Here is a 144,179-nt window from a genome sequence, read left to right as displayed (position 1 = left end):
TATGGGGGGGGGGGTTTACAGATGGGGAGGGAGGGGGTCAGTGACTTTTGTCGGCCCAATGGAAGAATCAACTGACCCCTGCAGGCTGGAGATACTGACCGATCCCTAATGTGCATAGCAACCATTGCAACACCCATAGCAACTACCAAATACAATGATTTACCATCATGCTGAAAATGATTATTACATTCTTTAAATTTACACCTGGGCATGTTTGCAATGCACAGCTACTACACAAACTAGATCTAAATGCTAGACTGGTGGAATTCAGGATAACATGATGTCACAAGTTGGGAGTGTTCCCAGTATCCTTTGTGGCAAAATTCCCAAAATGGCTGCACACAATGTCGCTCATTGACATTTCAAAGTCGCACAACTTTAATACATTTCATTTTTACCTTCCGTAAGGAAGTTTTATATTGGGGATGAAAAGTATATGTGTGTGTCTGTCTGTGTGTCTGTGTGTGTGTGTGTGTGTGTGTGTGTGTGTGTGTCACCATTTTCTAAAAAAATGACTGGCTCAATTCATACGATCTCTTCACTATTTCATTCTCAATGAAAATTTAAAATCCTTTTTTGTACTTCGTTGATACCTGTTTGCACTCCCACATGTTTCTGTTTGCCGTGAAAGCATGCATGGGAAGATCATTGGTCAAACCTGGTCAGCTTCAACTTCCGGGCCAAATTACCCCTCTTTCTACCAAAAATTCTGCAACGGAGGATTACACAAACACTTTGCCAATATCTTTTACTATAGTCATTTAAAGCACATAAGAATTCACCGTTTGTGGTGTCAGTTTAGGTTTACGTTTTTACAGTGCCTAAAATGGTGGACTCTGAAAATTGTGGCGAGTTGAAAATACGCCAAACTCAATTTTTGCAGAAGTGGATATTTACAATGTGTCAGCCGGAGTTCTGAAGCTATGTTTTATTTATTGATATAGTAACTAATGGATATACGATATCATGACGTCTGCCGGCGCCGGTAGCGCAGAATTTTTCTTTTCGATAATGCATGAAGGAACAACATTCTAAAGGTTTCTCTCACGGAAGGCATTCAGTTTACATCTGGTATAAAATTCAGATACACGTCGATTAAATACACCAGGAAAAGCTTTCTGAAAGTGTAAACCTTTCCTTTAATCCTAAATAGAAATATTTCATCAATTGCAAGTGATCATGTATATTTATAATCACTGTCGCTTGTTTCTCCTTAAAGCAGATGATGATGATGATGATGATGATGACGACGAAAATGACAAAGTCGACAACAGTGACGAGGAAAATGGTGATGATACTGCTAAGGAGTTTGATGGTAATGACATTGAAGACAATGCTGATTCTAACGAAGAGGAAGAAGTGGGAGACAAAGATACAGTAGATGATGATACCAGCAAAAAGGAAGACAGTGATATACCTGATGACGCAAAGAAAGATGATGATGATGATGAGGAGGAAGACGGTGGAAATTCAGAAGGACAGAGTGAGGAGTAAGTTTTCAAGGTCTCACCTGTACATTTTAGTACTAGATTCACATGAAATAAATGGAGGCACTATTCGTACAAGACTAATTACTTAGGCTTTCAACTTAATTATAGACTGTATATGCTAAAACTTAACCAGTGTAATCAAATGTATCAGTATGAAAATGGTGGATACTGATAGCATTCACAATTTAATATAAATTGCAATGACGTTAGTTAACAACAAAAACAACCAGTCAACCAACCAACCAATCAACCAACTAAACAAACAAACAAACAAACAAACAAAAATAGGGTAATATAGATGTTCGGGATAGTGAAATAAATAAATAAAAGTAAAATTGTGTTAAAAAGTACAACTAATAAAAAAATATGAGAAGTGTAGGAAAAAACTTTTAGGGAATTAGCTGAATTTATGGCAGGGGAGGCTTCAGAAAATTTTGGGGTGCAAAAGGGGGGGGGGCGTGAAAATTGTGATGGTATGATAGGCAGGGGCATAAAATATTTTACTCATGATTTGACATAAATTAAATATCAGGAGTGGTTGTTCACCTTGTGCATTTGAAAAAAAAATCATGTTCAGGCTCTGCTGCAGTAATAAAACTCGTGATGATAGCCATAGGAATGTGTGTCTGTGTCTGCCTTAATGTCTCTCTTTCTGTCATTGTATTTTAATTGTTCTTTTTTGTTCTTGACCCTCATGAAAAAAGGCTGTTACCTATGAGGCTATCGAGTTTAAATAAAGTTTATTATTATTATTATATTTATTATTATTATTATTATTAACTTTATAGCAAGTTTGGAAAACGAGCTACACATTATATTACCATTATTATATTATATTATATTATATTATTTAATTACACATGCTTACCTGACTGAGATTTGACATGACTTTCTACTGAGCTGAACCAGAGTGCAGGTTTCAAAAACCCTCAACAAAAATGGTTACATCATTTCTCGAAAAATGGAGGGAAATGGTGATGTTATAAATTGTTACTGATTGTTTGAAAGATGCCGCAGCGCACGTCATCAAAGTTTGATCATTCCTGTGTGATTAAATAGTTACTTGTATTATGGAAGTTATGATAGTAAAGGACAAGTTACACGGGAAACTCAACAAGCAGTACACTAGGCAATTCGCCAGGGGAATTCGTTGCATGCTACAAATTGCTTTGTGTATGGCCGCAACCATACGTGCAACCATTACGATCGGATTATCTGCAACAATGTTGCTTCTCGCATTGCTTGGTGTCTACGTTGCAGGCAGTAACCTAATCTGATTAAAATCTGATCTGAAAATTGGCTAAATGTCTTTATTTACCCACCATTTCCATTGTTTTGTGTCGTTTGTTTTGTTGAGTGATTTCAATAATTTTATTCCAAACTTGAATACAAATAGTGTCTTCGGAAAGATAAACATTGCTGTAAACGAACTTTGAATTGAATAAAGTTTTACTATTGATACGTCTACAGGGATTCAGTCACTAGGGAGCCTTCAGTATTTACAGGGGGGGGGGGAGGGGAGGAATTGGGTGTGTGGGTCACATTTTACAAACCTGTTCTTGGGAAGGGTCATATTTTGCATTACAATGTTTTGGGGAGGGGCACATTTTACAATCCGTAGTTTTGTGACCAAATTGAAGATTCAGTTATTGTCAGTTTGTTTTGTGTGTTTTGAGATGTAAAAGTATATGAAAGCCCATTAGGGATATTTACAGAATCAAAAAAATAACAAATTCTTGAGATAATGAGATACTTTCTTGTTATCTCGAGAAATTATCTTGTTATCTCGAGAAATCGTCTCATTATCTCGAGAAACCATTTCGTTATCTTGACATAATTTCTTGTTATCTCGAAAAACTATTTCGTTATCTCGATATAATTTCTTGTTATCTCGAAAAACTATTTCGTTTTCTTGATATATTTTCTTGTTATCTCGATATATATATATATATATATATATATATATATATATATATATATATATATATATATATATATATATATATATATATATATATATATATATATATATATAAGATAGTTTTTCGAGATGAGTTTTCCGAGATAACGAGAAATTATGTCGGGATAACGAATAGTTTTTCGAGATAATGGGATAGTTTCTCAAGATAATGAGATAATTTATCTTTATCTCGAGAATTTTTTTCATTTTTTTTATTCTTTAAATGTTCCTAATGGGCTTTCATAAAAGTGAGATGAGCACTCAACATTTATTTTTACGAGTACTTTACATGCTAAAAATAACCAGATTTAAACTGAATGCCTCCTGTAAGGGAATCACTAATTATGCAAATAACTCATTAAAATAAAAACAACTATGGTAACAGTCTTTGTTTTTGGACAAGCGTGCTTTCTTAAGTTAATGTATGTGCCAAATTATACGGAATTTGAAGAGTGCATGATACTGCTTAATTACTGAATATCGTTCATTATTCAAAATACTCATTAAAAGGTAAAAGTTGTAGCAACAAACTTCATAGGACAGGTGCGTATTATTATGGTTGATATATGTATCATATTATACGAAATTTGAAGCTTGAATTTTTAAGATATGACGTAGTTACCTAAAACATTAATTATGCACATTTTTCATTAAAAGTGTATGCTATAGCACCAAATTTTAGAGGACGTACCTGCTTTGTTGTGGTTAACATTATGTACTAATTTGTATTGAAATTGAAGTATGCAGTCTTAAGATATAGCCTAATTACTGAAAATCATTAATTATGCAAATTATTCATTAACACTGTAAGGTATATAAACTAACTTTATAGGAAATACACAATTTGTTATTTTTAATGTATGTACTGAATTGTATTGAAATTGAAGTATGCAGTCGTAAGATATAGCCTAATCACCTAAAATCATTAATTATGCAACTTTTTCATTAAAACTGTAAACTATATCAAAATTTTTTATAGGACATATCCGCTTTGTTATGGTTAACATATGTACAAATTTGTATTGAAATTGAAGCATGCATTCTTAAGATATAGCTTAATTACCAAAATCATTAATTATGCAAATTATTCATTAACAATGTAAGGTACATCAACTAACTTCATAGGACATACACAATTTGTTATTGTTAATGTATGTACTGAAATGTATTGAAATTGAAGTATGCAGTCGTAAGATATAGCCTAATTACCAAGAATAATTAATTATGCAAATTATTCATTAACACTTAAAGGTACATCAACAAGCTTTACAGGACATGTGTGATTGTTATTGCTAACGTGTACTGAATTATATTGAAATTGAAGTATGTATTCTTATCATTAATTATGCAAATTATTCATTAACAATGTAAGGTACATCAACTAACTTTATAGGACATATAAGTTTTCTTATGGTTAACGAATGTACTAAATTATGTTGAATATGAAGTATGCATTCTTAAGATATAGCCTAATTACCAAAAAATAATTAATTATGCAAATTATTCGTTAATGCTGTAAGGTACATCATCAAATTTTATAGGACAAATGTATGTTGTTATAACGAATATACTAAATTATATTGAAATTGGAGTATGCAGTCTTAAGATATTGCTTAATTATTTGATTTCATTAATATGCAAATTTCTCTAATTAAACATTAACAGATCTGGCTCAAAACCTAATCAGGTCTAGCTATTACCCTAAAGATTATATATTCTGAATTTCATTACAATACGCCGTATTCCGGTTATCGAAGAAGCCCCGAAAAGATAAAAGATATGATTGTTTGGCCACTAGGGGCGCTGTTTTAGAACCGGAAGTGAGGGCCAGACTTGTAGAGCATTGTTGCAAAGCATAGAGTCTATAGGCATCGTAACCACTGACTAAAGATTTTCTGTCATTCCCCGTAACTTTACGCTATAATATTGCATTATCGCCCATCAAATAACGAAATAGCAAATTAACCTCTTGTTCTCCTAATATTTCGCGTAAGTTTGGCTCTGCAATTCGACCGTGAGGAAAACCCAAAAGTAGCAACATTTTGAAACGGGTAGTACACTGACATCTCACTCACGTTTTCAGTGTGACCTCGTCCATTTGCGTTACCGTTGGAGAAATTGTAGCGATTGCTTCCAGTCAAACATCGGAACGGAAAAAGGTACAAAAACAGAGGAAAGAACCCTCAAAATCACAATATACGCTACAGTTATTGCAGCTTGTATAAAACCAATCTGATTAAAATCCTATGTAGATGTCGGCTAATCGTTCATTGCTATTTTACTTTCGTTATTGTGCCTGAATTGACCTTCGTGGTACATGTTTGATCGCCTCCTCTACCGATCGGGACAAAAACGTAAACATGTACCACGAAGGTCAATTCAGGCAAAATAACGAAGGTAAAATAGCAATGAACGATCAGCCGACATCTACATCGGATTTTAATCAGATCGGTATAAGACATGGTATGATGAGTGAACCACGTAAACGTTACATGGAAGGCCGATTCATTGAAGGGGTGGGCGGTGTGGTACAACAATATTTATGATTCGTTGCCGACTTCAATGGGTTTTTTTATACACTGATGGTCCTGAATGAAGAATAGCAAGCTAACCAAAGTGTGATAGTAAAGATGAGTATATCAATACAAATATGTTTATGCCAACTTATAACCAGTACATGAAATGTTTTTTTCCGGACAAAGTTTTATGATTTCACCCGTGGTGCTACACCACTGTTCTAATAAACAAGAAAGGCCTAAGTATGCGGCGACATCAGTTACAATATAAACATGTGGCTTGGTAATTGTCGACCGAACTCTCAATATTGCAATGACTGTAGCTGGAAGCTGTTCAATCTGATTAAAATCCGATGTAGATGTCGGCTAATCGTTCATTGCTATTTTACCTTCGTTATTTTGCCTGATATTATTTTTCTTGGTACATGTTTACATTTTTTAGCCTGATCGTAGAGGAGGCGATCAGGCAAGCTAAAAAATGTAAACATGTACCAAGAAGGTCAATTCAGGCAAAATAACGAAGGTAAAATAGCAATGAACGATCAGCCAACATCTACATCGGATTTTAATCAGATTGGAAGCTGTTGTCAGATTTGTAATTTTCTAATCGTTCTTTTGTCAAGCAACAGACACCAGTAAGGTAAAGAAATATGTTTATCATGTATACATCGGGTATATTTCGAAGGTCCTCCGTCCAACTTTCAATGTTTCCGCTGTCGATTAGTTCTATATTTTGATGCTTGACATCCACTATTCGTCTCCTCTTCCGTTCTCTCAGAAAATTATCATTTTCTAGTGTTTCAAGACCAAGGTTTACAGCATTTCTGGCGATATCTAGTAGATTTAGAAGTAGTAATTTTCCACTCTTTTATGAATGCACGGAGTTCTTTTACGCCCATTTTGTTGACAGCTTCATACATCGCCATACTATTAGATGCCATGACGAAAATTCTGGCCCTCACTTTGTCAGATATGGTGCGCCCTCTCGCGATACTTTCCTGCGAAACAACCGGAAGTTCGATAACCGGAATACGCCGTATTGAGCCAGCCGAATTTTAGAAAATGATGACACAGACAGACAGACAGACAGACAGACACAGACAGACACACACACACAGACAGACATTTGTATTTTAATACCTCCCGTACCCTTACGGGAGGTAAAAATACACATGTTGTAAGAAAATTGTTTAATAAAAGGATGCATTTTGTTGAGTGTACCATCTCACTTTATCACTCACACTGTACGTGAATGTCGTTGTTAAAATATGATGGTGATGGTAGCAGTAATGATGATGATGATGATGATGATGATAATGATGATGATGATTTAGTTTTGAATGTCATAGAGAACACGGACAATGATACATGTACTGACTCAAGTAGTACCAGTGAGTCAGATTAGAGTGACACTGATAATGGCAATACTGAAGGTGAACGTGATGATGATGACAATGATATCAGGGAACTTTTACAAGTGACCAGATCAGGCAGAGTATGCACAAAATGGAAAGCATGTTTTAGATACTAACTAGATTGTGTATGATTATAAGAGAAAGGCAACTAACCAATCTTTTACTGTTTTTCATTTTATATAAACAAATATTGCTTTCTAATACAGTCAAAATCATTTAATTTGTATGCATACATATAATGGGAAGATTAATTAACATTCAGTATATGCAATTGTCATTGGGAGGGTCATGTTTTACAAAATGGGACAAAGGGGAGGGCCACTTTTTACAAATGGAGAATGGGGGGTCCCGGGGTCATGTTTTACTTAGCAGACCATGTGTGATTTCCTCCGGCCCTCCCCCTTGTAAATACTGAAGGCTCCCTTATATTGGTACAATATCAATTCAATTTTATAACATTTCTTCTAATTTCCTGTCGATAGAAACCGTGAAGACTTGGCCTTTATACTTGATGTGTAACCACATATGTCTATGCATGCATAGCAATTTGGTCTTGTCACTCTCCAAGTGATTCTATTTATTATGCAGCATGGTAATGGTCTGATTACGAAGTACGAAAACCTCTTGCCCAATTACGGCATATAGTGGCTGTGCTTTTTACAGACTACAGTGAAAATAGAGTACCCAGATAATTTGAATTACGATTTTACCGGCTTTACAATACCCCTTGCCCACCATCACTTTACCTCAAATATTGCTTCTGTAAACGATAACATAGTGACAAAATGAGTCGGGGAATAACATAAGTTTTAAAGGTTCTGATTGGACGTTGGCCCTAACAGTCTGGGATTGAGTACTTGCATGCAGTTTGACGCTCACCTTGCCATTTTCGACAAAGTGAGCGCTGAGCACTTGTTTGCTAACTTTGTTGGAACCCTTACATATCTTGAATAGTCTAGTTTTGTATTCCTGATGGTTCATATTCATTAAGTGATCCATGTAGTCTAGTTTTGAATTCATCCATGATGATACATTGTCCCTGCTCTACATATCCATATGCTCTTAAATTTTTAGCACAACTGAACTGAGATTCAGTAGTGCTATAGCCATGGTGAATTGTCTGTCTGTATGTCGATCAGTGTGTGTCTGTCTGTCTGTCTGTGTGTGTGTGTGTGTGTGTGTGTGTGTGTGAGTAAACGGCTTAAACTTAAAAACCGGCAGACCGATTGCCTTGGTATTTGGTGGGGACATTAAGTAGAAGAGCATGTAGATGGGAAATTGTTCAATTGAAACATGGGAACCCGAAAGTACACACAGTTACTAAACGTGACACACTAAAGATGGACTGAGCTACTTTAGTTGCAAGAAATGCATTAGAAATAGAGTTATGTACTTATAAAGGCTGCAATGGATTGTATGCTCCCCAGGGAGTTGAGAAAGTTTAAAGGGCCATTGTGTCGATATAGATCCGAGCCTGGGGTAATAATTGTAAAGCACTTTGAGGACGGAGTGGGAAAGTGCAACATATTATAGTATAATGACATACGTTCGATTTGAATTATTAAAAGTTATATTATTTAAATGCACACAAATAGTAATAAATAAAATAATATTGTTATTTATATTCATATACAGAGCAGAGCAAGTACTAAGCTCCAAAGTGTTACAGCTTGAAATATATAGGCTTGGTAGCTTGGTAGCTTGGTATAGGACACAACACATCGTTATTCGATGGGGTGCACATACTTCTGGTGGCTTTACAGTCACTAATGGTGTAAAACAGGGTGGGATTTTATCCCCAAAGCTTTTTAATGTTTACGTTGATTGTGTAACTCGAAAACAGGTTGTAATATTGGAGGTATTTTCATAAATCATTTAATGTACGCAGATGATATTTGTCCTTCTGCCAAGGGAACACAGAAACTCATGTAGCTTTTCTGTAACATATATTTATATGGACGTCGCTTCCGAATTAAAGTCTATAATAATATACTCTGAATTGTATCTCTGCATATAACTTCATTGTAGTGTATAGCTTGTATATCTCCAGAATGTGGGATGGGATACCATATAATTGCATCTATAAAATCTCTGTGTAGTCTTCAGCGGGTGGGGAGGATATGAAAATTATTGGGTTCGAAGGGGGTGTGTGAATTTTTTTTTGATTGTGATTGATTGTGATCATATGTTAGTAGGTTTCACAGCAAACTGGCATTTTCATTTGTGTTTGTGATATTCATAACGTCCCATATCCCACAATATATTCATTTATATTATTTACTAACATTTCAACTCTCACATTTCTCGCCATCTCTTTCACCAATGTATAATTTTAAGAACTATATTTTCATATTTTTGACCATACCTTTAGAATTCTAGCTATTTATTTTGTCCATATGTATTATCAAAATTGATCCCTTGTATAAATGCAGTTTAAACTGACAGAAATGCATAACCCTAATTCAAGACTATGAATCGAATGTCTCATTTTCGATATAAAAGCCCATGCTTTTAATCATTCCATTAAAACTTTATCCTTGAAAGCAATAATTCACATTTTAGGAATGAATTATTCCACCCTGAGACAAGGTGAGAATTACTCCACCCTGAGACAGGGTGAGAATTACTCCACCTTGAGACAAGGTGAGAATTATTCCACCCTGAGACAGGGTGAGAATTACTCCAACCTGAGACAAGGTGAGAATTATTCCACCCTGAGACAATGTGAGAATTACTCCACCCTGAGACAAGGTGAGAATTACTCCACCCTGAAACAAGGTGAGAATTACTCCACCCTGAGACAGGGTGAGAATTACTCCAACCTGAGACAGGGTGAGAATTACTCCACCCTGAGACAAGGTGAGAATTACTCCACCTTGAGACAAGGTGAGAATTACTCCACCTTGAGACAAGGTGAGAATTACTCCACCCTGAGACAAGGTGAGAATTATTCCACCCTGAGACAAGGTGAGAATTACTCCACCCTGAAACAAGGTGAGAATTACTCCACCCTGAGACAAGGTGAGAATTACTCCACCCTGAGACAGGGTGAGAATTACTCCACCCTGAGACAGGGTGAGAATTACTCCACCCTGAGACAGGGTGAGAATTACTCCACCCTGAGACAGGGCAAGAATTACTCCACCTTGAGAAAAGTGAGAATTACTCCACCCTGAGACAAGGTGAGAATTACTCCACCCTGAGACAGGGTGAGAATTATTCCACCGTGAGACAAGGTGAGAATTATTCCGCCCTGAGACAAGGTGAGAATTACTCCACCTTGAGACAAGGTGAGAATTACTCCACCTTGAGACAAGGTGAGAATTACTCCACCCTGAGACAGGGTGAGAATTATTCCACCCTGAGACAGGGTGAGAATTATTCCACCCTGAGACAAGGTGAGAATTATTCCACCCTGAGACAAGGTGAGAATAACTCCACCCTGAGACAAGGTGAGAATTACTCCACCCTGAAACAAGGTGAGAATTACTCCACCCTGAGACAAGGTGAGAATTACTCCACCCTGAAACAAGGTGAGAATAACTCCACCCTGAGACAAGGTGAGAATTACTCCACCCTGAAACAAGGTGAGAATTACTCCACCCTGAGACAAGGTGAGAATTACTCCACCCTGAAACAAGGTGAGAATAACTCCACCCTGAGACAAGGTCAGAATTACTCCACCCTGAAACAAGGTGAGAATTACTCCACCCTGAGACAAGGTGAGAATTACTCCACCCTGAGACAGGGTGAGAATTACTCCACCCTGAGACAGGGTGAGAATTACTCAACCCTGAGACAGGGCGAGAATTACTCCACCCTGAGAAAAGTGAGAATTACTCCACCCTGAGACAAGGTGAGAATTACTCCACCCTGAGACAGGGCGAGAATTACTCCACCCTGAGACAGGGTGAGAATTACTCCACCTTGAGACAAGGTGAGAATTATTCCACCCTGAGACAGGGTGAGAATTACTCCAACCTGAGACAAGGTGAGAATTATTCCACCCTGAGACAAGGTGAGAATTACTCCACCCTGAGACAAGGTGAGAATTACTCCACCCTGAAACAAGGTGAGAATTACTCCACCCTGAGACAGGGTGAGAATTACTCCAACCTGAGACAGGGTGAGAATTACTCCACCCTGAGACAAGGTGAGAATTACTCCACCTTGAGACAAGGTGAGAATTATTCCACCCTGAGACAGGGTGAGAATTACTCCAACCTGAGACAAGGTGAGAATTATTCCACCCTGAGACAAGGTGAGAATTACTCCACCCTGAGACAAGGTGAGAATTACTCCACCCTGAAACAAGGTGAGAATTACTCCACCCTGAGACAGGGTGAGAATTACTCCAACCTGAGACAGGGTGAGAATTACTCCACCCTGAGACAAGGTGAGAATTACTCCACCTTGAGACAAGGTGAGAATTACTCCACCTTGAGACAAGGTGAGAATTACTCCACCCTGAGACAAGGTGAGAATTATTCCACCCTGAGACAAGGTGAGAATTACTCCACCCTGAAACAAGGTGAGAATTACTCCACCCTGAGACAAGGTGAGAATTACTCCACCCTGAGACAGGGTGAGAATTACTCCACCCTGAGACAGGGTGAGAATTACTCCACCCTGAGACAGGGTGAGAATTACTCCACCCTGAGACAGGGCAAGAATTACTCCACCTTGAGAAAAGTGAGAATTACTCCACCCTGAGACAAGGTGAGAATTACTCCACCCTGAGACAGGGTGAGAATTATTCCACCGTGAGACAAGGTGAGAATTATTCCGCCCTGAGACAAGGTGAGAATTACTCCACCTTGAGACAAGGTGAGAATTACTCCACCTTGAGACAAGGTGAGAATTACTCCACCCTGAGACAGGGTGAGAATTATTCCACCCTGAGACAAGGTGAGAATTATTCCACCCTGAGACAAGGTGAGAATTATTCCACCCTGAGACAAGGTGAGAATAACTCCACCCTGAGACAAGGTGAGAATTACTCCACCCTGAAACAAGGTGAGAATTACTCCACCCTGAGACAAGGTGAGAATTACTCCACCCTGAAACAAGGTGAGAATAACTCCACCCTGAGACAAGGTGAGAATTACTCCACCCTGAAACAAGGTGAGAATTACTCCACCCTGAGACAAGGTGAGAATTACTCCACCCTGAAACAAGGTGAGAATAACTCCACCCTGAGACAAGGTCAGAATTACTCCACCCTGAAACAAGGTGAGAATTACTCCACCCTGAGACAAGGTGAGAATTACTCCACCCTGAGACAGGGTGAGAATTACTCCACCCTGAGACAGGGTGAGAATTACTCAACCCTGAGACAGGGCGAGAATTACTCCACCCTGAGAAAAGTGAGAATTACTCCACCCTGAGACAAGGTGAGAATTACTCCACCCTGAGACAGGGCGAGAATTACTCCACCCTGAGACAGGGCGAGAATTACTCCACCCTGAGAAAAGTGAGAATTACTCCACCCTGAGACAAGGTGAGAATTACTCCACCCTGAGACAGGGTGAGAATTATTCCACCTTGAGACAAGGTGAGAATTATTCCACCCTGAGACAAGGTGAGAATTATTCCACCCTGAGACAAGGTGAGAATTATTCCACCCTGGGACAAGGTGAGAATTACTCCACCCTGAGACAAGGTGAGAATGACTCCACCCTGAGACAAGGTGAGAATTACTCCAACCTGAGACAGGGTGAGAATTACTCCACCCTGAGACAAGGTGAGAATTACTCCACCCTGAGACAAGGTGAGAATTACTCCACCCTGGGACAAGGTGAGAATTATTCCACCCTGAGACAAGGTGAGAATTATTCCACCCTGAGACAAGGTGAGAATTACTCTACCCTGGCAGTGAGACAAGGTGAGAAAAATGATGAGGGGACCTTTGTACAGTCTTACACTTTGACATGTCAAACGAAAATAGTTGAAAGTGCAGAAGCCAAAGTAACAGTACTATTATAACTATGTCAACACCCCCACCCTACCATACCCTGCCTTAACCACTACAATTCTAACTAAACTCTACAAGCAATCATGAACTTTGTAAGCCTCAATACCCATTATATCTAGTAGCCATTTATTATCTGAGTTGGAACAAAAATGATATGGCACAAGATGCTTTAATGTATCATTTGAATTATTTAAATATGATATCGTCTTCAATAATGTTATTAATCTTGACTGGAAATATGTGATATATATAATGAACTTTACATGGCTTATGTTTGAGGGCATGCTCATGTCATGGTCTATATGAGTCATGTACTTCCTACATCATCATACAATCACCCCATGGACATTAAACGTGTCTAACTAAGGGATTTCTGTTTGAAAGAGAAAATGTTTCTGCATGCGAGTTGATGTTTGTTAAGCACCACTGTAAATATAATATACTATAAATTTAATATAATATAATATAATATAACAGAAATCTAATATAATATAATATAACATAATATAACGTAATTATAACGTAACATAATATAAGATAACATATTCTATTATTTTTATACATTTTCATGTCATTGGGGAAAGTGACGTCAAAAGTGGATATCAGTTTGCATTATTGAATTTATGACGTGTTCGACAGAGGCAACATGAATAACAAATATGTGCGGTTACGTATTTCATTAGATCTGGTGAGCAAGCTGTCAAAGAAGATGTGTTGAATGAGGATGCAGCATCTAATGAGGAAAACACAGCAAATGATAAGGCAAACGAAGTTAATGGTGACGATTTGTGGAATGAGGTTGACACTGAGGATGACGATGATGATCCGGATTTAAATTTAAATGAGGACGATGATGAAGAAGATGATGAAGAGAATGAAGGCAATGATGCTCTAGTCAATGAGCTTGCTATGGTGGACCTCATTGATGCTGGCCAAACAAAATCTGGTAAGTATAAAATTTAAATGTAAATCAGTGAAATATCGTAATGATAATGAAAATCATGAAAACGTTAGAAGCGAAAGATTCAAAGGCTGAAAATACTGCCTTTACAGGCAGAAGACAGGCAGGTGCATAAACCTAGAAAGGTATATATATATATATATATATATATATATATATATATATATATATATATATATATATATATATATATATATATATATATATATATATATATATATATATATATATATATATATATATACACGCTCTGTCACTGCGGTATAGAGCACTGTCTTAGCAGATTGATACTCACCGAGTTATATATATATATATATATATATATATATATATATATATATATATATATATATATATATATATATATATATATATATATATATATATATATATATATATTGCATTGAGCACTGTTCTCTCCAGATGTTGCCCATATCCCAACACTGTCACATTAGTAGTGCAGAATATAAGGTGAGATGTTGTCCATATATCCCAACACTGTCACCATTAGTAGTGCAGAATATAGGGTGAGATGTTGTCCATATATCCCAACACTGTCACCATTAGTAGTGTAGAATATAGGGTAAGATGTTGTCCATATATCCCAACACTGTCACATTAGTAGTGCAGAATATAGGGTGAGATGTTGTCCATATATCCCAACACTGTCACCATTAGTAGTGCAGAATATATCCCAACACTATCACCATTAGTAGTGCAGAATATAGGCTGGGATGTTGTCCATATATCCCAACACTGTCACCATTAGAAGTGCAGAATATATGGTGAGATGTTGTCCATAGTGTAGAATATAGGGTAAGATGTTGTCCATATATCCCAACACTGTCACCATTAGTAGTGCAGAATATAGGGTGAGATGTTGTCCATATATCCCAACACTGTCACCATTAGAAGTGCAGAATATAGGGTGAGATGTTGTCCATATATCCCAACACTGTCACCATTAGTAGTGCAGAATATAGGGTGAGATGTTGTCCATATATCCCAACACTGTCACCATTAGTAGTGCAGAATATATGGTGGGATGTTGTCCATATATCCCAACACTGTCACCATTAGAAGTGCAGAATATAGGGTGAGATGTTGTCCATATATCCCAACACTGTCACCATTAGTAGTGTAGAATATAGGGTAAGATGTTGTCCATATATCCCAACACTGTCACCATTAGTAGTGCAGAATATAGGGTGAGATGTTGTCCATATATCCCAACACTGTCACCATTAGAAGTGCAGAATATAGGGTGAGATGTTGTCCATATATCCCAACACTGTCACCATTAGTAGTGCAGAATATAGGGTGAGATGTTGTCCATATATCCCAACACTGTCACCATTAGTAGTGCAGAATATAAGGTGAGATGTTGTCCATATATCCCAACACTGTCACCATTAGTAGTGCAGAATATAAGGTGAGATGTTGTCCATATATCCCAACACTGTCACCATTAGTAGTGCAGAATATAGGGTGGGATGTTGTCCATATATCCCAACACTGTCACCATTAGAAGTGCAGAATATAGGGTGAGATGTTGTCCATATATCCCAACACTGTCACCATTAGAAGTGCAGAATATAGGGTGAGATGTTGTCCATATATCCCAACACTGTCACCATTAGTAGTGCAGAATATAGGGTGAGATGTTGTCCATATATCCCAACACTGTCACCATTAGAAGTGCAGAATATAGGGTGAGATGTTGTCCATATATCCCAACACTGTCACCATTAGTAGTGCAGAATATAGGGTGAGATGTTGTCCATATATCCCAACACTGTCACCATTAGTAGTGCAGAATATAAGGTGAGATGTTGTCCATATATCCCAACACTGTCACCATTAGTAGTGCAGAATATAAGGTGAGATGTTGTCCATATATCCCAACACTGTCACCATTAGTAGTGCAGAATATAGGGTGGGATGTTGTCCATATATCCCAACACTGTCACCATTAGAAGTGCAGAATATAGGGTGAGATGTTGTCCATATATCCCAACACTGTCACCATTAGAAGTGCAGAATATAGGGTGAGATGTTGTCCATATATCCCAACACTGTCACCATTAGTAGTGCAGAATATAGGGTGAGATGTTGTCCATATATCCCAACACTGTCACCATTAGTAGTGCAGAATATAGGGTGAGATGTTGTCCATATATCCCAACACTGTCACCATTAGTAGTGCAGAATATAGGGTGAGATGTTGTCCATATATCCCAACACTGTCACCATTAGTAGTGCAGAATATATGGTGGGATGTTGTCCATATATCCCAACACTGTCACCATTAGTAGTGCAGAATATAGGGTGAAATGTTGTCCATATATCCCAACACTGTCACCATTAGTAGTGCAGAATATAAGGTGAGATGTTGTCCATATATCCCAACACTGTCACCATTAGTAGTGCAGAATATAGGGTAAGATATCAAGTAGCTTGTTCACATGCGCATGTAAAGTTTTCCTAGTGAAGAGCTGTGTGCATGTGCACAAGTTACGTTGCATCATATCTTCAAATTCTATATTACTACCACTATATCGTAATATCAGAATATATCAGTCAAATTGCTGCTGGCAACCATACACTGAATCACTTGTTATTTGAATGACATTGTTGATTCTCACTTTCATAACCTATTGTGGCACACAATTGGATTAATAGAATATTACAAAGTAATGATTTGAATGACGTACATTTGTAATTTAGATTACATAAACCATTATCTATTGTTAGTTATGTGATATGCATATAAGACATTAGGAAGGATTGACCAACTCATTACATTATTGATGATAGCATCTTGATCGTGAATGGCAAGTCTAGTAATTGGACTAGTACACCGGCTCCCTCATAATAATTAACATACACATAGTAAGGTATTGGCTGCAGTCATAGACAAGTAATTTCTTACATGTGCTGCAGTATTATATATTACATGGACAGTGACATTGCAATAACATACACTGTTGTGAATATCAATTGACTAAACTGTGTAATGAAAATTGGATTTATCAGGAAATACAGAGATATTCAAATTGAACACAATCCATGCCATTCAATCAGCATGGCTCCTAATTATAAAAGCCGAGATATTAACCTTGGTCAATGCCGAACATGTGATGACATGAGGTGGATACAAAACGATTATGTAAATAGTAATTTGTTTACCAGATCAGATTATTCCATGAATAACAGAACATGTGCAAGACTGTCTTTGATATTTCATCATGATGTTGCTTGTTTACTTTCTCATATGTGATATTAACATTTCAGTGTGTGGAAAGTACAATGACTATTTACTGTCATCCCTATAGTAGATGTGAAGAGGATTTTGGCAATCATGTTCTTAAAGTTCAAGATTTAGAAATTGACACAAATAAGAAATAATGAATTAAGGGAATAATATTTCAATGACGAATAACAGATATTTGGTCTGCTGATAATTGTATAAATGAATTGTATAACTTTTCATTATTTTAGGCACAAAGTCGGAGAATTATGGAGAGGAAAATGAAGTCTTAAAAGGAACAACTTCTGAGGAAGATCCTGTTCTTGAACTTGAAAAGTTACCTAGGAAGTATAAAGATGTCTTGAAAGAAGAACTCCTTGCGAATGCAGCAGCTGCAGCAGCTTAGAATAATCCAATTTTTTGAGTATTTGAAAGTCTAAAATCTGGTCCAAATTTGCAATCATTAATTGGATAATTACATGCACCTGGGCCTAACATGTATTTTGATGGCATTTGGATCTTATGATTGGCCATCATCTTGGCAATTGCAATAGAAATATGCAAATATATACTGAGACATAAGTAATCCACATTGGACCGGAAATATGACCTTCAACGACTCAAAAAAAAAATCTGCAACCTTCTTCAAGTATTTTTTGTGTATATGCGAAAAAAATGTCTCATTCCAGAAACTGGGACCAAGTATACTGTGTAAAAACAGTTAAATATCAAATCAGTAGCACTTTAAATATAACTTGAAGCAGCTGGTTCCAATTTACATATTGTATTCCTTTGAAGTATTATAGCACACATATATTGATGAATACTGTAACGATAATAGAGGTGCAAATCGGAAGACTAAGTCTATGCAGTGATGGGACGGACCAAAACTATAGAAATACCACTTGTAATTAATTGGCAGATCTTCTTTGATCTTTGATTAAAAATAGTCTTTCAGAAGGTAAGAGTTAACTTATATTATGTTTTTGCACAGAGGGGTTATCAAAGATATGTCAGCACAAGATTTCATTTCTAAACCTCAGAATCCTACATGATGGATAGCGAAGGAGGAATTATACTTTTATCTTCCCTAAGGGAAGGTTATAACTTATGGATCCAATGAAAGGTCTGTGTGTCTGATTTTCAGTAATTAGGCTTTATGTTAAGAATTCAAGCTTCAAATTGAATATGATTTGGTACATACTTCAAACAAAACAAAGGGTAGTTGTTGATGTAGCTTTTAGTTTTAATGAACCATTTGTATAATTAATGATTTTCAATAATTAGGCTATATATGAAGCTTCATGTTCTATATAATTTGGTCCATACATTCATGATACGACCAGTGTGCATGTCTCATAAAGCTTATTGATATAACGCTTAATGTAATTTGCATAATTAATGATTTTCAGTAATTGGTACAGACATTGACGACAAACAAAGTCCATGTGCCATATAAAGTTTGACAATCTAGCTTTTAGTTTTAATAACTCATTTGCAAAATAAATGATTTTCACTAATTATACTAAATCTTAAGAATACATGTTTCAAATTCAATATAATTACTACATCAACCATAATAAATTGCACAATTTCTAAACAGCTTTGTGATGTAATAGTTTTAACGACTCATTTGCATGATTTTCAGTAATTAGGTTATATATTGAAAATTCACTTCGAATTCGATAACATTTGGTACATACTTCAGACATAACTAATCACATATGTTCTGTTGCATTCCAACAATTATTGTGTGTAGGAATGAAAATCTCAAGACTTTGCCCTTATGGAAGGCATTCAGTTTAAATCTGGTAGTTTATTTGGCTATGGTGTACAAAACATTCAGTTCTTATTCCAACAATGTAATCTTCTAAATGAAATGGTTACCACATACCATCTTTCACATTTGTCATAACATTTGAACGGATGATACTGGAGCAGATCCTGACATGACAGATTCTCATTCTGAACCTTCTACTTTGCTGTGGTTTACATATAGATGTGGAAAATGGGAAAAAAACGTTTGTAATACACGCATTTGAACAATAGTATTGCGAAGGGCATGTATTTGTATGTCGTATTAAGGGTGACGTGATATTGGTGGTCTTCTTGTCCAATGTTTGGTAATACCTATAGTGTACGTGTCCAATGTTTGGTGACATCTACGTGTCCAGTGCAAGAAGTACAAGAGTCAAGCAATGAGGATAAAAAAATCTTGCCTTCAGCTTACATGTAATGTCTGCTTAATCAATGAGTGTAAAATTAAAATATTAATTCACCCTACCTATCCCTTGATATGTCCATGTGATCATTCACCCCATCCCTTGATATGTTCATGTGTTCATTACCCCATCCCTTGATATGTCCATGTGATCATTACTCCATCCCTTGATATGTTCATGTGTTCTTTCATGCCATCCCTTGATATGTTCATGTGTTCATTACCCCATCCCTTGATATGTTCATGTGTTCATTCACCCCATCCCTTGATATGTTCACGTGTTCATTCACCCCACCCCTTGATATGTTCATGTGTTCATTATCCCATCCCTTGATATGTTCATGTGTTCATTGCCCCATGCCTTGATATATTCATGTGTTCATTTTATACCCCATCCCTTGATATGTTCATGTGATCATTACCCCATCCATTGATATGTTCATATGCTCATCCACACCATCCCTTGATATTTTCATGTGTTCATTACCCCATCCCTTGATATGTTCATTACCCCATCCCTTGATATGTTCATGTGTTCATTACCCCATCCCTTGATATGTTCATGTGTTCATTACCCCAGCTCTTGATATGTACATGTGCTCATTACCCCACCCCTTGATATGTTCATTACACCATCCCTTGATATGTTCATGTGTTCATTACCCCATCCCTTGATATGTTCATGTGATCATTACCCCATCCCTTGATATGTTCATGTGTTCATTACCCCATCCCTTGATATGTTCATGTGTTCATTACCCCATCCCTTGATATGTTCATATGCTCATCCACACCATCCCTTGATATGTTCATGTGATCATTACCCCATCCCTTGATATGTTCATGTGATCATTACCCCACCCCTTGATATGTTCATGTGTTCATTACCCCATCCCTTGATATGTTCATATGCTCATCCACACCATCCCTTGATATGTTCATGTGATCATTACCCCATCCCTTGATATGTTCATGTGATCAATACCCCATCCCTTGATATGTTCATGCCATCCCTTGATATGTTCGTGTGTTCATTACCACATCCCTTGATATGTTCATATGTTCATCCACACCATCCCTTGATATGTTCATGTGATCATTACCCCATCCCTTGATATGTTCATGTGTTCATTACCCCATCCCTTGATATGTTCATGTGTTCATTCACACCATCCCTTGATATGTTCATGTGTTCATTCACCCCATCCCTTGATATGTTCATGTGTTCATTCACCCCATCCCTTGATATGTTCATGTGTTCATTACCCCATCCCTTGATATGTTCATGTGATCATTACACCATCCCTTGATATGTTTATGTGTTCATTCACCCCATCCCTTGATATGTTCATGTGTTCATTACCAAATCCCTTGATATGTTCATGTGTTCATTACCCCATCCCTTGATATGTTCATGTGTTCATTACCCCATCCCTTGATATGTGGTTATCGACCTCACCGCTTAATATGTCCATGTGCATGATTAAAACATACAAAATCTATAATTGAGTCTCTTTTTCTATTGAAATGACGTAATATCCACATACTAATTACAAAATACGATCTAAATATTTTGCTCCATTTGGTTCTATGTTGTGTATTGCACATAATGAGGATAGATGTTTGACATCAAAACGTCCATATCCATATCTAAAGGATAGAGAGTAGCAGACATACATTCAATATGTTGTGATTTTCATCTTTTTGCAAACAAATTATCTTGAGGCAATAATGACAAAAAAGTACCAACACATAGATATAAATATATGTAGGTAGATATATCTTTAATTGTGTTTTCGCAAGACTGTTGCCATGGCAACATCTCCATGGAAACCAGCCTGCAAATCCATTTCTTCCTAAACATCACTACTGTAATCATTAGTGGTTTTAATGATCATATTAACAACACACATTGCATGCATATTGATTGGTAAATAAAGACGTCCCAGTACAAACTATAGTAATAATATATGTAATGTACTTGTGTTTTTAGTACGAAATCTTGTTTTATAATAAATGGACAAATCCACTTAAGTTTGGTTTCCCTTCTGAGAACATTTCTTGAGTACGAGTCGTCTCTTAATTATGTCATATACGTCATCAATTCCCGAGAGTATGAGTCCTCCCTTGGATTGTGACATGTTGAAAAATCATGTAACCCTCAATTCATACTAAATGTTACTAATACCTATTAGTCTATCTTTTATTTGAGTAACCCCAATTACTCCTTCCCCAGTAAGGGACTGGTCAGTTTCTTTGGCCTGGGGGGGGGGGGGAATTTGTCCATTGGGCCAACAAAAACTCACTGACCAACCTATCTGTAAAACTGAAAACAGGCTGACCCCCCCCCCCCCCCCATCACTTAATTCTAAAACATGATGAACCCCCCCCCCCCCCCATATATATCATATGACAGGTATTTTTTTTGATCGTGACTCAGTGTGGACTGCTTGACCATTTTCAAATGCATTATTAGATCCCGGGATAGCACTATCATATAATTATTGATTACACAGGGTAAATATATTCCAAAAGGAGTTTAATAGCATCTTGACAGTAAGAGGTAGGGGGAAGAGCTTGAGGCTGGGGTATTTGTCCATCTCTTGCAGAGGGTCGTAGGGGGTCTTCCCTTAGAAGCTCTGGAGGTTTTTTACTCTGAAAAGTCAGTTTTGAGACTATTCAGACACTTTCAGACAATAATTTAAGCTGTATAACTGAGGACCTGGTAGGATGTAGGTTGCAATGTGAAGGCTTTAATCCTATGCGCTTAAATGGCTGCAATGGATTGTATGCTCCCCGGGGGAGTTGAGGAAGACTAATGGGCCGTTGTGCCGTTCTGATCCGAGCCAGGGGTAATAATTGTAAAGCGCTTTGAGCACGGAGTGGGAAAGCGCTATATAAAAACCAACATTATTATTATAATTATAATTTCCAAGCTTTACAAGACAGCACCAACATGCAAAAGGTAACTACATAGGGTTAAAATATTTTTGAAATAAAGTTTAATAGCACATTTACAGTAAGAGGTAGGGGGAAGAGCAAGAGACTGGGATATGTCCATCTCTTGCGGGGGTCCTAGGGGGTCTCCCCCTAGAAGCTCTGGAGGTTTTTTAGCACAACTGAACTGAGGTTCAGTAGTGCTATAGGGATCGCCCGGCGTCTGTCTGTCTGTCTGTCTGTGTGTGTGTGTGTGGATGTGTGTGTGTGTAAACAACTTAAAGTCAAAAACCGCTGAACCGATTGCCATGATATTTGGTGGGTCCATTACCTTGGGTGTCTAGTTGGGATATTGTTCAAATCAAAATGATCGCATCACAGGTGTGTGATTTGGGTAAAAAAATGTGATTTTTGGTCAAAAAACTTAAACTCAGAAACTACTGGGTAGATTGGTGCGAAATTTGGTGGGAACATTCTTAAGGGGGTGTAAAGTAAGATTTGTTCATGACATGATGATTCCATCAGGGATATGCAAATTAGGGCTAAAAATGTGTCTTTTTGGTTAAAAATCTATAATTCCAAAACTACTGAGCAGATTGGGCTGAAATTTAATGGGAATACATCTAGGGGTGTATGGACGAAGAAATATTAAGCATACAATGATTCCATGCGTGATATGCAAATTAATGCAATTAGTGTAAAAATGTTCATTTTTGGTCAAAAACTTGGTGAGATGTTTCTGAAAGTGTTATTCTGCAGATTTTTTTCAAAACATTTTGACAAAATTGGGCCTAGCGACCATGACCACGCCCTTAGCAACAACCAAATGGCAGTATATTTTGGTCAAATAACAACATCATCTGGTAGGCAAATGAGTAAACATTCAAAAAATGTATGCAAATACCCCAGCAACCATGACCACGCCCATAGCAACGGCCAAACGGTCGTGTATTTCACAAAGATAACAACAGGGATTAATAGACAATTGAATAAACATTCAAAAAATGTATATAAATTTGCCTAGCAACAAGACCACACCCATAGCAACAGCTAAACGGCCATGTATTTCACAAAGATAACAGGGATTAATAGACAATTGAATAAACATTCAAAAAACGTATATAAATTTGCCTAGCAACAAGACCACGCCCATAGCAACAGCCAAATAATTACATATATTGCAAAGATAAGAGGGATTAATAGACAATATTGAATAAACTTTCAAAAAATAACCTCCAAGCAATAACCTCCAAGCTTTACAAGACAGCACCATCAAGTATCAGAAACTATTCTTTGTAACTTACACAGGGTTGAAATATGTTCTTAAAAGGTTAAATGGCATCATTATATACATGTAGTAAAGGTCAGCACATCTAATGGTAGTATCATTGGTAGGGGATACTGTATTTGGAGTTTTAAGGCAATTTTAGACTATCTTGGCAAACATTTCACATCTTTAAAAGACTATCATCTCAAATTGGCATGGGGTGAAAATATTTAAGAAAGGTTTAGTACCATTATGACAGTAAAAGGTTGGTGCATCTGATTGTTGGTTGAATGCATGAATAACCTTTTGGGGTAATTCATAGCCTTTGAGGTAATATTTTCAAGCTTCCAAAAGCTTACGTAAATGTAAGACTCCATGTCATATAAAAATGGGCCCATAACATTGGTACTGGGGCATTAATATTGTATGTATAGTCATGTAGGGTCTATTGTATAATAAAGTCACTAGTATGTTAGAGAACATTAGATGGTCATATCTAGTGTGTAATAGAAATTGGAATCTGATGAGATGTGGTGATTTGTAGTGTCGATAACATATAGTGTCTGAAATAGAAAGTGTATTAATCCTTTCTGACAAGTTCATACTGAAGAGTAGAACAATTTAGATTAACTTCTTTTATGAAATATCTATGAAGATTACCATTCAAATTCATGTTTGCCTCAAAGTGCAATATAAGTGAAGCACTGATTGTGAAACAGCCAAGCATTTACATGACGTGTTCCGTAAGTAGTGTGGTAGCTTAGGTAATACATGTATGTATATGTATATGTATTATGTATATGTATATGTATAGTTATGTTTGAACTCTTACGTGAAGTAATATTAAAGAATTGATGTAAGGAACATGTATGGACAAGAACAAATATTTACATGTACCACATTTCAGACAAGGCCATATGCTAATGTAGAAAAATATTTTTTTCTCCCATCACAATCCAAAACACAATGGAACCCCCCCCCCCCCCCCATCCACAGTTTTCAAAACAGCATGACCCCCTACACTGCCAATTTCAAAAACAGAGTGACCCCCCACCCCCACCACCACCAATCCACCGGCTCCGAGGCCAAAGAACTGACCGATCCCTAACCCTAGCCTCCATATATACCCATATATCATAGAAACGAAAGTCACATGAGGATGTGATAATATCACTGGTTTGTGATCAATGGGCTGCATTTAGAACAGCTTTTGGTAATCATTTCAAATACTGTACCAACCCACATATTTCTGTGCTTGCTGAGATTTGGTGTTGATGAGTATGATGATGAACAGCAATTCTAGTAGTTACTAACATACTGGCACTTTTGTATTGTTGAATTATAGAAGCTATGTCTGACTTCAATGTGAATGTCACTAATTTCAGAACATCCTCCCTAGAGTTTTTAGTGCTAGTTTGTGAATGAAATACAAACTACCAAAGTCACATATAAACTACTTCTCAATCTATCAACTTGTTTTGGCAATAAGTATATATTCACTCCACTGTATAATGGGTCAGGGAGGCTATCCCCTCCCACTATAAAATGTAAATTCAGTCAAAACATTTTGACTGCCGCCTGTCTCTTCTCTTGTCTCCCAGTGGCTCCCCCTTGTGTATGTCAAATTTCTAGTCACCGCTAACTTCTCCTGACCCAACCCTGTCGAATACATGACAGACGCTTTGGGCCAAATAAAAACAAATAGTGTGTTTCCGATAATGCGACCGACCCCTAAATTCAATCCCCCAACCCCAAAACATATTTTGATTCGCATGCAAAAAAGAAATGGCAACATTTTACTTCTATTTCCGTGTACACCTTCATGCCTTTGTCTCATCTCGGGTGACTTAAAAAGTAGTATTCCAAAGAGAAATCGTGTCATTTTAGATTATACTGCATAACGTGTCCGTTTATTTAACTTATAGCTGTACATGTCTTCATTTGTTTCTTTTCATTTACATTGTACAGATAGGCCACAGTAATGTACATTATACAGATAGGCCACAGTAATGTACATTGTACAGATAGGCCACAGTAATGTACATTGTACAGATAGGCCACAGTAATGTACATTGTACAGATAGGCCACAGTAATGTACATTGTACAGATTGGCTACAGTAATGTACATTGTACAGATAGACTACAGTAATGTACATTGTACAGATTGGCTACAGTAATGTACATTGTACAGATAGGCCACAGTAATGTACATTATACAGATAGGCTACAGTAATGTACATTGTACAGATAGGCCACAGTAATGTACATTGTACAGATAGACCACAGTAATGTACATTGTACAGATAGGCCACAGTAATGTACATTGTACAGATAGGCCACAGTAATGTACATTGTACAGATAGGCCACAGTAATGTACATTGTACAGATAGGCCACAGTAATGTACATTGTACAGATAGGCTACAGTAATGTACATTGTACAGATAGGCTACAGTAATGTACATTGTACAGATAGGCTACAGTAATGTACATTGTACAGATAGGCTACAGTAATGTACATTGTACAGATAGGCTACAGTAATGTACATTGTACAGATAGACCACAGTAATGTACATTGTACAGATAGGCCACTGTAATGTACATTGTACAAAGGCCACAGTAATGTACATTGTATAGATAGACCACAGTAATGTACATTGTACAGATAGGCCACAGTAATGTACATTGTACAGATAGGCTACAGTAATGTACATTGTACAGATAGACCACAGTAATGTACATTGTACAGATATGCTACAGTAATGTACATTGTACAGATAGGATACAGTAATGCACATTGTACAGATAGGCTACAGTACTGTACATTGTACAGATAGACCACAGTAATGTACATTGTACAGATAGGCCACAGTAATGTACATTGTACAGATAGGCTACAGTAATGTACATTGTACAGATAGGCCACAGTAATGTACATTGTACAGATTGACTACAGTAATGTACATTGTACAGATAGACCACAGTAATGTACATTGTACAGATAGGCTACAGTAATGTAAATTGTACAGATAGGCCACAGTAATGTAAAATGTACAGATAGGCCACAGTAATGTACATTGTACAGATAGGCCACTGTAATGTACATTGTACAGATAGGCCACAGTAATGTACATTGTACAAAGGCCACAGTAATGTACATTGTACATATAGGCCACAGTAATGTACATTGTACAGATAGGCTACAGTAATGTAAATTGTACAGATAGGCTACAGTAATGTAAAATGTACAGATAGGCCACAGTAATGTACATTGTACAGATAGGCCACTGTAATGTACATTGTACAAAGGCCACAGTAATGTACATTGTATAGATAGACCACAGTAATGTACATTGTACAGATAGGCCACAGTAATGTACATTGTACAGATAGGCTACAGTAATGTACATTGTACAGATAGACCACAGTAATGTACATTGTACAGATATGCTACAGTAATGTACATTGTACAAAGGCCACAGTAATGTACATTGTACAGATAGGCTACAGTAATGTACATTGTACAGATAGACCACAGTAATGTACATTGTACAGATAGGCTACAGTAATGTACATTGTACAAAGGCTACAGTAATGTACATTGTACAAAGGCCACAGTAATGTACATTGTACAGATTGGCGACAGTAATGTACATTGTACAGATAGGCTACAGTAATGTACATTGTACAGATAGACCACAGTAATGTACATTGTACAGATAGGCCACAGTAATGTACATTGTACAGATAGACCACAGTAATGTACATTGTACAGATAGGCCACAGTAATGTACATTGTACAAAGGCCACAGTAATGTACATTGTACAGATAGGCCACAGTAATGTACATTGTACAGATAGGCCACAGTAATGTACATTGTACAGATAGGCCACAGTAATGTACATTGTACAAAGGCCACAGTAATGTACATTGTATAGCTAGGCTACAGTAATGTACATTGCATAGATAGGCTGCAGTAATGTGCATTGTACAGATAGGCTACAGTAATGTAAATTGTACAGATAGGCCACAGTAATGTAAAATGTACAGATAGGCCACAGTAATGTACATTGTACAAAGGCGACAGTAATGTACATTGTACAGATAGGCTACAGTAATGTGCATTGTACAGATAGGCCACAGTAATGTACATTGCATAGATAGGCTGCAGTAATGTGCATTGTACAGATAGGCCACAGTAATGTAAAATGTACAGATAGGCCACAGTAATGTACATTGTACAGATAGGCCACTGTAATGTACATTATACAGATAGGCCACAGTAATGTACATTGTACAGATAGACCACAGTAATGTACATTGTACAGATTGGCTACAGTAATGTACATTGTACAGATAGACTACAGTAATGTACATTGTACAGATTGGCTACAGTAATGTACATTGTACAGATAGGCCACAGTAATGTACATTATACAGATAGGCTACAGTAATGTACATTGTACAGATAGGCCACAGTAATGTACATTGTACAGATAGGCCACAGTAATGTACATTGTACAAAGGCCACAGTAATGTACATTGTATAGCTAGGCTACAGTAATGTACATTGCATAGATAGGCTGCAGTAATGTGCATTGTACAGATAGGCTACAGTAATGTAAATTGTACAGATAGGCCACAGTAATGTAAAATGTACAGATAGGCCACAGTAATGTACATTGTACAAAGGCGACAGTAATGTACATTGTACAGATAGGCTACAGTAATGTACATTGTACAGATAGACCACAGTAATGTACATTGTACAGATAGGCCACAGTAATGTACATTGTACAGATAGGCCACAGTAATGTAAATTGTACAGATAGGCTACAGTAATGTACATTGTACAGATAGGCCACTGTAATGTACATTATACAGATAGGCCACAGTAATGTACATTGTACAGATAGACCACAGTAATGTACATTGTACAGATTGGCTACAGTAATGTACATTGTACAGATAGACTACAGTAATGTACATTGTACAGATTGGCTACAGTAATGTACATTGTACAGATAGGCCACAGTAATGTACATTATACAGATAGGCTACAGTAATGTACATTGTACAGATAGGCCACAGTACATAATATACATTGTACAGATAGACCACAGTAATGTACATTGTACAGATAGGCCACAGTAATGTACATTGTACAGATAGGCCACAGTAATGTACATTGTACAGATAGGCTACAGTAATGTAAATTGTACAGATAGGCTACAGTAATGTGCATTGCTATATCACTGTACATTGTATAGGTAGGCTGCAGTAATGTGCATTGTATAGCTAGGCTACAGTAGTGTGCGTTGTTACTAGGCAACAGTAGTGTGCATTGCTATATCACTGTACATTGTATAGCTAGGCTACAGTAATTTGGTCATCATAATAATAATCCATGGTTTAGCCATCGTTGTGTTCCAGATAATTGTTTCAACAGTGTGCAACACATTGATTGTAATAATGGGAACACACTCTGGAATGCTTCAACAGCTACTACAATCCCAAAGCAGAGCGCCACCAACGCCCATGCCCTGACTTCTATGGAAAGAAATCGACCAAAGATCCAACTTATTTTCGGTGCGATGGAGGCGTCAATACAGCCATGGTGGGTGGGGGTGGGGAGGTATCAATCAAATATGTTTCCATTGTAGTTCTTTGCATATTCTATATTAGTATGTGAATTTCAAATACTATGGACGTACATATAGATTAATTTTCTTTAAAAATCCATTTTTACATTCTTAATTTTTATGATTGAATTCCATCTCACAATCAGGCAGTGAAACTATTCATGCACTGGCAAATTTAAGTTTTCCTTGAAGTACACTTTAAGTTAATAAAATTAGTTTTTTAGTGTGTGTGTGTGTGTCTGACTGTGTCATCGTTTTCTCCAAAACGGCAGGCTCAATTCAAACAAAATTCTGTACACATGTTCCGTAGGGTAATGCCAAAAACTGATTAGGTTTTGGTAAACATACCATGAATATTAATGAACAATTTATATAATTAATGGTTTTCGGTAATTAGGCTATATCTCAAGAATGCATGCTTCAAATTCAATATAATTTGATACATACATTTGCGATACCAAAGCGCACCTGTCCTGTAGCTAATGTAGCTTTTAGTTTTAATAAGTTATTGGCATATTTTCGGTAGGCCACAAAAAGAAAAAAATAGTTTCTGGTCAGGAAATGTTGTCTAAAGTGGTGCGACTTTATCACCATTTTCTATAAAATGACTGGCTCAATTCAAACGAAATTTATTGCATGTGTTCTGTAGTGACAAGAACTGATGAGGTTTCGGTAATTCCCATGAATATCAACGAGCAATTTATATAATTAATGGTTTTCGGTAATTAGGCTATATCTCAAGAATGCACACTTCAAATTCAATATAATTTGATACATACATTTTGCGACACCAAAGCGCACTTGTCCTGAAAATATTGATGTAGCTTTTAGTTTTAATAAGTTATTGGCATATTTTTGTAGGCCACTAAAAAGGAAAAAATAGTCTCATCAGGAAATGTTGTCTAAAGTGGTGCGATGATGCGATTATTTTTTTTTGACATTCTCAACAAAGCAATCTATTTATCATTGCAGTTACTGTTCTTTTTATTTAGTACTTTACAGCAAGTGTGTATGTGGGGAAGATGTCATAGGCTAGTTCATTAATAGTTTTGCAGTTGTCTTCACTGGTGGCAATTAATGTAGAGAGAATTACTTTTGTGTTTTCCCTTTCATCTGCAGACTGAATTGGCTAACGGAAGAAAAAATTAACGCGGGAAGGGGGTACTTAAGTGATGGGCGCTGACCAGAAACAATTTTTTTTTTTGGGGGGGGCCTTTAAAACTCTTTCTATACTACAACGTTCTATAAAGCTTCACATTACATGTTGTGGTTGGCCAGGAGATCACTAACAGCAATGGGTAAATAGCAATCAATGAGAAAAAATAACTTATTGCATATGTTCTGTTGTATTCCAACAATTGTCTGTAGGAACGACAATCTCAAAACTTTGCCCTTACGGAAGGCATTCAGTTTAAATCTGGTTATTAACTGGCATAATCCTATGTATATGTTATATAGATTACTTTAGTATATTTGCAAAATATTTGCATAGCCCTCCCCCCCCCCCCCCCCCTTCTACTCCTCAGTTTTTGAGTACCCCCCACTTGTAGCTTTGCATTTTTTGAGTGACCCCCTCCTCCCAGATTCTTCCGAATTCCCCCAGGCTAGCTGTAAATAATGACAGCTCTCTAACAAAATTGTGTAAAGTTCATCAATTATGCTAAGATCTCTAGACTATGAACTACTATTGTGGCAATATGGATGAGAAATATTTATTTAGTTTGGATTTTTAATCAAGAAAAGAAAGTTTGCTATTGTACGCATAGGAAGTGACTGTAAACTGGGTAACTATCAGTAATGAAACTGTTGACGCAGTGTCAGCGACATTTCAATACAAAATGTATATAGACATGTCACAGATACAGCATAGATTGGATGAGACATAAAAGGCTTTGGGTAAGGATGTTATACTTTATACAGTACAACAATTATCATTTATGACAAATGATTTCAAAAATTGGAATACAAAGGTGTAGATAGTTTTCTGAAAAGTTTTTATTTACAAAAATTTTCAAAACATTTCTATTTGAAAGTTCATTCCAATAATGTATAACTGTTAGTGTTATGCATGCAATAACTTGATTTTTCAAAATGATAAAATCTATAACAAATCATTTTCATACAGACTGTAGTGATTGGCTTCGACCGTGTCATGTTGTATGGACTAGTAACCCATAGTGACCTCAATTTGCATACAGCAGATACAGATCACAATACAGATCAGCAATGACAAAACTTAGAATTAGTGCATATATTTTACATATAGAAACTGGATGATACGCAAACACCACCTTATCAAGCAGGACATGCCCTGTATGTAAACAAGGTGAAATAGAAGACGAGGAGCATTTTTTATTATGCTGTACAGGATATCAAAATGAAAGGAAAGAACTCTTTATCAAATTAAATATATATTCTGGTACAAGCACGGATAATCTCACAAAGATTCTTAAAATAAAAGACAAAAATACATTAGTTGAAATAAGCAAATTTATTCAAACAAGGATTCAAAATTCGAGAATATCATTTGAACAAAAATAAACCAGCTGCCTCGTGATATACATTCGACAAATACATTTACTACTTTTCAGGCCCTCTGATTACATCTGGCCTCAGAGGCTCATCACTATCTGTATAACCAATGTGCTGTGTTGATTTTCACATTGTGAAATTACTCTGTTTTTTGTGTATGGTCAATACAAACATTTTCTTTTTACTTTATTGTACTGTACTGATATCTGAAATTGTACTGATATCTGAAATTGTACTGATATCTGGAATTGTACTGATATCTGGAATTGTACTGATATCTGGAATTGTACTGATATCTGGAATTGTACTGATATCTGATATCAGCATAATAAAAAATGCTCCTCGTCTTCTATAGATAAGGTTACAATAAAGTTTATTATTATTGTCATTATTATTACAAAGAGCAAGATGTGTTTTCTATTTTCACAGGGCACTATAACAGTAGCATGAGACAATTCCTATTGGTGATTTTCATTTCTATGGAAAGAATAGGTACCAGATAAAAGAAGTTTTTATACCTAATTTGGATACCACTCATGATATTATCATGTCATTAACATTTCTTAATCTACACACCCCTTAGAACATTCCAACTAAATTTCAGACCAATCTGCCCAGTAGTTTTGGAATTTAAATTTTGTTACCATAAATCACATTTTTCAGCCCAAAACGTACATCTCTGATGCAATCATTTTCATTTGAACAATTTCCCAACTAGACACCAAAAGTAATGTCTCTACCAAATATTAAGGGAATCAGGCTTGTATTTTTTTGTTTAATTCGCATGCACATACACACACACACAATCCGCACCATGCCTATAGCACTACTGAACCTTGTAAGTTCAGTCGTGCTAAAACTTCACTAACTACAAAGCACTAATGGCTTTGTAGCACAACTGTACATTTAATGAAATATTTTGTTTAAATCCATCCCAGTTGTAATCTTTACAATATACATCATCATTTGTTTTGTTGCTAGGCATATATGTGTTCATTACAAAATTCTTTTACATGTATGTCCATCCAGTTTGTTATCTTTGCCATATACACCACCATTTGGCTGTTGCTAGGGGCATGGGCTTGTTGCTAGGCATACATGTGATCATTTTGGGATGTTTATCAACATTCTATCCACCCCTGTTATCTTTGCAATATATGCCATCATTTGACTGTTGCTATGGGTGTGGTCTTGAAGCTATGCATATTTGCATAGTGTTCATTCACTTGCCTACCCAATAATGTTGTCTTAGCAAAATGTAAGTCTTGCATTTGGCTGTTGCTGAGGGTATGGTTGCTTTTGCTAGGGCCAGTTGCATCAATACGTTTTCAAACAAACAAACACACACACACACACACTAACTGAGAGATACTTCACTATGACTATGGCACTATTAAAACTTGGTGCAGTTGTGCTAACAAATGGCTTACACATACGTAGCAACAGTTTATCAAAATAAACTTAATAAGTTAAAACAACATTAAATATATCATGGAGAAAGAACAGGATGGGAAACTTTGCTTTCTAGATACTTGCATGGAAATTAAAGATGATGGCAGCATCAAACTACAGTCTACAAAAAACCCACCCATACAGACCAATATCTCAACTTTGACTCTACTTCTACTTCTATACTGTGTAAACATCCAAAAAGGATTATCATCACACAGGTGTAACACTGGTTGCATCCTTTAGATCTTGCAACCACCTACAACATAAATGATCAGTCATTCACTCCCTTCTCCAGTGTGGACTCAGTCATGATGGAAGAGGAAGACATGTCAATTGAGAAAGTAACATGTAACCGCAGTCCTTAAGGATAATGGATATGATAAAACAAAAAATTGGAAGTTTAAAGCACCAAAACCACAACCACTGACAAACCAACCAATCGTCCGTCACTACACCTCACTCAATCACTCACACGATCATTCCCACTTCCATTTATTTATGGCAAATCAGAAAACCTCAATAAGATCTTCAAGGATTGTAACTTTAACACATATCACAAACCATACAACACCATCAGGAATGAAACAGTTCATCTCAAAAGACCGAACCCAAACCACCAAGAAAAGAGGAATCATTTACAATCGTGAACTGTGATGCAGGGTACATTGGAGAGACGACAAGATCCTTTGGAACCCGCCTAAAGGAACATCAAAGGCCATAAAGCTCCCTCACAGCTGTAGCGGACATCTAAATGCCACTGTGACAGGATACACCATAACAACAGAACACTCAAAGGTCATGGGCAGAGAAGAATAGCGTAGGAAAATACATAAATCCATCGAAATTAGAGAACATTAACAACCGCCATCCCTCAAGCATGACTGTGGATACGATTTACCATCGATCTACAATTGTCTACTGTAGATGATTCCATTAGAGGTCACCTGACCACACAGCATAACATCATTCTGTTGATGACATACGAGTGACGCGGATGAAAGCTATCAATTTTTAATTTAATACTTAAAAAATAGACTCCAATATGGTAACTTTACTATTTTAAAGGGAAGGTCCAATAAAATACATTAAGTGCTTTTAGATGCTCAACTTTGTGTTTTTAACTGATATGTATGTGAAATTTAGAAATAAAATGAAACGCATTAAAGTTATGTGACTTTGAAATGTCAAAATTCTGCTATGTTGAGCCTCACTGTGTGCCGCCATTTTGGGAACTTTTAAGGCTAAGGATGCTGGGAAAATTCCCTGCTTGTCACGTCACGTCATCAATGTCCACATTTTCAGCATGATGGCAAATCATTTTCACCATAACTGATCCACAGAGACACCCAGTATTGTGTGAATTTCAACTGCAAACTGATTTATCTTAAGAAAAACGTTTCAAGTTCCATCTGAGTTTATTTGGGACCACTTTTAACCATATATTAACATAATATATAGTCAGATCTATAGCCATGGTGACCATGGTCAACCATGGTCACTTCCAATTTTTATTTGAGCACGACCATGGCTAGAACATGATTGATCACAAGGTCTAATTCTTAATTTTACTAAGCGTCACCATGGTCAAACATGATCATACATGGTCATGCAATAAATGCAGTTTTAACATGAAGTATTTTCATTATGACCATAATAGAACATGATCAACGTTAACCATGGTCATGCAATAATTTTTAGAAATTGAGGGATATTCATTATGACCACATATAAAACATGATGAAGAATGCCACTTATATATTCAATACATTTTATCAAGCCAGTTTTAAACTACTGATATTAGTCATACAGTGATGGGACACGGGCACTTGTTTCCCGAGATATGCCAATAAAATGTCGATAATATCGATAATATTGACGTATTTAGCCAACTGTATATGAAAGGGGTAAAATTACACTCTTGTTTCTATGATCACTTTTGCTGGGCATCCATTTTTGGTTGAAATTTAAAACCGCCATGGCATGCATTGTTCACGGAATCTTCAAATGTTGACCTCCATGCCCCCCACTGTCAGTCATATTTTCAACACAATGTTTACAATGCTCGAACCTTGGCTAAAAGCTGTTATACCAATTACTGATCACTGATAACAGGGTTACAATACAATCAACCCTTGGCTTGATTATCACATTTTCATGATGGTGGAGATACAGTTGCAAATGCAAGCATGGATATAATCACACAGTGTGCATGCATTATAATGGTAGGCCCTGATTTCTATATAGTTCCTCTTATGTCATTATCTATTGTTATTTTTTTTAACTGTTGACTTCCATTACTAATACTTTCAATTAAAACAAGATTGGAAATGAATGAGTAAATCTGTGATTATCATTTTTACATGAGTACAGGTTGTTTGGTTTTTAAGCTGCCTTGTGACCTTGAGTATGATTATGTAAAGACAAGTGTTAGGTGACCCATGCCCTAGTAGAAGTCTGTCTTTCAGCAGTCGGTCACAAAGCTGTCAGAAGTCTGTCAGGTCTATTTGTGGTCTCTCAGTGCATGCTTATTCTACATGCTTCTCACATGCATGTCAGTTCTGTATGGGAAGTAGCCATGTTTAGTCATGTCTGATTGTGATTAGATATGACATCAGATTACGCATTGAAACCATGTCTGACCATGGTTCCACTGTGGATAGGCATGCCTGAAAACCTGGACCAACCATGGTCAGACATATCTAACCATGGTTTCACCAGATAATCCAACATCATATTTAGTCATGGTCAGACATGTTCAACATGATCCCCCAAAAATTCAGCTGTGCCTTGTACATCATGATGGACCATGATTGACCATGAATTTGTATCATGGATATTTTTACAGTGATGACCATGTGCCACCTGTGGTGCCAATTACCAAGCATGGTCAACCATGGTCGTAGTGACCACAGTCAGAACATGGTCAACCATGGTAATTGACCATGGTGATTGAACCATGTTCTAACCATGGTTAACCATGGTTGAACCATGTTGCAGAAAGTGGGGAGTTCTTTTTGACTTGGAAACATGAGTGCTGTGTTGACTGTACTGTGCTGCTGTGTCCATCCACTATGAACCTATGTTTGTCATGATGCAGTAATTTTCCAGGTAGACACAACAATGGCAACAAAAATTGCAACATTTATAGTCTTGTGTTGTTTTACATTGATTTAGACAGGACGTATGTGTATCAAAATGAAAACAATTGACTCAGCACCATGGAAAGAAGAGGATACAAACAGACTATGCATTATTTTAATAGAAAAAATTACTATAACACTGAATCAGAAGATATTTCACAAATGCTAACTTGCCTTCTTCACAAGTTAAAACACCAATTTCAAAGCATTTTATATGTTTTCTGTCATTTCACTTTGATCCATGGGGAACTGGTAAATTGATCAGGAACCGATAACATTTACTCAAATTACTGGCTTTGTACATGGAATACTTTCCCTTAGTGATAGGATGACGTGACGTCACAATTTCTCAAAGTGAACACTGGCAGGCGCTGTATTTAAGGGCAAAATGGCGACATAATTAATGTTGTTATATCGGAAGCTATAAGCTATACCAAAGATAATTGAGTTCAAAAAATGGTATAAATCACTTCTCACACATTTTTTTTATCAATAGAAATTGCAAAGTCATTTGATTGGACCTTTTTTTAAACTGAAACATTGTGTGCACATTGTATGCAGGTCAATTTCAAGGTCAAGATACACACAATTTCAAATTCTATTTTAATTCCTGTCACAGAATAACCCTGTATTTTCAGTCAGTTTAAGTTACAAATAATTTCTATGACTACATTGTAAGAACATGTTACCAACGTTTGTAGATGGATTGCCTCATGACTTGTCAATTGTCAATACTCCTTGCAATCCTAAAGATTGCACACTTTTTGTTTACTCCCAACAGAATAACAACTAAACAAGTCTTCATAGAAGACACAGTCCCAAGGACAGGTTGCAGCTGATTATATGGGGTAGACACTTGAATGGAATGTCTGTGTATTACAACTTTTGAGTTATGCAGCAAATATTGAGTTTTAACTACAAATATGACTGCCATTTGGTCAAATTTGCATATATGACAAAACAAAGTGATATGCGTCTTTACCACATGATATGTCATCTATGTGCATGGTATGAATGAAATAGTATATTGGATGTCTGAGAAATGACATATTACAGATGGATGGATAGATGCACGGAGCCCATTCTAATAGCACCCACTTTGGGGGCTAAAAATATAATTTACTCTATGACGTGAAGTAAGAATAATAGACTATGCCAAAGACACTGGTAAGGAACCAGGCTAAACATAACCACCAACAAAAGAATGACATTACACCACGGTAGAACACACATGAGAAGATATTACGAAAAGAACTTAGTGCTAGTGTGAATTCTTTTGTGGCAGGGACATCATCTTCAGTTGAATTATTACTGGAATCTTGTGAGTTCATCTCTCTCATGGCAAGGTTAATATCCTCCGAATAAAACTCATGGAATATTCCAGAGTTATAACAACCTATGATGGAAAAACATGACTTGGAATTATTCAAATACAAATGAAGGTATATGATTAGTTCTGAAAATCTACAAAAATAATATTTTGACATTATGAAAATTGACGTATCATTAGCTCAGTTACAGAAATGTACAATATTATGAATCCTGACATATCATTAGCTCAATTACAGATATGTACAATATTATGAATCCTGACATATCATTAGCTCAATTACAGAAATGTACAATATTATGAATGCTGACATATCATTAGCTCAGTTACAGATATGTACAATATTATGAATCCTGACATATCATTAGCTCAGTTACAGATATGTACAATATTATGAATCCTGACATATCATTAGCTCAATTACAGATATGTACAATATTATGAATCCTGACATATCATTAGCTCAATTACAGATATATACAATATTATGAATCCTGACATATCATTAGCTCAATTACAGAAATGTACAATATTATGAATCCTGACGTATCATTAGCTCAGTTACAGATATGTACAATATTATGAATCCTGACATATCATTAGCTCAATTACAGAAATGTACAATATTATGAATCCTGACGTATCATTAGCTCAATTACAGAAATGTACAATATTATGAATCCTGACGTATCATTAGCTCAAATACAGAAATGTACAATATTATGAATCCTGACGTATCATTAGCTCAATTACAGAAATGTACAATATTATGAATCCTGACGTATCATTAGCTCAGTTACAGATATGTACAATATTATGAATCCTGACATATCATTAGCTCAGTTACAGAAATGTACAATATTATGAATCCTGACATATCATTAGCTCAATTACAGAAATGTACAATATTATGAATCCTGACATATCATTAGCTCAATTACAGAAATGTACAATATTATGAATCCTGACATATCATTAGCTCAATTACAGAAATGTACAATATTATGAATCCTGACGTATCATTAGCTCAATTACAGATATGTACTATATTATGAATCCTGACATATCATTAGCTCAATTACAGAAATGTACAATATTATGAATCCTGACATATCATTAGCTCAGTTACAGAAATGTACAATATTATGAATCCTGACATATCATTAGCTCAGTTACAGATATGTACAATATTATGAATCCTGACGTATCATTAGCTCAATTACAGAAATGTACTATATTATGAATCCTGACATATCATTAGCTCAGTTACAGAAATGTACTATATTATGAATCCTGACATATCATTAGCTCAATTACAGAAATGTACAATATTATGAATCCTGACATATCATTAGCTCAGTTACAGAAATGTACAATATTATGAATCCTGACGTATCATTAGCTCAGTTACAGAAATGTACAATATTATGAATCCTGACATATCATTAGCTCAATTACAGAAATGTACAATATTATGAATCCTGACATATCATTAGCTCAATTACAGAAATGTACAATATTATGAATCCTGACATATCATTAGCTCAGTTACAGATATATACAATATTATGAATCCTGACATATCATTAGCTCAGTTACAGAAATGTACAATATTATGAATCCTGACGTATCATTAGCTCAGTTACAGATATATACAATATTATGAATCCTGACATATCATTAGCTCAGTTACAGAAATGTACTATATTATGAATCCTGACATATCATTAGCTAAGTTACAGAAATGTACAATATTATGAATCCTGACGTATCATTAGCTCAATTACAGAAATGTACAATATTATGAATCCTGACGTATCATTAGCTCAGTTACAGAAATGTACAATATTATGAATCCTGACATATCATTAGCTAAGTTACAGAAATGTACAATATTATGAATCCTGACGTATCATTAGCTCAATTACAGAAATGTACAATATTATGAATCCTGACATATCATTAGCTCAGTTACAGATATGTACAATATTATGAATTCTGACGTATCATTAGCTCAGTTACAGATATATACAATATTATGAATCCTGACGTATCATTAGCTCAATTACAGAAATGTACAATATTATGAATCCTGACATATCATTAGCTCAATTACAGAAATGTACAATATTATGAATCCTGACATATCATTAGCTCAATTACAGAAATGTACAATATTATGAATCCTGACATATCATTAGCTCAGTTACAGAAATGTACTATATTATGAATCCTGACGTATCATTAGCTCAATTACAGATATGTACAATATTATGAATCCTGACATATCATTAGCTCAGTTACAGATATGTACAATATTATGAATCCTGACATATCATTAGCTCAGTTACAGATATGTACAATATTATGAATCCTGACATATCATTAGCTCAATTACAGATATGTACAATATTATGAATCCTGACATATCATTAGCTCAATTACAGAAATGTACAATATTATGAATCCTGACGTATCATTAGCTCAATTACAGATATGTACAATATTATGAATCCTGACATATCATTAGCTCAATTACAGAAATGTACAATATTATGAATCCTGACGTATCATTAGCTCAGTTACAGATATGTACAATATTTTGAATCCTGACATATCATTAGCTCAATTACAGATATATATAATATTATGAATCCTGACATATCATTAGCACAATTACAGAAATGTACAATATTATGAATCCTGACGTATCATTAGCTCAGTTACAGAAATGTACAATATTATGAATCCTGACATATCATTAGCTCAGTTACAGAAAAGTACAATATTATGAATCCTGACATATCATTAGCTCAATTACAGAAATGTACAATATTATGAATCCTGACGTATCATTAGCTCAATTACAGAAATGTACAATATTATGAATCCTGACGTATCATTAGCTCAATTACAGAAATGTACAATATTATGAATCCTGACATATCATTAGCTCAATTACAGAAATGTACTATATTATGAATCCTGACGTATCATTAGCTCAGTTACAGATATGTATAATATTATGAATCCTGACATATCATTAGCTCAGTTACAGAAATGTACTATATTATGAATCCTGACATATCATTAGCTCAGTTACAGAAATGTACAATATTATGAATCCTGACATATCATTAGCTCAATTACAGATATGTACAATATTATGAATCCTGACATATCATTAGCTCAATTACAGATATATACAATATTATGAATCCTGACATATCATTAGCTCAATTACAGATATATACAATATTATGAATCCTGACATATCATTAGCTCAATTACAGATATATACAATATTATGAATCCTGACGTATCATTAGCTCAGTTACAGAAATGTACAATATTATGAATCCTGACATATCATTAGCTCAATTACAGATATGTACAATATTATGAATCCTGACATATCATTAGCTCAGTTACAGAAATGTACTATATTATGAATCCTGACGTATCATTAGCTCAATTACAGAAATGTACAATATTATGAATGCTGACATATCATTAGCTCAGTTACAGAAATGTACAATATTATGAATCCTGACGTATCATTAGCTCAGTTACAGAAATGTACTATATTATGAATCCTGACATATCATTAGCTCAGTTACAGATATGTACAATATTATGAATCCTGACATATCATTAGCTCAGTTACAGAAATGTACTATATTATGAATCCTGACATATCATTAGCTCAATTACAGAAATGTACAATATTATGAATGCTGACATATCATTAGCTCAATTACAGAAATGTACAATATTATGAATCCTGACATATCATTAGCTCAATTACAGATATGTACAATATTATGAATCCTGACATATCATTAACTCAATTACAGAAAAGTACTATATTATGAATCCTGACATATCATTAGCTCAGTTACAGAAATGTACTATATTATGAATCCTGACATATCATTAGCTCAATTACAGATATGTACAATATTATGAATCCTGACATATCATTAGCTCAGTTACAGAAATGTACTATATTATGAATCCTGACGTATCATTAGCTCAATTACAGAAATGTACAATATTATGAATCCTGACATATCATTAGCTCAGTTACAGAAATGTACTATATTATGAATCCTGACATATCATTAGCTCAATTACAGAAATGTACAATATTATGAATCCTGACATATCATTAGCTCAATTACAGATATATACAATATTATGAATCCTGACATATCATTAGCTCAATTACAGATATATACAATATTATGAATCCTGACATATCATTAGCTCAATTACAGAAATGTACTATATTATGAATGCTGACATATCATTAGCTCAGTTACAGAAATGTACTATATTATGAATCCTGACATATCATTAGCTCAATTACAGAAATGTACAATATTATGAATCCTGACATATCATTAGCACAATTACAGAAATGTACTATATTATGAATCCTGACATATCATTAGCACAATTACAGAAATGTACAATATTATGAATCCTGACATATCATTAGCACAATTACAGAAATGTACTATATTATGAATCCTGACATATCATTAGCTCAATTACAGAAATGTACAATATTATGAATCCTGACATATCATTAGCACAATTACAGAAATGTACTATATTATGAATCCTGACATATCATTAGCTCAATTACAGATATGTACAATATTATGAATCCTGACATATCATTAGCTCAATTACAGAAATGTACAATATTATGAATCCTGACGTATCATTAGCTTAATTACAGAAATGTACAATATTATGAATCCTGACGTATCATTAGCTTAATTACAGAAATGTACAATATTATGAATCCTGACATATCATTAGCTCAGTTACAGAAATGTACTATATTATGAATCCTGACATATCATTAGCTCAATTACAGAAATGTACAATATTATGAATCCTGACATATCATTAGCTCAGTTACAGAAATGTACAATATTATGAATCCTGACGTATCATTAGCTCAAATACAGAAATGTACAATATTATGAATCCTGACATATCATTAGCTCAATTACAGAAATGTACAATATTATGAATCCTGACATATCATTAGCTCAGTTACAGAAATGTACTATATTATGAATCCTGACATATCATTAGCTCAATTACAGAAATGTACAATATTATGAATCCTGACATATCATTAGCTCAATTACAGATATATACAATATTATGAATCCTGACATATCATTAGCTCAATTACAGAAATGTACAATATTATGAATCCTGACATATCATTAGCTCAATTACAGATATATACAGTATTATGAATCCTGACGTATCATTAGCTCAGTTACAGAAATGTACAATATTATGAATCCTGACATATCATTAGCTCAGTTACAGAAATGTACAATATTATGAATCCTGACATATCATTAGCTAAGTTACAGAAATGTACAATATTATGAATGCTGACATATCATTAGCTCAATTACAGAAATGTACTATATTATGAATCCTGACATATCATTAGCTCAATTACAGAAATGTACAATATTATGAATCCTGACATATCATTAGCTCAGTTACAGAAATGTACAATATTATGAATGCTGACATATCATTAGCTCAATTACAGATATGTACAATATTATGAATCCTGACATATCATTAGCTCAATTACAGATATATACAATATTATGAATCCTGACATATCATTAGCCCAATTACAGATATATACAATATTATGAATCCTGACATATCATTAGCTCAATTACAGATATATACAATATTATGAATCCTGACGTATCATTAGCTCAGTTACAGAAATGTACAATATTATGAATCCTGACATATCATTAGCTCAGTTACAGATATATACAATATTATGAATCCTGACATATCATTAGCTCAATTACAGAAATGTACAATATTATGAATGCTGACATATCATTAGCTCAGTTACAGAAATGTACAATATTATGAATCCTGACATATCATTAGCTCAGTTACAGATATGTACAATATTATGAATCCTGACGTATCATTAGCTCAGTTACAGAAATGTACAATATTATGAATCCTGACATATCATTAGCTCAGTTACAGATATGTACAATATTATGAATCCTGACATATCATTAGCTCAATTACAGAAATGTACAATATTATGAATGCTGACATATCATTAGCTCAATTACAGATATGTACAATATTATGAATCCTGACATATCATTAGCTCAATTACAGAAATGTACAATATTATGAATCCTGACGTATCATTAGCTCAGTTACAGAAATGTACAATATTATGAATCCTGACATATCATTAGCTCAGTTACAGATATGTACAATATTATGAATCCTGACATATCATTAGCTCAATTACAGAAATGTACAATATTATGAATGCTGACATATCATTAGCTCAATTACAGATATGTACAATATTATGAATCCTGATATATCATTAGCTCAGTTACAGAAATGTACAATATTATGAATCCTGACATATCATTAGCTCATTTACAGATATGTACAATATTATGAATCCTGACATATCATTAGCTCAGTTACAGAAATGTACAATATTATGAATCCTGACATATCATTAGCTCAATTACAGATATGTACAATATTATGAATCCTGACATATCATTAGCTCAATTACAGATATGTACAATATTATGAATCCTGACATATCATTAGCTCAATTACAGATATATACAATATTATGAATCCTGACGTATCATTAGCTCAGTTACAGAAATGTACAATATTATGAATCCTGACATATCATTAGCTCAATTACAGAAATGTACAATATTATGAATCCTGACGTATCATTAGCTCAATTACAGAAATGTACAATATTATGAATGCTGACATATCATTAGCTCAATTACAGATATGTACAATATTATGAATCCTGACATATCATTAGCTCAGTTACAGAAATGTACAATATTATGAATCCTGACATATCATTAGCTCAGTTACAGAAATGTACAATATTATGAATCCTGACATATCATTAGCTCAGTTACAGATATGTACAATATTATGAATCCTGACATATCATTAGCTCAATTACAGAAATGTACAATATTATGAATGCTGACATATCATTAGCTCAATTACAGATATGTACAATATTATGAATCCTGACATATCATTAGCTCAATTACAGAAATGTACAATATTATGAATCCTGACGTATCATTAGCTCAGTTACAGAAATGTACAATATTATGAATCCTGACATATCATTAGCTCAGTTACAGATATGTACAATATTATGAATCCTGACATATCATTAGCTCAATTACAGAAATGTACAATATTATGAATGCTGACATATCATTAGCTCAATTACAGATATGTACAATATTATGAATCCTGACATATCATTAGCTCAGTTACAGAAATGTACAATATTATGAATCCTGACATATCATTAGCTCATTTACAGATATGTACAATATTATGAATCCTGACATATCATTAGCTCAGTTACAGAAATGTACAATATTATGAATCCTGACATATCATTAGCTCAATTACAGATATGTACAATATTATGAATCCTGACATATCATTAGCTCAATTACAGATATGTACAATATTATGAATCCTGACATATCATTAGCTCAATTACAGATATATACAATATTATGAATCCTGACGTATCATTAGCTCAGTTACAGAAATGTACAATATTATGAATCCTGACATATCATTAGCTCAATTACAGAAATGTACAATATTATGAATCCTGACGTATCATTAGCTCAATTACAGAAATGTACAATATTATGAATGCTGACATATCATTAGCTCAATTACAGATATGTACAATATTATGAATCCTGACATATCATTAGCTCAATTACAGATATGTACAATATTATGAATCCTGACATATCATTAGCTCAGTTACAGAAATGTACAATATTATGAATCCTGACATATCATTAGCTCAGTTACAGAAATGTACTATATTATGAATCCTGACATATCATTAGCTCAATTACAGAAATGTACAATATTATGAATCCTGACATATCATTAGCTCAATTACAGAAATGTACAATATTATGAATGCTGACATATCATTAGCTCAGTTACAGAAATGTACAATATTATGAATCCTGACATATCATTAGCTCAATTACAGATATATACAATATTATGAATCCTGACATATCATTAGCTCAGTTACAGAAATGTACAATATTATGAATCCTGACGTATCATTAGCTCAATTACAGAAATGTACTATATTATGAATCCTGACATATCATTAGCTCAGTTACAGAAATGTACAATATTATGAATCCTGACATATCATTAGCTCAGTTACAGAAATGTACAATATTATGAATCCTGACATATCATTAGCTCAATTACAGAAATGTACAATATTATGAATCCTGACATATCATTAGCTCAATTACAGAAATGTACTATATTATGAATCCTGACATATCATTAGCTCAGTTACAGATATGTACAATATTATGAATGCTGACATATCATTAGCTCAGTTACAGAAATGTACAATATTATGAATCCTGACGTATCATTAGCTCAGTTACAGAAATGTACTATATTATGAATCCTGACATATCATTAGCTCAATTTGCAGAAATGTACAATATTATGAATGCTGACATATCATTAGCTCAATTACAGATATGTACAATATTATGAATCCTGACATATCATTAACTCAGTTACAGAAATGTACTATATTATGAATCCTGACATATCATTAGCTCAGTTACAGATATGTACTATATTATGAATCCTGACGTATCATTAGCTCAGTTACAGAAATGTACAATATTATGAATCCTGACGTATCATTAGCTCAATTACAGAAATGTACAATATTATGAATGCTGACATATCATTAGCTCAATTACAGATATGTACAATATTATGAATCCTGACATATCATTAGCTCAATTACAGAAATGTACAATATTATGAATCCTGACATATCATTAGCTCAGTTACAGAAATGTACAATATTATGAATCCTGACATATCATTAGCTCAGTTACAGATATGTACAATATTATGAATCCTGACATATCATTAGCTCAATTACAGAAATGTACAATATTATGAATGCTGACATATCATTAGCTCAATTACAGATATGTACAATATTATGAATCCTGACATATCATTAGCTCAATTACAGAAATGTACAATATTATGAATCCTGACGTATCATTAGCTCAGTTACAGAAATGTACAATATTATGAATCCTGACATATCATTAGCTCAGTTACAGATATGTACAATATTATGAATCCTGACATATCATTAGCTCAATTACAGAAATGTACAATATTATGAATGCTGACATATCATTAGCTCAATTACAGATATGTACAATATTATGAATCCTGACATATCATTAGCTCAGTTACAGAAATGTACAATATTATGAATCCTGACATATCATTAGCTCATTTACAGATATGTACAATATTATGAATCCTGACATATCATTAGCTCAGTTACAGAAATGTACAATATTATGAATCCTGACATATCATTAGCTCAATTACAGATATGTACAATATTATGAATCCTGACATATCATTAGCTCAATTACAGATATGTACAATATTATGAATCCTGACATATCATTAGCTCAATTACAGATATATACAATATTATGAATCCTGACGTATCATTAGCTCAGTTACAGAAATGTACAATATTATGAATCCTGACATATCATTAGCTCAATTACAGAAATGTACAATATTATGAATCCTGACGTATCATTAGCTCAATTACAGAAATGTACAATATTATGAATGCTGACATATCATTAGCTCAATTACAGATATGTACAATATTATGAATCCTGACATATCATTAGCTCAATTACAGATATGTACAATATTATGAATCCTGACATATCATTAGCTCAGTTACAGAAATGTACAATATTATGAATCCTGACATATCATTAGCTCAGTTACAGAAATGTACTATATTATGAATCCTGACATATCATTAGCTCAATTACAGAAATGTACAATATTATGAATCCTGACATATCATTAGCTCAATTACAGAAATGTACAATATTATGAATGCTGACATATCATTAGCTCAGTTACAGAAATGTACAATATTATGAATCCTGACATATCATTAGCTCAATTACAGATATATACAATATTATGAATCCTGACATATCATTAGCTCAGTTACAGAAATGTACAATATTATGAATCCTGACGTATCATTAGCTCAATTACAGAAATGTACTATATTATGAATCCTGACATATCATTAGCTCAGTTACAGAAATGTACAATATTATGAATCCTGACATATCATTAGCTCAGTTACAGAAATGTACAATATTATGAATCCTGACATATCATTAGCTCAATTACAGAAATGTACAATATTATGAATCCTGACATATCATTAGCTCAATTACAGAAATGTACTATATTATGAATCCTGACATATCATTAGCTCAGTTACAGATATGTACAATATTATGAATGCTGACATATCATTAGCTCAGTTACAGAAATGTACAATATTATGAATCCTGACGTATCATTAGCTCAGTTACAGAAATGTACTATATTATGAATCCTGACATATCATTAGCTCAATTTGCAGAAATGTACAATATTATGAATGCTGACATATCATTAGCTCAATTACAGATATGTACAATATTATGAATCCTGACATATCATTAACTCAGTTACAGAAATGTACTATATTATGAATCCTGACATATCATTAGCTCAGTTACAGATATGTACTATATTATGAATCCTGACGTATCATTAGCTCAGTTACAGAAATGTACAATATTATGAATCCTGACGTATCATTAGCTCAGTTACAGATATGTACTATATTATGAATCCTGACATATCATTAGCTCAATTACAGAAATGTACAATATTATGAATCCTGACGTATCATTAGCTCAGTTACAGAAATGTACAATATTATGAATCCTGACATATCATTAGCTCAGTTACAGATATGTACTATATTATGAATCCTGACGTATCATTAGCTCAATTACAGATATGTACAATATTATGAATCCTGACATATCATTAGCTCAATTACAGAAATGTACAATATTATGAATCCTGACATATCATTAGCTCAGTTACAGAAATGTACAATATTATGAATCCTGACGTATCATTAGCTCAGTTACAGAAAAGTACAATATTATGAATCCTGACGTATCATTAGCTCAATTACAGATATGTACTATATTATGAATCCTGACATATCATTAGCTCAATTACAGAAATGTACAATATTATGAATCCTGACATATCATTAGCTCAAATACAGAAATGTACAATATTATGAATCCTGACATATCATTAGCTCAATTACAGATATGTACAATATTATGAATCCTGACGTATCATTAGCTCAATTACAGATATGTACTATATTATGAATCCTGACATATCATTAGCTCAATTACAGAAATGTACAATATTATGAATCCTGACATATCATTAGCTCAGTTACAGAAATGTACAATATTATGAATCCTGACATATCATTAGCTCAGTTACAGAAATGTACAATATTATGAATCCTGACGTATCATTAGCTCAGTTACAGAAATGTACTATATTATGAATCCTGATATATCATTAGCTCAATTACAGAAATGTACAATATTATGAATCCTGACGTATCATTAGCTCAATTACAGAAATGTACAATATTATGAATCCTGACATATCATTAGCTCAGTTACAGAAATGTACAATATTATGAATCCTGACATATCATTAGCTCAGTTACAGAAATGTACAATATTATGAATCCTGACATATCATTAGCTCAGTTACAGATATGTACAATATTATGAATCCTGACATATCATTAGCTCAGTTACAGATAGGTACTATATTATGAATCCTGACATATCATTAGCTCAATTACAGATATGTACAATATTATGAATCCTGACGTATCATTAGCTCAATTACAGAAATGTACTATATTATGAATCCTGACGTATCATTAGCTCAATTACAGATAGGTACTATATTATGAATCCTGACATATCATTAGCTCAATTACAGAAATGTACAATATTATGAATCCTGACATATCATTAGCTCAATTACAGATATGTACAATATTATGAATCCTGACATATCATTAGCTCAATTACAGATATGTACAATATTATGAATCCTGACATATCATTAGCTCAATTACAGATATGTACAATATTATGAATCCTGACATATCATTAGCTCAATTACAGATAGGTACTATATTATGAATCCTGACGTATCATTAGCTCAGTTACAGAAATGTACTATATTATGAATCCTGACGTATCATTAGCTCAGTTACAGAAATGTACAATATTATGAATCCTGACGTATCATTAGCTCAATTACAGAAATGTACAATATTATGAATCCTGACGTATCATTAGCTCAGTTACAGAAATGTACAATATTATGAATGCTGACATATCATTAGCTCAGTTACAGAAATGTACAATATTATGAATCCTGACATATCATTAGCTCAATTACAGATATGTACAATATTATGAATCCTGACATATCATTAGCTCAGTTACAGAAATGTACAATATTATGAATCCTGACATATCATTAGCTCAGTTACAGAAATGTACAATATTATGAATCCTGACATATCATTAGCTCATTTACAGATATATACAATATTATGAATCCTGACATATCATTAGCTCAATTACAGATATGTACAATATTATGAATCCTGACGTATCATTAGCTCAGTTACAGATATGTACAATATTATGAATCCTGACGTATCATTAGCTCAGTTACAGAAATGTACTATATTATGAATCCTGACGTATCATTAGCTCAGTTACAGATATGTACAATATTATGAATCCTGACATATCATTAGCTCAATTACAGATATATACAATATTATGAATCCTGACATATCATTAGCTCAGTTACAGAAATGTACAATATTATGAATCCTGACATATCATTAGCTCAGTTACAGAAATGTACAATATTATGAATCCTGACATATCATTAGCTCAGTTACAGAAATGTACTATATTATGAATCCTGACGTATCATTAGCTAAGTTACAGAAATGTACAATATTATGAATCCTGACATATCATTAGCTCAATTACAGAAATGTACAATATTATGAATCCTGACATATCATTAGCTCAGTTACAGAAATGTACAATATTATGAATCCTGACATATCATTAGCTCAGTTACAGATATGTACTATATTATGAATCCTGACGTATCATTAGCTCAATTACAGATATGTACAATATTATGAATCCTGACATATCATTAGCTCAGTTACAGAAATGTACAATATTATGAATCCTGACGTATCATTAGCTCAGTTACAGAAATGTACAATATTATGAATCCTGACATATCATTAGCTCAGTTACAGAAATGTACAATATTATGAATCCTGACGTATCATTAGCTCAGTTACAGAAATGTACAATATTATGAATCCTGACGTATCATTAGCTCAATTACAGAAATGTACTATATTATGAATCCTGACGTATCATTAGCTCAGTTACAGATATGTACAATATTATGAATCCTGACATATCATTAGCTCAATTACAGAAATGTACAATATTATGAATCCTGACGTATCATTAGCTCAGTTACAGATATGTACAATATTATGAATCCTGACATATCATTAGCTCAATTACAGAAATGTACTATATTATGAATCCTGACGTATCATTAGCTCAGTTACAGAAATGTACTATATTATGAATCCTGACATATCATTAGCTCAATTACAGAAATGTACAATATTATGAATCCTGACGTATCATTAGCTCAATTACAGAAATGTACAATATTATGAATCCTGACATATCATTAGCTCAGTTACAGAAATGTACAATATTATGAATCCTGACATATCATTAGCTCAGTTACAGAAATGTACAATATTATGAATCCTGACATATCATTAGCTCAGTTACAGATATGTACAATATTATGAATCCTGACATATCATTAGCTCAGTTACAGATAGGTACTATATTATGAATCCTGACATATCATTAGCTCAATTACAGATATGTACAATATTATGAATCCTGACATATCATTAGCTCAGTTACAGATAGGTACTATATTATGAATCCTGACGTATCATTAGCTCAGTTACAGATATGTACTATATTATGAATCCTGACGTATCATTAGCTCAGTTACAGATATGTACAATATTATGAATCCTGACGTATCATTAGCTCAGTTACAGATATGTACAATATTATGAATCCTGACGTATCATTAGCTCAGTTACAGAAATGTACAATATTATGAGTCCTGACGTATCATTAGCTCAATTACAGAAATGTACAATATTATGAATCCTGACGTATCATTAGCTCAGTTACAGAAATGTACAATATTATGAATCCTGACGTATCATTAGCTCAATTACAGAAATGTACAATATTATGAATCCTGACGTATCATTAGCTCAGTTACAGAAATGTACAATATTATGAATCCTGACGTATCATTAGCTCAGTTACAGAAATGTACAATATTATGAATCCTGACATATCATTAGCTCAGTTACAGATATGTACAATATTATGAATCCTGACGTATCATTAGCTCAATTACAGAAATGTACAATATTATGAATCCTGACATATCATTAGCTCAATTACAGAAATGTACAATATTATGAATCCTGACATATCATTAGCTCAGTTACAGAAATGTACTATATTATGAATCCTGACATATCATTAGCTCAGTTACAGATATGTACAATATTATGAATCCTGACATATCATTAGCTTAATTACAGATATGTACAATATTATGAATCCTGACATATCATTAGCTCAATTACAGAAATGTACAATATTATGAATCCTGACGTATCATTAGCTCAATTACAGAATGATATGTTCAATATTATGAATCCTGACTTATCATTAGCTCAGTTACAGATATATACAATATTATGAATCCTGACATATCATTAGCTCAATTACAGAAATGTACAATATTATGAATCCTGACATATCATTAGCTCAATTACAGATATGTACTATATTATGAATCCTGACATATCATTAGCTCAGTTACAGATATATACAATATTATGAATCCTGACATATCATTAGCTCAGTTACAGAAATGTACAATATTATGAATCCTGACGTATCATTAGCTCAGTTACAGATATATACAATATTATGAATCCTGACGTATCATTAGCTCAGTTACAGAAATGTACAATATTATGAATCCTGACATATCATTAGCTCATTTACAGATATATACAATATTATGAATCCTGACGTATCATTAGCTCAGTTACAGATATATACAATATTATGAATCCTGACGTATCATTAGCTCAGTTACAGAAATGTACAATATTATGAATCCTGACATATCATTAGCTCATTTACAGTGTACATTGCTGCTGTGCCATATCGGCAGTTTCACATTATATGTCGCATGTGTCACCAGGTCCACTCTATACCCTTTGAATTTGTAATGTAAACAAAGCAACGCGATTCTCTGCACATGCTCTAAAGGTTTCACCATAGTCAAAGGCTGTACATATATTTACCCATGTTCCATTGTGACAACTCATCTTAATCTCATACTGACAGACCTCACGAAGATGGATGGGTAATAAATAGTACAGGTAAACTATTAGTGGCTACGGCCTGGCACTTGGCAGGGACTTGGTTTTGTCCATGAACCAGCAAATTTCTTGCTACCGAAATGGTGCACACACTACAGATAAAAAGTGTGCCGATCATGATTTTTGTGTGCAAATTATGAAATGGCATAGCCTAAATCAAACGCTGCTCTAAACAAAAGAGAACAAACGCAGAGACAAGGGTTTGCAGTCTTTGAAGGCACAGGAGGTGAAATTTACCAAATGACACATTTAAGTGCATACTTGTGAAATTCTTGTCAAATTAGAGAGAATAATCTCTCTCTGTGTATTGTTGTGGTGTTTGTGCACTGATTCACAACATAAAACTTACCTAGAGTCTTCAGAAGGAGTGTGGAATACATCAACAACCCTAATGGCGCAATATATTGTAATGTAACAACACACAGGTAGTAAAAGACCCTGGCAACCTGAAAATATCACAGGAGAATCACAAATTAAAATTTGGAAAAATAGCGCTAATGCCAATGGCGTTGCAGTTTTTAAAAATGTTTATCCAGATTCTGATCCATGCTAGATATAGGTGTTCATTTGCTGAAAGATTACCCAGTTGCTTATCCAACCCTGTTGTTATCTTTGCAATATACATGCTCATTTTGCTGTTGCTATCTGTGTTGTCTTGTTGTTAGGACATTTACACACATTTTTTAATGTTTAGGGAGCAATCAGTTTTTACGGCCGGGGGGGTGGGCCAGTGACTTTTTGTTTGTGTTGGACCTAAAAGTTGTGACCCCCCTGCAATTCATCCACACAAAAAACAATGCCCCCCCCCCCCCCCTCCCATCTTTTGACAAAAAACATTCTTCTTATTCTTGCAAAAGACACTCCGTTCACTGACATATAAAATATTCATGCTCTAGTAACCAAAAGTTATAGGATATCTCTCTGATTGAGTGAACTATAACAATAGATTAATTCAGCTATCAAGTACAATATTAGAAATGGAGTTAATATAATTGTAAAGCTATATGTCCACAACTGTCAATGCATGTACACACATTGACCAGTTTGCATTCTTCAAGGCACTTGTTTGTCCTCTTCATAATTGTTCACTTTAATCATGGCACTGACTCAAAACTCCCCTCCCTTCATTGACCAAACTGCTAATTTTAACGAAAATAATTTTTGAACAGGTTTTGAATAATGAAATGTGATAGACGTGGATATTATGTGGAGTCATGATGGGTGAATGGTTAGCGTGACCGGCTTGGAATCTACAGGTTGCAAGTTCGAGCCCCGTCGCTGCCTGCTGTTTGTTTCTGAGTGGCTAAAGTCCTTGGGCAAGATTTGAACCACGACTGTGCCTCAGTCAACCCAGCTGTATAACTGGGGACCTGGTAGGATGTAGGTTGCAATGTGAAGGCTTTAATCCTATGCGCTTAAATAGCTGCAATGGATTGTATGCTCCCCAGGGAGTTGAGGAAGACTAAAGGGCCGTTGTGCCGTTCTGATCCGAGCCAGGGGTAATAATTGTAAAGCGCTTTGAGCACGGAGTGGGCAAGCGCTATATAAGAACCCAACATTATAGACATCACTGATTTCAAAATAGCAATGTCATCAAAAGGTTTTCTGTACTACAGCTGTTTCAGAAGTAGATTACTAATTCGGTTAACTTACTACTGGCTATGTTGTCCAGGATAATACCAAGGAAATGCAATATTATGACCGGCTGACAAAATTTGACTGGTAGTATATAGTCACACAATGATGGATACTTGATTTAACCTATTCTAGGGGAGATGTAAAATCTAATTTTCCTCATAACTTTGCATTGTGTCTGTACTGTAGAACTACAGTAATCAAGTAGCCCTTTACTAGATAATCATTAAACAAGTCTGTGTTTATAACTTTATTTGTTTATCAGTCGTTCACATAATATATTCTCCGAGAATCCTGAGTAATATTGTGTTCACCTTGGAATATATTTCATTCTTGGTAGTTTTAGGGTGTAAAACAATAGCAAAACAAAAGTGGGTTTCACATCTAACCTGGCAACATTTTTAAAACTTGATGATGGTGGTATCAGAGAATAAATGAAACACAAATACAGAAAGCCTATTTTTTATAAGAAGACTTGTACATATAGTTCATAGGATAGATATGCCAAGTAACAGTTCAGTAGTTTGTATATGTATGAACACATACTAGGGCAAGATCAAAAGTTAAAAAACTAAAATTGTTTTAGTAAGGCCTCAGACCCCCTTCCCCCACCCCCTTCTAACTAAATTGGTCAAAATTTAAAATTGTTGCACACAGCACAATCAATTTCAGACCAGTATGTAGTAGTATGTAATGTTATGAATACAACGCCAGTATGTAGTAGTATATAGTGCTATGAATACAAAGCCAGTATGTAGTACTATGTAATGCTATGAATACAAAGCCAGTATGTAGTAGTATGTAGTGCTATGAATACAACGCCAGTATGTAGTGCTATGAATACAACGCCAGTATGTAGTGCTATGAATACAACGCCAGTATGTAGTGCTATGAATACAAAGTCAGTATGTAGTGCTATGAATACAACGCCAGTATGTAGTGCTATGAATACAACGCCAGTATGTAGTGCTATGAATACAACGCCAGTATGTAGTGCTATGAATACAAAGTCAGTATGTAGTAGTATGTAGTGCTATGAATACAACGCCAGTATGTAGTGCTATGTAGTGCTATGAATACAAAGCCAGTATGTAGTAGTATGTAGTGCTATGAATACAACGCCAGTATGTAGTAGTATGTAGTGCTATGAATACAAAGCCAGTATGTAGTAGTATGTAGTATGAATACAACGCCAGTATGTAGTACTATGTAATGCTATGAATACAACGCCAGTATGTAGTAGTATGTAGTGCTATGAATACAACGCCAGTATGTAGTGCTATGAATACAACGCTAGTATGTAGTACTATGTAATGCTAAGAATACAATGCCAGTATGTAGTGAGGAAATGCTAACGAACCCCCTTCTAACTAAATTGGTCAAAATTTAAAATTGTTGCACACAGCACAATCAATTTCAGACCAGTATGTAGTAGTATGTAATGTTATGAATACAACGCCAGTATGTAGTAGTATATAGTGCTATGAATACAAAGCCAGTATGTAGTACTATGTAATGCTATGAATACAAAGCCAGTATGTAGTAGTATGTAGTGCTATGAATACAACGCCAGTATGTAGTGCTATGAATACAACGCCAGTATGTAGTGCTATGAATACAACGCCAGTATGTAGTGCTATGAATACAAAGTCAGTATGTAGTGCTATGAATACAACGCCAGTATGTAGTGCTATGAATACAACGCCAGTATGTAGTGCTATGAATACAACGCCAGTATGTAGTGCTATGAATACAAAGTCAGTATGTAGTAGTATGTAGTGCTATGAATACAACGCCAGTATGTAGTGCTATGTAGTGCTATGAATACAAAGCCAGTATGTAGTAGTATGTAGTGCTATGAATACAACGCCAGTATGTAGTAGTATGTAGTGCTATGAATACAAAGCCAGTATGTAGTAGTATGTAGTATGAATACAACGCCAGTATGTAGTACTATGTAATGCTATGAATACAACGCCAGTATGTAGTAGTATGTAGTGCTATGAATACAACGCCAGTATGTAGTGCTATGAATACAACGCTAGTATGTAGTACTATGTAATGCTAAGAATACAATGCCAGTATGTAGTGAGGAAATGCTAACGAATTCTCTATATGACATCACAAAATGGTGTGGTCTAGGTGGGACCAGAAACACCCGAAAACTCTCGAAGTAAATCCAAAGGGAACTAACTGAAAAAAATCATTTTAAGGCGTTTGCAGATGCTTTTTTGAAGTTTTCAAACCAGAATACGTTTCATGATTATGTCGTCTAGCAAAATAGCAATAGTGAATGTGAGTATTTAGAATCACCTTAAATTCAAAGATTTTTTACCAAAAAGACATATTTTTAGCCCTAATTTGCATATTACTGGGGGAATCATCATGCCATTAAAATATCTTAATCTACACACCCCAAAGAATGTTCCCACCACATTTCAGACCAATCTGCCCAGTAGTTTTTGAGATTATGTTTTTGACCAAAAATGACTTTTTGTACCTAAATCAAACACCTGTGATGCGATCACTTTGCTTTAAACAATTTCCCAAATAGACACCAAAAACTATGTCCCAACCAAATACCGAGGCAATCGGTCTGGCGGTTTTTGAGTTTAAGTCATCAACACACACACACACACACACACACACACACACACACACACACACACACACACACACACACAGACAGACAGACAAACAGACACCACACCATGCCTATAGCACTACTGAACCTTATCAGTTCAACTGCGCTAACAAAAAACCTACACACATATTAACCTTTCGCAAAATGATAATATGCAACAAACATAACAAGTTTTCATGATACAGTCAGTCCCCCTCATGCAAATACTGTACTTTGTCCCCATATGTTAGAACAATAGTCAAAATGGGGTACATGTATATATAAAACAATTATAATAGTAACAAGCCTTTATAGAACACATAGTACCCAACTGGTTTGTTGTATGGCAAAGGTATTCTGCAAATTTAAGTTTGTCCTTGAAAAGGAAGGTTTAGGCCGAAAGTCTGTCTGAAAAGAATGACCTGTAGATCCTACAAGGGCTAGCACAGTAGACACCACCACAGTTCAGGATCAGACAACTACCACAGAAGAGACAAAGTCATAGCAGAGATCATCATCCTGTAATGTAACTTATGATCAGTAATTTTAAAGAAACAACGCAATGACTCACCCAGTAACTTGATGTTTCTATTTTATATGATTATGTAAGTTATGTTTTCGATACAAGTAAAGTGTATTATTGGACAGTTCTGTTTCAACAGCTTTAAACAAAATTTGTAAATGCAAGAACATGTAAATATCATTGTGTTTTTGAAGCAGCCACCAGATTTATACATTTTTTTCAATCATACCTTTCTTTGTAATTCTAAATTACTAATTCTACCAGCTTCTTTCTTCATGTTTTCAATTCTGTCATATGCCATGTTCAGGTAGGCCTGTAAATGAGTGTTCACCAGTAATAGTCTCAATACACACAGCAACATCATTAATCCAATTCTTGTCATCTCAAAGCCCTCGTCTGTAAATCTGTAAATGCAACAACACCATTAATCCAATTCTTGGGGTGGGGGGGGGGGGGCTGTTCAAGAATGTCTGAGTTATGGCTTTGGATCGACATCGAAAATTCGCAAACAAAATGGCTGCCAGGCAGCCATATTGGATCGTATCATGATGAAAATGGATATACACATTTATGTCATAGAAAACTGTGCTAATACCAACTTTGAATGACATCTGTTCAAGAATGTCTGAGTTATGGCTTTGGACATGGATAATTCGCAAACAAAATGGCTGCCAGGCAGCCATATTGGATCATATCACAACGAAAATGGATATGCACGTGTATGTCATAGAACACTATCCTAATACCAACTTTGAATGAGATCTGTTCAAGCATGTCTGAGTTATGGCTTTGGACATGGAAAATTTGCAAACAATTAAAATGGCTGCTAGGCGGCCATATTGGATCGTATCATGAAACAAATTGACGTGCATATGTATGCTATTGTATGTTGCCCCTGTACCAAGTTTGAAAAAAATCGGTCCAGGCATCTCCAAGAAATGGCTCTGGGCGGACGGACAGACGGACGGACGGAACCCAATCCATAAGTCCCAGTCCCGGACTTCGTCTGGCGCGGACTAACTAGGCAAAGGCCATAAGGTCATGCAGGATAGATTCATTTGTGAGCGGCTGCCTCACAATGATATTGTAGATACAGGGTTAGTGCTACATATGTACTGGGATTAGTTACTCTGGTCAATGACAACAATAATGGTTAGCCAAAAATGAATGTCACTAGCCCAAGGCGTTTGGGGGTGGAGTGGGGCGGGGGGTGGGGCTGTTGGGATCAGAAGTTCAAGTTCACGATTTTAGAATTGAAATGGCTGCATTTGATGACCCTTAGGTCATCATTTTGCTAAAACCATGAAATATTTAAGATGATATATGTGTGGACTTTCTGTTAGCAAAAGTAAAATATTGTTGCCTTCATATTAAACTAGAATGAGACTGTTGTTCACAGTTCTATATTGTAACCCTTGTCTAAATTGTCTCTAAACTCAATCTTTGCGCATTGATTTTTTTCAATCACAGTTTTTGATTAGTTTTCTCAGAAAAGCTAAAATTGTTTCAAACTAAATATCAAAAGATGAGACTCAGTACAGTTTCGAAACTCTAAAAAATAAATGTTTTCATAGTCGCATGATGTACAATGTCAACCTACTAACTAAAAGTGTGTTCAGAGTAAAATTGAACAAAAAACTAATGATCGGACACAACACCACAATTTCATCAAAAGGTACATGAGGCCATTATATTTTTTTGATGACGTTGAAGAGTGCTAGTCAAAAGTCTACAGCATCATGTTTGGCATGTAACTCACATAATACCGATATTACAATCCTTCTGTGCCGATATCAATGTATAACTTCAGCTAGCTAGCTGTGGTCAGTTCATATCTTTGTAAATAGTCAAGTATTAACGAAGTATATAACAGTGACCTGTTCTTTTATGGCAACTGAACTTTTTCAAATCGGTCTGAAAATTCGTAAATAGAGACCAAAGGGGTTTTGTAAAAATTTGTTGCTTTAGATTTTTCAATTTTTGATTCTTTTCTGGAAAATTATTATGTGCTATCACTGACATGTATGTTGAAAAAACTCGCACACAAGAAAACCATTGTAAATAGACACATTTTACCATGTACACGTACATATATACGGACCTCTAACTTCATTATTCTGCAATATAATACATACAGACTGACGTAGCATTTGTTTTCACAAAAATTAGTCTTTAATATTATCAAAGCTGTGTGGCAAATAAAAGCGAGAATTTCGAGTTATTACGTATATTTTAGTTACCCACAAAAAAATAATGCTATCAACAGTACGATGTGTTCCACAGGTGCTCACCACAGTCTAGTCAGTGCGCTCCTTGTCGGAGAAAAAAAATTGATATTCTTTTCACTAAACTTTGCAACATTATTTTATGACAACTAAACTTTGCTCAGCTCATGTTCAACTTTTTTATATGCACACCATCTGTCTGAAAAATCGTAAGTAGAGACCAAAGAGGTTTTGTGAAAATCTGAGTCATCGCTACTGCAGCTGTCAATCAAATATTGGTTTCTAAATGCTTAGGTGGAATACTGGACAAATGATTAGATTAGATTATACTTTCTTAATCCCTTTGAAAAATTACATGCTTGCCTTGTGCACAAATATAAATACATAACATACTGAGTACAAACAGCAAAGGTAACTTAAAGGTTAAATAACAGATTCGAAGGGTGAAAAACAGTAGTCATATAAGAACTCACTGGGAAAGAGAATCAACCAGCTGTACTGATATATAAAAACAGTAGTCATATAAGAACTCACTGGGAAAGAGAATCAACCAGCTGTACTGATATATAAAAACAGTAGTCATATAAGAACTCACTGGGAAAGAGAATCAACCAGCTGTACTGATATATAAAAACAGTAGCCATATAAGAACACACTGGGAAAGAGAATCAACCAGCTGTACTGATATATAAAAACAGTAGCCATATAAGAACACACTGGGAAAGAGAATCAACCAGCTTTACTGATATATAAAAACAGTAGTCGTATAAGAACTCACTGGGAAAGAGAATCAACCAGCTGTACTGATATATAAAAACAGTAGCCATATAAGAACACACTGGGAAAGAGAATCAACCAGCTGTACTGATATATAAAAACAGTAGCCATATAAGAACACACTGGGAAAGAGAATCAACCAGCTTTACTGATATATAAAAACAGTAGTCATATAAGAACTCACTGGGAAAGAGAATCAACCAGCTGTACTGATATATAAAAACAGTAGTCATATAAGAACTCACTGGGAAAAAGAATCAACCAGCTGCACTGATATATAAAAACAGTAGACATACAAGAACTCACTGGGGAAGAGAATCAACCAGCTGTACTGATATATAAAAACAGTAGTCATATAAGAACTCACTGGGAAAGAGAATCAACCAGCTGCACTGATATATAAAAACAGTAGTCATATAAGAACTCACTGGGAAAGAGAATCAACCAGCTGTACTGATATATAAAAACAGTAGTCATATAAGAACTCACTGGGAAAGAGAATCAACCAGCTGTACTGATATATAAAAACAGTAGTTATATAAGAACTCATTGGGAAAAAGAATCAACCAGCTGTACTGATATATAAAAACAGTAGTCATATAAGAACTCATTGGGAAAAAGAATCAACCAGCTGTACTGATATATAAAAACAGTAGCCATATAAGAACACACTGGGAAAGAGAATCAACCAGCTTTACTGATATATAAAAACAGTAGTCATATAAGAACTCACTGGGAAAGAGAATCAACCAGCTGCACTGATATATAAAAACAGTAGTCATATAAGAACTCACTGGGAAAGAGAATCAACCAGCTGCACTGATATATAAAAACAGTAGTCATATAAGAACTCACTGGGAAAGAGAATCAACCAGCTGGACTGATATATAAAAACAGTAGTCATATAAGAACTCACTGGGAAAGAGAATCAACCAGCTGCACTGATATATAAAAACAGTAGTCATATAAGAACTCACTGGGAAAGAGAATCAACCAGCTGCACTGATATATAAAAACAGTAGTCATATAAGAACTCACTGGGAAAGAGAATCAACCAGCTGCACTGATATATAAAAACAGTAGTCATATAAGAACTCACTGGGAAAGAGAATCAACCAGCTGCACTGATATATAAAAACAGTAGTCATATAAGAACTCACTGGGAAAGAGAATCAACCAGCTGTACTGATATATAAAAACAGTAGACATATAAGAACTCACTGGGAAAGAGAATCAACCAGCTGTACTGATATATAAAAACAGTATTCATATAAGAACTCACTGGGAAAGAGAATCAACCAGCTGTACTGATATATAAAAACAGTAGTCATATAAGAACTCACTGGGAAAGAGAATCAACCAGCTGTACTGATATATAAAAACAGTAGACATATAAGAACTCACTGGGAAAGAGAATCAACCAGCTGCACTGATATATAAAAACAGTAGACATATAAGAACTCACTGGGAAAGAGAATCAACCAGCTGCATTGATATATAAAAACAGTAGACAAAAAAGAACTCATTGGGAAAGAGAATCAACCAGCTGCATTGATATATAAAAACAGTAGACATATAAGAACTCACTGGGAAAGAGAATCAACCAGCTGCACTAATATATAAAAACAGTAGACATATAAGAACTCATTGGGAAAGAGAATCAACCAGCTGTACTGATATATAAAAACAGTAGACATACAAGAACTCATTGGGAAAGAGAATCAACCAGCTGTACTGATATATAAAAACAGTAGACATATAAGAACTCATTGGGAAAGAGAATCAACCAGCTGTACTGATATATAAAAACAGTAGTCATATAAGAACTCATTGGGAAAGAGAATCAACCAGCTGCACTAATATATAAAAACAGTAGACATATAAGAACTCATTGGGAAAGAGAATCAACCAGCTGCATTGATATATAAAAACAGTAGACATATAAGAACTCACTGGGAAAGAGAATCAACCAGCTGCACTAATATATAAAAACAGTAGACATACAAGAACTCACTGGGAAAAAGAATCAACCAGCTGTACTGATATATAAAAACAGGAGTCATATAAGAACTCACTGGGAGAGAGAATCAACCAGCTGTACGGATATATTAAAAAACAGTAGACATACAAGAACTCACTGGGAAAAAGAATCAACCAGCTGTAGTGATATATAAAAACAGTAGACATATAAGAACTCACTGGGAAAGAGAATCAACCAGTTGTACTGATATATAAAAACAGTAGCCATATAAGAACTCGCTGGGAAATAGTGACCGGCGCCTGTCAGCAGACTCGATCAATTTTTTTTCATCATTCCATTGTATTTAAACCTTGTACTTGACATTTCGCAATATTTATAATTCTCAACAAAATACCTCAACATGCCTGACCTCGCTCGTACTGAAAGTAGTCCCGGGAAAGATACGAAAAACATAATACAAAGTCTGAAGCCAAATTAAAGTTGTAATTATTTTAATTATTTTTACTTGCCAAATATTTGCATTTTGGAAATGGCAAGACACGTTCATGTCGTTTAACTTTACATGTAAACTGTCAGCAAAGTTTGGTCGATTCACAGTCGGCAGTGAGACTGCTCTTGCATAACTTCAACCGCATGCCAAGGCATGCCTTCCTTACGCGAGTTGTTTTCATTCTGGTTCACTGTCACTCCAAATTGCACGACAATATAGAATTAATCACAAGTTACATGTTATCTGAAAACATCAAACTTTTATAGTGGGTCTGAAGTGTGATTTTAGTGAGTACCAAGAACGTCCCGTGTTGCTACTTGCTGTGGGAAATCGCCCGGTCAAACGAGGTCAGCTTCAGCTTCTGGTCAAATCAGTCGTTTTCTACTGAAAAACCGGGTCAAAGTTTCAGGGCCTCTAGTATGCGTCCCGAATTCATCGGAAAATCGGTATTCCTAAATGTAATTCCAAAAATTGTTTTGCTGGTATGAAAGAAGAGATGTCAGTTGAGGTTTAGGCATTTACAGTATCTAAAATGGGGTAACAGGACAAACGTCCCCCGGACAAATGCCCCTGTAGGACAAATGCCCCCTGGACAAATGCCCCCGAACAAATGCCGACGGTAGGACTATGGCTCACAACTCACCCAAGAAAGGCATGTTTTTAAAATAGGGTTACTTAGCATTTTTACTACATGCATAGTGCGATTGAAAGACTTGATTTCAGGCGATGTACTTAAAATAATGGTTTTTATCACTTCTATTGTATTACGAAAAGATCAAGAAGGGTGTGATTTTGAGCGGTGTACTTAAATATGGTTTTATTACTTCTATTGTTTTACGAACGAAAAGACCAAGATGGGTGTGATGGATGTTATACCATGTATGTATGCCCTGCTCCCGAACAAACAAGGTGAAACTTATCGACATCTTCTACAACAGCTCAACAATATCCATCCTAACCTAAACTCACGTTGTGTACTCACTGTCATCAGAATTTCAGTCTAATGCCCAAAATAAAGTGTGTAACTATATGTATATAACAGTGACTGTGTTTGAGTTAAAGTCATTTTTTAACATAAGTACACCACCCAAAATCACACACTTCTTGGTCGAATTAAACATCTTCCCAGCCAGCTTTGGTTAATTCATCAATAATACAATTTACAAGTGATTAAGAGCGTATTTTAGGTAAGCCACCCCAAAATGCGCCTTTCTTGGTCACACTAGCGACTTTATTAGCACGCCTTATAAGCTTTATAAGCACGCTTTTGGTAATAATACAATAAAAGTGATCAAACCAAATCATGCCTTATTTTGGTCGAATTCAACATTTTTGAACGTCTTCTGTCTATTCATCCATTATACAATAAACGTGATAAAACTTCCCAAAATCTAGATATTTTTGATCTCTATTCGTAGGCAACAACAGTCCTATCATGGGCATGAAACCCGGTTTCGAACAAACGCTTGTCATTTAGGTGCACAATGCGTAGAATTATGACTATAGCACATATTACATTGCTTGTTTGACGTCAATAGTGTCTTTTGAAAAGTGGCAGTTTACTTAAAGTCTCGTCGTCTGATTTCCAATATTGTGTCGGTCATAATGCTCATTAACATATTCATTTTTTTTTCAAATTACGAAAAAAATCATCAAAAATAGAAAAGAAGACGTGCTGACTTGAAATTAACAAATCTAAGTAAGCTACCCTCTGTGCATCAACACACCAGATATCAAAGCAATCTGACAAGTAGTATTTGAGGAGATGATGAAAATATCATTTTTGAAAAAAAAATCATAAAATATTGAAAATGGCACAGATCAACTTGGCATGAACAAATCTGAATAGCCTCCCCCCAGGGAACATGCACACCAAATATCAAAGTATTCTGGCTGTCAATTTCGGAGAAGATGATGAAAATAAAAAAAGTTGACGGACACCTATGATTCACTTTACTCTATACCTCTTATACCCACCTATACCTAAAGCTACGCTTTCAGCTTTCGCTGACAGCGGAGCTAAAAAGTATGTTAACATTGAATATTTTGAGGGTTATTAATGATTTTCCCCCATTAAAACCAATATCAGTTATTATTTCGAAATACCAACAGTAGGGGGTAGGGGTAAATTATCTTCTTCTGTACTTTTTATTCAGCATCATAGGAGCATACTAATACATTTTTCTGATTGCTAGAACATATATCTTTACAGGAAATATACTTCCTCTTAATAAATAGCTTGTAATGTTGATATACATGCTAAAAATGTCAGATTTCAGGAAAATATCCAAAGATTGTAGAAGGTGAACAGGTTAGGGGTAAGTATGTGCCTAGTACACAAAACCTACATATGTAATCAATACAGTAATATGGTTTTGCAGTTGCTAGAATATGTTTCCTAACAAAATAAATGTATTTACTTTGAATATCTAGTACATTATGCAAAAATTAATGCAAAAAATATCTGATGACTTTAAATCGCTGATTTTGAAAAATCGATAGTTTTTCCGCAAAGTGACACATAAACTTTCCATTCTTTTTTTTTGTATGACATGATCTGATATACATAAGGGGTGGTTTTTTATTCAGTTGAATGAGCTGAACAAGAAAAAATTGGTTAACATTGAACATTTTGATGGTTATTAATGATTCCCCCCCCCCCCCCCCACTATAACCAATATTATACGCTATTATTTTGAAATACTGACAGTAAGGGGTAGGGGTAAACTATCTTCTTCTGCGCTTTTTATTCAGCACCTTAGGAGCATGCTAATACATTTTTCCAAAGTTAAAGGTCAAGGTCTTAAAAGAAAGCTCATATTTCATAATATGGGGGTTAGTACTTGAATGGCGTCACTACGTATTATACCTCCATATTGTGAAATTTAACAACAAATATGGCCGCCATTCAGCCATGTTTGATTTGGTTGTGTGATCACATAGTATGTCACCTTTATGCCAGGTTTGGTTGGTGCTAGTCTTGCTGCTAGACGTTCGGGCTTTCTTTCGATGCTATAACTATAAGCGAACAAAGTTCGCATGTGAGGGCCTGCCCGAACAGTCTAGCGAATGTCATTTTCAGACCGGACATTCCATTGAGATTACATTGAGCGGTGGGTTGGGCCATCTATGCATATATATACTTTAATATATTCAATAACCTATGACCTCGGGAATCTCTGCATGCAAGTGTTGACAAACACATTTACGTCATTACTATGGCTTATGGGTTTATGGTAATTGTGAGTTTGATGAGTGTGTAGACGTTGTCATTCACACATTTCAGTTAACGCATTGGTGGTTATTTATACAAGCCCCTCCTTAAGATGAATATGCATGAACATTTAGCTATTGTCCTCTGTTTGTGCTTGTCGCTAATACAATTCTCTGATTGGCAGTTATTTATATCCTGATGACATTCGCTAGACCTCGGATGTTCCATCCTCGATAGCGTTGTTCAGCTGTGTGTCGTATTTTATCGGAAGAACATCTGAGGGCTAGCTGATAGACTAGGTTGGTGCATGCCAGAGACATGAGGGTGAACACATGCACACATACATGCACGGACAGAACCCAACACAGAAGTCCCCCCTGGGTGGTGCCTGTTGAAGTCCCCCCTGGGTGGTGCCTGTTCTGTTGAAGTCCCCCCTGGGTGGTGCCTGTTGAAGTCCCCCCTGGGTGGTGCCTGTTGAAGTCCCCCCTGGGTGGTGCCTGTTGAAGTCCCCCCTGGGTGGTGCCTGTTGATGTCCCCCCTGGGTGGTGCCTGTTGAAGTCCCCCCTGGGTGGTGCCTGTTGGAGACTAAAAACTTACAAATGTGTCAAAAAAATTAATCTTAAAAATTCAACAGGAATTCATGCACTGGGAGAACAATGATCAGCACTTAAATGACACTTTGTATACAAAGGATAACAAATACTGAAATCACAATATAAGTATTAAAACTTACTATGACACAATTCTATGATACAATCAATACATAAACAGGTTCTGTCACCGTGGCACTATCAATACATACACAGATTCTGTCATACTATCAATACATACACAGATTCTGTCATACTATCAATACTTACACAGGTTCTGTCACACCAGTCATTTTCTTGCCTAGTATGGGATCCATTAAATAACCTCGGCATATGGGCTTGATCCAGGTTACAACAACTATCAGTGGCATCAGGAAATTGAGATGAAGGAAAACCCTACAATTGAAATATATAATATGACCACATGGTAACCATAGAACATCTCATATAGAAGCTAGTATAAAGCAAGATGATGGCTGAGGTTGTTGCTGATTTAGAGATTCAGTTTGGATCTAAAACGTGACATGTTCATTCAAAAACCCCACATGACAGATTACTAAATTGTTGCTGCAAACCATACAAATAAACAGCACCATCTAATATTATACAGAAAGAAACAAGGACAGTTTCTAGTACAAAAATTTGAACTTAAGTTACTGATTTATATTTTATGCATTGGTTTATTTCTATTTCTGAGCCTCTCAAATTGTTAATATACCACCTACAAGGTATACGTGTTGTATCCAATGTCACCATGGTCAAATACACATAGCATCTACAAGGTATATGTGGTGTATCCAATGTCACCATGGTCAAGTATACATAGCACCTACAAGGTATACGTGTTGTATCCAATGTCACCATGGTCAAGTATACATAGCACCTACAAGGTATATGTGTTGTATCCAATGTCACCATGGTCATGTATACATAGCACCTACAAGGTATATGTGGTGTATCCAATGTCACTATGGTCAAGTATACATAGCACCTACAAGGTATGTGTGGTGTATCTGATGTCACCATGGTCAAGTATACATAGCACCTAGAAGGTATACGTGTTGTATCCAATGTCACCATGGTCAAGTATACATAGTACCTACAAGGTATACGTGTTGTATCCAATGTCACCATGGTCAAGTATACATAGTACCTACAAGGTATACGTGTTGTATCCAATGTCACCATGGTCAAGTATACATAGTACCTACAAGGTATACGTGTTGTATCCAATGTCACCATGGTCAAGTATACATAGCACCTACAAGGTATACGTGTTGTATCCAATGTCACCATGGTCAAGTATACATAGCACCTACAAGGTATACGTGTTGTATCCAATGTCACCATGGTCAAGTATACATAGCACCTACAAGGTATACGTGTTGTATCCAATGTCACCATGGTCAAGTATACATAGCACCTACAAGGTATACGTGTTGTATCCAATGTCACCATGGTCAAGTATACATAGCACCTACAAGGTATATGTGTTGTATCCAATGTCACCATGGTCAAGTATACATAGTACCTACAAGGTATATGTGTTGTATCCAATGTCACCATGGTCAAGTATACATGGCACCTACAAGGTGTACATGTTGTATTCAATGTCACTATGGTGAAGTATACATGCACCTACAAGGTATATGTGTTGTATTCAATGTCACTATGGTCAAGTATACATAGCACCTACAAGGTATACGTGTTGTATCCAATGTCACCATGGTCAAGTATACATAGCACCTAGAAGGTATACGTGTTGTATCCAATGTCACCATGGTGAAGTATACATGCACCTACAAGGTATATGTGTTGTATCCAATGTCACTATGGTCAAGTATACATAGCACCTAGAAGGTATACGTGTTGTATCCAATGTCACCATGGTCAAGTATACATAGCACCTACAAGGTGTACGTGTTGTATCCAATGTCACTATGGTCAAGTATACATAGCACCTACAAGGTATACGTGTTGTATCCAATGTCACCATGGTCAAGTATACATAGCACCTACAAGGTGTACGTGTTGTATCCAATGTTACCATGGTCATGTATACATAGCACCTACAAGGTATATGTGGTGTATCCAATGTCACTATGGTCAAGTATACATAGCACCTACAAGGTATGTGTGGTGTATCTGATGTCACCATGGTCAAGTATACATAGGACCTACAAGGTATATGTGGTGTATCCAATGTCACCATGGTCATGTATACATAGCACCTACAAGGTATATGTGGTGTATCCGATGTAACCTTGGTCAAGTATACATAGCACCTACAAGGTATATGTGTTGTATCCAATGTCACCATGGTCAAGTATACATAGCACCTACAAGGTATATGTGTTGTATCCAATGTCACCATGGTCAAGTATACATAGCACCTACAAGGTATATGTGTTGTATTCAATGTCACTATGGTCAAGTATACATAGTACCTACAAGGTATATGTGTTGTATCCAATGTCACTATGGTCAAGTACACATAGCACCTACAAGGTATATGTGTTGTATCCAATGTCACTATGGTCAAGTATACATAGTACCTAGAAGGTATACGTGTTGTATCCAATGTCACCATGGTGAAGTATACATGCACCTACAAGGTATATGTGTTGTATCCAATGTCACTATGGTCAAGTATACATAGCACCTAGAAGGTATACGTGTTGTATCCAATGTCACCATGGTCAAGTATACATAGCACCTACAAGGTGTACGTGTTGTATCCAATGTCACTATGGTCAAGTATACATAGCACCTACAAGGTATACGTGTTGTATCCAATGTCACCATGGTCAAGTATACATACCACCTACAAGGTATATGTGTTGTATCCAATGTCACCATGGTCAAGTATACATAGCACCTACAAGGTATATGTGTTGTATCCTATGTAATTATGGTCAAGTATACATAGCACCTACAAGGTTTATGTGGTTTATCCGATGTAACCATGGTCAAGTATACATAGCACCTACAAGGTATACGTGTTGTATCCAATGTCACCATGGTCAAGTATACATAGCACCTACAAGGTGTACGTGTTGTATCCAATGTTACCATGGTCATGTATACATAGCACCTACAAGGTATATGTGGTGTATCCAATGTCACTATGGTCAAGTATACATAGCACCTACAAGGTATGTGTGGTGTATCTGATGTCACCATGGTCAAGTATACATAGGACCTACAAGGTATATGTGGTGTATCCAATGTCACCATGGTCATGTATACATAGCACCTACAAGGTATATGTGGTGTATCCGATGTAACCTTGGTCAAGTATACATAGCACCTACAAGGTATATGTGTTGTATCCAATGTCACCATGGTCAAGTATACATAGCACCTACAAGGTATATGTGTTGTATCCAATGTCACCATGGTCAAGTATACATAGCACCTACAAGGTATATGTGTTGTATCCAATGTCACTATGGTCAAGTACACATAGCACCTACAAGGTATATGTGTTGTATCCAATGTCACTATGGTCAAGTATACATAGTACCTACAAGGTATATGTGTTGTATTCAATGTCACTATGGTCAAGTATACATAGTACCTACAAGGTATATGTGTTGTATCCAATGTCACTATGGTCAAGTATACATAGCACCTACAAGGTATATGTGTTGTATTCAATGTCACTATGGTCAAGTATACATAGCACCTACAAGGTATACTATATGTGTTGTATCCAACGTCACCATGGTCAAGTATACATAGCACCTACAAGGTATGTGTGGTGTATCTGATGTCACCATGGTCAAGTATACATAGGACCTACAAGGTATATGTGGTGTATCTGATGTCACCATGGTCAAGTATACATAGGACCTACAAGGTATATGTGGTGTATCCAATGTCACCATGGTCATGTATACATAGCACCTACAAGGTATATGTGGTGTATCCGATGTAACCTTGGTCAAGTATACATAGCACCTACAAGGTATATGTGTTGTATCTGATGTCACCATGGTCAAGTATACATAGGACCTACAAGGTATATGTGGTGTATCCAATGTCACCATGGTCATGTATACATAGCACCTACAAGGTATATGTGGTGTATCCGATGTAACCTTGGTCAAGTATACATAGCACCTACAAGGTATATGTGTTGTATCCAATGTCACCATGGTCAAGTATACATAGCACCTACAAGGTATATGTGTTGTATCCAATGTCACCATGGTCAAGTATACATAGCACCTACAAGGTATATGTGTTGTATTCAATGTCACTATGGTCAAGTATACATAGTACCTACAAGGTATATGTGTTGTATCCAATGTCACTATGGTCAAGTACACATAGCACCTACAAGGTATATGTGTTGTATCCAATGTCACTATGGTCAAGTATACATAGTACCTACAAGGTATATGTGTTGTATTCAATGTCACTATGGTCAAGTATACATAGTACCTACAAGGTATATGTGTTGTATCCAATGTCACTATGGTCAAGTATACATAGCACCTACAAGGTATATGTGTTGTATTCAATGTCACTATGGTCAAGTATACATAGCACCTACAAGGTATATGTGGTGTATCCAATGTCACCATGGTCAAGTATACATAGCACCTACAAGGTATATGTGTTGTATCCAACGTCACCTATGGTCAAGTATACATAGCACCTAGAAGGTATATGTGTTGTATCCAATGTCACCATGGTCAAGTATACATAGCACCTACAAGGTATATGTGTTGTATTCAATGTCACTATGGTCAAGTATACATAGTACCTACAAGGTATATGTGTTGTATCCAATGTCACTATGGTCAAGTACACATAGCACCTACAAGGTATATGTGTTGTATCCAATGTCACTATGGTCAAGCATACATAGTACCTACAAGGTATATGTGTTGTATTCAATGTCACTATGGTCAAGTATACATAGTACCTACAAGGTATATGTGTTGTATCCAATGTCACTATGGTCAAGTATACATAGCACCTACAAGGTATATGTGTTGTATTCAATGTCACTATGGTCAAGTATACATAGCACCTACAAGGTATACTATATGTGTTGTATCCAACGTCACCATGGTCAAGTATACATAGCACCTACAAGGTATGTGTGGTGTATCTGATGTCACCATGGTCAAGTATACATAGGACCTACAAGGTATATGTGGTGTATCCAATGTCACCATGGTCATGTATACATAGCACCTACAAGGTATATGTGGTGTATCCAATGTCACTATGGTCAAGTATACATAGCACCTACAAGGTATGTGTGGTGTATCTGATGTCACCATGGTCAAGTATACATAGCACCTACAAGGTATGTGTGGTGTATCTGATGTCACCATGGTCAAGTATACATAGGACCTACAAGGTATATGTGGTGTATCCAATGTCACCATGGTCATGTATACATAGCACCTACAAGGTATATGTGGTGTATCCGATGTAACCTTGGTCAAGTATACATAGCACCTACAAGGTATATGTGTTGTATCCAATGTCACCATGGTCAAGTATACATAGCACCTACAAGGTATATGTGTTGTATCCAATGTCACCATGGTCAAGTATACATAGCACCTACAAGGTATATGTGTTGTATTCAATGTCACTATGGTCAAGTATACATAGTACCTACAAGGTATATGTGTTGTATCCAATGTCACTATGGTCAAGTACACATAGCACCTACAAGGTATATGTGTTGTATCCAATGTCACTATGGTCAAGTATACATAGTACCTACAAGGTATATGTGTTGTATTCAATGTCACTATGGTCAAGTATACATAGTACCTACAAGGTATATGTGTTGTATCCAATGTCACTATGGTCAAGTATACATAGCACCTACAAGGTATATGTGTTGTATTCAATGTCACTATGGTCAAGTATACATAGCACCTACAAGGTATATGTGGTGTATCCAATGTCACCATGGTCAAGTATACATAGCACCTACAAGGTATATGTGTTGTATCCAACGTCACCTATGGTCAAGTATACATAGCACCTAGAAGGTATATGTGTTGTATCCAATGTCACCATGGTCAAGTATACATAGCACCTACAAGGTATATGTGTTGTATCCAATGTCACCATGGTCAAGTATACATAGCACCTACAAGGTATATGTGTTGTATCCAATGTCACCTTGGTCAAGTATACATAGCACCTACAAGGTATATGTGTTGTATCCAATGTCACCTTGGTCAAGTATACATAGCACCTACAAGGTATATGTGTTGTATCGAATGCCACCATGGTCAAGTATACATAGCACCTACAAGGTATATGTGTTGTATCCAATGTCACCATGGTCAAGTATACATAGCACCTACAAGGTATATGTGTTGTATCCAATGTCACCTTGGTCAAGTATACATAGCACCTAGAAGGTATACGTGTTGTATCCAATGTCACCTTGGTCAAGTATACATAGCACCTACAAGGTATATGTGGTGTATCCAATGTCACAATGGTCAAGTATACATAGCACCTACAAGGTATATGTGTTGTATCCAATGTCACCATGGTCAAGTATACATAGCACCTAGAAGGTATATGTGTTGTATCCATTGTCACCATGGTCAAGTATACATAGTAACTACAAGGTATATGTGGTGTATCCAATGTCACCTTGGTCAAGTATACATAGCACCTACAAGGTATATGTGTTGTATCCAATGTCACCTTGGTCAAGTATACATAGCACCTAGAAGGTATACGTGTTGTATTCAATGTCACTATGGTCAAGTATACATAGTACCTACAAGGTATATGTGTTGTATCCAATGTCACAATGGTCAAGTATACATAGCACCTACAAGGTATATGTGTTGTATCCAATGTCACAATGGTCAAGTATACATAGCACCTACAAGGTATATGTGTTGTATCCAATCAAACCATGGTCAAGTATACATAGGACCTACAAGGTATATGTGGTGTATCCAATGTCACCATGGTCATGTATACATAGCACCTACAAGGTATATGTGGTGTATCCAATGTCACTATGGTCAAGTATACATAGCACCTACAAGGTATGTGTGGTGTATCTGATGTCACCATGGTCAAGTATACATAGCACCTACAAGGTATGTGTGGTGTATCTGATGTCACCATGGTCAAGTATACATAGGACCTACAAGGTATATGTGGTGTATCCAATGTCACCATGGTCATGTATACATAGCACCTACAAGGTATATGTGGTGTATCCGATGTAACCTTGGTCAAGTATACATAGCACCTACAAGGTATATGTGTTGTATCCAATATCACCATGGTCAAGTATACATAGCACCTACAAGGTATATGTGTTGTATCCAATGTCACCATGGTCAAGTATACATAGCACCTACAAGGTATATGTGTTGTATTCAATGTCACTATGGTCAAGTATACATAGTACCTACAAGGTATATGTGTTGTATCCAATGTCACTATGGTCAAGTACACATAGCACCTACAAGGTATATGTGTTGTATCCAATGTCACTATGGTCAAGTATACATAGTACCTACAAGGTATATGTGTTGTATTCAATGTCACTATGGTCAAGTATACATAGTACCTACAAGGTATATGTGTTGTATCCAATGTCACTATGGTCAAGTATACATAGCACCTACAAGGTATATGTGTTGTATTCAATGTCACTATGGTCAAGTATACATAGCACCTACAAGGTATATGTGGTGTATCCAATGTCACCATGGTCAAGTATACATAGCACCTACAAGGTATATGTGTTGTATCCAACGTCACCTATGGTCAAGTATACATAGCACCTAGAAGGTATATGTGTTGTATCCAATGTCACCATGGTCAAGTATACATAGCACCTACAAGGTATATGTGTTGTATCCAATGTCACCATGGTCAAGTATACATAGCACCTACAAGGTATATGTGTTGTATCCAATGTCACCTTGGTCAAGTATACATAGCACCTACAAGGTATATGTGTTGTATCCAATGTCACCTTGGTCAAGTATACATAGCACCTACAAGGTATATGTGTTGTATCGAATGCCACCATGGTCAAGTATACATAGCACCTACAAGGTATATGTGTTGTATCCAATGTCACCTTGGTCAAGTATACATAGCACCTACAAGGTATATGTGTTGTATCCAATGTCACAATAGTCAAGTATACATAGCACCTACAAGGTATATGTGTTGTATCCAATGTCACCTTGGTCAAGTATACATAGCACCTAGAAGGTATACGTGTTGTATCCAATGTCACCTTGGTCAAGTATACATAGCACCTACAAGGTATATGTGGTGTATCCAATGTCACAATGGTCAAGTATACATAGCACCTACAAGGTATACTATATGTGTTGTATCCAACGTCACCATGGTCAAGTATACATAGCACCTACAAGGTATGTGTGGTGTATCTGATGTCACCATGGTCAAGTATACATAGGACCTACAAGGTATATGTGGTGTATCCAATGTCACCATGGTCATGTATACATAGCACCTACAAGGTATATGTGGTGTATCCAATGTCACTATGGTCAAGTATACATAGCACCTACAAGGTATGTGTGGTGTATCTGATGTCACCATGGTCAAGTATACATAGCACCTACAAGGTATGTGTGGTGTATCTGATGTCACCATGGTCAAGTATACATAGGACCTACAAGGTATATGTGGTGTATCCAATGTCACCATGGTCATGTATACATAGCACCTACAAGGTATATGTGGTGTATCCGATGTAACCTTGGTCAAGTATACATAGCACCTACAAGGTATATGTGTTGTATCCAATGTCACCATGGTCAAGTATACATAGCACCTACAAGGTATATGTGTTGTATCCAATGTCACCATGGTCAAGTATACATAGCACCTACAAGGTATATGTGTTGTATTCAATGTCACTATGGTCAAGTATACATAGTACCTACAAGGTATATGTGTTGTATCCAATGTCACTATGGTCAAGTACACATAGCACCTACAAGGTATATGTGTTGTATCCAATGTCACTATGGTCAAGTATACATAGTACCTACAAGGTATATGTGTTGTATCCAATGTCACTATGGTCAAGTATACATAGTACCTACAAGGTATATGTGTTGTATTCAATGTCACTATGGTCAAGTATACATAGCACCTACAAGGTATATGTGGTGTATCCAATGTCACCATGGTCAAGTATACATAGCACCTACAAGGTATATGTGTTGTATCCAACGTCACCTATGGTCAAGTATACATAGCACCTAGAAGGTATATGTGTTGTATCCAATGTCACCATGGTCAAGTATACATAGTACCTACAAGGTATATGTGTTGTATCCAATGTCACAATGGTCAAGTATACATAGTACCTACAAGGTATATGTGTTGTATCCAATGTCACAATGGTCAAGTATACATAGCACCTACAAGGTATATGTGTTGTATCCAATGTCACAATGGTCAAGTATACATAGTACCTACAAGGTATATGTGTTGTATCCAATGTCACAATGGTCAAGTATACATAGTACCTACAAGGTATATGTGTTGTATCCAATGTCACAATGGTCAAGTATACATAGTACCTACAAGGTATATGTGTTGTATTCAATGTCACTATGGTCAAGTATACATAGCACCTACAAGGTATACTATATGTGTTGTATCCAACGTCACCATGGTCAAGTATACATAGCACCTACAAGGTATATGTGTTGTATCCAATGTCACCATGGTCAAGTATACATAGCACCTAGAAGGTATATGTGTTGTATCCATTGTCACCATGGTCAAGTATACATAGTAACTACAAGGTATATGTGGTGTATCCAATGTCACCTTGGTCAAGTATACATAGCACCTACAAGGTATATGTGTTGTATCCAATGTCACCTTGGTCAAGTATACATAGCACCTAGAAGGTATACGTGTTGTATTCAATGTCACTATGGTCAAGTATACATAGTACCTACAAGGTATATGTGTTGTATCCAATGTCACAATGGTCAAGTATACATAGTACCTACAAGGTATATGTGTTGTATCCAATGTCACAATGGTCAAGTATACATAGCACCTACAAGGTATATGTGTTGTATCCAATGTCACAATGGTCAAGTATACATAGTACCTACAAGGTATATGTGTTGTATCCAATGTCACAATGGTCAAGTATACATAGCACCTACAAGGTATATGTGTTGTATCCAATGTCACCATGGTCAAGTATACATAGCACCTACAAGGTATATGTGTTGTATCCAATCTCACCATGGTCAAGTATACATAGCACCTACAAGGTATATGTGTTGTATCCAATGTCACCATGGTCAAGTATACATAGCACCTACAAGGTATATGTGTTGTATCCAATGTCACCATGGTCAAGTATACATAGCACCTACAAGGTATATGTGTTGTATCCAATGTCACTATGGTCAAGTATACATAGCACCTACAAGGTATATGTGTTGTATCCAATGTCACCATGGTCAAGTATACATAGTACCTACAAGGTATGTGTGGTGTATCTGATGTCACCATGGTCAAGTATACATAGGACCTACAAGGTATATGTGGTGTATCCAATGTCACCATGGTCATGTATACATAGCACCTACAAGGTATATGTGGTGTATCCGATGTAACCTTGGTCAAGTATACATAGCACCTACAAGGTATATGTGTTGTATCCAATGTCACCATGGTCAAGTATACATAGCACCTACAAGGTATATGTGTTGTATCCAATGTCACCATGGTCAAGTATACATAGCACCTACAAGGTATATGTGTTGTATCCAATGTCACCATGGTCAAGTATACATAGCACCTAGAAGGTATATGTGTTGTATCCATTGTCACCATGGTCAAGTATACATAGTAACTACAAGGTATATGTGGTGTATCCAATGTCACCTTGGTCAAGTATACATAGCACCTACAAGGTATATGTGTTGTATCCAATGTCACCTTGGTCAAGTATACATAGCACCTAGAAGGTATACGTGTTGTATTCAATGTCACTATGGTCAAGTATACATAGTACCTACAAGGTATATGTGTTGTATCCAATGTCACAATGGTCAAGTATACATAGTACCTACAAGGTATATGTGTTGTATCCAATGTCACAATGGTCAAGTATACATAGCACCTACAAGGTATATGTGTTGTATCCAATGTCACAATGGTCAAGTATACATAGTACCTACAAGGTATATGTGTTGTATCCAATGTCACAATGGTCAAGTATACATAGCACCTACAAGGTATATGTGTTGTATCCAATGTCACCATGGTCAAGTATACATAGCACCTAGAAGGTATACGTGTTGTATCCAATGTCACCATGGTCAAGTATACATAGCACCTACAAGGTATATGTGTTGTATCCAATGTCACCATGGTCAAGTATACATAGCACCTACAAGGTATATGTGTTGTATCCAATGTCACCATGGTCAAGTATACATAGCACCTACAAGGTATATGTGTTGTATCCAATGTCACTATGGTCAAGTATACATAGCACCTACAAGGTATATGTGTTGTATCCAATGTCACCATGGTCGGGCCTACAGGTTTCTTCATCTGTAGTTCCAAACATAAAATATACTAAATGTTACAGACACAACCACCGTGACTTGTGATTCCGCTGTGGCTGTGGCAACGATTTCGACATGTACAATGTATTGTTTTCACTACCTGTGATTGACGATGTACTGTAACTTCCGTTGGTTTTATTTTCAATTCAGGGCCGAAAATCAATAGCTAGAAAGTAGCACGAAAGTAATAAAAAGTGACAATGTGACACTTCTGTATGTCATACAAAATAAACTTGCCGATACAACCAGAAACTATATACAACAATTGCACAATAATTATAGCTTTCAACTTTCAAGCATAACAAACATAGCTCTACGTTTGCCTACGCTACGGAAGGCAGATACTTTGAACGTGTCAGCCATGATAGTGAAGTCGCGTCCCAAATTCTCATGTGATCTCGCCTCTTAAATGACGTGGCAATTTGTGCGATAATGACGGGAGGTTCAAAACATTTTGTTTACGATCGAATTATTCTCAGAAGCCGTACGTCGTTACAAGTGTTAATTTGACTTGCATCCATGGATGAGGCAATTGATTACATGGTAAAGGTTGGTTCTACACGATCTTTTACAGTATTTGAAATATTGAAAAAATGGCAATTTTAAACAATTTTACAACTTTAATGGATAAAATAATAACTTTAACGCCAAAAGTCATATTGATATTTACGATAAACTATGCCATTTAATGTTAACATTTCCCATTGATACCTCAAACTTTCTACACAAAGCATTTAATCATAGGAAAACCTTTATTTATAATTAAAACATATGTGATATTTATTAAATTATTTAATTTGAAATTTCTTTTTGTGTCCTATAAACCAGAGGGCTGTGGCTTTTTTGTTTTTAAATTTTATTTAAGCATTGTATAATTTAAATAAGTCATAGGACACCTTGATAAACAATAGCATAACAAATAGCACCTACAAGGTATATGACTGTGTGGTACCCAATATCACCATGGTTATTGGCAAAAGTCATTAACATCATCTCTTTATTTGTTAGGTTAATCAATCACAGAATTCTGCCCACTAATAGGTTTGTACGTATCTGGGGTGGCAGTCATGTTTTATCCAAATATGGTATATTTGTCAGCTCAGGATGATACTCATACATTGTTTATATATCATTCAAACAGTTGGAGTTTAATTGTTTGTACGAACAACTTTTGGTTCGTGATTTCTCACTGAGCTAGACAGGATCAGACGATTCTATACCATGTTAGCATCTCAACTAAGTTCCTGTCTGTCAGATACTTACTGTTTCATAGGGGTATCTTTACTGTACTTCAAGGCATCTAGGTGCATTTTAGCAAAGCGTAGACCAGGGAACGTGAGAAATGCTCCAATCAGAGCACTAATTACTGCCAGGATTAACTTGAATGTTATCTGAGATAATGGACCACTTGATTCCAAACCTTGCTGGTTTAGAAATATAGATGCATTGCTGGAAAAACTTTCATATGCTGTATAGATAAAAAAGAAAGAATGGTAAATTTTTGTGAGCTGTTTAGAGAAAAGAGAAAAATAGTACTAATGCATTGTAGCACAACTGTATTTGGCTGTTGCTAGGGACATGGTCTTGATGCTAGGGATATTTGCATACATTTTTAAAATCTTTATTAACTTGCCTACTCTTCCCACTTGTCATCTTTGCAATATAAACCATCATTTAGCTGTTGCTATGGGCATGGTCCTGTTGCTAGGCATATTTGCATACATTTTTTAAATCTTTAGTCGCTTACCCATCCCTGTTGTTATCTTTGTAATATGCATTGTCATTTCACTGTTGCTAAGGGCATGATCATGGTTGCTAGGGCCTATTGTGTCAAAATGTTTTCAATAATGACTGCAGAATAATATCTCCAGAAACATTTCCCAAGTTTCAACCCATTTACCATGCAGTTTCAAGATATATGTTTTTGACCAAAAAGACACATTTTATACCTTATTTGCATATCACTGATGAGATCATCATGTCATAAACAATTCTTAACCAAAACACCTCTAAGAACTTTCCAACCAAATTTCAGATCAATCTGCTGAGTAGTTTTGGAGTTTAAGTTTTTTGACCAAAAATTACATTAATTTTGTTTTACCCAAATTACATATCGGTGGTAAGATCATTTCGATTTGAACAATTTCCCATCTAGACACCCAAGGTAACATACCCACCAAATATCATGGCAATCAGTCCAGTGCTTTTTGACTTTAAGTTCTTTACACACACACACACACACACACACACACACACACACACACACACACACACACACACACACACACACACACACACACACACACACACACACACACACAGACAGAGAGACAGACAGACAGACAGACACTTTGCCATGCTTATAGCACTACTGAACCTTATCAGTTCAGTTGTGCTAAAAACAACCATGTTAAATTTTGAATGTGATGAAATGCCTGAGTGTAACATACACTGCTTGTGGTACAATGTAACTACATGTACATGAATGTATGTGAGTGTACATGTATGGATTTGGGGTAGGGTTGAGGGTTGAAGGTTGAGTTATTAGACTGTATGTCAGTTTACATATGTGGATTTGGATGGGTGTATATGTATATAGGGATTTCAGGTAGGGTGTAGGGTTGAGTTATTAGACTGTGGCTGTATATGTAGGAAGTGGGGGTAGGGTGTAGGGTTGAGTTATTAGACTGTGGCTGTATATGTAGGAAGTGGGTGTAGGGTTGAGTTATTAGACTGTGGCTGTATATGTAGGAAGTGGGGGTAGGGTTGAGTTATTAGACTGTGGCTGTATATGTAGGAAGTGGGTGTAGGGTTGACTTATTAGACTGTGGCTGTATATGTAGGAAGTGGGGGTAGGGTTGAGTTGTTATAAGACTGTAGCTGTATATGTAGGAAGTGGGTGTAGGGTTGAGTTATTAGACTGTGGCTGTATATGTAGGAAGTGGGTGTAGGGTTGAGTTATTAGACTGTGGCTGTATATGTAGGAAGTGGGTGTAGGGTTGAGTTGTTAGACTGTGGCTGTATATGTAGGAAGTGGGGGTAGGGTTGAGGGTTGAGTTATTAGACTGTGGCTGTATATGTAGGAAGTGGGGTAGGGTTGAGTTATTAGACTGTGACTGTATATGTAGGAAGTGGGTGTAGGGTTGAGTTGTTAGACTATGGCTGTATATGTAGGAAGTGGGGGTAGGGTTGAGGGTTGAGTTATTAGACTGTAGCTGTATATGTAGGAAGTGGGTGTAGGGTTGAGTTATTAGACTGTGGCTGTATATGTAGGAAGTGGGGGTAGGGTTGAGTTGTTAGACTGTGGCTGTATATGTAGGAAGTGGGTGTGGGGTTGAGTTGTTAGACTGTGGCTGTATATGGAGGAAGTGGGGGTAGGGTTGAGTTGTTAGACTGTGGCTGTATATGTAGGAAGTGGGTGTAGGGTTGAGTTATTAGACTGTGGCTGTATATGTAGGAAGTGGGTGTAGGGTTGAGTTATTAGACTGTGGCTGTACATGTAGGAAGTGGGTGTAGGGTTGAGTTGTTAGACTGTGGCTGTATATGTAGGAAGTGGGTGTAGGGTTGAGTTATTAGACTGTGGCTGTACATGTAGGAAGTGGGTGTAGGGTTGAGTTGTTAGACTGTGGCTGTATATGTTGGAAGTGGGGGTAGGGTTGAGTTATTAGACTGGCTGCTGTACCAAATAAACCATGTCTGTGAGCGTTACATTGTAACATTCAGTCTGTACCAAACAAACCATGTCTGTGAGCGTTACATTGTAACATTCTGTCTGTACCTAATTAAGTATTCCTGTCTGTGAGTGTTTACATTATAACATTTGTTATACGTCACCTGTCACCAATCTCGCATTCTGATTGGTCGAGAGCCCTGCAGATACACAGGCGTATTTTTCACCAACAGCCGTATTTTTGCTTGTTGTATCACGTGATCACTACATGTCCCCTTGTAAACAAATCTAGCAGACAACTAGAGATCGAGCTATAACCAGCATTTCCAATGCCAAATTTGTTGTCAATCGAACAAAATATCACCGTTGTATACATTGTAACAAGTCTTTGAACTGTACTTTTCATGTCACAGGGAAATAGTCAAAAATTCCACACACAACCGTGAAAGTCCAGTGACGGCGAACGCACGGTCGTCACGCGATCGTAAACATGAATTCCTAAATTTATGAGGGATATGAAAATTACCACCACAAAGGGTGTAATTTTTGCTTAACTAGAACAACAAAGCATATCACGAACATTTATGTACATTTAATGGAATACAGTACGCAAAACAAAGACACACTCATTTTTCAGCTGACGGTTATTAAGTTTGAATATATCGCTGAGTGATATGCAAATAGTAAACATTACGTCATACTACTGAGCAAACGCGCACTCTGATTGGATGATAAAGTTAAGGCTGACATGTAAACAACCGCATTGCAGTTATCAGAGAGGTGCATGATACTACGCTCGACAGTATAACGCGGAAGTGATTTTTAGACATGTAGGAAGTGGGTGTAGGGTTGAGGGTTGAGTTATTAGACTGTAGCTTTATATGTAGGAAGCGGGGGTAGGGTTGAGTTATTAGACTGTGGCTGTATATGTAGGAAGTGGGGGTAGGGTTGAGTTATTAGACTGTGGCTGTATATGTAGGAAGTGGGTGTAGGGTTGAGTTGTTAGACTGTGGCTTTATATGTAGGAAGTGGGGGTAGGGTTGAGTTATTAGACTGTGGCTGTATATGTAGGAAGTGGGGGTAGGGTTGAGGGTTGAGTTATTAGACTGTGGCTGTATATGTAGGAAGTGGGTGTAGGGTTGAGTTGTTAGACTGTGGCTGTATATGTAGGAAGTGGGGGTAGGGTTGAGGGTTGAGTTATTAGACTGTGGCTGTATATGTAGGAAGTGGGGGTAGGGTTGAGGGTTGAGTTATTAGACTGTGGCTGTATATGTAGAAAGTGGGTGTAGGGTTGAGTTATTAGACTGTGGCTGTATATGTAGGAAGTGGGGGTAGGGTTGAGTTATTAGACTGTGGCTGTATATGTAGGAAGTGGGTGTAGGGTTGAGTTGTTAGACTGTGGCTTTATATGTAGGAAGTGGGGGTAGGGTTGAGTTATTAGACACAGTGGCTGTATATGTAGGAAGTGGGGGTAGGGTTGAGTTATTAGACTGTGGCTGTATATGTAGGAAGTGGGGGTATGGTTGAGTTATTAGACTCTATGTGGGTATATTATGTAGGGAGTGTGGGTAGGGTTGACGGTCGATATATGTGATCATTTGGCTGTTGCTATGGGTGTGGTCATGTTCCTAGACATATTTTAATGCAATCTTGAGTGTTCATTAATTTATCTATGAATCTTTAAAGTTATCTTTGCAATATACATGTACATGTAGAATATAACCCCTGTACATATAGAACTATACAACCCCCTGTATATATAGAACTATACAACCCCTGTATATATAGAACAGTTACTATACAACCCCTGTACATATAGAACTATACAACCCCTGTATATATAGAACTATACAACCCCTGTATATATAGAACTATACAACCTCTGTACATATAGAACTATACAACCCCTGTATATATAGAACTATACAACCCCTGTACATATAGAACTATACAACCCCTGTATATATAGAACTATACAACCCCTGTATATATAGAACTATACAACCCCTGTATATATAGAACTATACAACCCCTGTACATATAGAACTATACAACCCCTGTACATATAGAACTATACAACCCCTGTATATATAGAACTATACAACCCCTGTATATATAGAACTATACAACCCCTGTATATATAGAACTATACAACCCCTGTATATATAGAACTATACAACCCCTGTACATATAGAACTATACAACCCCTGTACATATAGAACTATACAACCCCTGTATATATAGAACTATACAACCCATCTATATATAACTATACAACCCCTGTATATATAGAACTATACAACCCCTGTATATATAGAACTATACAACCCCTGTATATATAGAACTATACAACCCCTGTACATATAGAACTATACAACCCCTGTATATATAGAACTATACAACCCCTGTACATATAGAACTATACAACCCCTGTACATATAGAACTATACAACCCCTATACATATAGAACTATACAACCCCTGTATATATAGAACTATACAACCCCTGTACATATAGAACTATACAACCCCTGTACATATAGAACTATACAACCCCTGTATATATAGAACTATACAACCCCTGTATATATAGAACTATACAACCCCTGTACATATAGAACTATACAACCCCTGTATATATAGAACTATACAACCCCTGTATATATAGAACTATACAACCCCTGTACATATAGAACTATACAACCCCTGTACATATAGAACGATACAACCCCTGTACATATAGAACGATACAACCCCTGTACATATAGAACTATACAACCCCTGTATATATAGAACTATACAACCCCTGTACATATAGAACTATACAACCCCTGTATATATAGAACTATACAACCCCTGTACATATAGAACTATACAACCCCTGTATATATAGAACTATACAACCCCTGTATATATAGAACTATACAACCCCTGTACATATAGAACTATACAACCCCTGTATATATAGAACTATACAACCCCTGTACATATAGAACTATACAACCCCTATACATATAGAACTATACAACCCCTGTACATATAGAACTATACAACCCCTGTACATATAGAACTATACAACCCCTGTATATATAGAACTATACAACCCATCTATATATAACTATACAACCCCTGTACATATAGAACTATACAACCCATCTATATATAACTATACAACCCCTGTATATATAGAACTATACAACCCATGTATATATAGAACTATACAACCCCTGTATATATAGAACTATACAACCCCTGTACATATAGAACTATACAACCCATCTATATATAACTATACAACCCCTGTATATATAGAACTATACAACCCATGTATATATAGAACTATACAACCCATCTATATATAACTATACAACCCCTGTATATATAGAACTATACAACCCCTGTATATATAGAACTATACAACCCCTGTACATATAGAACTATACAACCCCTGTACATATAGAACTATACAACCCCTGTACATATAGAACTATACAACCCCTATACATATAGAACTATACAACACCTGTATATATAGAACTATACAACATCTGTACATATAGAACTATACAACCCCTATACATATAGAACTATACAACCCCTATACATATAGAACTATACAACCCCTGTATATATAGAACTATACAACCCCTGTATATATAGAACTATACAACCCCTGTATATATAGAACTATACAACCCCTGTATATATAGAACTATACAACCCATGTATATATAGAACTATACAACCCATGTATATGTAAGAAGCCGAATCTTGATCATAATGTACTTAAGAACTATAGACCCGTGTCAAATTTGAGTTTTTTGTCCAAATGTTTGGAACGCGTCGTTGCTGGCCAACTGAAAGGCTACCTGTCTGATAATCAGTTATATGCTAAGTGTCAATCGGCTTACCGCGCTTGGCACAGCACTGAGACTGCACTTCTACGTGTACATAATGACATAATGCTGGCACTGGATTCACGTAAGGATGTCATCTTAGTTATGCTCGATTTATCAGCAGCGTTCGATACTCTAGATCACGACATCCTACTGCACAGATTACAGTATCGATTCGGAGTAACGGGCGCGGCTTTAGAATGGTTCCGTTCATATCTAATACATGTAAGTCGTGTTCAACGCGTTTCCATTGACTCCATAACATCACATGATGCAATCTTACGTTTCGGTGTTCCACAAGGTTCCGTATTAGGACCAATACTTTTTACTCTTTATACAACACCCATTGACGAAATCATATCCTCACACGGTCTAGACTACATGTTATATGCAGATGATACCGGAATCTACGCTGTATACAATACACCAAATGACGTTAAATTAGACCTTGAACTACGCGTTGAAGATTTACGGCAATGGATGAGATCTAACATGTTGATCCTTATTGATGATAAGACAGAGATAAATATACATTTTTCTTCGCGGTTTAAGAAAGACAAAGTTAAACTTGACAGTCTCAAAATCGGATCCTCAGAAATTTGTCCAACTATGTCGGCCAAAAATCTTGGTGTCATGTTAGATTCGGATGGTTTCATGACAAGTCAAGTAAATAACATCTGCAAATCAGCATACTTTGCATTATACAGGATTGGCAAAATCCGTTGCTTGATCGACGTTCCAACAACGGAGAAGTTAATACACGCGTTTGTCACATCGCGACTAGATTAATATTGCAATACTATGCTATACGGAATCAACAACTACCAACTTCAAAAGATACAATCTGTACAGAACGCCGCTGCACGACTCATTACCGGTACAAAGAAATTCGATCACATAACACCTGTTCTACATAATTTACATTGGCTGCCTGTTGAGAAACGAATTCAATTCAAGATCGTTCTCCTGACATATAAAATTATCTCCGGCAAATGTCCAGATTATCTATGCTCGCTAATAGACATCAGAGTTCCTAGGCGCACACTTCGTTCATCGGAAGGATTACTTTTATCAAGACACGACACCAACACAACAACCAAAAACTATGGTTTCCGCGCCTTTTCCATCACAGCACCGATCCTATGGAATGAACTACCTCTTAAAATCACTCCTAATTGTTCTATTGAATCTTTTAAACACTCCCTGAAAACCCATCTTTTTAAAGTTCATTATGGAGTGTAAGATTTTATTTTTTTCTCTCCGCTTTGTATATGGCATTTTAATTATTTTTTTCCCCATATTTTTTTTTTTTGCTTTGCATGACGCATTGTAGTACTTTATTGTATGGCATTTTTTTTAGTATTTTATTAATCGTTATGTAAAGAGCACTGAGACGTAGTGTAGTGCGCTTTTTTTTTTTTTTTTAAAGAAATTAAATAATAATAATAATATAGAACTATATAACCCCTGTATATATATAACTATACAACCCCCTGTATATATAGAACTATACAACCCCTGTATATATAGAACTATACAACCCCTGTACATATAGAACTATACAACCCCTATACATATAGAACTATACAACCCCTGTACATATAGAACTATACAACCCCTGTATATATAGAACTATACAACCCCTGTATATATAGAACTATACAACCCTACATATAGAACTATACAACCTCTGTACATATAGAACTATACAACCCCTATACATATAGAACTATACAACCCCTGTACATATAGAACTATACAACCCCTGTACATATAGAATTATACAACCTCTGTACATATAGAACTATACAACCCCTGTACATATAGAACTATACAACCCCTGTATATATAGAACTATACAACCCCTGTATATATAGAACTATACAACCCCTGTATATATAGAAATATACAACCCCTGTACATATAGAACTATACAACCTCTGTATATATAGAACTATACAACCCCTATACATATAGAACTATACAACCCCTGTACATATAGAACTATACAACCTCTGTATATATAGAACTATACAACCCCTATACATATAGAACTATACAACCCCTGTATATATAGAACTATACAACCCCTGTACATATAGAACTATACAACCCCTATACATATAGAACTATACAACCCCTGTACATATAGAACTATACAACCCCTATACATATAGAACTATACAACCCCTGTACATATAGAACTATACAACCCCTGTATATATAGAACTATACAACCCCTGTATATATAGAACTATACAACCTCTGTACATATAGAACTATACAACCCCTATACATATAGAACTATACAACCCCTGTACATATAGAACTATACAACCCCTGTATATATAGAACTATACAACCCCTGTACATATAGAACTATACAACCTCTGTACATATAGAACTATACAACCCCTATACATATAGAACTATACAACCCCTGTACATATAGAACTATACAACCCCTATACATATAGAACTATACAACCCCTGTACATATAGAACTATACAACCCCTGTATATATAGAACTATACAACCCCTGTACATATAGAACTATACAACCCCTGTACATATAGAACTATACAACCCCTGTACATATAGAACTATACAACCCCTATACATATAGAACTATACAACCCCTGTACATATAGAACTATACAACCCCTGTATATATAGAACTATACAACCCCTGTACATATAGAACTATACAACCCCTGTACATATAGAACTATACAACCTCTGTACATATAGAACTATACAACCCCTATACATATAGAACTATACAACCCCTGTACATATAGAACTATACAACCCCTGTATATATAGAACTATACAACCCCTGTACATATAGAACTATACAACCTCTGTACATATAGAACTATACAACCCCTATACATATAGAACTATACAACCCCTGTATATATAGAACTATACAACCTCTGTACATATAGAACTATACAACCCCTATACATATAGAACTATACAACCCCTGTACATATAGAACTATACAACCCCTATACATATAGAACTATACAACCCCTATACATATAGAACTATACAACCCCTATACATATAGAACTATACAACCCCTGTATATATAGAACTATACAACCCCTGTATATATAGAACTATACAACCCCTATACATATAGAACTATACAACCCCTGTATATATAGAACTATACAACCCCTATACATATAGAACTATACAACCCCTATACATATAGAACTATACAACCCCTGTATATATAGAACTATACAACCCCTATACATATAGAACTATACAACCCCTATACATATAGAACTATACAACCCCTGTATATATAGAACTATACAACCCCTGTATATATAGAACTATACAACCCCTATACATATAGAACTATACAACACCTGTACATATAGAACTATACAACATCTGTACATATAGAACTATACAACCCCTATACATATAGAACTATACAACCCCTGTATATATAGAACTATACAACCCCTATACATATAGAACTATACAACCCCTGTACATATAGAACTATACAACATCTGTACATATAGAACTATACAACCCCTATACATATAGAACTATACAACCCCTGTATATATAGAACTATACAACCCCTGTATATATAGAACTATACAACCCCTATACATATAGAACTATACAACCCCTGTACATATAGAACTATACAACATCTGTACATATAGAACTATACAACCCCTATACATATAGAACTATACAACCCCTGTACATATAGAACTATACAACCCCTGTACATATAGAACTATACAACCCCTGTATATATAGAACTATACAACCCCTGTACATACAGAACTATACAACCCCTGTACATATAGAACTATACAACCCCTGTACATATAGAACTATACAACCTCTGTACATATAGAACTATACAACCCCTATACATATAGAACTATACAACCCCTGTACATATAGAACTATACAACCCCTGTATATATAGAACTATACAACCCCTGTACATATAGAACTATACAACCCCTATACATATAGAACTATACAACCCCTGTATATATAGAACTATACTGTATACAACAAGTCATTGAGAATGACACAGTCCCCGCTATAATTGGGTTTTAAGGAATTATCACTATTCTGATCACGCAACAACATTTGTGAACCTAAACAAACAGACTTAGATATGTTGTGTGTGCTTGTTGGACATGGAATATGCCTCCAACAATAAAGGATTGGTTGGGTATGGGGGATCATATCACGATGAAAATGGATATGCACATGTATGTCATAGAACACTGTCCTAATACCAACTTTAAATGAGATCTGTTCAAGCATGTCTGAGTTATGGCTTTGGACATGAAAATTCGCAAACAAAATGGCTGCCAGGCAGCCATATTGGATCGTATCACGACGAAATTGGATATGCACATGTATGTCATGGAACACTGTCCTAATACCAACTTTGAATGAGATCTAAGCATGTCTGAGTTATGGCTTTGGACATGGAAAATTCACAAACAAAATGGCTGCCAGGCAGCCATATTGGATCGTATCACGACGAAAATGGATATACACATGTATGTCACAGAACATTGTCCTAATACCAACTTTGAATGAGATCTGTTCAAGCATGTCTGAGTTATGGCTTTGGATATGAAAATTCGCAAACAAAATGGCTACCAGGCAGCCATATTGGATCGTATCACAATAAAAATGGATATGCACATATATGTCATAGAACACTGTCCTAATACCAACTTTGAATGAGATCTGTTCAAGCATGTCTGAGTTATGGCTTTGGACATGAAAATTCGCAGACAAAATGGCTGCCAGGCAGCCATATTGGATCGTATCACGACGAAATTGGATATGCACATGTATGTCATGGAACACTGTCCTAATACCAACTTTGAATGAGATCTGTTTAAGCATGTCTGAGTTATGGCTTTGGACATGGAAAATTCACAAACAAAATGGCTGCCAGGCAGCCATATTGGATCGTATCACGACGAAAATGAATATGCACATGTATGTCATAGATCACTGTCCTAATACCAACTTTGAATGAGATCTGTTCAAGCATGTCTGACTTATGGCTTTAGACAGGGAAAATTTGCAAACAAAATGGCTGCTAGGCGGCCATATTGGATCGTATCATAAAACAAATTGACGTGCTAATGTATGCCATTGTATGTTGCCCCTGTATCAAGTTTGAAAAAAGTCGGTCCAGGCATCTCCAAGAAACGGCTCTGGATGGACGGACGGACGGACGGACGGACACACGGACGCACGGAACCCAATCCATAAGTCCCCGTCCCGGACTTCGTCCAGCGGGGACTAACTATACAACCCCTGTACATATAGAACTATACAACCCCTGTATATATAGAATTATAATATACCTACTAGTGATAATGCTGTTCCATGATTCGCTAGAATCAGTCATGTGATAGGAAAATAGAATGACTATTTCCCTAGGGAAATAGTTCCATCAACTTTAACATGGTCACGTGACCACCGCGCGTTCACAGCAGGTCAAAATGGTGGCTTCTGATGATGTCGTCTGCCACCACGAGTTCACAGCATGAGGTATATTATAAAACACACATTGCCTGGCCTATATTCGGGCTATAGCACCCGTTCATTACCCCTTTGTGACTGTGAGTTACCACAATCACATGCTATACCATGTGATTCTGGTAACTCACAGTCCCTCGGGTGTAATAAACGGGTGCTATAGCCCTCATGGCCAGGCAATATGTGTTCACTATACAACGCCTGTGTATATAGAACTATAACCTCTGCATATATAGAACTATACAACCCCTGTATATATAGAACTATACAACCCCTGTATATATAGAATAGAAATCATGTTCATACAGAATACACCCCTGTATATATAGAATACACCCCTGTATATATATAATACAACCCCTGTACATAGAGAATACAACCCTTGTATACACGTAGAATACAACCCCTGTATATAGTCAACATTGGGCACAATGAAACCAACAACAGGTACATGTACTATACACAATGCTTTATTAAAAATCTTTTATAATGTACTCATGGCAACGTGACTGACCTTCATCAAGCTGTAACTCCAGGACTTGTTCATCAATGACAAGTACAGCCATACTTAGGACAAGGAAGAAGAAACCAAATGTGATGCATAGCGCCCTCTCTCCTGTATCATCACCTTGGAAATATAATGCTGTCAGAGTATACATGATCTTTCTGATTACATGTGATAAGGGAAATAACAATCAAGGTGTTAACTTGGGTTTTATGAAATATAATGCTGTTAAAGTGACCCATCCTTCTAATGTATTACAATATAAAATATAGAAATGAATAGGGCAGTCTTACTTGATGGAAAATTTTGTTTGAGGAATGATGTAAATTGGTGTAGAACAAAAGATATACATTAAATATTTCCAATATATTGGGTTCAAACATATAGACTTTGGTTTGTGTGTGGTATAGTAAAAGGATACAATGAAAAAATTATAACTAACAAAATCCAGACCAGACTCAGATTGAATTCACATTTAGGTTGGACTGCTTCATAGTAAATCTCAGTAATGATGTACACAATCATAGCACACATAGAGAAATCCAGTAACCATTGGAATTCTGTATAGTAATGCAATTGGATAGCATCTATAGTGTGAATGGGAGCTGTCTCTAACTGTACACCTACATTTCTTGGCACAGTGAATGTTTTGTCTTCTACTTCTTTCATACCTTTCCTGCAACAAATGTAAACCATGCATTACAGTGTCATACATGTATGGCGGGTAATTCATGTCAAAAGTCAAACTTGTCAATTGATAAATCAGGACTGTCAATTGACAAGTCAGGACCGTCAATTGACAAGTCAGGACCTACAATAATAAATCAGGGTCATCAAATGACAAGTCAGGACCTAGAATAGTAAATCAGGGTCATCAAATGACAAGTCAGGACCGTCAATTGACAAGTCAGGACCATCAACTAATAAGTCAGGGTCGTCAAGAGATAAGTCAGGGTTGTCAAATGACAAGTCAGGAACATCAAGTGATAAGTCAGGAACATCAAGTGATAAGTCAGGGTTGTCAAATGACAAGTCAGGACCGTCAAATGATAAGTCAGGGTTGTCAAATGACAAGTCAGGCCCGTCAAATGATAAGTCAGGAACATCAAGTGATAAGTCAGGGTTGTCAAATGACAAGTCAGGACCATCAAGTGGTCAAACTCTTGACGATGCATCAATCTGTACTACTACCAAACTGTGTCCACAGTTGAAGTTCTTGGTACCCCTTAGGATGGTTGATCATCAACCCAACTACGTCATATTTCATCATGCAAGTTTTCTACAGATTCTAACTAGTAAGCTGGGGATGCAATGGTGATCGACCCGGAAGAACAAACCTTGAGCGCATGTTGAAATGGAGAAAGTGGTTCCACGCAACGAATATTAAACTTTTGAATGTGTGATCAAGATGTGTTAACTTTTGTTTTGTTTATTTGCGTGCTGTTCTGTTTGGCTGATGATGTAATAAACTAGCCGTGGCGATATGAAGTTGGATCATTTATGTCTCTCTAATATGGTAAGGCGATCCTTTGTTGCTAAACACAATAAAGAAATAACATTCTGAGTGAGATTCAGAGATGATACATTCATGATATACATGTATGCTGGAAGAATATGAGAACTACATGATTTTATCACCAAAATAAACCAAACGCATCCAATGTTCAAATTTTCGTTCGAATGTTCACAGCATAAAATAACAAATCTTGACCTAGAACTTACAAATGTGAAAGATACCATAGCGAAAACGTATGTGACATTTGAACACACACAAAAACGACTGGCATATTCCAATTTCTACACAGAGAATCTTGTCATCCAAGGGCAACATTCACTGGTTTCGAATTCACTAAAAAGGAGAAATCCAAAGGCTAACTACAGTCAAAATTTATTTTATAGTAGGGGGCTGGGCAAAAGCTATTTTGGTCAAAAACAAGCGACCTATCAGTCAGAATAGCTCTGCTGTTTTTTGGGGGGTTTTTTTGGTAACATGTAGAAGGGGTTCAGTTGTTCAGCTCTTCACTATGCAGTTTTGTTTTAGGGATGTAATAAAGTGGTTAGTGGTTTCATATGATGTCTCACTACAAAACACATTTCACACAGAAAGTTGGTAAAATATTGTACTTTTATATTATAGTCACCATTTTACAAAAAATCTACTGTTATGAAAATTACACAAATTCTCAGAAAAATAATGACTGGGAAATGCACAAAAAAAGAAGAAGGATTTTTGAGGTTTCTATAAATAATGCCAGTGTCTTACAGCTTTAACCCTGGAAAATTTTAATGATAAATGAAATAAACTAGGGATCTAAAATAATTTTGAGGCAATTCGAATTTCAATTTTCTAACAAATTTACCAAAAACACTGTCCAAAATTGTCAACAACATAGACATAACAACGTTTGATATTTTAATTATAGTCCATGGGCCACCTTGCAGGTGGTGCACATATTTTGTTAGTCCTGCTTCCATACGGAACAAGTCGCCCCTTCGGTGTTGAGGGTCATGTTAGTAATATAGACGTGTGCCCGTCTGCAAGCAGGACGAGCATTTCGTATGCAAGCTGGACTAAATTTAGTTGAGTGTTCAAAGCTCAATGTGATATGGCAAGATACATCGTGTAAATCGGAATTGTAGACCTACTAATCTCGGCAAAAATAAATATTTCGCTAATCATAACTGAAAAGGTCTTGTCTGAAAATGTTTCAATCTCAATGGCAGAGATGCAGAGTGCTAGCGTCTTCCAATGGTACGTCATATGCGTCAGGCGAAAGGTACTAGGTCATCTATCGTCTCCTGAATAACTGCCCCTCGCTTTTGAGCTGCTAGATTCATCGACTAAAATAAATCATTATTAAAGAAGACAGAAGACATCAAAAAATACTATTATTAACTTTTTATCATTCGTTTTTGAAAATTCACAATCTTTCACAACCCAGCCATCCCACAATTGCAATTAATATACTATTAGTACAAGTACATACATTTACATAGTTACAAATTTTTTGGTCTCATTTCTCACTCAAAGGCCAGAATATAATATTAGCACATGATACAATTTACCGAGTGACAACATTACACGCATACGGTGTACACGTAACTTGACTAATGTTGTGCCTAGCATGATATGTGTTACACCATGCATGTGCACCACTGAGGCACCAATTGTCCATAGAAAATACAGGTAAAGATTTACGACCCTGCTGCATACTGTCACATATTTACATTTCATAAAACTACACAAACATTTATTCACGGTTACGAATTTATTTTCTCTCGAAAGCCATAGTTTATTACATCACGTAATTCATCGATTTTGGGGGATAAGTGCTTTGTATAGAACATACCTGCAGAAGATTTGCGAACACATGATTGTCATACGTGGTGACGGTGACATGACATTTTTGAAGATTCTATATGGCTGCAAGGACTACATTCAAATCCTATCTCTGTCAAGGAATTTACTAGGTGCTTAAGCACCCAGTATATCATTCGATTCGTATCCACACATACTACAATTCTTCGTTCATGGATTTTGAAAAACGTAGAGACAGACAGCTTTAAAATCTCAAAATTTGTGAATTTTCAGGAAAATTAGTCTAAACATGACGATAAATGCACAAATACATATGTGCAAACGTAGTTTGTTTTCATTCCAGCTGATTGTCACATGTAGTGGCTTTTCCGACGACATCATAAGTTTATGAAATAAGAGAATCGAAAAAAACCACCTAAATTTGACCAAAACATGGCATTTTATTAATATTACTGTGGTATACGATAGAGATGCCGTAGGAAAAAAAATCAAAAAGTACTAAAAATGACAGAATTTCGATTTCCAGAAATAGCTAGTTGTGAACGAGGATGATGAACTTACGACCTCTGCTAGGCTTCATTGCATGTAGTGGTATACGAGGATTTAAGATGGTGTCCTCTGAACTCACTTGTCGTGCATTACCACATCGGCAATTTTGATGTGGCGATTTTGCCACCAATATTGATCATACAAAATCAAAACTCCATAAATGAACCACAAATCACTTTCCCTTTCAAAATGAGGTAATTTTAGAATGAGTATTATCGTTTTTATTGATGACGACGGAGCATCTTCTGGAATGAACCATTCTGTAGAAGGGGTGCAGAATTTGGATTTGAAGTTTGCAACCCTGTTTCGAACAAACACTTGTCATTTGGGCGCACAATGCGTAGAATTAAGACTATAGCACATATTACATTGCTTGTTTGACGTTAATGGTGTCTTTTGAAAAGTGGCAGTTTACTTAAAATCTCGTGGACTGATTGCCAATATGGCGTCAGTCACAATGTTCATTAACTTATTAATTTTTTTTAAATTACCAAAAAAATCATCAAAAATAGAAAAGAAGAGGTGCTAACTTGAAATTAACAAATCTGAGTAAGCTACCCTCTGCGCATCGACACACCAGATATCAAAGCAATCTGACGAGTAGTATTTGAGAAGATGATGAAAATATCATTTTTGAAAAAAAAATTGTAAGAAATTGACCAGATTTAAACTGAATGCCTTCCATAAGGGTATAGTCTTGCAATTTCATGATTTATGCAAGAAATTTAGCTCTATATCTGTGATTTTTGAAGTCCCAATGAAAGTTAGTTGTCAAAAATGTTGTTCAAATGCCCACCTCCTATTCTCAGCACAGGAAAGCTTGCCATCCTCGACTTCACTCGGCTTTCGTGATCCCCTACATACCCGGGATATGACATGTGCGTGTTGAACTTCCTTCTGTCCCACCACGAGTTTACAAGTCGGTCTGTCTACTTGTTGCATGTTGACTATTTCACATTCCTTTAATCACTACGGGAAAATTGTCAAGGTTTTGTTGAGTGGCGCGCCCTCACTGTACACTAATTATATAGAGGTCAATGTATAGGTAACCATTATTGATACATTGTCGCGAAATTTTCTTCATAGGCTAGGCGAGGGTTGGTCTATTTTCCATATTTTGACCACACACATTTGGGTATCAATTATAGATTATTACACTCGATAAATATGTGAGAGTGTATTTGTATCCTGAGATACAGAGCTAGATAAATGATTATGTACAAGCCTTGCAGCAGTAGTTTGTTATCGAGAGAAATCGGAATTTGAATGTATGATAGTGAACGGGTATCTGAAGCTATGAACTAAATGACGAACGATCGTAATTTTACGTGTGTTTTTCGCCCACAAGATCGAATTTAAATATTGCGGATGTAATTAACGGCTCTCATAACATGGTCTACGATATAAATTATGTCACTGTCTTTGGATATTTCGACTGAATTTGACTCGAAATACATCATTGAATACAAGTATTTAGCTGTGGGAACACATTGTACTTGTGTGTAAGCATCAAATTCCCGCTAAGGCCGTGTGAGCTGCCGGCGACAGTTTAGGATTGAATTTTTGAATGTCGACAAATTTACGCATTCTTGTGACAGGTACCGATGTCCATACTAACGTCTTAGTTGTAATTTTTGGCTATAAAATGGATTATTTTCATTTGGTTCTATTTCTTTTGTTATGTCTCGTTAATGACTTGTATTTGTACTAGCTCAATGTGTGAAGGTCAGTGGAGGGAAACTGACGCACGATATGGGCGATTTTCAGATCAGATTTTTTATGTGTGTTTTTCAATGTAAAATTCAAATTTCAACATTGCCGAAGCAAAATCTGTCTCCCCTAACGTAGATTACAATGTAAATAAAGGTGCTGTTTGTAGAACTTTCCACTCAATTTTGACTATGAATACAATGTTTTATACAATGAGATGGCTGAGTGAACTCAATGCAGTATATGTAAGGATCAGATTATCGCAATGTAACTTCATAGTCCCAACTGCATATTTGGTTTTATGGGTACAGCATGTCGGCAAAAAGGGCCACTTTGGCGTCCCGATTCCGACTCGTATACTACCAACTTGTGGGCATCTTTTACTGATTTTGAGCATACATTGTATGATAATTTTTCGTTGTTCTATCAAATAAGATATGTAATTACACAAACTGACTTTTCAGAAGGTATTGGGCGATATTTTTGTCCCTTTCATTGGCGGTGTGGGACCGACTATTGCGTCGTAATCAGATTAGTGAGCCCTTAATTATTTTCGTTCAAATTTAATACGACTAAAATAACATTTTCTGCTTAATTTTCACCGATTTTGACCATTTAACTACTGTACAGAATTTTTGTAGGAACATAAATGTTGGTATTTGAATTTTGTTTGTAATATATTATATATTAAATGTTTTGTTTATTTGTGATATGTCAATAAATAAACAACACGTTTTTTTTTACCAATATTTTATTATTTTAACCCAAATTTCAGTTGTGAATGTGCTATTTGAATGTATGTATTTGTAAGTATGATATACACAACTTATTTTCCAGTAAAATGATACCTAATTTTCAAAGATTGGCCAATTCTAAGTATTTTTTATATCAATTTGATTGCATACCACTCACTCTCACCTTATGTAAGTGAGGGGGCTGGTGGAGAACAAACAATCCCATGAGGCCAATGGTGGTGAAAGAGTTAAAGTCTCTCGTGGACTGATTTCCAATATGGCGTCGGTCACAATGCTCATGAAAATATTAATTGTTTTTTTTTAAATTACAAAAAAATCATCAAAAAACGAAAAGATGTGCTGACTTGAAATTAACAAATCTGAGTAAGCTACCCTCTGCGTATCGACACACCAAATATCAATTTGAAAGCAATCTGACAAGTAGTATTTGAGAAGATGATGAAAATATCAGTTTTGAAAAAAAATTCATAAAAAAATTGAAAATGACACAGATCAACTTGGCATGAACAAATCTGAATAACCCCCTCCTCCCCCCCCCCCCAGGAACATGCACACCAAATATATATCTTTATTGCATAACAAAAATATCAATCTTTAGTGCATAACAACACGCCATAGCAAGCATGGTAAAGCATACAAAAATAACACAGAAATAAAGTGAATACAATACAGTCATTTAGCCAACTGCTGGAGGACTGTATACATCAACAAGAAATTATGTAATATACATGTTGGCCTTATACCTTAAAAACTATTGAATTGTGTTGAAATAAATTCTAGCCACATGGTAATCTCCACAATAAACGTTGAAATATCAAAACAAAACAAACAAAAAATATATAATTATTATTATATAATGTATTCTGACAGTTGGTTACAGAGAAAAGTTGACAGACAGAAGACAGATGCCGATGAAGAAATCATCCTAAACCTTAAACTCCGCTCAGCTCTCGCTGACAGCGGAGCTAAAAATTAGGACATGTACATTTGTACATGTAGGAAGCCATTCAGTGTCAAATCATACACACACATTATCAAAAGCCATAAATGTACTTGAAAATTGTAATATACCCCAATTTTACTCTGAATACATTATTATACAACTGCATTGGTCACATTGATATTGTCTACACTTTATAAACAGATATTTCAGCAGGCACATACATTCATTTGGCTATTGACTACCTCATAATAATATGTATGGTCAGCATGCGAAATTAACGCCGATCCTTTGGCCCGAGACCAACAGATTTCCGTTTGGACCGAGAGTTTTTCAGAATTACAACTACTTATCGGTCCGTATGACCAATAAATATGGAAGACTCCAAAAAAGAATAAAGAAAAAAGAAAGTATACGGATAGACATGGTGCAAAATCGACGCTTAGTGCGCTCGCGACAGCTGACGCACTCCGCTGCTTGGCGTGCTCGAGCTCAAACGTATTCCTTGCTTAAAACTTGTAATACAGAGGGGTAGGACACGGCATCGAATAAACCAATCAGGACGCTTCAAATCGAACATGTGACCCATGAATTTTCTCTCGAAGCTTGATACCACCTGCTGCCCTCTTGTGGTGAGATATATATTTCGCATGTTGCAGTACATTGTGGCGTTTGCGGGACAGTAAAACAGATTGCTGAAACAGCATATTATATGACCTGAAGCTCCGAAACGGTGCGTCTTTTGCGAGGGATATAAACAAAAACAATTGATAATATCTTGGTTTAATCAATATTTGGTGCCGTAGAGTTGCGGTAGGCTCGAACACACAGTCGATTCCGGTCTATATTATTTTCATAAAATTACGTAAAAATAATCATTAAACATTAGTCGTCATATCTGTGTCTCTTCAAAATATACCTTTGAATACAAGAGAAAACGTAACAACATCATTTGACTGAGTAAACAAATACTCGTAAGTTTGCCCGAAACAGAAAGCGTCCGTGAACGAGGGCAATGTGGTTTCAAGCTTTCGACGAATAAGAACACCTACCTCTGTCCTACCCCTTCTTTTATAGCAAATGAGCAAATTGAGCAAATGCTGAGCTCGTGGAGGTTGCATTTTCAAATTCCAAGTTTCGAATCATTCGATCTCGCGACAAGACAGAGAAGTAAATAGTACGACCATTTGGGGCGCTATTCAATTGGTACACTCCACAGCAGTGTCCTGTATATTCTATTTGTATTCCAGCGCGATTCGATCGAGTTAAATATATATATATCTCTGTGTATTATAATTATAGATTAATTAGCAATTCAAGATACTGAATATAATGATAAACAAGAACTTGACGGAACTTGTTGATGTTGTCTATATTCACGGCGTTATTCAACATTGTTATAGACACCAGAATTGTTGCCTCAAGCCCTTGGACTAATCAGAACGTCTTAGACATTCAGACTCATTTTACACATTCAGTGCATGCATCTTTTTCTGCCATGAAAATCATTTAATCAATGTTGTAAACTTTATTGTTCAAAGCGTATGAAACTTTTAATGTGTTTGAGACAGTTCCACGTTGTATTTATAAGTATGTGGCGATATGTAGAAGGCGGCAATGAGCTTCCGAAGAAGATGAAACAGACACTGTTTTTTAAAGGCTGGTATTAAAGGCAATAAATGCTAGTGGGTTTCCCTATCAATTTATATAAGTTCCCCATGTGTGTGGCCATGATCAAAACAAACTGATGGAAAACATATCAACTACTCTGAAAATGGCATTTAACTAATAAAGAAGGCAGGTACACTTCGTGAAATATCTTCAGTACGATAGTTTTTTCTGTAAAAACAGTAAAAAAAAATGCGTAGTCTGATTGCTTTCAATTTGATGCATATGATAATGTACGTCCTGTCATGTTGTAATCAACGTATAAACTTAGAAATGTTACATTTTTGTTGCCATTGTTGTATCTGGAAAATTACTGCATCATGCCAAACATGGGTACATAGTGGATGACACATTACAGTACAGTTACCATATCACGCTCCCAAGTCAAAAAAACTCGCACTGTAAGACATATTTAGCCTTAGTTCTCTTCATCATGGTCAGATTTCTTACACAAACAGTCAGAGACGATACTCAATACACCACGGTAGGGTATACGGGTAGGGCTTCATGGGGGGGGGGGGGGGCTTCAGTACATATTTGTAAAGACTGAAGGAAGATGAAACCGCTCCGTGTCACTTTGTGGATGGAAATTGAAATCCGACAAAACTTTCTGCTATGATGAATTTGTGGGTCTACGTTTGCTAAGAGTTGGAAAGCTACATAAGCTGTTGACACAGACGATGAATATGACTTTGGATTATGTGATTCAGAATTTAGTGAATCGTACAGAGAGGAAGGAGAGGACTGTGATTTCTTAGAGATTGCAGATAATGTAGATTTAATGATTCATTCACCCATATTATCTACAATCTATGGATGTGTATTTCTATGGGGGGGGGAGGGGGTAGATACAGGTCGTGAACGTGAACTGCACCGAGTATGGACCAGTAGTTTTCCTTAAGGACCAGCAGCATTTGCTACATGTCGGTCCTTACGACCAGTAGTCATTTTCCCTTCAGTTCACACACTGTAGGTAAATGAAGTGAACAATTGTGCAAACATACAAGGTAAATGACTGCTCCTGAGACAGACAGACAGAGGAGGAAGAGAGATTTAGGCACGCAAAAACACATTCGCTTTGCGGTCACCTACCTCATCACTGAAAATAGGCTTTAGAAATGTTTGCTCCTGAGGATTAATTATTTCTTATCCACCCCTAGTCAGACCATCAGAATTTTCATGACTTCCGTCCTCGAACCCCCAATTTTTTCCATGCCCCCTCTAGTAATTGATTTTTTGCCTAAACTGAATAGATATAGTTTGTTTGCAGTTTGTCAGACAAATAAGTAACAGTTGTATCATGTAGTCAAATACTGCAAGTTTAAGCTTTCCCTAATAGTACCATACAAATACAGACGCAGCTTTCCTTAATAGTACCATACAAATACAGACACAGCTATCCCTAATAGTACCATACAAATACAGACACAGCTATCCCTAATAGTACCATACAAATACAGACACAGCTTTCCCTAATAGTACCATACAAATACAGACACAGCTATCCCCAATAGTACCATACAAATACAGACACAGCTTTCCTTAATAGTACAATGTACCATACAAATACAGACACAGCTATCCCCAATAGTACCATACAAATACAGACACAGCTATCCCCAATAGTACCATACAAATACAGACACAGCTATCCCCAATAGTACCATACAAATACAGACACAGCTTTCCCTAATAGTACCATACAAATACAGACACAGCTATCCCCAATAGTACCATACAAATACAGACACAGCTTTCCTTAATAGTACAATGTACCATACAAATACAGACACAGCTATCCCCAATAGTACCATACAAATACAGACACAGCTTTCCTTAATAGTACAATGTACCATACAAATACAGACACAGCTTTCCTTAATAGTACCATACAAATACAGACACAGCTTTCCCTAATAGTACCATACAAATACAGACACAGCTTTCCCTAATAGTACCATACAAATACAGACACAGCTATCCCCAATAGTACCATACAAATACAGACACAGCTTTCCTTAATAGTACAATGTACCATACAAATACAGACACAGCTATCCCCAATAGTACCATACAAATACAGACACAGCTATCCCCAATAGTACCATACAAATACAGACACAGCTTTCCCTAATACTATAGTACCATACAAATACAGACACAGCTATCCCCAATAGTACCAAATACAGACACAGCTTTCCCTAATAGTACCACACAAATACAGACACAGCTTTCCCTAATAGTACCATACAAATACAGACACAGCTTTCCTTAATAGTACCATACAAATACAGACACCGCTATTCCCAATAGTACCATACAAATACAGACACAGCTTTCCCCAATAGTACCATACAAATACAGACACAGCTTTCCCCAATAGTACCATACAAATACAGACACAGCTTTCCTTAATAGTACAATGTACCATACAAATACAGACACAGCTATCCCCAATAGTACCATACAAATACAGACACAGCTTTCTTTAATAGTACAATGTACCATACAAATACAGACACAGCTTTCCCCAATAGTACCATACAAATACAGACACAGCTATCCCCAATAGTACCATACAAATACAGACACAGCTTTCCCTAATAGTACCATACAAATACAGACACAGCTATCCCCAATAGTACCATACAAATACAGACACAGCTTTCCTTAATAGTACAATGTACCATACAAATACAGACACAGCTTTCCCTAATAGTACCATACAAATACAGACACAGCTTTCCCCAATAGTACCATACAAATACAGACACAGCTTTCCCTAATAGTACCATATAAATACAGACATAGCTTTCCTTAATAGTACAATGTTCCATACAAATACAGACACAGCTATCCCCAATAGTACAATGTACCATACAAATACAGACACAGCTATCCCCAATAGTACCATACAAATACAGACACAGCTTTCCCTAATAGTACCATACAAATACAGACACAGCTTTCCCTAATAGTACCATACAAATACAGACACAGCTATCCCCAATAGTACCATACAAATACAGACACAGCTTTCCCCAATAGTACCATACAAATACAGACACAGCTATCCCAGTAGTACCATACAAATACAGACACAGCTTTCCCCAATAGTACCATACAAATACAGACACAGCTTTCCCTAATAGTACCATACAAATACAGACACAGCTATCCCCAATAGTACCATACAAATACAGACACAGCTTTCCCTAATAGTACCATACAAATACAGACACAGCTATCCCCTATAGTACCATACAAATACAGACACAGCTTTCCCTAATAGTACCATACAAATACAGACACAGCTATCCCAGTAGTACCATACAAATACAGACACAGCTATCCCCAATAGTACCATACAAATACAGACACAGCTTTCCCCAATAGTACCATACAAATACAGACACAGCTATCCCCAATAGTATCATACAAATACAGACACAGCTTTCCCCAATAGTACCATACAAATACAGACACCGCTATTCCCAATAGTACCATACAAATACAGACACAGCTATCCCCAATAGTACCATACAAATACAGACACAGCTTTCCTTAATAGTACAATGTACCATACAAATACAGACACAGCTTTCCTTAATAGTACCATACAAATACAGACACAGCTTTCCCTAATAGTACCATACAAATACAGACACAGCTTTCCCTAATAGTACCATACAAATACAGACACAGCTTTCCCTAATAGTACCATACAAATACAGACACAGCTTTCCCTAATAGTACCATGCAAATACAGACACAGCTTTCCCTAATAGTACCATACAAATACAGACACAGCTATCCCCAATAGTACCATACAAATACAGACACAGCTATCCCCAATAGTACCATACAAATACAGACACAGCTATCCCTAATAGTACCATACAAATACAGACACAGCTATCCCCAATAGTACCATACAAATACAGACACAGCTTTCCTTAATAGTACCATACAAATACAGACACAGCTTTCCCTAATAGTACCATACAAATACAGACACAGCTTTCCCTAATAGTACCATACAAATACAGACACAGCTTTCCCTAATAGTACCATACAAATACAGACACAGCTTTCCCTAATAGTACCATACAAATACAGACACAGCTATCCCCAATAGTACCATACAAATACAGACACAGCTATCCCCAATAGTACCATACAAATACAGACACAGCTTTCCCTAATAGTACCATACAAATACAGACACAGCTTTCCCCAATAGTACCATACAAATACAGACACAGCTTTCCTTAATAGTACAATGTACCATACAAATACAGACACAGCTTTCCTTAATAGTACCATACAAATACAGACACAGCTTTCCCTAATAGTACCATACAAATACAGACACAGCTTTCCCTAATAGTACCATACAAATACAGACACAGCTTTCCCTAATAGTACCATACAAATACAGACACAGCTTTCCCTAATAGTACCATACAAATACAGACACAGCTATCCCCAATAGTACCATACAAATACAGACACAGCTTTCCCTAATAGTACCATACAAATACAGACACAGCTTTCCCTAATAGTACCATACAAATACAGACACAGCTTTCCCTAATAGTACCATACAAATACAGACACAGCTTTCCCCCAATAGTACCATACAAATACAGACACAGCTTTCCTTAATAGTACCATACAAATACAGACACAGCTTTCCTTAATAGTATCATACAAGTATAGACACGGCTTTTCCCAATAGTACCATACAAATACAGACACAGCTTTCCCTAATATATGTAGTACCATACAAATACAGACACAGCTTTCCCCAATAGTACCGTACAAATACAGACACAACCATGACATTCATGAGGTACTGTACTTCTGCCATGGAAGACTTTCACTTTTAATAAATGCAAATTGTGATGCATTCCAACATAGTCCAAATAGTGTATCCACTAGTTAGACATGAATACAAATATTACGTAGAATCAAATCAGATTCTTTTCAGTACAACTATCCTTCTTATAATGTTATTGTATATTTTATATTGAATGAATCAAAGTTTAATTGTATGTAAATGTTTTGAGTGAAAAGGTTATTACTACTGAACAGCACTTTATTAAAGTGTGTATTTTTTGTTTGCTTTTTAGAGGGTGGGTCAAGAAAAAACCCTAAGAAAACCAGGGGGGGGGGGCTACTTATTTCATTTATTTTGTTGCAGGGGGGTCATCTAGAAAATACAGTAAGGAGAATCCCCCCTGAAGCTAAATGTGTACACCCCCTAAAAGATTCAGCTTCATATCGCTAAGCCTATTCCATTACATTGTGTGCCGAACAGAACAGACACAACAAAAATACATCTCAATCGCCCATGCAGAAGTTTAATATTCATTGTGTGGAGCCACTTTCCATGTTTTAATTTTCAAGGTCAATCCACAAAATGCCTAAGCTGGCAAAGACGTGTGAACATAGAACAATAGTCATTTAATTCATCCATAACTGCATATAAGACTCGAGTATAATTCTTTTGTCGGTTCATGATCTATGTCATATAACAAGTCAAGAGCATACCTAGCTTTAATAGTAGACATTGGTACTACGGTTTACAAACTTATTCTGACAAAAGTAGTTATCAGTTGACGTGTATTCACTTCCAAGTGTGCTGGGGTGCTTTGTGCAGACTTCAAAGTATGCTTTGACTCAACTGCACCCAAAGGATTGTCGCTGTCCAGATTGAATTATCAGTTGCCAAAAATGAAATAATGTTCATACAAATTGACTTATTAGTTGATATCATCAACTTATTAATTAGTGGTCCTTACTTGTCATTTGACATCACTTGATGAACCTGACTTGTCACTTGATGTTCCTGACTTTTATCTCACTTGATGACCCTGACTTGTCACTTGACAGACCTGACTTGTCACTTGACGTTCCTGACTTGTCACTTGACGTTCCTGACTTGTTATTAGACAACCCTGACTTATCAATTGATAGTCCTGACTTGTCAATTGACAGTCCTGACTTGTCAATTGACAGTCCTGACTTGTCACTTGATGGACCTGACTTGTCACTTGATGTTCCTGACTTGTCACTTGATGGTCCTGACTTGTCACTTGACGGACCTGACTTGTCACTTGACGGTCCTGACTTGTCACTTGATGTTCCTGACTTGTCATTTGATAGTCTTGACTTGTCAATTGACGGTCCTGACTTGTCATTTGACGGTCCTGACTTATCAATTGATAGTCTTGACTTGTCACTTGACGGCCCTGACTTGTCAATTGATAGTCCTGACTTATTAATTGATAGTCCTGACTTGACTTGTCACTTGATAGTCCTGACTTGTCACTTGATAGTCCTGACTTGTCACTTGATAGTCCTGACTTGTCAATTGATAGTCCTGACTTGACTTGTCAATTGATAGTCCTGACTTGACTTGTCACTTGATAGTCCTGACTTGTCACTTGATAGTCCTGACTTGTCACTTGATAGTCCTGACTTGTCAATTGACGGACCTGACTTATCAATTGACGGTCCTGACTTGTCACTTGACGGACCTGACTTGTCACTTGAAGGTCCTGACTTGTCACTTGACGGACCTGACTTATCAATTGACGGTCCTGACTTGTCACTTGATGGTCCTGACTTGTCACTTGACGGTCCTGACTTGTCACTTGACGGACCTGACTTATCAATTGACAGTCCTGACTTGTCACTTGATGGTCCTGACTTGTCACTTGACGGTCCTGACTTGTCACTTGACGGTCCTGACTTGTCACTTGACGGACCTGACTTATCAATTGACGGTCCTGACTTGTCACTTGATGGTCCTGACTTGTCACTTGACGGACCTGACTTATCAATTGACAGTCCTGACTTGTCACTTGATGGTCCTGACTTGTCACTTGACGGTCCTGACTTGTCACTTGACGGACCTGACTTATCAATTGACAGGCCTGACTTGTCACTTGACGGACCTGACTTGTCACTTGACGGTCCTGACTTGTCACTTGATGATCCTGACTTGTCAATTGACGGTCCTGACTTGTCACTTGACTTGTCATTTGACAGTCCCGACATATCACCTGACGGTCCTGAATTAACAATTGACGAGTTCGACTTTTGACGTAAATTATGCGCCATAAGTGTCACATGATTCCATCTATTCCTGAAGTATAACAACATAAATGACAAGATTTCATACAAGACATAGCTCTCAATTGTTGTACGATCTAAATTATCTTGTGTTATTTGCATGATGACAAAGGGCTTACATAACAAAGTGACCTGCATGCATGGCTGACCGGTTAGTGACACATCTGTGTATCCATGAACAAAAGTGACTGATCTATAAAAAAACACAAAAAACAAAAAACCGGGGCAATTGGCATTGTAGCACAACTGTACATTTTAAAAATATGATTACCCACATGCTGTTCCAGGCTAGGTATAGGTGTTCATTCGCTGAATGATTATCCAGTTGCCTAGCCAACCCTGTTGTTATCTTTGCAATATACACGATCATTTGGCTGTTGCTATGGACATGCATGGCATGTTGCTTGACATATTGGCATACATTTTTTGAATGTCCGTTCACTTGTCTATGAATCCCTGGTTATCTTTGTAATACACACGATCATATGGCTTTTGATATGGGTGTGGTCTTGTTGCTAGGTACAATATGTATATTTGCATACATTTTTAGAATGGTTAGTCATTTGCCTATTATTCCCTGTTATCTTTACAATATACATGTACATAATCATTAGGCTGTTCCTATGTTTCACTTGTCTATTAATCAGTTATCTTTGCAATATATGTGATAATTTGGGTGTTCCTATTTGCATGGTCTTGTTGCTAGGCATATTTGAATACACTTTTTGAATGTTTGCTCACTTGTCTAAGAACCCCTGTTGTTATCTTTGTGAAATACATCATCTTTTGGCTGTTGCTATGGTCGTGGTCATGGCTGCTGGGAATATTTGCACACACTTTTTGAACATTTACTCACTTGTCTACCAGATGATATTATTTTAGCAAAATAGACTGGCATTTGGTTGTTACTAAGGGTGTGGTCATGGTTGCTAGGGCCAATTGTATCAAAACGTTTAGGCAAAATCTGTAGAATAACACTTCTAAGTTCTAGCAGCAAGGTTAGGTACAACTGAACCTGATCAGAATGTTGAGCTCACTTGGAGCTACCTCTAAATACTTTATTTTACAAGGAATTTCTTGGTTATGTTGCAGTAAAGTCCCTGTAATATTGCAAAACTGTGAATTCTTTGTGTAATGAAAAGTGAAATTTAAATCTCCAAGCTGTCAACCTAACATTTCAATCAAGAATAGTTTTAAAATGGGGCTAAAAGCACTTACTGGCAACCATTTTGAATATATAATTAGGTAATGGAGCAAAATTGCAACATTTTACAATGTTGGACTTGTTTTGTATTCCTTGTTTAATGATCTGTCCAATTATATATAGAGATATATCAGGGTTAAAGGTGATTCAAAATGCCTGATACCACACCCTTGAAAAATGTTCTTTATATGTCTCTTAACTAGTAAATCCAAGCTAACTATTCAAAAGTGCACGATAAGTGAGAAAAATAGAGTTAAACTGGTGATCAGCGACTGACCCATCCATGAATTTACAGCTATACTGCCTACTGTTCTCTCTTATGGGGATTATGAGGTCATAAAAGGTACCATTTCATGTCAGTTAGTATAGTAAGCAATGGCAGACAGTAGTAATTCTGATGTTATAGTCAAAAGAATTTATCTGAGTTATGAAGATGAAGGTCAAAGTCAAAATGTTATTAGAAAGCTTTATATTGATAAAATGGGTGTAGACACTAATATCAAGTCTCTATCTACTGCATGTAAGCTTACGATGTTACTCGGCAAAATGTGAAATTTTACGACGGAAATGGCTGCCATTTTGGACGTTACCACAAGAGTAAAGAAATTAAATGACATGCATATCCACAGGATAGTATTTGATGTTTACTGAAAGTTTGGTTGAAATTAGCCATGCATATATGACACACAGGAGTAAATAATGATTTGTAACTACAAACATGGCTGCCATACAGTAAAAGTGATATCAGCACCAACAATAATGCATGTGTATAATTCTTTTCTTCAATATTACTTGTATAAACATCAATTAAAAGAAACTGGCAGTATACAAATACTGCAATGTCTGTGATAGGCAGGAATTGGCTTGATTTTGATAACTGACCCTGAAGGTCATGTCCAGGTCAAAGGTCAGGGTCTCAAAAGATAGCTTGCATCTCATAATATTGGGGTAGACACTCAAATAGAGTGTTTGTGTATTACACTTTTTGAGTTAAACAGCAAATATTGATTTAACTCTACAAATATGCGACCATCATTCGTTCAAATTTGCATACATCAAAAAACAAAAAGGACAATATTATTTGATATTTAGTGAAAGCTTGGTTGAAATTCGCCCATGCATATTTGAGATAAAGGTGGACACAGACAGACGGATGGATGCAGGGATGCATCAGACCCAGCATACTAGCCGTCCTCGGCTTCACCATTGGGGGCTAAAAATTGACTATTGCAATGGCCTTTAAGATGAAGGGTGAAGTCAAAGCTTGAAAGTTAACCTTTTGTAAATTATAGGTGCAGACTCTTGAATAGTGTCTCCAGATGTCAATCTTACTAATTTATTGACCAATTTGCCATTTGACCTTCAACAGAAACGTCAAAGTGAAAGGTCAAGGTATGGTGTATTCTTTGTAGTACTAGTACTAGTGAAGTCATCAAACATATTCTACATACCTGTCTCTCCTACCTTTACTTTTCATGTTATTACTAGTGGCAAGGCCCGCAACTTTCCTCAGTTCCTCGTCTGAAGGATGCAAATATCTGATCAATGTCCTATAATACATATACAGTATATACATACAAAAGGCTTAGTTTTATGATATTACAAAGTAAGTGAAGAGACATCAAAATGATGGTGTAGTGTGTATGTATGTATGTATGTATGTATGTATGCATGTAGGTATGTATGAATGTACATGTATGTATGTATGTATGTATGTATGTATGTATGTGGTATGTATGTACATTTGTATGTATGTATGTATGTATGTATGTATGCATGCATTGTATGTATGTTACTTGTATGCACAAACATACATATGTACATGTATGTATGTAAGTGTGCATGTACATATATGTATGTATATGTATGTACATGTATGTATGTATCTATGTATGTATGTACATTTGTATGTATGTATGTATGTATGTATGTATGTATGTATGTATGTATGTATGTATGTATATGTACATGTATGAATGAGATCTGTTCAAGCATGTCTGAGTTATGGCTTTGGACATGGAAAATTCGCAAACAAAATGGCTGCTAGGCAGCCATATTGGATCGTATCACGACAACAATGAATATGCATATGTATGTCATAGAACACTGTCCTAAAACCAACTTTGACCAACTTTGAATGAGATCTGTTCAAGCATGTCTGAGCTATGGCTTTAGACAGGGAAAATTCGCAAACAAAATGGCTGCAACAAATTGACGTGCCATAGTACAGTACAAGCTGGAACTTGGTCACCAAGCTGGCGCGTCGTAGACAAGACGCAGATGCACATGGACGCGTCTGATGTCGGTCAGCAAATATGTCTGGTCGCACTTTAGCAGAGAGACTCACTGCTATTAGCTCATTAAACGGGGTATTGTCTTCATCATTGTCTTCCGCGTGATTCATATGTAAATTACCATCTCGCTTTTATTGTTGCACTCGTCCTCTTTCAACTATACTCAAAGGTAAGGAGTGAGTGTAGAGCTAGTCATTCTACACGTACATGTATGTCAAGGCTGCCTTCAACATTCGTTCACGCTCATTTAGTGTGAAATAAAACGCAAGAGAAAATAAATTCAAACAACTTTTCATCGATCTTAGCGTGCAGTGCACGTAACTTGGAAGAATGTTACTACTTAATGTTAAAACAAAATGTTGCAAAATAAAACAGCTTCAAACTAAAGTGTATCATATTATTTTATTGAAACAATCGACATCATTGACGTGTACAATTCTCTTTATCTGTGGTGAAATACAGTACAACCCAAACGCAACGTTCCGAATAGCTAACCCTGCGCTAACGACGGGCTAACCCGGTGCTAACGCTATAAGTAAAAACGCAACTCTTGAAAATGGTCTATTGTTCATATGCAAATATTGTCCTCATTAATAATAACACATTCAGCCACCAGTCTACCGTAATCAACACAGATACGTAAACTCTCCACAATATAGGAGTTCATTATCCTTCCAATTCTGAAAAGAATTGACTAGAGAAAAAGGATATACAAATGAAAATGAAAATGAAAATTGGGATTGAATTCGACATTGGTACATGTAAAATATACCACCCGAAGACATACCTACGAACCATGGGTTGCTACGTACGTCACAGAAAGTTGGTTTTTTTCAATTGACATACCCTGGGTTGCTAGTTATTATCGATATTCTGTAAACTTTGTGTTGCTAAATATCATACCCTGTATGTTGACCGACATTGGTAATTACATTTCTAAAGGCCCAGTTACACGATGCAACTCGACAAGCAACGCACCACACAATTCGTCGCATGAATCGTGTACTCGCTCCGTCGCAGGGTCTTTTGACGTCGCTAGGTGCCGTCGCGAGGAAACTGACATGTCGGTTTTTCTGCGACTCGTCGCAAGGTGCTTCTTGAGTTGCACCGTGTAACCACCCCGTCGCGTCGAAAGTAATAACCTTTGACATATACCTATATGTCAAATGACGTTCGATGTTTTGGCCGCCATGTTTTTAGTATAAATATTCTATTTCGGCAAGTATTTTTGATATAATTTCGATTTATCACTACGATTACCACTTATCAATAGTATACAATGTCTATGTATGTTTGATCTCCGCTGAGTATCATTTTATTTATAACTTGAATACAAGTAATGACGTCGGAAAGATCAACATCGCCCTAAACAAACTTCGAATTGAATAGTTTTTCTATCGATACCTCAACAAGTTTTCAGTCATTTTATTCGTAAATATTAGCAATTTCATATCATTTCTGCCGAGTTCCTGCCTCTAGAAGACTTGATCTCTATGACCTGTAACTTTTATATATATACGGGTACACATGTGCAACAGTTTAGCTCTTGTGACTCACCAAACAACTAGTTGCTTCGTGTACGTGCTCCATCGCAGTTGCTAGCCTCGTTGCATGCGACGAATTGCTTCATGAGTTGCATCGTGTAAACTGGTTTTAAAGAAATTTTTTTTTTTTTAAAGTTACTTAGTAACTAAAATCTGTAGCATGACCTTCTTCACTGTTTCCATTATTTTTTTCATTGTGTACTGCGTAGACACCATGAAATTGCAGTGAAAACAATATGTGGATTATTACAGAAGTAAAAACCTTTGAAATGATAGTGGCATGACTATGAATTGTGAATTAAGCTGATGCTGTTCGGAACAATTTTAATACAAAACAATTCATCATACCATGTTATCATGTTTAAAAAATGTTTAGGCAACACCGATAAACTTTCAAATGTCGGCATTCGGTACATCGGTAGATAAATATGACCACTTCAAAGTTGTATAATTGATGACGAAATTTGTCAGTTGGTAATATTTAAGTTACTTTATTTGACATTATCAGGAAAACCCGGTTCAAAACTAACTTCACAAGTTGCATGTACGTAATCAGTCTAATCTACGCAGGAAATCACCCATGATCTAAACTTTGTACTTCATATATATGATCTGTGCTTGGCACACGACTCGGATCTCGAGTTGGAAACATTATTGATTTTCCCATGACTTTACCTGCAGCTTTCTGGGGAAAAAACAGGCTGTTTTATGACTAATAAAACCTGTTGTATTTCCAAAATCCATGTGTCATCTCTGAGAACAGTCAAACTAAGAAGCTATATTTACTCATTGTTGTGTTGGCATATATCAACACGCCGTGCATGTCACGATGTGCTCTTACGACTCCCCCGAGTGAGTAGAGAGTTGGGGTGTGATGAGTTCACACGAGCTACATGTAATGTATGTATTTCAAAACTTATAGTAAAACGGAGGGTGATAAGTTTGGTTTTCGTAGCATTTGTGATTGGTGTGTTGTGGTTGTATTCAAAACATTTTAGAACTGCCAGGTAAGGTAAGTGAGATATTCAGTACCCTAAGGTAAGTTGACATAAAGGCAGCGCCTGTTGAATACACGTGTACAACTTACAAGAGACTCACAAGTGGATTGTTTAATAGAGATGAGTGATGTGAATGCATGCACTTGTACGTGTGATTGTTAGCCAGTGTGCTTATTTATGTACAAATGTAGCGGCAATGTTGTTGAAAATTGATATTCCGTCACGAAGTTGATACAAAGTTCATTCACCCCATGAAGTTCATTCACCCCATTGCATCTTGTGTGTGTTGTACCTCATCGATCATAAATGAAATTATCCGAAAAGAAAGACGGGGATTTTTTAAAAAAATTCGATTTGGTTCAAAGTAAATCGGTTTGGAACAGGTTTAACTTGTCGTAATTAGGACAGGAAAACCCGACTTACAACCGATTACCGAGTGTCCATTACCCAGGGCTGCGATATCACGCATTTGAGGTCAACTCTCAAGTCTTGAAGACAGCATGGTTCAGCGTGATTAAATCCGTTTATTGGAAAAAAAGACCGATCGTCAAAAATAATTATTCAGCAATGGTTTTAGTTATTTTGGAGAGATTTGTACATTTTTTCACGTGATATTTGAAACACCTGAAAGCCGTCAAGGTCAATGCTCGTCGCCGTCATTGTGCAGTGCCTATTTTGATAACTGAGTGTCGATATACGGAAACGGGCGAATAAAACCACAGAAACAGCGCAAATATACTATAAAAAGTACGAGGACTGCAGTACTGGTAAATACAATTTCCCGTTGAAAGAATGTTTTGCAGAGATAATAAAATGTTTGCAATTCGAAGTACATTAGTCTTATTCTGATAACTGTGTATTTTAGTATAGTTCTGTCATACTGTTCCATGAATACACATCAACATCGTTGCTTGTACGATCCAGTTTATAACCAAATTCAGTGATCCTTCCTTGAACATCGGACATTCATTTTTTCCCTTTTGTTGTGACCCATTTCATGAACACCGGACAGTCACTTTCCCTTTAAAACTGTCAAATAACATTGTGTACTATCGGGTCATTACACAGTCCATAGTGTGAAGAAATTGTTACGATACTGTTATTCAGGGTAAGCTGAAATAGAAAAGTAAAATCACGTTTTATTACCAGCAGAGAGACATTTGTCAGGAAAGCTGCATCTATTCTAGCTGGACCTGTGTAATTTCTTAATATTCTGAAATGATAAGAAAGAACATCAGAACATCGGATGTTATCGGGCAAATTTGATTAACCCCACATTCTCATATCTTGCCAGGCTGTGCCGGACCACAGGGCAGTGGCATGTTGGGCAGATCATGGATGTATTAGTGAGATCTCACTATAATACATCCATATGGGCAGATGAAATTTGTCGCAATCGGCCCAGTTGGGCAGCTACTGTTTTTAAACGTTTTGAAAACCTAGCTTAAAATATCAAATTATCATTATCCTTTGATAAATAAAAAAATGTACACGCGCTATTTCCGGATCCCATTAACTCAAAAGTAACCACGGTCAAAGATTCTAACGCACTGATCTCTGTACTTCGCATTGCATTGCGTGGCTATGTGATGACCCGTTCACCTCAGTGCAACTTTCTATATATGGAAGTGTACATCCATAGAACACATGGACAAATTTGCATATTTTATATTCACGCAAACGACGTCTTGTCATGACCCCAGTTGATCCCACGTTGTTGAATAATCATGAGTTTGTGGAAGTTTGGATTCACCAAAAGTTCGAAAGAAGGATTTCCTAAGGAAAGCGGTTAGAGTAAAAAGACAACAGGCGAGTTTTTGATTGTGTGAGAGTCGAGTATGAGCGAGTATGAGTGAAGATTTAGTGGTTGTACCAAATACATCACAGGAAAGCGAAAAAGATGATGCGGTAATAGTAAATCTGAGTTATTGGAAAATGTATGAAAGGAAGAGAAAAAATGAGAGTTTCGTGAGGAGTGGGGGAAGGAGTTCAAGTGAAGAAAACTATGAGACGGTGTAATCTATTTGTGAGTATTGTAGGGCCTACCCGGGGCTAGCCAACAAGACGTCGTCAGCGTTATTCGAAGGTTCAACACGCAACGGAAAACATTCGACAGGAGGCTAAGTAGTAGCACACGCACAAGGAGACTAGACTTTTAAGGACTGGTGACTAGAAGTTGCCAGGAAAATATGGGCAGGTGAACAAAAACAATCATTTCGAGCCAAAAAAAAAGCAAAAGAGACCAATTAATAATATCCCCCAGAACTTCGACGGTTTTTGATCCTTGCTGTTCTGGTAAGTACCAATAAGTCTGGGCGGCAAGTAGACTACTGATTTAGTTTTAGGTTGTGACAGCACTAGCACACTGTAAAAAGTGTAAAGACAACGCACGTACATGTACACAAAATGTATCAACTTTGATATCACATGTATCAAGTTTGGAGTGCAGACAACCGCTGTGTTGTGTTGAAAATAGTTTATGTGCAAAATGAGTCGAAACGTTTTTTTTTCTCACGTCTTTCTTATTTGAATTTTTGTTCAGGAAACACACTCAGCTATTTTTTCTTTCATTTTTGCTAATAATGAGGTTTTTTAGTTATAATAAAAAAGTTATAATAATCATTCAGAACAAATACCACTCACCTTGCTGACGACGAGGCGCAAGGTAGCGCCGGTCAATGGGGTCAATTAGCACATTGCAAGGCCTTCATGGCCCAGCTATAGCGCCGATCAATGGGACGATTAACACCTACAAGGCCTTCGTGGCCCAGGGTTAGCACCGGGCTTGCGCCGGGCCGGGCTAACGAAGTCGGAACGTTGCGTTTGGGCTGTACTGTATAGCAAGTAGTCACATGAGGAAATCTCCAATAATGACGTGTGACCAGAACGTCAAGTCACCTGACACGGAAAGTCACCTGATCTTAAAACATGTATTGAGTATCGCGAAAAAATCGCAGAATATGCCAGGCGATGGTCCAAAAATATCCATCGAAAGCAGAAAATTAACGATTCGCAACCGTGGCGTACATATTTCTTTTTTTGGCCACTTGGGTTTTTTATTCGCAGTAAGTGATTGTAGGAGCTTTAGCTTTAGCGCTGATGTTGTCAGCACAGTGCGTTACAACAAAAGACATTGTAACTAAAGAGACGCACTCTCCTTTGTGATGAATTGAATTGATTTGCATTCATGAATAAAGTACGTCTGTTAAAATAAATTAGAGCGAGACAGGACGCAATCGTGTGGCTCTAAGATGCGTCCATGTGCGTCTGCGTCTTGTCTACGATGCGCCAGCTGGGTGACCAAGTTCCGGCTTGTACTGTATATTGGCCCTGTACCAAGTTTGAAAAAAATCGGTCCAGGCATCTCCAAGAAACGGCTCTGGACGGACGGACAGACAGACGGAACCCAATCCATAAGTCCCCGTCCCGGACATCGTCCGGCAGGGACTAAAAATAGAAAACAAGATGTGCTGACTTGAAATTAACAAATCTGGGTAAGCTACCCTCTGCGCATCAACACACCAGATATCAAGGCAATCTGACAAGTAGTATTTGAGGAGATGATGAAAATATCATTTTTGAAAAAAAAAATCGTAAACAATTGAAAATGGCAAAGATCAACTTGGCATGAACAAATCTGAATAGCCTCCCCCCAGGGAACATGCACACCAAATATCGAAGTATTCTGACTGTCACTTTCGGAGAAGATGATGAAAATAAAAAAGTTGATGGACACATATGATTCACTAATATACCTCTATACCCACCTATACCTAAAGCTACGCTTTCAGCTTTCGCTGACAGCGAAGTTAAAAAAGTAATAATTTCATTCTTGTACCAAGAATTGTTGGGCACGAAAACTCAAGAATTCATAGGTGGACAAGAAAAAGTAAGAATTTCATTCTTGTACCAAGAATTGTTGGGCAAGAAAAGTCAAGAATTCAATTCTTGCATCAAGAATTCATGGATAGACAAGAACAAGTAAGAATCTCGTTCTTGTACCAAGAATTGTTGGTAAAGAAAATTGAAGGATTCAATTCTTGTACATGTATCATGGGTTTATGGGTGGACAAGAACAAGTAAGAATTTTATTCTTGAATGAAGAATTTTGTGCATGAAAAATCAAAAATTTAATTCTCATATCAAGAATTTGTATGGCAAAATTCTCAGAATTCTCTTTCTTTATGTTAAGATTTAATAAGGAAAACATTCTCACATATTCTTGGGGTAACAAAAAATTCTTGTGTCAAGAATATATTCCATACATGTTTCCATTTTACATTCTTGCAATTTCTCATATATTCTTATATATAAATTTCTTGTTTTTTTCTTAATTATAAATTTCTTGTCTCAAGGAAAGTAAGAATATTTTGTGGGGTATCATGTGTAACATTTTAATTGCTTAGAAATTTGTGTATTTCACCCATGCACCAGTGACCACACTAGATGTTGAATTAATACATGTACATTTTACAATGACCACACTACATTGTATGTTATTTACTTCTATGTAGACTTGACCCTTTCATACTAAGTCTTTTAAAGAAGCTAACATTTACTGTTACAAGACTAAAATACAACCAAATTTTGGAAGATGAATATCATGGTATTCAACATTTTATCAATGAAAAGATAATGTATCTCTATACTACTGTGTGTCCAATGATCATGAGGCTATTCAGTCTGATGCCCTAATAATATGGGGATGTGTGCCTGACAATCAGGAGTTTATCCTGCCTGACGTCTAAATATGGGCATGTGTGCCTGACAATCAGGAGTTTATCCTGCCTGACGTCCAAATATGGGCATGTGTGCCTGACAATCAGGAGTTTATCCTGCCTGACGTCCAAATATGGGCATGTGTGCCCAAGGATCATGTGGTTATTCTAATGTGATATCCAAATATAGGCGTGTGTGTCTGAGGATCAGGAGATTTTTCCGTCTGATATCCAAATATACATGACGTAGTAAATGCATTTTGTGACAAAGAATTATAAGCATACAAGTACCAATCCTGCAAATATTTGTCAGATTGCAGTACATTGTATACTGAGGTAAACAAGAGAAAGACAAAAATAGTATGGCAGATAGTAGCATGCTAAATTGCTAATACAGATATAATGATATCTTACCCTCTACATAGCAACCATCTTGCAAATGAGAAGTGTGGAGCTAGTTTAGATAAAACACTGGCCATAGCCATACTTAAGACCAACTGTATACCAAACAATGCCTGCAATACAAACATACACTTAGCGAAGTACTAACAAGTCTTTGTACGAGACAGAGTATTCTTCAATACTGTACTTAAATTACTTCTAAGTGATTGAATGGTGATATGACTTAAGGTACACGGGGAAGAACCGCTGGCCGACCGCTGCCGATTAGATCTGTAACAATACTATCATACATTGTTGACTTCACATGCCACTCATATGGAAATTTGCCGTTTAATTTTCATGAAACTTCGAATACAGACTTAAAAATACCTAGTGAATCGATGGACATGTATGAAAAAATAATTGCTTGGTGGAAGCAATTTTCTTTACCAAAAAGTCAAATGTGGTCAAGATTTTGGGAAAAAATCGGTGAAAATTTCGGCGAGCGTTTCCTGTAAATGTATTTGTCGTACACCCTGAACTGTGACCTAGACACATTCAAAACAACATACTCTATCGATGTTTGATAAAATAATTTGGTGAATTCCCAATCAATTAGAAGTAAAAACTGTGAAAATGGTCCATTTTTGAGTCCAAACGTTGTCATTTTCAAGTCCCAGGCGAAATCACGTAAATCTGTAACGAGTGATCCGATTGAAAAGCGAGTACCAAACATCGATACGTCAGAGTCTGAAGAATTACCATAGAACTACATTATCATTCGGGTACTTCCCGCTAACACGCAAAGTTGGGTCAAAAGATTAGTCCGAACATGGAAAAATCTTGCCGAACAAAGCCGAAGATGACGTATTTTAATAAATATTAAATATTCATGAGAGGTTACAATTTGACATGTGCAAATAAAGTTCAAAGTCCAAAACACTTCATGCTGTGTCGGATTACGTTGGAAATAGTCAAGGCGATGCTTCCCTGTGTACCTTAAAAAGAAATAAGTACAACAAACAAATACTAAAAGCCTTCACAGGAGACACAGCCCCAAATTAGTGTGTTGTATGGCAAAGTTACTGTGCAAATTTGAACTGTCTCTTCAGATACATAATGTAGTGCTTTAGTAATAACAAATATAGCTGCCATTTTGCTATATAGGTCTACATGTAGGTCATGAAATTAATAATAATAATGTTGATTTCTTATATAGCGCTTTCCCACTCCGTGCTCAAAGCGCTTTACAATTATTACCCCTGGCTCGGATCAGAACAGCACAACGGCCCTTTAGTCTTCCTCAACTCCCCGGGGAGCATACAATCCATTGCAGCCATTTAAGCGCATAAGATTTAAGTCACATGCATATATCTGACAGGGCTCGAAATTAGCGATAGTCTCGCGTCAATTGACTACCAGTTTTTCCAAAATGACTACCAAGTTTGAAAACTGGTAGTCATCCTTGACTACCACAAAAATCATGGGGACGCCAACCCACCGTATGCATGGAAGGCCTGCTGACAAACTGGCGATGTAGCGTGAGCGCTGCACTCTAAAGCTACATGTGATTAGATACGGCTGGTATGTTTGATATTACTTACTTTGTAGTCAATAACAGTGAGCTGGTAAAATAAACAAAATACATGTAGCTTATATGTGATGTTACAAACGCCATAGCGTCTACTCAAATGCAACACTCTATTGATTTCATGACTGCGATCAAAATTATACAAAACTTAGGAAAATATACGGAATAAAATCATTCTCCCACCACTAATCGTGAATGTAATAGTATTTTACAACTAGTCATTCAATACTATGATACCTCAATTTAGTGGAAGGATGAAAATTTACGTCATTTATCGAAGCCCTTAGCGGAGGAGACAAATCCTAGACATAATCACAATGACTCAGGGCTCGAAATTCGCGGTAGTCCCGCGTCCACAGACTACCAATGTTTGTCTCTGGGCTACCAAATTATGTGAGTGGTAGCCCCGTTGGGCTACTAAGTTTTGAATGAAACTGTGACAGCCTGATTCCGACGCCTTCCCGGGCCGGAGGCCTCTGAGGTCGCAGTCCTGTGGGACGTGTTCTCGCCAAAATTAGCGTCAAAAAATCAGTGCGTCTTTTCCAAATTTGCATCCACACTACATGGTATATCAAATGTACATGATGAAATACATGTACACTGTACACCTGCTCAGGCTGCTGTACACGTCATTCTTCCATACATCGTATACACAGCTTGTACTTCCAAAATGTCACAACAAAACATTTATATGCAACAATATTCTGTATAGCGATTTAATGTTATCTTTCTGTACTTTCAATTTTCCATGGTAATCACTCTCTGGAAATATGCTCTCCGGCCCGAACCCTTCGGGCTCTTCTCGGAGTCAGAGTACAGTCGGTACAGCACTACAGGAACTAAATTCCATTATTATGACAGCTTTAACTTTCAACTTGACAGAGACACAGTTTTAATGGTGTTTGATAGAATCTTATGCTGCTGATGAGAACTGTTAACTTGGTATACACCTGTCCTACAGATTCGTTTATTCTTGAACGATGCCTAAAACATTCCGTGTGTAAACCACGCTCACGCAACCCCATAGAGCATGCAGTGGTGAATGGTAAAATTCACGTACTGCATTCGATCTAGTAGTAGTAGCAAAGCTCAAAAGAAAGTTGAAGTTTTAGTGAGAATGAAATGGTGACGTGATGGTTTGAATTTATCTGAGTGAAGTTTTCAGCAAGGACCGTCTACTGATGTAGTCTTAGACTCTGTTTGATTATCTCTTCGCCCATGAATGGAAGGGGCTTTGCCGTAATGGCCGTCAGGTATTGATACAAAACCTGTCTAACCCGTCTGTTAATAAGTAACCAATCACGTGGATAGATAATGATAATAGCACATAGTTTCTAAACTACCCAAGACGTAGTCTCAACATCAGGAAATGGCCATGGGGCTTATGAAACTGTTTATACGTTTTCCATACGTTGAATCATATTCAAATTTTACAGGTCACACTGCACCAAGAGATTTAGCTAATAGTTACAACAAGAACTGCGACTAGATTTCTTATTTTTCATTTCCAATGATAACCGCCCTGGATAACCGAACGTTGTTTGCTAACAATAAGCCTCATATGTCCCCTCTTTATGACACGTCCCCAGAGACACATACATGCAAAAAATTGCATCCCCAATGTCAAATATGGCGTGAAATACACACACATAACGTGTTAACGTGACCTCTCAAGTTATTCAATCAATCATCGAATTCAATACATCGTATAGTTACATGTATACACAAACACCATTAATTTAGGAATGCATGCATATGGGCTACCAGTCACTGCTCTCGGGCTACCAAATTTAAATGATGGTAGCCCACGTGGGCTACCAAGAAAAAAAACGAATTTCGAGCCCTGTGACTTCCTATGTTTATAGATAGTAACAGATAACATTTGACGGGACATGCTTTGGCGCATACCATTTCTCTCTAGGGTTGGGTCATAGCATGTTATTTTTTAATTTAAGGGAAACTGAAATGGATGGTGACCGTGTGTATTTTTCATCGTATGACATTTTATCTTTTCATAAATGCTCAGATTTGAGAGCATTTGTGTTATAAGTTTGACAAGCAACCCACACACCCGAAATGGAATGAGCCACTAATCATTACATGTAACTCTACACTTCACACCGTTGTTGATTCAGTGAAATAAACTACAACATGGAAAGTACGTAATTTTGCTGTGTGACTAGCGATTTAGTTTAATATATAGTGTTTTGAAGTTTATTTCTGTCAATCTCTCAGTCACGTCCTGTATATATGTTTGAGGCCAGTAACTGTTTGGTGTGTGTGTGTGTTTGTGGGGGTGTTTGTACATGTATACATGTGTGTGTGACTGAATGAATGAATGTAAAATATGTGTATATCTATTATGTACGTGTTATGCCAAAATTTGTGTCAGTTTGAGGTTTCCAAGTAGACATTGCAAAATAAGAGCTTGGTACACACATTCACAATGATCATTTATATGATATTTACTTACTATGATACTAGTATGATATTACATGTAGTATTTTAGGACAGGTCAAATGTTTGCATAATATGAATGTCACTAATTTCATGAAAAAAACTCAGGTGTTATCAGATCGTTTATTACTTAATGTTTTGTTTATGCATAAATTATTAAATGCTGAAAAAAAGAATGACGACCAAATCTTCCCTGTTGACCACCAGTTTTAAAAAGTGGTAATCAAAGTGACTACCAACTAAAAAAGTTAATTTCGAGCCCTGTCTGACATAGTAAAACCTAAGGTCAAGATCATCACTTGAAATGTTTGACCCAAAGATTACATTGTACATCTCCAAAGTAATTTTACAACAGACATGGCTGCCATTCAGCCATATTCAGTGGCAAAACAAAGGGATGTCATGAGCATACATGTATGTCTAAACATATGTCTTCTTTTATGGTGATATAAGTGACATTCCTTTGTGTGTGTGTGTGTGTGTGTGTGTGACAAATAAAAATAAACATGGTATATTACATTTGTGCCAGGTTTGGTTGAAATCAGTTGATACAACATGTACATGCCAGAGATATGAGGGTGACAACATTACTGGATTACATGTACCAAGATTTTGGTTGGAAGCTAATTTAGATTTCAATGAGAATAAGGCCTTGAGTCCTTGCCATTTTAGATTATTCATAGCTTCTTTAAATCTGCCATTAGGACTAAGAATTAAACCTAAGTAAACTGTTAGTAAGGAGTCTATTTGACTTGTTTTGTCTGTATTAACAGTCTTTGTGTAGTTGCAGAATTTGTCAAAATACTTTTCTATAGACCTTCCTTTGACTTTGATAAAATGACAATATAATCTGCATACATGTACATCGGGTATTTGACAGGTATATGTTGGTGTGTCACAATTGCTTGGGTTTAAAATTGATGACAAAGTTACTGAGAAATTGATGGTATCAGAATTGTATGTGCACTTACAATGAAGAAGGTTAATTGATACACTACATATGCTGGCAGATATACAAGTCAAGACGTTTCTTTCTGTGTCATTCTAAAAGACAGTTTCACCAAAATTGACAAATAATCATTAGATGTACACTTGATATAACTTACTATATAGGTTCTGGATACTTCAGATAATTACTTAATTAATACTCCTCTAGTATTATTGTTGGCCGAGTTTGCAACTGGCCTAGCTCTCCTACATGTACTGGCCAAGTTTGCAACTAGTGGTCTATGATTGGCATTGAACTGTCTATGATTGGCATTGAACTGTCATGTTGAACGTCGACTGAGCTCTCCGAAAAGTTTTGATATTCTTATGTCAAAGTTGACCAGACTTGTGCAGGTTTACACGATACCGATATAGAGGAAATGGGGGTGGGCCTCGAAGTTTGGAGATGCCAAATTGGCTGTTTTGTGGCCCCAAAACACTGGAAGAACATTGACGTTAAATCGTACAACCCATACTCAACGTGGACATATGGTAATGAGCTACTGTACAGGCTGGTGGCATGCCTCGTCGTCTGTGGTATCACCATAGCTGGAGGTAATCTAGTGGTTTTTTCTGTCGACTTTTCCTTCAATTGGTTGGAAACTACAAATAGGATATGCCTAGTACAAGATGCGAATACATGTATCCAGAATTTATCAACAATTTGTGAAAATTCGTTTCTGGCCAAAATGAATTCAGCCGACATAGCACACGACCAGGTGTCTGCATGTTATGGTATGTCAGCAATTGCTGGATCTAAAGATGTCATTCATTCGGTTGGCAAATACTTTGTTTATCGATTACTACAACTATGTGGAGATATAGAAGTTTGCAACTAGCTCTCCTACATGTACTGACCAAGTTTGTAACTGGCCTAGCTCTCCTACATTGTGTACATGTACTGGCCAAGTTTGTAACTGGCCTAGCTCTCCTACATGTACTGACCAAGTTTGTAACTGGCCTAGCTCTCCTACATTGTGTACATGTACTGGCCAAGTTTGTAACTGGCCTAGCTCTCCTACATGTACTGACCAAGTTTGTAACTGGCCTAGCTCTCCTACATGTACTGACCAAGTTTGTAACTGGCCTAGCTCTCCTACATGTACTGGCCAAGTTTGTAACTGGCCTAGCTCTCCTACATGTACTGACCAAGTTTGCAACTGGCCTAGCTCTCCTACATGTACTGACCAAGTTTGTAACTGGCCTAGCTCTCCTACATGTACTGGCCAAGTTTGTAACTGGCCTAGCTCTCCTACATGTACTGACCAAGTTTGCAACTGGCCTAGCTCTCCTACATGTACTGGCCAAGTTTGCAACTAGCCTAGCTCTCCTACATGTACTGACCAAGTTTGCAACTAGCCTAGCTCTCCTACATGTACTGGCCAAGTTTGCAACTGGCCTAGCTCTCCTACATGTACTGGCCAAGTTTGCAACTAGCCTAGCTCTCCTACATGTACTGACCAAGTTTGCAACTAGCTCTCCTACATGTACTGGCCAAGTTTGCAACTGGCCTAGCTCTCCTACATGTACTGGCCAAGTTTGTAACTGGCCTAGCTCTACTACATGTACTGTCCAAGATTGTAACTGGCCTAGCTCTCCTACATGTACTGGCCAAGTTTGCAACTAGCTCTCCTACATGTACTGACCAAGTTTGTAACTGGCCTAGCTCTCCTACATGTACTGGCCAAGTTTGCAACTGGCCTAGCTCTCCTACATGTACTGGCCAAGTTTGCAACTGGCCTAGCTCTCCTACATGTACTGGCCAAGTTTGCAACTGGCCTAGCTCTCCTACATGTACTGGCCAAGTTTGCAACTGGCCTAGCTCTCCTACATGTACTGACCAAGTTTGTAACTGGCCTAGCTCTCCTACATGTACTGGCCAAGTTTGCAACTGGCCTAGCTCTCCTACATGTACTGACCAAGTTTGTAACTGGCCTAGCTCTCCTACATTGTGTACATGTACTGGCCAAGTTTGTAACTGGCCTAGCTCTCCTACATTGTGTACATGTACTGACCAAGTTTGTAACTGGCCTAGCTCTCCTACATGTACTGACCAAGTTTGTAACTGGCCTAGCTCTCCTACATGTACTGGCCAAGTTTGTAACTAGCCTAGCTCTCCTACATGTACTGGCCAAGTTTGTAACTGGCCTAGCTCTCCTACATTGTGTACATGTACTGACCAAGTTTGTAACTGGCCTAGCTCTCCTACATTGTGTACATGTACTGGCCAAGTTTGTAACTGGCCTAGCTCTCCTACATGTACTGGCCAAGTTTGCAACTGGCCTAGCTCTCCTACATGTACTGGCCAAGTTTGTAACTAGCCTAGCTCTCCTACATGTACTGGCCAAGTTTGTAACTGGCCTAGCTCTCCTACATGTACTGGCCAAGTTTGTAACTGGCCTAGCTCTCCTACATGTACTGGCCAAGTTTGTAACTGGCCTAGCTCTCCTACATGTACTGGCCAAGTTTGCAACTGGCTAAGTAATAAGTTGAGTCACACAGCTGAGACTGACCTCAGGGGACTGACCCCAGTACAACTACAATAATGATAGTCCTGCTTGCAGACAGTGCAAGCGTTTCGCTCAACACCATCCTGTGAAAAGCAATGCACCCTGCCTATAGCGAGTGTGAAAGCAAATAACAGAAGAATTTCATACCCAGCAGTATCAAATATTAGCAATCAATGGAATATGTACTAATTTTACATCTCTTTGACAGCAGTAGTCACTGGTAAGATCACAAAAAGTGCTGTAATTTCAAACAACCCACTTTACAAACGCCGCCATATTTGATCATGACGTCCAATAAGGCATCATACATAAGGAGGACACCTAAAATTACAGTTGAACTTGTGATTTTGGGATTTTTGGTCCTCCAACCTAGGACTTTTGTAGCCATTGCGAGGCAAAATGACTAAATAGTCGATTTATTGCTAATATTTGACCACTGGGTACGTCAATTCTTTAGTTACCAGCATTTCTGGTAAGCCTGGGTTTTATGGCTGTCTCTTCGCAAGGGACGACTTACTTCATATCACAGGCACTCGACTTGAGATCTATGAATAAATGGATATTGAATAAAATGATACTACATTGTAAGTTTACAAACTAAATGTCTAATGTTTCATGTGTATGTACGCCATGTTAGATATTTAGTTTGTAAACTTAGTATCATTTTATTCAATATATATTTATTCATAGCTAGCTCAAGTCGAGTGCCTGGGCTCCGTATGCACGCAGGACTACAATGAGTGTGTCTAAATAGCTAACCCATTGGTACGGTGTAAAATTGTAAATCTATAGCTTACCATCTTCTTTGTCGTTTATTTCAGCAAGCAACACATTTGTTAATATGCTTCTATTGTGCGACGAACTTGAATATCAACGTAAATCACAAGCGTGCATGCCTGTTGTGTGACCTGTGACCTGTTCGCATGACATGATGGCCGCCCTCAGCGACACAACTGAATGAATAGTTTTTCACGTCTGCTTTCCCTCTCCTGAGAGTGTCGTGGAGGGCTCCCTACTGTCGTCGCCAAGACCTCGTACCTCTAGCTCTCTCCGCTCCAACTCCATTTCAAGGAGCGCGAGCGAATCAGGTTGCTAGATTGGTGTTCGAAACAGGGGAGGCAAGCTGATTCGCAGGGAGTCAGAAGTATACAAGTCTGTCCTAAAAGCAAGATGATTATCGCTATGCGATAATTTATTCTTTTGGCTTTCATTAACATTTGCCATAACAGGCACAGAATACAATATTATTATTCGTTAATTAGCCACTAAAAGCTCCAAGTAAGTCAAGCTGGGTCACTGAAGTCAAGAAGCTAGCTATTAGCAATTTATTCATTGCAATCCATTCATGATATCATTGACAGCTTAATGCCTAAACAAAAATGGAAAGTTATGCTTATAACAAGCTGTTCTTCAATACTGGAAGAATGATCTGTCTGCAAGAGCTAAGTTTAATATCCTTCACTTCGATACCCTGACAGCACTGATTCATCCTTAGAGCAACCACATACAGTTATTGCACATACCTCTTCTTGTAGTCGTGTGACATCCGACGCATTGGAATCAGACTCCGTATTCTGATCGGGACCTATACATTTCATGTAATGGGGCTGTCTTTAGGGAGCCTTCAAAATTTACAAGGGGGGGTCACATTTTACAAACCTGTTCTTGGGGGAGGGTCATATTTTGTATTACAATGTTTTGGGGAGGATCACATTTTACAATCCGTAGTTTTGTGACCAAATTGAAGATTCAATTATTGTCAGTTTGTTTTTGTGTGTTTTGAGATGTAAAAGTATATGAGTGACACTGATAATGGCAATACTGAATGTGAACGTGATGATGATGACAATGATATCAGGGAACTTTTGCAAGTGACCAGATCAGGCAGAGTATGCACAACATGGAAAGAACGTTTTAGATACTAACTAGATTGTGTATGATTATAAGAGAAAGGTAACTAGCCAGTCTTTTACTGTTTTTCATTTTATATGTAGAAATATTGCTTTCTAATACAGAGTCAAAATAATTAATTTGTATGTATACATAATAAATTATATTAAATGGGAAGATTAATTAACATTCAGTATATGCAATTGTCATGGGGAGGGTCATGTTTTATAAAATGGGACAAAGGGGAGGGCCACTTTTTTTCAAATGGAGAATTGTAAATACTGAAGGCTCCATTAACCAATTTGTAACTTATGTAACCTTGCCCCAGAACAGTATTGTTATTTTGTTGGTCGACAGGCTGAACTGTGGGTCGATCTGCGGGTTGATTTGCGAGTCTTTCAAAATGACAATCATTTTTATAAAATCAACCAAAACAAATATAAGTTTACAAAGAAATGGTGACAAAAGAATACATATACATGTAGTAATAATCTGTATGAGCACATTAAGTATTCAGTCAATGCTATGGTGATCATCGATCCTCACTGTGATGATGATTTATTTTACTAATGACATGAATAGAATACAGTACAGGGAGCTGTGTTGTGGCAATAATAGAGACAAAATTACTGGATGTACTGATTATTCAATTTCAAGATTGTGGCTGTTTCACCATTCCTTTCTGTTCCTCAGTGATGTAACTAGGGCCTAACTACTGATGTAGTGTCTTTGTCATTCTTAGGCTAGTGTGGGGAATTGTGTAACTAGTCAGAGTTATTTGATTGTATAAGATATATTTCAGCCATAAACTTGACTTGATGTTTTCAAAACAACAGGACACCACTTCCTGTTAAGAGTTGTTTTAAGATAAGTTGGTCCACATTCATCTCTGTTATAGTAAATAGTTAGTCTTAAGTTATCACTGAAAGTACATGTAATACTAATTGTGGAATTGGGATATTTTCTGAAGTCACTGCTATATGCTAACTAATCATTTTTTTTAAAACATCAGCCATCACTTTTAGGGGGAGGGGGTAAATACACAAATTGTGTGCAAAATTAGCCCAACCCATAGGTTCTGTCGAACTAGTACAGTGCATGTAGCATGTGACCTGCACAATAAGTTACCCCCAGTGGTCAGCAAACAAGTTTCTTTGGTTTTAAAATGTGAATAAATTAAATCCCTGATGGAAAAATAATAGCGACCTGCAGTGACCCGCAGCCTGCACAATAGCTTCACTCACTTCCCCACAGTGGCCACAACCCGCACAATAGTTACACTCCCAGGCCCACAGTGATCGCAGCAGCACGCAACCTGCCTGCACAATAGTTACACTAACCCCAGAAGACAGAATGCATTTCCTTACTACCTGCGTAGCACTCGGTGAAACTCGCAATAAATATATTCAACTTCTCAAGAATTCAATCTGTTCTGAATGTGTATTGGTTCTACTGAGATGTTACCAGTTCTGCACTGAGAAGCATACACTAGCCCGGACACTAACGTACTTGTTAATAAACCCATCTGCTGTCCTAAGAAGTAAAGGCTGCCATACTGACTGTATCCCTATGTTTGAACATTACATCAGGCTACTTATGTACTCACTTCATCATCAAAGAGCCTTAGTTCTACCCCCCCCCCCCCCATATATGATATTCACATGACAGGTATTTTTTGATCGTGACACAGTGCGGACTGTTTGACCATCTTGCAAATAATTTCCAAGCTTTACAAGACAGCACCAAAATGTAAAAAGCAACTACATATGGTTGAAATATTTTTTAAATATAGTTTGATAGCATCTTGACAATAAGAGGTAGGGGGAAGAGCTTGAGACTGGGATGTGTCCACCTCGTGTAGGGGGTCTCCCCTCTAGAAGCCCTGGAGGATTTTTACTCTGAAAAGTCAATTTTGAGACTATTTTCAGACACTTTCAGATAATAACCTCCAAGCTTTACAAGACAGCACCATCAAGTATCAGCAACTACTCTTTATAACTTACATAGGGTTGAAATATGTTCCTAAAAAGTTAAATAAATGGCATCATTATAATAAAGGTCAGCACATCTAACATCTAGAAATTGTTACACTATTTGAAAGTTTGACGTCCGGTACGCGATACGGACCACTGATGCACAGTCACTTGTGAACTCATATTCCATTCCAGGATGGTGATATTCTAGTCTAGATGACCATAATACAAAATAATGACGTTATTATAGGTATTTACGATAGTCAAAAATACCGTTACGGCTCACTGTTGAAGATAAGAGAGTCACTTGTGAACTCATATTCCATTCCAGGATGGTGATATTCTAGTCTAGGATGACAATAACACAAAATAATGACATTATATATATCATAGGTATTTACGATAGTCAAAAATACCGTTACGGCTCACTGTTGAAGATAAGAGAGAAGTTAGGAGAGAGCTCGCCATGATATAGGACATTACGCCATTCCTCAACTCTCTTATCTGAAACAGTGACCCGTAAGGGGAGAACCATTTGATTTCGGGGGGGGGGGAGGAGGAAATAGGTATGGCAGCAATTTTTTCCCCATCACTGTGACAGCAAATTTTTTTTTTCTGTTGTCAGTCCTGCATCAAATTATTTTTTCCATATGCAGAAGCAATGCAATTTTTTTCTCGGTTACCAATTTTGTAATGTGCGGTTCATAACTACACACGGAACCTTGCACACCCCTGTAACATTCACATGCCTAGGACAGGGTTGTGCACATAGCTGTACCAGCTCAGTGGAGCCACGGGGACTAGTACTGTACCAGCTATGTGTACAATATCCCTGTAACAGCTGTGTAAGTGGTATGCCAACACCAATGTAACTTGGATGTGAAAAATAACATTGCAGCATAGGTTTTTACAACATCCACGTACAAGAGCTTTTTCCCACAGCCATGTGCCCGCTATGTTAGCATAGCTGTAACACAGGTATTTCCCACAGCCATATACCAGCTATTTTAGCATAGCTGTAACATAGGTATTTCCCACAGCCATGTATCAGCTATGTGAGCAATGCTAGTCGGATATGAACAAAGGGGTTGCTACAGGGTATTATTCCACCATAGCTGTTACATGTATGTGCACAACTGTGTGCTAGGTATGCAGTATACAGCTATGGTACTGGGATGTGCAAAACAGTCATGACACAGAGGCAGTATTCCACATCCATTCAACAGGCTTATTTTTCACAACCATGTACCAGGGCTGTGGAAAAATATACCATGTAATGGGGCTGTGCAGCACACAGCGGGTACATAGCTGTGCTCTTCTTCTTAGCACTCATCATAGGATGTGCAAGGTTCCCGGCCCTGTGTATACATACTAGGATGTGGTCATATCCTAGAATGTGCAAGGTTCCCTGTGTATACCAACATGTCACTGGTTCACAACTAACTTGCTCTGTGTAAGTAGCAATAAGTAGCAGTTAACAATCCATGCTTCTAGCTGGTAAAAAAAAATCCATGAGGAGTTGCCTAATCACTTGGCTAACTGACCTTTAAACCAATTTATTATTACCAAACAAAATAATCAAGTTTGAACCAACCTTGGAAAATGCTTCCACTTATTAACAAACTTGATCTACCAACCCACAGTTGATTATATGGTAAACGCAATGTAATACACTTATTTAATATTGATAGTGTTAGGAATCCCCTTCCCTTTATTACTAACGGCCCTTTTCAGGGCCACCACATCCTCCAAAAAGACAACTACCAAACCACTAAACTATAGTTTCAACAAATAAAGTCTTGAGAATAATCTCCCGATATGGATAGAAGAAAATTGTCAACACAAAAACATGAAACACGCCTTAAACACCTTGGTAAATTATAAATAAATCCAAGAGAAAATACAAACGGTGGTTTTCCTCTACTAGCCTCTGTTTGTAGATGTCTACAAACAAACATGTGGTTGTAGTATGGGCTCACCAGCTAATTCTCCAGAGATAGCTACATCGCATTCCACAAAGTTGAGTGTCGCATTATTGAAACATACATGGATAAAATATAACTTTGGACACGTTTCAGAGATGTCATATTCATGCTATTCCGTGGCACACAAACCGAACTCAATATTTGAGTGAAAACGTAAATGAAATGCACCCAACATTAAAATTTTCGTTGGTCAGCTCAGAAACGGAAAGGGGTATGCCTTGATTTGGTGATTTACAAAGGTCACAGGTTCAAACAAACCAAAAGGTTGGATATCAAGACACCAAACTAGTCTAGTTCCTATACAGTATCGATCGTTACGATTTATACAATGTGTGGTAATAGAAACCACATTCTGGTCAGCCAGGCTATTTTCAACCTTGCTTTTAGAGGCAGAGGACTTCAGTTTAGTTGTGACAATTATGTCTTTAAGATTTTTGTTTCGTTCTTTTCTGTGCTATGATTGGATTGGTCGGGTAGAGTTGGTTTAAGGTTTATTTTCTAACAATTCTTAAATTAATGTTTTGTCAATGCGTCTTTTAGTTTAGACGTTTTGATGTTGGGGCTATATATGTTGTTTTGAAGACTAGGGAATCTCTTGAATTGGTGTCCGATTTTGGAGATAAGTCTCCCTATTCTCATAATGGTCAGTCGGTCATCTCATGCATGATCAACAGAATTTCTCTTCCACTGAAGTTTAGGCAACATTTACTTGTACTCGCATGTAAACGTTGTTGATCATGCATGAGCTATCACACTGACCTCGTTTCCTTCGACGTCCGTATGAAACTAGGTCAAGGGTTAAATTCACCTAAAACGAACACTTTCGCTACATTGCTAGTCTTGTTTTGCCATGTAATATTTTCCAGATAATTTTACACTTTGGGCTTTTTAGTTTTGTCTGATAACCAGCCACCTTGAAAAATATGTACTCACTTTATTTCACTTTCTCTTGATTGGGTTCATTACCATCCACACAGTGACATGAAGCAGTTTCATTGTCTTTCAAAAAACTACCCGTCCGTGCGTACTGAAGGCTTACTGTACATGTAGCATGGTGTATCATCTACGACTATATTTGTCTTGTATTAGTTGTAAAATAAAATTTGAACATGCTGAAGAGAACTGTGGCTAGGCATGTTTTATTTTTGTTTTATTTATTTATTTTTTTGTTTTGACGTATTGACTGTACTGTGTTGTGTCTATATGAACCTGTGTTTGCCATGATGCAGTAATTTTCCAGGTAGACACAACAATGGCAACACTGAATTGCAACATCAGTACAGCGTTGCCTCTTTTTATGTTGATTTCGACAATGATACATGTTATGTATCAAAACAAAAGCAATCAACTCTCCGCAGTCTGTTTGAAAGAAAGACAAACAATCGGACTACGCATTATGTTCCAAAAAAAAACACCCCAAAATATTATCATGAAGCTGACTTGCCTTCTTTATATCAGTTCAAACACAATTTTCGATTTCACTTTGATCATGAGACACAACCGGGGAACTCCTAAATTGGTCAGGGAACCCAGTTACATTTACATGCTTACAGGCCTTCAAAAATTTCGTTGCATCGGTAAAGGTTATTATTATGGCCAAGTATAGTGTGTATATTTTTAGAGTGTTGTGTTTTTTCGTTCATTGTGCACGATTGAAAAAGAAACAGGTGAAATCCACATAAAATCGCAAGTGCTAATTCGTATTGGGGTAGGAAACGAGGTCAAGGCACTGTACTAACCACAGTCTAACATACTCCTTCTAACGCACATGTTGATGTCGACCTGTATTACATGTAAAGGCCTGGTTACACGTAGTCTTGCTGCTAGACTTTCGGGCTTTCTTTCAAAATTCAATGCTATAACTATAAGCCAACGGAGTTCGCATGTGAGGGCTTGCCCGAACAGTCTAGCGAATGTCATTTTCAGACCGGACATTCCATTGAGATTACGATAAGCGGTGGGTAGGGCCATGTATGCATATATATACTTTAATATATTCAATCTCTGCATGCAGGTGTTGACAAACACATTTATGTCATTACTATGTCGTATCAGTTTATGGTAATTGAGTTTGATGAGTGTGTAGACGTTGTCATTCACACATTTTAGTTAACGCATTGGTGGTTATTTTTACAAGCCCCTCCTTAAGATGAATAAGCATGAAAATTTAGCTATTGTCCTCTGTTTGTGCTTGTCGCTAATACGGTTCTCTCTGATTGGCAGTTATTTATACCCCGATGACATTCGCTAGACCTCGGATGTTCCATCCTCGATAGCGTTGTTCGGCTGTGTGTCGTATTTTATCGGAAGAACATCCGAGGGCTAGCTGATAGACTAGGTTACACGATGCAACTCGACAAGCAACGCACCATGCAATTCGTCACATGCGACAAATTGCATCGTGTACTCGCCCCGTCGCAGGGTCTTGCGACGTCACAAGGTGCGTCACAAGGAAACCGACATGTCGGTTTCCATGCGACTCGTCGCAATAAGTTGCTTCTCGAGTTGCTTCGTGAGTTGCACCGTGTAACCATCTCGTCGCGTCGCAAGTAATAACCTTTGACATATACCTACGTGTCAATGACATTCAATGTTATGGCCGCCATGTTTTTAGTATAAATATATTCTATTTCAGCAAGTATTTTTGATATAATTTCGATTTATCACCACGATTACCACTTATCAATAGTATACAATGTCTATGAATGCTAGATCTCTGCTTAATATCATTTTATTTCCAACTTGAATGCAAGTAGCGACATCGGAAAGATCAACATCGCCCTAAACGAACTTCGAATTGAATAGAGTTTTACTATCGATACCTCAACAAGTTTTCAGTCATTTTATTTGTAACTATTAGCAATTTCATAGCATTTTTGCCAAATTCCTGCCGCTAGAAGACTTGACCTCGATGACCTGTAACTTTTATATATCTACGCATGTGCAACAGTTTAGCTCTTGCGACTCACCATGCAACTAGTTGCACCGTGTATGCGCTCCGTCGCAGTTGCTAGCCTCGTCGCATGCGACGAATTGCTTCATGAGTTGCATTGTGTAACTGGGCCTTAAACAGGCGTGTAGTTCTCAACTTGTCATACTACGATGAAGCAAACTGAATCTTGACAACAACAACAATAACGACGTTACAAAGAGATGCAGAACAACAGGTTTTAGGTCAAATACGTGTATCTGCCGTGGACATATGTCATGCAATTCCCTAGAAAGTAGTCCTGCTTGCAGACGCTGCACGAGTCTATATTACTGACACAACCCTAAACACCGTCCTGCAAAGAGCAATGTACGCGGCCTATTACGAGGCCACAAGCAAAATGTATGTGCACCAATTGCAAAAGAATTGCCTGCCCAATGATCAAATATTAGCAATCAATGGAATATCTACGCCATTTCCATTCCCCTGACGGTAGTATTCCCTGCTCAGATCACAAACAGCAGCGGAATCGGACCTTTTCAAGTTCGAACTGCAACATTCATATAACCCTCATTAACACCGCCATATTTGATATTGTGAGTGAGATGAATAATTACCCAGAGACACTTGCTCCGACGTATGTAAGGAGCTGTGAATCAATTTACGGTAGAACTTGAAAAGTTCCAATTTCGAGAGTTTTGGTAACCCACAATGGGACTTTTGCAGTCAAGACGAGTTAAACCAACTAAATAATATATTTACTGCTAATATTTGACCACTGGGCTATCTTATTCCTTAGTTACCGGTATTTTTAGAAAGCCCGTGTTTCATGGCTGGCTCTTTGCAGGACGGAGAATAGGACGGACAATTGTCAGAATCGAGTCCCGGATTACTCCGTATGCAAGCAGGACTACCTAGAAAGTAGACGTAAATAACCGTTAACCATATGTCATCTCAGTTTCATTTAGACATCGTTAAAGTTCTGTGGATTCAGTGTACTTAGGCAACCATTTTATCAAAGGTAACCAGTGCTTATTTTTCATAGAAATACTCCTTGATGTCATAACAATCTCAGACCTGTCACCAGCACAACATGCTAGTAACAGGTGCCAATCAGCAGACACTCCGAAAAAACACTGCATAACATTCGCCAATGAAATGTCGGAAAAAATATTTGCAATGCCCATTGCTGTTTTAAGTCATCGATGATTTTAGCAACTTAGTGTAAATTAATGATGATTATTCCTCGTCATCAGCAAAGCTGGTGAGTTGGTTTCTATCATCATGATCACTGTCTATCTTACTTGTATGTGATGTGTGTACCACATGCACACATACACAAATGCAACGCACATGATTCATGAAAAAGCTACACTGTATTACATTCTAGTGATGCCATTCGCCTCGTGCGCACACAGTGTAACAGTCACCATATTTCTTGCACTGAATGTCTCACAAGCCTCATGATTGAGAATTTCTGGATAATTTATCAAATTCAACATTCCTGTAAGAATGGATGATAGCGTGGGTGCCCCAACGGTATCCAGTGTCTATTATCGTCTGAATTTGGGACCCAGGAATACGTACATATGTATGTATGCACATCAGAGTTGTCACTACAGTTGGAGAGCAGCAGACAAGCTTCGAAACTTTGTCAGATTTTAAATTTCTATCCATATACAAACGATATACAGTATCGAGTCGCCTATGTCAACTTGTACTCAAATGTATGTGTACACATACATTTGGATGGTTTTGTGATAAAAGACTAAACCAAGTTTTGTAGATCGAATTCTCAAGGACTGCTGGTATTTAGGTATTTACAATTTATTCTGGCGATTTTAGAGTTTGATACAGATAATTTCAAAAATCATGAAACTTTGGTACAACAGATATCACCAACTAGTACATGCCAAGAGCAATGACGTTTTTTTCAAAATTTTAATTTTTATAAAAAGTGTTTTATGTCTATTTTTTTTCAAAAATCCACATAATATGATTATTTTGGTTACCATGGTAACTGAGGTTCATTAAATGACCACTTTGTTTGAAGTCAGCATGACAATCTACCCTTTTTTGTAGTGTGGTCAGTGTGCAAATAAAAAGATATTTGTCAGATTTATAATGTTATTTGTGAGATGTATGTGTATATAACAACATAATTTTCACGTCTACCATACATTTCCATGGAAACAGCTATCCAATTTTATACAATTTATGTTACACCAGGTAGTATTAATGGATAAATGCCAAAAAGATAGAAATTTGTTTACTAAATTTGATTTTTTTCAATGTTTTGTCAAATTTTAGAAAAATGATAACATATTATGATGATTTTGGTTACCATGGCAACATATGTTCATAACATGACCCCCTTTCTTGAACTCAGCATAACAAACTACCCCAGGTAGTGTGGTTAATATTCAAATAAACTCGATTATTATCAAAATTATTATTATTATTATATAAGATTTATTTAATTATTTGATTATTATTATTATTACTACTATAAAGGACAAAATGGAATCTACAAATATGAACTTATTATATTTACAGACCTTTTCATTCTTGTGTAACAATTCTAGGAAGAATGCAAGGTGCATAGTGTATTCAGAATACAGAAGATTTTTGAAAGGCAATGCACGGGAGCTTATTTATCTGTATTTCAATACATTATGTCAGTGTTACCGTGATGATGTTTTCAAGGCATTTGGAGTTTGGGTTTCAAATACAGAAATGTGTAAATGGGCTTTTTATCGTGCAAATGAATGAATGCATTCACACATAATTTTACCTCTGTGTTGATACCGTCACTCAGCAATAACGCCTACTCATCGTTGTCGACTTTAACATTTGTAACGTTGCCAAAGGAAGTATTAAGCTTAACATCCTTCAATCAACAAGTCTGTTTTCTTTCTCTTTGTGAAATTCACAACATGATGTCAGTAACCCATCTATAAAATAAACGTCTCTAATGAACCACATGGTGTTATATAGTCTGATGTTTACCTTGTTATCAAATCTTGTAGTGGAATGATAAACTGCATACGAGATGATATGTGTGGTATGAACTGGAACATAGATTTTATTTATCAAAGCCCTGATGAGTTCGGCCTAAAACGGCCTCACTCCAAGGCCAGAGCCAGAAGTTGACTAACTTAAATTTTACAAATCACTTTACAGGAAAACTTGGAATGTCTATTGTCTATACATATATGTAAATTACGTGAATGACGCTTACGTCCTTGAAGTTGAAACAAAAGTGCGCCTTGGGGACAATTGTTTTCCAGACACGATATGATCTTTTAAAATACTAAACACGTAGAGCCATGACATTCTTCCGTCTTATCTAAAATGTGATGTCCTCATCACTAAACCCTCTTATTCTCACGAAAAATGATAGCAATACCTATTGAAACGAGATGGCGTAAATTTATATTATGTGGGCTAGTCATAAAAAAGTATTCTAATACGAACTTTGCATTTTCTAGGCTAGTTTATAATACTGTGAACCAGGAAATTAACGCGCATTCTTTTTTTCGCGCTCAGGGAGATCAAGGTGGTTATGTGCAGTTTAAGTTTAGTGCGAGGCAGTCAGTGCTTTTTATGAACATTAACAAGGTGTTGAGAACAATGGAATTTGACACCAATTGATGGGCAGTATGGCTTTGTGGGCATCCGTCAATTGCAGTCCTCTATTGTTACAACTGCGAATTTAACACACTGTAACAGTGGTGATTTGTGACAAATGTATTGTTGGTGTTAATTAGTACAATTAAGTAGACAAGTTACCAGATCAAAAAATACGAAAGTCTAGAAGCAGTCAAAGCTCACTCTCAAAGCAGGAGCCGTCAACAAACAGGCGTCAATGTGCTACAGTCACACGTTTGGTGAAACAATAATCAAATCATGTCAGTGTCTCTGTTATGCGTCTTTTTGGAATGAAGTTCAAAACAGGGTTACAGCTACCCATTCGCCAAGTCGCCAAATGCGAATAGAATAAAAAGTCGAGTTGGTTTCAAAACAATGGATTTGATGAAACTGTTGCGACAAGTTTTCACTGAGATCAATTTATTACGTGAGATGACTGACATACTCACAATATGCATAGTAACAGTAGTAACATCATATGAAAATGATGTCACAAGGCTGACTTATGTCTCAAAATAAAATACATCCATGCAGTTTTAATTTCGATCAAGCGCGAAATTGCGTGAATTTCAAAATGGGCAAATAATTTCAGGGTTCACAGTATCACTATTCTATTACTGTTTTCAGTCACAAGCTAAGATGTAAGCGAAATGACAAATGGCAACAGTTGGACATTGGTATTCGATGATTGAGTCATCATTCACTTGAATATAGGAGAAACAAAATTGATTAACTATGTGGCCATTGAATGCAAGGTATTGTCCAATCAGAAATTAGGACTCCTTAGGATGTGTTAAAGTGTTTCAAAAATTATGTCGTGCGCACGAGATACTATCTCGTGAGCACGACTTATAGTATGTCGTGCTCACGAGATAGTATCTTGTGTTTACAAGATAGCATCTTGTGCTCACAAGATAGTATGTTGTGCTCACAAGATAGTATGTCGTGCTCACAAGATAGTAAGTCGTGCACACAAAATATTATGTCGTGCTCATGAGATTATTTTTCATTTTTTATTTTACAAAATGTCCCTTACTGGCTTTCATAGTGAAGGTAATAGTATGTGTTTAAATTTGCAGAAAACCAACGTGATGGTCATTGGAACATCTCAGAAAAAAGCGAGAATGAATAATTGTTTCAATGTCACATGTGGCAGTAATAAGCTAGAATGTATTTCAAATGAAAAGCTCCTGGGTGCAAATATTGATGATACACTGACCTGGGAAAAGCAAGTGAACACTGTATGTAGTAAAGTGGCTTTCAAACTACATCACCTCAAACGTATTAGAACTTTTTTTAACTCAGACAGCAAAAATTACTTTTTACAATTGTTTTATATTACCCCACTTTATATGGGGACATTGTTCCAACACACTTTTACTCCGTATTGAAAGACTACAGAAAGCTATTGCAAGAGTACTCTTAGACTCTGATTTCAATACACCAAGCCATGTTTTATTTGAGTCTCTACAATGGCTTCCTTTTAGAAAACGAATCATTTACAATGAAGCCACAAAGTCCAGAATAGCCTTGCTCCAAATTATCTCAATGATTTTAGAAGTATTCAAGAAGTGCATACTCGTAATACACGTGCTGCAGCCAGAGATGAACTATACATTCCAAAAACACAGAACACAGATTTTTAAGAAGAGTTTTAGATATAACAGTGTTAAAATATGGAATGATTTAAGTATTGATGTCAAATCCTGCAGAATTCTTCAGTCTTTTAAACGTACATGTAAATGTAATCTTTTAGAAAATTTGTTAGTTTTGTAGTCGTCTTGTTGCTCTTCTGGCTTTTGTCATTTTACAGCCTTTTGTATTCATTTTATTCGTTTGTATTTTTACTTCTTGGTATTTTTAATGTATATATTGTATATTTTTATCTCGATACTGTGTGAGAAGATCCTTTGGCCCAACAGTCTATCGAGTTTAAATAAAGTCAAATAATAATTATAAAATAATTATAAAATAAGTATATAATAATACTAATTTTTACAATAATCAAGTTTATTTGTATATTAACCACCCTACCTGGGGTAGTTTTGTATGCTGACTTCAAAAAAGGGGGTCATTTTATGAACATCTGTTGCCATGGTAACCAAAACCACCATAATATGTTAACCATTTTTTCCAAAATTTGACATAAAACATTGAAAAAAAAGATAATACAGTGAAAAAATACCCTTGCATTAGACATGTATGAGTTAGTGGTACCTGGTGTAACATAAATTGTTAAAATTGGATAGCTGTTTCCATGGAAATGTGTGGTAGACGTGAAAATTATGTTTTCATTATATACACATACATCTCACAAATAACATTATAAATCTGATAAATATCTTTTTATTTGCACATTGACCCCACTACCAAGGGTAGTTTGTCATGACGAATTCAAAAACAGTGGTCATTTAATGAACATCAGTTGCCATGGTAACCAAAATAACCATATTATGTGATTTTTTGAAAAATTAGACATAAAACACTTTAAAAATTTCAAATTTAGGAAAAAACATCATTGCTGTTTGAATGTATGGGTTGGTGATATATGTTGTAACAAGGTTTCATGATTTTTGAAATTATCTGTATCAAACCTATGCAATTCTAAAACTCTAAAATCACCAGAATAAATTGTAAATACTTAAAATACCACCAGTTCTTGACAATTCCATTTACGCAGCGTGGTTAAGTCTTTTATCACAAAATCTTCAAAGTAAGTGTACACACACATTTGAGTACAAGTTGACATGATCGTTGACTCCATACTGTATATTATTGTTTGTACTTGGATTTTATCCAACAAAATATCATCTGCTTTTAAATTCTCAACTCAACTGACAACATGATGTGCATGCGTACGTACATATTTCCGGGTCCCAGTGACACATGCCAAACTCAAACGATAAGGACACAATACAGTTGGGATCGATCACAGTATCACTATACATCGATTGTTACAGGAATATCAATATTATTATCCAGAATTTCTCAGTCGTGAAGATTGCTGACAAGTGCAGAATTATCAAGATGGCGACTGTAATATTTGCGCGTGCAAGACGACTGACGTCACTAGAATGTATTACAATGTAGCTATAGTTATCACGCGAATCACGCATGTTATGTGCACTGCATTTATGTGTGTATGCAGCATGCCGTACACACATCATATACACAAAATGATAGGCAATGAAAGCAACCAACTCACTAGTTTATTGTTTACATGACTTTGCCGAACGACTAGGAATAATCATTAATTTACAAGTTGCTAAAATTTACAGGAAGTTGACTTAAAAACAGAAAGGGGCATTGCAAATATTTTGTAATGCATGGTAGTCCGGATTGTTTATCTTGCTTCCAAGCAGACTACCGAGAGTTGATTGCTTTTGTTTTGATACAATACCATGTACCACTGACGCAGTCAATATAAAAAGACGCAACAATGATGTTGTGTCTACCTGGAAAATTACACACATCGCGGCGAAAACACGTTCATATGGACATAGCACAGACGCACAGTGCAGTGAATACCTCACGCTCCCACGTCAAAAATCAAAACAAAATGAATAAATAAATGAGACAAAAAATTGCACTGTAAGACATGCCTAGCCATAGTTCTCTTCAGCATGTTCAAATTATATTTTATTTTAAGAGACAAAAATAGTGGTAGACGATATACGGCACCATGACACACTGTTTCGGGTAGTTTTTTGAAAGATTACTTGACTTGACCTCGTTTCCTTCCCCAATACGAATTAGCACTTACGATTTTATGTGCATTTCACCTGTTTCTATTTCAATCGTGCACAATGAACCAAAAAACACAACACTCCAAAAAAATACTAGTATACACACTAAACTTGCCCATCACAA

General features: G+C 36.4%; 2 protein-coding genes across 3 annotated transcripts in view; one reads left to right on the top strand and one right to left on the bottom strand.

Moving 5' to 3' along the window:
- LOC144447533 (uncharacterized) overlaps nt 1-19,103 on the top strand; it is a 69,201-nt gene extending 50,098 nt beyond the window's left edge. Inside the window, exons 8-10 of one of the 2 annotated variants that reach the window (XM_078137581.1) lie at nt 1,223-1,490; nt 14,039-14,301; nt 17,818-19,103. In XM_078137581.1, the coding sequence (XP_077993707.1) occupies nt 1,223-1,490; nt 14,039-14,301; nt 17,818-17,972 (686 nt within the window). In that variant the 3' untranslated portion in view covers nt 17,973-19,103. Of the gene's footprint in view, nt 1-1,219; nt 1,491-14,038; nt 14,302-17,817 lie in introns of both variants that reach the window. The other variant, XM_078137580.1, reaches the window with a different exon arrangement.
- Nucleotides 19,104-37,631: 18,528 nt separating this feature from the next.
- Nucleotides 37,632-128,780, bottom strand: LOC144447069 (transmembrane protein 161B-like). Its single transcript, XM_078136966.1, has 10 exons — nt 128,679-128,780; nt 120,370-120,470; nt 111,853-111,951; nt 93,535-93,789; nt 93,123-93,274; nt 80,738-80,942; nt 68,130-68,255; nt 58,812-58,986; nt 54,151-54,247; nt 37,632-38,155 (listed from the first exon to the last, which is right to left on the bottom strand). Exons 1-10 carry the CDS (start codon nt 128,679-128,681, stop codon nt 37,884-37,886), a joined length of 1,485 nt encoding a protein of 494 aa, XP_077993092.1. The 5' UTR covers nt 128,682-128,780; the 3' UTR covers nt 37,632-37,883.
- Nucleotides 128,781-144,179: the final 15,399 nt, after the last annotated feature.

This window comes from Glandiceps talaboti, chromosome 16 (assembly GCF_964340395.1).
Source record: "Glandiceps talaboti chromosome 16, keGlaTala1.1, whole genome shotgun sequence".
Taxonomy (NCBI): Eukaryota; Metazoa; Hemichordata; class Enteropneusta; family Spengelidae; genus Glandiceps; species Glandiceps talaboti.
This window is presented reverse-complemented; position numbering and strand designations above follow the sequence as displayed.

Coding starts and splice junctions, on each gene's coding strand:
- LOC144447069 (XM_078136966.1), bottom strand. Junction 93,275..93,534: donor TTAGTTATAATTTTTTCATT/GTATCCTTTTAC, acceptor ACATGTAATCAG/AAAGATCATGTATACTCTGA. Junction 54,248..58,811: donor ATTTAGAATTACAAAGAAAG/GTATGATTGAAA, acceptor TGATATTTTCAG/GTTGCCAGGGTCTTTTACTA.